Source organism: Dermacentor albipictus, chromosome 2 (genome assembly GCF_038994185.2).
Source record: "Dermacentor albipictus isolate Rhodes 1998 colony chromosome 2, USDA_Dalb.pri_finalv2, whole genome shotgun sequence".
NCBI lineage: Eukaryota > Metazoa > Arthropoda > Arachnida > Ixodida > Ixodidae > Dermacentor > Dermacentor albipictus.
In genome coordinates this window covers 176,404,025-176,519,149 of record NC_091822.1, presented here as the reverse complement: position 1 = coordinate 176,519,149, position 115,125 = coordinate 176,404,025, and the positions used below count along the sequence as shown (strand labels likewise).

The window sequence follows — 115,125 nt, the reverse complement described above, 5'->3', positions numbered from 1 at the left end:
GCAAGAAAGTGCGGACATCCAGCTGTTAGAAAAGTTAGCAGCTTATTGCAAAGCGTGCTTCGCTTTAAAGTTAAAGAATGATGAAGAGCCAGTCGCCGTTGTTTTCCAAGAATGCCTTGGGCATCCTTTGGGAGGTGGTTATTTGTGGCACCATGTTGCACTAGGTGTTACGTATCGTGCTCCCTTTACCACCGTCCCTTACGCGGGAGCCAACTCGTACTTCGCGTGCCACTTGCTCGGTGCAACACAGTGCAGCGTCTGCGACCGCCGCTGCTCGAAGAATGTGCCACCTAGCGGGAGCGCACGGTGTGCCGTACAACACTGCTATTTTCAGCGCTGTGTTAGCTCGCCGTGGCCGTTTAGCGGCTATGGTGCTGCGTGGATAAGCAGAAGACGTCGGATCAAATACCAGCCGCGGTGGCCGCATATCAGTCTGGACGAAATGCAAAAACCCCCATGCATTGGTTGCACGTCAAAGATCCGCAGGTGGCCAAAATTAATCCGGAGTCACCCACTACAGCGTGCCTCATAATCAGATCGTTATTTCGCCATGTAAAACCCCACAATTCAATTGAGCGTTGTGGTAGACTGCACTGTCTTCGTGATTGGCCCGCGAAGCGGTTAGAAACGTATAAATCGCGGTTAGTTCCAAAAGAAAGATGAACGCTTTAAAGGCTAAAAAACACTGAACCGCTCTCACTTTCTTGCCAGCTCGTCGTCGCAAGGCGGGTGCTTCTGATAAAGCATTTAGCCAGTGAATAAATTATTTGAGTGGTTTTCATCGACATTTTTTTCATCGTTTTACTTGCTTGCATCGAAAACCATCAGTAAATAAATGACTAAATAACTAGATAAAAGAGACATGAAATCGGACCACTTAATAATTGTAGCTGTCTTTCTTTTTTGACATCTATTGGACACGAGAACAAAGTAATTGAAAAAGAAAACTATAACGAAAACCAGAGCAACTATTTAGGTTGTGATTGATATCATTCGCTTCGCAGAGTAAGTGCAAGGACGTTTGTTCAGCAGTACTTCGCCTCCATTTGAGCATGATGATTCTTTTGCGATGCGTTGCTGCACGAGATCGCACGTATAGTTTCGAGAACAGAACGTTGGGACAGGTGTACGGGCATACTGTGGAAAAAAGGCGCTTTTCAAGCAGACATGCGACAAATAAAAGCCGCGTGTGCGCCTGTTGCTGCGTGTGAGTGTACTGCGTGTACGTACACGTGAGTTTAAGCTTCCGGATGAAACATACTTCCTTGTGTTTTTCTCTGTGATTACTGCTAGAGGTGCGACATTCAAGTATCGGGGCTTTGCCGATCGGTGTTCACATGTTAGTCTGTTCTGCCGCCAAGTTTGAGCGTTCACTCTAAGAACAGTTTACACCCTTTGGCGTGCCCCTTCTGATAACGCGCGTGCCGTTCGTTACTGGAAAGTTCCGGGCTCGCAGCGTTAAAGAGAGGAAACGCATCAAGGCAGACGACGATTATCGTTGTGTGGCAGAAGGGGCACGCCAAAGGGTGTAAACTGTTCTTCGAGCGTTCGTTCTAACGTGGAGCCTTCTTTTGAACCCAATTCGAAACCAACCGTCACTGGTTATGTGCCACTGGGAATGTGCTGCTCTTCAATGGCAAAAAAAGAAAAACAAATGTTGCAGGGGTCGTGCAGAATCCAACCGGCGTCATGTATATTCACACAGTCGTCTTCAAATATATATTCAGAGGCGCGTGCCTCGCGCGGAATTCCCGGCACCGCCACTACACACTCTAAAAAAAGTTTACACCCTTTGGGGTGTACATCTGCCACACAACAATAATCGTAATCCGCCTTGCTTGCGTTTCCTTTCTTGGAAACGCCGCGCGCGCTACTTTCCTGTCGGCAATGCTATGTCACGACCTTTGCATTCAGCAAAGGTCGTGGCATGTCTTTTAGATGAACGGGGGGTAATGTGCCTTGAGTGGTGTGCGAAGGGGGCGGACATGAACGTAATAGAGCATGTTTGGGCACGTGTGAAGGCTAACCCTTTCACGCTCTCCTTGGACTTGGCGACCGCTGATGAAGTGTGGGAAGCTGTGCAAGAGCGGAAACGTCTTCAAAGTGGCACAGCCTTCGTCGAGGCTCTCCACGGGTCTCTGGCAGAAAGAATGGAGGCTGTCAGGCAAGCCGGTGGAGTCATGACCCGTTATGAGCCCACCAAACGCGCAAGAAAAGGGCAAGATATATAATGCTGATATAACGGGGTGCTCTTTTAGGTGCATTCACAGTTTGTTACTATGTCGCAAGCGCCCAATAGAAACTTTTCAACCGACTGCTGCATGCAACTTCTCTCCGTTCACGAGAACAGAGAACCAGGAATCAGCAGAATAGGTATAACAAACAATACTGCTTTTTGCTGCCCGTGAGCGCCATTACAGGCGCCATAGTATCAAGCCGGTATCGCTGCCAGACGTGTTTCGTGCGTGCCAGAGAGAAAGAGAGAGTGAGAGAGAGAGAGAGATGTATTTTGCCCAGGAGTATAAGCAACACATTGACACGCACTGCGTGCTATAACCGCCTTATCATCGCCAGCGGCTGGTGAAACGCAACAGCTGCCCTTTCGTAGCAATGCTAGCGAGGCGGGAGTGCAAACAGTCAGCGGAAGAGCGTTCCCATTTCCCCTCTGTTTTCGACAGCGCCATCCACGCACTCGCTTTCGCGGCTATTTGCCACGCGCTCGCGTGTTCCCGTTCATATTGCTCACGGCAGTACGCGTCTCAATATCTTGTTTTTGGCGCTTAACATTTCAGAATTTAAAGAAAATGTTGTCAAAACTCTTCCAGAGTCGGCGGCTACGGCTTCCGTCATAATCAGATCGCGTTGTGGGCGCGTAAGAGATTAGAACATAATTAATCAGCTTTTTTTAATATGTCTTTTTTTCTGTTAATTTTATTAATCTTGTAGTGAGGGGGTCTATGTAGTCACGTTGCGACAGCATGAAATGTAAACAGTCTAGCTAGGGGGACATGAGCACAACCGTCTTCGATGTGAAAGAGATCCTCGTGCAATCAGGAACTATAACTTAGATAACTTACAGGATGGTAAAGAAAACCACAATACGCAACATACGGATTTTAGAGGAGGCAGGTTTACGAAAAGTAGCAGGTCGTCAGTCAAGATCAGGCCGTCAATCAATCCCGAACAGCGCCCTCAGGTCGCCAGACAGAACGGAGAAAACTGCGGACACGTGGTTAGCGTACACGAATTGCTGACGGTTTGTTAGAAAACCCTGGATCGAGTTTAAAATGAGAGAATGATTACTTAGGTGCGATAAGCAAAAGGCGAGGGTGCGGTGATTTTTCAAGCGCGCTTATAAAGCCTAATAACAGGGCACTATTTGGAATATTGTAACGAATTTCTTAATCAATATTATTAAAAAAAAATAAACCTAACTGTATTCGAAAAGTCACGTTGGTTTGGGTGAAAGTGTTTTACGCAAGATAGGAAGTTTGCCATCTATTAAAGTAGACAAAATATGCTGAAAATGTTTTATATATGATAAGTGTGCCCGCTTATTATAAGTAATGAATTACAGATGATGAAATTGGGGGAACCGTTTGGGGAAGAGTAGGAAAGGGACGGAGAACTTGGGCAGGGAGCGCAAGTTAAAGAAGACAACGATATCGGCCAGAGTGACTCCAGGAGAGAGTTCGGGATTCTCTCTCTCTCTCTTTTATGCGTGTGCTGTGGCTGTGCTCTTGGCTTTGTCCATTGCTGGAAACCTGCGGGATGGAGGGTTGCCGGCGGCCTGCTTGTAATCTTGTGTCGTTGCAGGCTAGAGACTGTGTACACCTATACGAGCCAATAATTCTGGATTTGTTTTGCGCTAGTGGTTCAATCATCTTGTATGAAAAGACACAACATCGTAACTGCACAATAAATTCTTATTAATTTACGCTGTAATTATGAGTACTCACTAGAAAAGGGGGAAAATTCACCATACCCCTTCAGTTTCTTTCAATGGAGTGTATACAGCCATGTCCAGCTTTTCTGGACACGAGAATTTAGTTCACATGAGTGCCACCCCGTGGAGTACCGAGCTTACTTATTTATTTACACAACACTGCAGGCAGCAACGCTGCCCAAGCAGGAGAGGGTTTACATCAGATGCTTTATCAACATAATTTCAAATGAAGCATAAGAAGTGCATTCAACAGCACATTCCGGTAAATGATTCCATTCTTCGCTCGTAAGTAAAAAAAATGATTTCTGAAAGATTTTACTTCGAGCAAAGTATGACTGAACTACTTTAGAATGAAAAATACGCAACGACCTTTGTGGAGGATGGGTAATATATGTGGCATTTGCTCAACCTGTTTGATTATGAAACAACAAGTAAAGAAATTTCAACCTGGCGATTTTACGGCGCACGGGGAGGTGATCCAGTCCAAGTTGGCCTAACATGCCAGAAATTGATGAAGATGCTTTGTAATCAGAGCAAATAAACCGTTCAAAACTTTTCAAACTTTCCGCGGTGACACGTGATGACGTCAAACAACAAAAATGAAATAATTTAAAGCTATCCCTGCGCATTGAGCGTCGCCATAATACTTGTCCCGCCGGCATTATCAGTGTTCTTGATAAAGCGTAGCCACTCGTCGCCTGGAAATGACTTACCATCCTAAGAGCGTTTAGCCATCCCTCATACACCCTTACCGAGCGATGGGATACCTTGCTAACCAGCACCACCCTGTAAGACCAGCTCGTCCTGATCCCCAGGGGCCAGGCGGCTAGGGAAGCATATGGGTCCCGTGAAGAGGGAACCACTCCCATCGACGGCGTCTAAGAAGATGTCGAGCTCGGCTCAGTAAAGCTGTTTCTCTCTCTCTCTCTCTCTCTCGCTCGATAAGCGATAATTGATTCTGGCCTTTTGATACGGTTCTTTTTTTTCCTTTTTCTTTTTTCTTTTTGATGCTACGGAGTAAACAAGCTAGAGTAGCCGTCAGAAGCCCTCCGTGGCAGCATTTCTTCAGTCAGCGGACATTCTTAACGTCCGAACGTCGCACAACCTCTACGAGAGACGTTGTCACGGACGGCTTTTGCTTTTAACCTATCGATTGCGTTAAGGTGCCCCCAATTACTTCCTTAGCGACTTTGCTATTCGTACTCATGGGCTACCGCAGTAGCTGTAAATGGAAATGTGCTTAAGTATTAAGACATATACATGGATATGTTGGTTTTGCACCTTTACACAAAAGGCATGACACAAGAGTTGAGCAAACTGTCTCTGCGTCGTCATTCGTTAGCATGCTTTGCACGAAGCTGCTCGCAATATTACGTCACGCTTACTGGTCACCAGGCCAGGTACATCCTCGGGTATGACAAATACAGTATACTTGCAGTTAGTTCCCAAAGCAGTCTCCTGTCATGGTTATCCACGTGCGTGAAGCAAGAACGCTATTTAAAGTTATTGTGCAGTAATATATGCAAGATTTGTCTGTTCTCCATATTGTCTACCTTGTAGCCGTTCTGCCTTTATAATGTAGCCGCAGTGTAGACTAGCAAGTATCGAACGCCATAAAGGCTACCCACTGTTGTGCCATTACTACCAGCCCGGATTCCGAATCTACGAGATGCAGAATTTATCCTGCGAACGCCCTTTGGACAAACCCGGGGCTGCGCCGAAAGGCACAGCGCCCTAATTCTCCCTTGACAAGTCAAGATGCTGAGCCGTCAGGCAGCGGCGTACCAGGAGAAGCATCGGCAAGCGACATGTCCAAACGTGCAACAAAGTGCTAGATATCCCGGCGCCGTATTTCCTTTTCCCTGGAGGTCACCGCGCACGGCAGCTTGGAAGCGGGTGGCCAGCGCGGTCGCTGGTTCGACCTCTCGGACGACCGTCGAGTGCTGGCTTTGTATTGGGCCGTTTGAGGGACAATCGTTTCTCGGGGCTTTATAAGTCCCGACGCCGCCGCCTGGAAAACCGGATCCACCGACCCACCGGGAGCCCAGTGCCGCGCTCGAGTGGAGTGAGATGTGTCACGCGTTGCAGTCTCGCCGGACGTCGCCGTGCGGGAACAGTCGCGTTTGCTGTGAGCTCTCGGCCCCCGTGCCGATCCGATCTTGTCCTGTATAATGACCTGTATGTAGTGTATAAAATCCTTTTCGTTATTCTCACCGACGCCTGACTCGGAGTATTCGCTACCAACGCTCTGTCACGAAACGGGTGACGAGCGCTACGCGACCACCTCAAAGTCGTAACACCACATACTCAAAGACCTCGCGCACAACTCCTGAAACTTACTTGTTTTCAAGAGTTGTGCGACTGCCAAGGACATCCTTAACGACTGTTACATTACAAATTATGAGGCACGCCGTAGTGGGAGATTCCGTAAAGATTTGGACTACCTGGGGTTGTTTAACGTGCGCTTAAGCCTAACTACACTGGTGTTTTCGCATTTCACAACCATCGAAATACGGCTGCTACGGCTGGGATTCGATCCCGCGACCTCGTGATTAGCAGCCGAACCCAATAGAAACTAAGCAACTACGGCGGGTAAGGAATGTTGGCAGTCCGAGAAAGGTGAGAATCGGCGAGTGAGACTATTTGTTCCCATCCTCATTGCACAAGAATCAGCACCAGCCGTCGAAGAATGACGCTGTAGCGTACACTATATTTAATGTGATGAAGTCCGCGTGCAATATTTCGGACCGGAATCACCTTGTAACGACTGACGACCAGGCATCTCGATTATACATGCAGTTGCCTGACAGCTGGCGGGCGCTGGCGTCGGCCACAGGACCTACGTGCTTGACCTCTCTTCAACACTCGCCGACATCATCATCATCAGCAGCAGCAGCAGCAGCACATCATCATCATCAGCAGCAGCAGCAGCAGCAGCAGCAGCAGCAGCAGCCTGGTTACGCCCACTGCAGGGCAAAGGCCTCTCCCATACTTCTCCAACAACCCCGGTAATGTACTAATTGTGGCCATGCCGTCCCTGCAAACTTCTTAATCTCATCCGCCCACCTAACTTTCTGCCGCCCCCTGCTACGCTTCCCTTCCCTTGGGATCCAGTCCGTAACCCTTAATGACCGTCGGTTATCTTCCCTCCTCATTACATGTCCTGCCCATGCCCATTTCTTTTTCTTGATTTCAACTAAGATGTCATTAACTCGCGTTTGTTCCCTCACCCAATCTGCTCTTTTCTTATCCCTTAACGTTACACCTATCATTCTTCTTTCCATAGCTCGTTGCGTCGTCCTCAATTTGAGTAGAACCCTTTTCGTAAGCCTCCAGGTTTCTGCCCCGTAGGTGAGTACTGGTAAGACACAGATATTATATACTTTTTTCTTGAGGGATAAGAGCAACCTGCTGTTCATGAACTGAGAATGCCTGCCAAACGCACGCCAGCCCATTCTTATTCTTCTGATTATTTCCGTCTGATGATTCGGATTCGCCGTCACTACCTGCCCTAAGTAGATGTATTCGCTTACGACTTCCAGTGCCTGGCTGCCTATTGTAAATTGCTGCTCTCTTCCGAGACTGTTAAACATTACTTTAGTTTTCTGCGGATTAAATTTTAGACCGACTCTTCTGCTTTGCCTCTCCAGGTCAGTGAGCATGCATTGCAATTGGTCCCCTGAGTTACTAAGCAAGGGAATATCATCAGCGAATCGCAAGTTACTAAGGTATTCTCCATTAACTTTTATCCCCAATTCTTCCCAATCCAGGTCTCTGAATACCTCCTGTAAACACGCTGTGAATTGCATTGGAGAGATCGTATCTCCCTGCCTGACGCCTTTCTTTATTGGGATTTTCTTGCTTGCTTTATGGAGGACTACGGTGGCTGTGGAGGTGCTATAGATATTTTTCAGTATTTTTACATACGGCTCGTCTACACCCTGATTCCGTAATGCCTCCATGACTGCTGAAGTTTCGACATATTCTTTAATAATGTTGTATTCTAGCTATCATTGTCGTACGTAACTACACGGAGTACTCAGGCGCCCTCTAATGAAATGCGTTCAATTTTTGTCTGACTACGCCCGTAATTGTGATGTAAATAAACGTAACTTCAACCCATTTTCTCATAAATAAACGCTGAATGAAACGCTGACGTCATCCTGAATTAAATCAACAAGCGCCATAGTGCTCGCTCTTGTGATGCCCCTATTCGCAAGCTTTCTTTCTTTTTGAGGGGGCAAGCGCTTTTTTAACGCAGAAAAGTCCCTCTAACGTCTCTGATGTGCTCGTTTTTATTCTCGAGCACCCGATGTAAACTGTCATCGCCGCAACTCCATGATGTCCTGGGGGCATCATGGAGGCCACCATCACCAAGGCCACCAAGGTCACCAAGGCCACCATGGCGTGTCGCGCAAGTATGACCACGCTATTTGTTTGGGTTTGATATACTATGTAGTGCGTCATACTTCGCCACATTCATTTTCCACACTATGCCAGAGCTCGAAAAGGCCGTCCAAGCCACTCTGTCCCTTCCCTTTATTTTGGCAAAACGTGTGTCTATCGGTGTTGTTACCAAATACGCCCAACGGTATGCTATCTCTCAAGCCTTTCTGGCGACTTGAGCAACTGAAGTCGCAGGCTTTCTTCAACACGGCATTGACGTTCAATATGGCTACCCTCAAATACTTTTCGCAGACTTCGCTCACCGCTTTCTCTCCAGTGTCATCTCTTACACTACTCGCTCGTGCTAGACACAACACAAACACGCAACGACCTTAATGGAGCATCAGTTACACGCTAGTTGACATGCTGTCGATGCACTGTTCCGCTGATCACCGGGATAGGAGCGTGGTCCCGTCATTGGTGACATTATCGGTCACCAAAGTGGTCATCGGCCTAGCTCAACAACACCACTCGTTACTCATCACTTCTTTGTCGACAGGAGCACGCTGTATTTCCTCTGAATATATTTACGGCTTTAGGTGTGACCTTGCTCGCCCGCTTATTCTGTTACGCTGATGGTGACAGTTGTCGTCAGGCTGCCGCCTCATTCTGACCTTCGCCGTCACCAGAGAGCACAGAAAGCGGTCTTCACATACAAACCACCCGGATTCGAGCCCATGTATTCGCAGCATTCTGAATTTGGGATCTGGGCACGCTAACCATTACGTTACCACCTATATACTGTCCCGTCGTAGTGATGTGAAGAACAAAACACTTTCGAAAGAGTGAGTCACGAATATAACTCATTATAAGGTGAGCTTGCGCTGGAAAACACTCAAAGCACAACGATGGCTGCGCGCATAGTAGTGCTTCCTCTGGATATGATCTACGGATCAAGACATCGGTTCATCAGATTGGAATGCCCGTACATTTCAGCGCAATCTCGAGTCCTCAAATGTGATGGAAAATGTACGCCAGTATTCGCTTCACGCGCGCAATCTGATAAGAAAACGCTGTTTCACTGTTGAATCCGTGACAACATACTGGATATTAGGAACACATGCAGGCGCGCCTTGAGCTAAGCGATAACTGTGGAACAGTCATCATCATCATCAGCCTGGTTACTCCCACTGCAGGGCAAAGGCATCTCCCATACTTCTCCAACTACCCCGGTCATGTACTAATTGTGGCTATGTAGTCCCTGCAAACTTCTTAATCTCATCCGCCCACCTAACTTTCTGCCATCCCCTGCTACGCTTCCCTTCCCTTGGAATCCAGCCCGTAACCCTTAATGACAATCGGTTATCTTCCCTCCTCATTATATGTCCCGCCCATGCCAATTTCTTTTTCTTGATTTCAACTAAGATGTCATTAACTCGCGTTTGTTCCCTCACCCAATCTGCTCTTTTGTTATCCCTTAGCGTTACACCCATCATTCTTCTTTACATAGCTCATTGCGTCGTCCTGAATTTAAGTAGACCCCCTTTCGTAAGCCTCCAGGTTTCTGCCCCGTACGTGAGTACTGGCAAGATACAGCTGTTATACACTTTTCTCTTGAGGGATAATGACAACCTGCTGTTCATGATCTGAGAATGCCTGCCAAACGCGCTCCAGCCCATTCTTATTCTTCTGATTATGTCAGTCTCATGATTCGGATCCGCGATCACTACCTGCCCTGAGCAGATGTATTCCCTTACCACTTCCAGTGCCTTGCTACCTATCGTAACCTGCTGTTCTCTTCTGAGACTGTTAAACATTACTTTAGTTTTCTGCAGATTAACTGTTAGACCCACCCTTCTGCTTTGCCTCTCCAGGTCAGTGAGAATGCATTGCAATTGGTCCCCTGAGTTACTAAGCAAGGCAATATCTTTAGCAAATCGCAAGTTGCTAAGGTATTCTCCATTAACTCTTATCCCCAATTCTTCCTAATCCAGGTCTATGAATACCTCATGTAAACACGTTATGAATAGCATTGGAGAGATCGTATCTCCCTGCCTGACGGCTTTCTTTATCGGGATTTTTTTGCTTTCTTTATGGAGGACTACGGTGGCTGTGGAGCCGCTATAGATATCATTCAGTATTTTTACGTACGGCTCGTCTACACCCTGATTCCGTAATACCTCCATGACTGATGAGGTTTCGAATGAATCAAACGCTTTCTCGTAATTAGTGAAAGCTATATATAAGGGCTGGTTACATTCCGTACATTCCTCTGTCACCTGATTGATAGTGTGAATATGGTCTATTGTAGAGTAGCCTTTACAAAATCCTGCCTGGTTTTTTCTTTGACAGAAGTCTTAGGTGTTCCTGATTCTATTTGCGGTTGCATTAGTAAATATTTTGAAGGCAACGGACAGTAAGCTGAGTGGTCTATTCTTTTTCAAGTCTTTGGCGTCCCCGTTATTATGGATTAGAATTATGTTAGCGTTGTTCCAAGATTCTGGTACGCTGGAGGTCATGAGGCGTTGCGTATACAGGGTGGCCAGTTTTTCTGGAACAATATTCCCACTATCCTTCAACAAATCTGCTGTTACCTGATCCTCCCCAGCTGCCTTCACCCTTTGCATAGCTCCCAAGGCTTTCTTTACTTCTTCCGGCGTTACTTGTGGGATTTCAAATTCTTCTAGACTATTCTCTCTTCCATTATCGTCGTGGGTGCCACTGGTACTGTATAAATCTCTATAGAACTACTCAGCTACTTGAACTATCTCATCCATGTTAGTAATGATATCGCCGACTTTGTCTCTTAACGCACACATCTGATTCTTGCCTATTCCTTGTTCTTGTTCTTATTCCTGTTTCTTGTTCGCTGCTTTAGGCTTCCTCCGTTCCTGAGAGCATGTTCAATTCTATCCATATTATACTTCCTTATGTCAGCTGTCTTACGCTTGTCGATTAACTTGGAAAGTTCTGCCAGTTCTATTGTAGCTGTAGGGTTAGAGGCTTTCATACATTGGCGTTTCTTGATCAGAGCTTTCGTCTCCTTCCATAGCTTACTGGTATCCTGTCTAACGGAGTTACCAAAGACTTGTATTGCGCACTCCTTAATGATTCCCATAAGAGTGTCGTTCATTGCTTCAACACTAAGGTCCGCTTCCTGAGTTAAAGCCGAGTACCTGTTCTGTAGCGTGATACCGAATTCCTCTACTTTCCCTGCTACCGCTAGCTCATTGATCGGCTTCTTATGTACCAGTTTCTTCCGTTCCCTTCTGAAGATTAGGCTAATTCGAGTTCTTACCATCCTATGGCCACTGCAGCGCGCCTTGCCGAGCACGTCCACATCTTGTATGATACCAGGGTTAGCGTAGAGTATAAAGTTTATTTCATTTCTAGTCTCGCCATTCGGGCTCCCCCACGTCCACTTTCGGCTATGCCACTTGCGGAAGAAGGTATTCATTTTCCGCATATTATTCTGTTTTGCAAACTCTACTAATAACTGTCCCCTGCTATTCCTAGAGGCTGTGCCATATTCCCCCCACTGACTTGTCTCCAGCCAGCTTCTTGCCTACCCTGGGACTGAAGTCTCCCCTCAGTATACTGAGCGGTGACAAAATACACTATATATAGTGTATTTTGTTTTGGCTTTACCCATCGCCTATTCCACGACTTCATAGAAGCTTTCGACTTCCTGGTCAACATGACTTGATGTAGGGGTGTCGACCTCTACGACTTTGAATTATTACCTCTTATTAAGTTTCACAACAAGACCTACCAACCTCTCGTTAATGCTATAGAGTTCCCGTATGTTACCAGCTACATCCTTATCGATCAGGAATCCGACTCCTAGTTCTCGTCTCTCCGCTAAGCCCACTTTTTAGCACTGGATATGCTTCTTTTGTCCTCCTAACTTCACTGAGCCCCATTGTATCCCATTTACTGCCCTCTAATTCTTCCAATAGCACTGCTAGACTCGCCCCACTAGATAACGTTCTAGCATTAAACGTTGCCAGGTTCAGATTAAAATGGCGACCTGTCCGGATCCAGCGTTTCTTAGCACCCTCTGCTGCGTCACAGGTCTGACCGCCGCCGTGGTCAGTTGCTTCGCAGCCGCTGGGAACCGAGGGCCCGGGTTTGATTGTTGCATTTATATATAGGAGGTTGTGGCCAAGTACTGCACCAGGGTTGCCAATCCTGCTCTGGTGAGGGAGTGCCTTACCGGTTCTGGTCACCGGAATCAGGCCGCACTTCAGGCCTGTTTATGCAATTTTATCTACATGCGGACTTTTTTTTAATCCGGCGGAAAATTGCATGGCACCGGGATTCGAACGATGGTCCCCTTCCACGCTAGGCGGATACTCTACTGCTACGTCACCGCTGCACCTTGGAACCGTACTTAGACGCTAAAAAGAAAGCGCCCCCCCCCCCAAGAAAAATAGTATACAGATGCTCTGAATATCAGCTGAAACATAGTGCTCGTGTTAAAAAGGGCCCCAAGAGAGCACAGTGGCGCCGACTTACCAAACACTCAAGAGCTAAACACTTTCTAATTAGAGGTATTTATCAAAGCAGCATTTCCTGGTTCAATGTAGCCCTGTAGTCCAGGGGCCAGTTCCACCACGGGTACTTTGTCGTAGCTCATATTTCATGTCAGCATTAATTGTCACAAAATCACAGTATTTTTGCTTTAGATTTTAACATTAGACAGCCAAAATACATGCAGCGAAACCTTCATCCAAATACTTCAGTACTTTTCGTTCTAACGTACATGTCCGAGCTGATCCATATATCATAAAGTACTAAAAATGTATTCAATGCTTTCCCCCGGGCAGCTGTTTTTATTCCTGATGATGCCAGGAAACCGAGCCTGATGCCACCAACACTCAGAAAGCTATCGGGAGCGCGCACAATGTTTTCGCACACCTTGTGTAATGTACCGTAGCGCTCAGCTGCTTCTTGTATAATGTAGCAGAATCGGTTATAAAGGTTGAAGTGCACGGTTTTGCACATCTGCTTAATCTCATGAAGTTGATTTGCGCAAAGATAAGCTGTTCAAGCTTTCACACTTGCTTTATCAGGAGCCTACAGTACCACCAATATGCCGGCTGCTTTTACCTGCACCAAACAAAACTATTAAACCAATACAAGTATTTGTGACATCATTTTATCATTCCAGTGTTCAGATTGGTAACATCTTGATGCGCAGTAAGTTGAGAAGTTGTGTGCGTAATTAACACAGCTACGTTAATTAGATTTTCAGTAATTGATGTTACGTGGCTAAAGAAAATGAGGAGTTTGGAGCCCGTCCTCGAGATTATCCAGCCGAGCGAAGAAATTTCGATTAAGCATGCTTCTGTAAGAGCCATGCGAACAAAAAATTTTCAAGTAAGCGCTCTTGGAAGGCGTAGCATACGCAGAAAAAGTACATCTGTAAAGTCGCAGAAAGAACAGCGCTTCAAGACGGGACACAACGGAGGCACCACACACACACACACACACTGCGCTAACAACTTGAAGGGCTGTAATTTCTGTGATAATGAAGCAACTAGCCCGTCAGACAATCATTGCAAACTTGTGAAGTCAGCGTGACCGTACCTAGCCTTTTGTGATGCTGTCATCAGTAGTATGGCCCCGTGAGCATGTTCCTTGTGGCCAGTCCGCTTTCGATTTTTATGCACGCTGTTTTTTCGAAGGCAAGCCGTTTAAAGTTTTAGTGTCAATATAGCAGTTAACGTGTGCCGCCGAAAGCTTGCTTTGTTCGCAGAAACGATGCGTGACGCAATGATGGTGCGTCGCTGGCATCACGACAATGCGCTGCCGCCGGGGAAGAAAGAGCTCGGTATAGCTGCTCACGGAGCCGTGCCGATGGTGACGTCGCCATCATGAGGAAATCTGCGGTGGCGATATTGACGGCTGAGGCTTTTTTATTTTTCCCCTTTCATTCTTTTTTTTTTTGTACAGGGACGCCGTTAAGAGGAAGCTTTAGCTCGGGCCCAACTCCGACGCGGCCTATTCAAACAGATGTAAAACGCAGAAACACGTTTCTGAGATAAGCCCTGGACCAATTTTAATGAGTTTTGTTGGATCCGAGAGAGAAAGGTAAATGCTAGTAACTATTAGCTGCGGAATTTATATATTTAGGGCCAGAATTTAGCTAAAAGAATTTTCAAAAATTCGGAAGTGCGCAAAAAATGGAAGCACAATATTTACAAATAGCTCCGCATCAAGAACAGATATCGCGGTTTTGTAAACGGCATCCATTAAATCACTCGAAGTTTACAAATTCAATATGTCGATTTATATCTTACGTGAATTCATTACATCGTGAACAAGGGTTCTTCAAAAGCCGTATTTACATGCTACTAATTTTTTTTTAGATTCATGTGTGCTAAATCAGTTTTGTCCGTTTTAGATGTACGTTTAGATGCAATGCACAGAATTGTGATATCATTTTTAATTGCCGAAAGACAGAGTTTCGTTTCCTTAAAATTTCCGATTTCTGCCAATTTTTAATAAACAAATGATGACCTAAATCAGAAATTCGAAAGCAACAGTCACTAGATAAGTTTTTCTTTTAAGTGCAACAAACCTCGTCAAATTTGGTGCAGCGGTTGCCGAGAAAAACGAATTCTCCTTTTACTTGTATTTAGATACGAGCACCCGAGCTAAATTAAGGGCACTTTCCCCGCTATCGTGTCCGCGTGTAGAGCGAAATCCCGAAGATAGTACAATGCCGGACCGACCCGCGGTGGTAGTGACGCAGGCTTCAAGAACTCTCATACCTGGGCCGATACCGAAGATAGTGAAATACCTGGCGGACCCGCGGCGGAGGTGCAGTTCGCCATTAAGGGGCCCACACATACCGCTTCGCTGGTCATACTTCTTCACAGAGTGGAAGGGAACCGCTTGATCTTCTTTTTGCATTGATTTCGCATTTAGAAAGAGATAATGCTATCAATACAATGTCATTCGTTCTTGTTTCGTAGATTTAAATATGGTTTTCAATAAACTCTATATCCCATTCATCCGCAAGAGTAGGTGTGAGAAGGGAAACGCTCGTTAGCTCGCTTACACACACACACACACACACACACACACACACACACACATACACACACACACACACACACACACACACACACACACACACACGCACGCACGCACGCACGCACGCACGCACGCACGAACACACACACACGCACACACGCACACACACACGCACACACACACGCACGCACACACACACGCACACGCACGCACGCACTCACACTGTAATTCTCCGGTGGAGGGTCAAAAGTCAAGTGAAATATGTAAGGCTTAAGGTGTTTTCTTTGTGAAGGTTTTCGAGGTTTTCTTTTATATACCGACGAAGCGAATACTTCTCCGTTTATATAATTAAACAACGCTGGATCGAGACATGGCGAGGCAGAAGGTGCTTGAATTTTCCTTTCTAGGCAATTTATCTAAGCTGCGCTGAAGTACCTCGAGAATATTTTAGGCATTCCTATTTGTGCTGTAAAAAATGCTTAATGGTTTCAATTCGAACTTGTAGTGAACAGATATGGGTTTCGCGAACAATGCCTGCCTCGCCATGCCGACAGTCGGTTGCCGTTGCGTGAGGGGTGTGCCATATTGTCGATAAAGGCTACTGAAGGCCACCATGAAACATTTCATCGCTTGCAACTGATTGGCTCTCGATCTTAACCACGAAACATTTCTGTCACGTGATCGCTACTACGGTATTTGTGAATTAACTATGTAAATGCTCTACATGACGCGCCGTCGTCTTAGAACCCATGAGCAATTCGTTTTTAGGAGGCCTGTTTCAGAGAGGGGTGAAAGTAGCAGGAAACTTTTTTATAAAAAATGCGCGCCTAACTCACTATTTTACGCATTGATAAATGGCCATATTTGACTATAACAACTCACCAGAGTAGTAAGAATCACGATGACAGCTTCTCTGGGCAGTGTCTTTCTTACACGGATAAGACGTTGACGCCAATTACCAAGATTTTTCTTTTATGTAAAATGCAATGTCTCTTATAGCTACATACTAAGGGAATCTTAAGTGTTTAGCGAAGCATCATACGCAACTTCGCGAGTTGAATTTTCAGGCATTCTTTTACGCAATATTCATGGACAGACACGGCGCATATATGCATTGTAAAACCAGTAGACCCCTTCAGCGCTACATAGCTTGCGATATCCAAGCTCCAAATTTTCTGAACTCGCGCGGTTTTGAACGAACTGTGGTTCAGGCATGGCAGCAGAAAGAAGCCGACATGCCCCTCAATAAGTACGGTTCGAGCCACCCATACCCCAGGCATACACGAAGGGGGAACGAGTACGCGCGGCCACCGAGCGAGCGGCGACCTGGTCGTGACGTCACTCGCCAGAGGGCGCCACTCCAAATTCTCGCCGCTAATAGAACAAGTGGTACGCCAACGTAAAAAAAATCATGGGGTTTTAGGTGCCAAAACCACTTTCTGATTATGAGGCACGCCGCAGTGGAGGAATCCGGAAACTCCGACCACCTGGGGTTCTTTAACGTGCACCTTAATCTAGGTACACGGGTGTTTTCGCCCCCATCGAAATGCGGCCGCCGTGGCCGGGATTCGATCCCGCGACCTCAGCAGCCCAACACCATAGCCATTGAGTAACCACGGCGGGTTGACGCGGCAATGTAAAACTTGTCAATCTGTTCTCCCTCCGATGCAGCTAGTACCTTTGTGTCAGTGGCGAGTGAGCGATTTCCCATGGGAAAAAGTACACTTGGATTTTGCAGCTAAATAATGGAATGTGTGATTGATCGCTGTGGATGCATATTCGTAGTGGCTTTAAGTGAAAATCATGCATTCAACGACAGCTACAGAAACGGTGGAAGCTGTGCATTCTCTGCGTCGCATGGGCTCCCAGCTGAGATTGTTCCTTGGTGCAGAAATTGAACTCTTCTTCAAGGCAAGCAGTGTGAAACGCACGCTACCGCAACCCCCCCCCCCCCAACCATACGCGGGGCGGTCGAACGAGCAGTACAAACTACAAAAAAAGCACTTCGTAACTGTTTCGTTACCACGCGTATTCAAATCGGTCACCGGTGATCGATGCTTTAGACTACCCATTTCGACACATTGGAGCCGTTTCTTATCCACTTAAGGCCATCCAGTACTTGGCGCAGGCAGTGCTCTTTCCGAATCAGTTTAAATTTTTGTGCACCAGCGATCTTGCAATTTTTGGCGGACCTTTTTGCGATTTAATGTGCGTACGTTGTAGCGAAAAGAGGCGTGGCGGTCACCTTCTGCCGCGCTCCAGAAAAAAGCATGCCGCGCCCGGTTTTGCTGCCCTACTCTAAAAACTAGGGAGGGTATCGCAGGAGTGAAGGGGCCGATTTACTCTTCAAAGCGTTGTTCAAAGCATAGGTCAGCTGTCGGTTAAAACGAAGAACTCGACGCCTTCCAAGAAATGGCGGAAGTTGCGTATACACTCGAGTGGACGGCCAGCAGTTCGCCCCCGAAGGTGCTGTAGCGGCGCTCATTAGGTGTCAGCTTCCTCGAGAAGAATGCAGTTGGTTGCCATGTGCTGTCGCTCAGCTGTTTCGCCCCGATGGCTATGCCTGAGGCATCGACCATTAAACACTGGGGAATACATGGCCGTGGGTATGCCAGGAGAGCCGCATTTGCCAAGGCCTGCTTGCTTTGGTTGAAAGCCCTTTTCGCTTATTGGCACCAAGGCAGTTCATTCGATGATTGCGTTGCCTTGAGCCGTCCGTGAAGCGGTTGTATGATGGGTGCATTTAGGCACAAAGCGGCGGTAGAAGTTTAGCAATCCGAGATATTCACGTAGTTGGCGCTTCGTGGTTGGCAGTGGAAAATCTTGTACGGCCTGCACTTTAGATGGGTGTTGCCGTACTCCCGAGCTCGAAATGATGTGGCCCAGAAATGATAACTCAGGCACGCCGGGTTTACTCTTGGCTGCGTTGACGATAACGCCGTGCTCAGAAAGGCGCCGAAAAACAATCCGCAGGTGCTCTTCATGTTCTTCTCGGGTGGTGCTCGCGATAAACAAGTCGTCCAGGTAGCGTGACAAAAATTGAAGCCCTGCTAGAACACTGTTAATGAACCTTTGGAACGTTTGACCCGCGTTGCGAAGGCCGAATGGCTTGCGCAGGAATTCGAATAGACCAAGAGGTGTAGTGATAGCAGTCTTGGGGACGTCTTCCGCTGGCACAGGTATCTGGTGGTATGCCCGCACGAGATCAAATTTTGAAAAAAGTTTTGCCCCATGCAGACCTGCCAGTATGTCGTGAATATGTGGAACGGGGCTGTCGGGCGTTGTGACACTGTTCAGCGCTCGATAGTCCCCGCAAGGACGCCAGTCACCCGATGATCGCTTAGGAACCACGTGAAGGGGAGATGCCCAAGGACTGGAAGAAGGTTGGATGATACCCAACTCCAACATATATGTGGTCGAATTCCTGTCGTGCCACCACCAGTTTCTCAGGCGACAATCGACGTGGTCGAGCATGAACCGGTGGTCCAGTAGTAGTGATGTGGTGCAACACGTCGTGTTTTACTGGGGATGCCACTTGGCGCTGGTGTGTCAAGTCAGAAAATTTGCTCAGTATGGAAGTGAAACGAAGAGGGCCTGCTGGTTTGATCAGCGTAGGGCTGAGCGGCGTATGTCTCGAAGGCTTGCCTTTTACATCGCTTTGTGGCACAGGGTCCTGTAACCTCTGGTTACGCGCGTCGACTAGCAGTCCGAAGTGACGCAGAAAATCCGCTCCGAGAATGGCGAATTTCACGCCGGCTACTATGAAAATCCATCGTAGCGTTTTCTGCAGGCCCAGACTTACGCTTAGGGAGCGGTTTCCATGCGTGGCGATGGCCGTGTTGTTGACTGCATGCAAAGGCGATGTGTTCGGGCGCTTGCGGTCCGCGGGCAATGCTGGAAGTACGCCGACTTCGGCGCTTGTGTCGACGCGGAAGCGGAAACCGCTGTTGCGGTCGGTTAGGAAAAAGTCTGATGAGCGACGTTCTTGCATGGCAGAAACGCTGGTCGCCCTCAGCGCCTGCCCGGGGCGCTTTCCGAGAGCTCGAAGAGTGGTACGCAGTTGCGTGCAGCATTGGCGAACTTGCGGTGGTACCAACGTAGTTTTTGGCGTTTCATGGGCGACTGCGGAGAACTCTGACTGGTGGACCGTGACGCGGTATGGAGGGCGGCCACGGAATCCACGAGACGTGAGATTTCGTTCTTCATCTCTCGAAGCTGCTCGTGTGGAGATGGTTTGCTTGTGACGTCCGCGACAGATGTGGGAGCTACCGCCATGAGCTTGTCGGCAAACTCGGCCAGCTTGGATAAATCGTTCTCATTTGAGGCAGTCATGACCATTCTGACGTTCGGGGGGATTTTCTGTAGAAATATTTCTCGGAGCAGCAGGCTGTCAAGACCATCCACTTTGCTGCCCAATAATTGCTGCATATGACGCAGCAGCTGGCTTGGCGTTCTGTCGCCGAGGTTGGCTTCATGGAGAAGCTATTGTAGCCGTTGGCATTCGGGGGACGTGATCCTTCGAATGAGTGTTGCCTTCAGCGCCTCGTAAACGTTATCTGCTGGTGGGGAAAGCAACAGGTCTCGAAATTAGCTGGCGGTTGATGGGGGCAGACTGCTCACCACATAATGGTATTTCGTGGAATCTGCTGTGATGCGCCGTGCAGCGAAGTGTGATTCTACCTGAATGAACCACAATGCAGGACCCGCTGTCCAAAACGGAGGCAGTTTGACGTCGACGCCGGAGAGTGTCGGAATTTCGGTGCCTTGAGGTGCGTCCATAGCACTTGCTGCTCGTCCGGGCCACCAATGTTGTGGTGTACGCGAGCGCCGCTGGAAAATCAGCAGATAGAAGTGAGTGATGTGTCCCTAAAGAACAAGCAACAACTGACTATTTTTGTGTCCGTCCAGCGTCTCGGTTTCGCACCCTCGCAACACTTCTCTTACCCGCACGCACTGCGATAAGATATTTACCGAGTGAAAAAGGGGAAAGGGTGCTGCCGCTGTGCGACCGTGAGGCCGCCACAAGAGAACAAAACGTAGCGTAAGTTTCTGCTTCATCTGTAGCAGACTGGCCCCGAACATGGCGATGTATCACTCACGCACGCTGAGCAAAGAAGACATTGTTTTGCTGCTAAGGGAAAGTTCAACAGTTCAAAGGAATGCGGTGCCGGCGCTCTACTTTTTCACTCGGAGTTGCCTCACCACGCGCGCGCACAACATCGCGGAACAGCACAACACCGGAGAAAGGTGATCCCCCGTCCAACGAGCATCTCTATGAGCAGCCAGCAAAGAAGGACATCCAACGGTGATCGTGTCAGCCATCTCGCGTCGCCGCGAAAACACGACAGTCGTTCGTCATTCATTGGATATAACGACAAATCTTCCACGGTAAGTGAACTCTAACTTAGGTGCACATTTTGCGTATATGACATGCTATCGCCAGGAAGTCGTCGCGGCGCTTAGCAGACGCGATTGGCAACGGACTAGGCAAGCGCACTGTGTCTCTCGATGTCAATCGAAAAAACCACTCGCGATAACTGCAGGTGATTTTATCACTTGCCGCCTTCCGTAAGAGCTTTGAAAATAGCAAATGCTGCCAGAACCATGGCATGTTCAATAGGAGGTGAGGCGAGAGGACGCTTAAAATGGTTTGTTCACCAGCCCATGATTCCGAGCCTATGCGGAGCGTGCTTAGCGCACGTTTTGTGTGTTTGAATTTATTCAGTTTGGCAGTCTACTGTGTACGGAACGCTGTTTAAATAAGGAGTCACGTAACAGAAGGCGTCATTTTGCTGGCGGCATGCTTTCGTTATGAGTAAGCCGCGCTTGACGGTGTCTTTCGCCCGTGGGTAATCTGCGACCACTGAAGTTACGTGCAGCGCCAGTGCTAGTTAGAAACTTTGCGGCAGGCATTCAGCTGCATGCTGCGAGAGGTCATTTGGGCACGTTATCTTGAACTTACTGAAAACGCATAAGAAATTCATGTTTTATATTGAACAAAGTATGAACCCCGTAAAAGCGATCTTGCGCGCGACAAGCGATGCTATGGAGATGGCTGTCGCGCTCGCTCGTCGCCTACAAGTTGTACCAGGTCGTGCTCCATACGAGCAGCAATTTTCAGCGACGTCTCCCCGGTGTTGCCGGCATGAGGGCTGCAAGTAAGCGTCGCAACTAGCGTGACGCCTGCTTTAGTAAATAAAGCATTTTACAGCACAGAGCAGCATAAAATATTTCTGAAGGTCTTGCAGTAGGTCTTATCCTTGCACATATAAAGATTCAATGGTTTGCTCGTTCCGTGCGACAATCGGTAGTATTGAAGACGTGCTGTATATCCAGTTCCGGCTCCGCGCTATTGGATAGCGCTCATAGCACCTCCAGGCGACAAATTCGAGATTTCCAGATTAACCGAGCGATCTGTTCAAGCGACGGCCCATTTTGTCGCTCGAAGCCGTCGCGCACAATATCGCTCTCGTGGGGTTTAGCCCGAAGGCTGAACTGTTTTTGCACACGTATTGAAATGGTGTGATGATATGTCTGATTTTATGTCTCCTTTTGCGGTTTTACAGCACCGTGCGAATCTGAAAAGGGTGCTTATGTGCACGAACTCGGTGAATTAAGCAGCGAGTTGTACATCGGCATCAATTATAACAGCTGCTGTGTGGAATTACAATTGCAGGGGCGTTTTGCATACGCTTACTGTTTTGGACATGCCTGTGCATTTGCTAATATGAGTTTGCGCTTCAGAGTTATGTCACATGAACAGCTAAATCACCCTTCCTTTGGGGGTTACAAGCGTAATGTGTGCATTTTGCTACCGCATGGCAGATCAAAATGTGTTTATCACATTAACATTTTTAGTGGAGAAACAAAGTATCAAAATAATAAAATGTTGCTTTAATTCCGTGTTACCAGTCGTCTGTCGTACAGAAAACAAAGAGTTGGTCTGATAAACTAATAACTGCTGTCTAACTGCAACTTTTACATGCCCTCAAGTATTTAAAATGTAAGATTTCAAACTGCAGCAGTAGTCGGGTCTGTCAAAAATGAACTCCATTGCGCACCGCATAAATTTAAATAAGTTCATGCCTTTTAGTAAGCTTAGATGTAGGCTGCAGTGAAATATTTCTTGTTACTATTGAAATGTGGGTAAGCTTGCCATAACAAGCCTTGTTGCCCATTCTTAAAGGCACATCCAGTCATATCCATTGAACTGGAGGACCATATTTTCATCCCCACTGAGCATCGTGTTTGCAGATATGATCCCGAAATTATGCCTTCAGCAGTGGCACAACCAGAGATGGTGCGCGGAGCACACTGGGCACCTGCTTAGGATGTGTCACAAGTGGTGTTTGTGGAATACCAGACTAATGACAGATTTATGACATCTGACAGTGACCAATTTTCTATTCATTAGTAGGAGTACTGTAACATTGGTGCTGAGCGAGGATGAAATGTCAGGTATTTGTTTTTCTTTAAATCTAAAAATTGAAGTTAGTTTAGCAGTTGACTGTTGGCAGTCATTAAGATGTCTCGTGTGCATTTCAGTAGGAGGACTAATTTCACTAGAAAAACTAAGAGCTAAGACTTTCTTTTAGTGCCGTGACCTTATTTCTTGACTGTCTTGATGTTGTTTTATACCATGTCTTCGTGTTCACGTTTGCACACTATATTTTTCAGGCACCTGCTTTATATACCGCAAGAAGGCAGCTGCAAGGACACAAGGACGTCAAAGACCCAGCCCAGCACTACTCGACGTAGTGTAGAGGAGCGCATGCCAAAGAATCAAAATACATTGCCATGCAATTTTGACAAGAAAACTAGAATGTGGGTATATTGGGTGTACCATTCGACCAAATGTCAACAAAACTTTCAAAATAGAGTATGTCACGCCAAGATGAAAATTCTCACATGCTCTAGGCAGTCGTCTTAACATGGTATATTTATGTAGTGTCTCTGATGGGAAAGTCAAGATCAAATATGCTCTCTGGAGACAAACACATAGGAACAAGTGTCATTGAAAAGTTAGAAATGTGTTTAAAAAAAAAAGGTGATTAGTGTTGTGAGAAGTGATTGCTTTTTGTCTTGCCTCTCAACAGATAAATCCATGTGATAAAAAAATAGGGTTACAATGAAATTGCACATTTGCTTAGTGACATAGTACATACTTGAAATGAGCACGGTGCCTGTGTTCACTATAAAAAACAACAGCTCATGCTTGGTTAGGTGCTGACATAATTTACCAGCACGTGAATGCAAGGGTGCAAATACAAACCAGTCATTCTGTGTTTTAAATGCCGACATGAAGCAGATAGATTTTTATGTCTTCCCTTTATCTATTTTTTACACCTAATTTTAGATGTATGGCTTCCTCTTAGGTTCCAGAAAGGGCTAAGACATTGGTGGCAGAGCATTCCGTGTTTAAGAAGTCATTGTTGTTTACGTGCATGCTCACCAATCCAGTTCATTAGAACCGCTTGTGTCTCCTGAAGCGAAAGCAAGGAGCAATTAAGGCCTTTAACTGTGTACACCGTGGTGCGCACCTTACGTCTTAGAAGCCACAAAGTCACTTGCAATTTAAAATTATTTTAAAAATGCAAAATTGTGCTTTCTCCTTCCGTGAAATGGTCATATGATACCTGCCAGAAGCTATTTGATATTTCGATAGGGTAACTCAATCTACTTGCCAACCAAGTATGCTAGTGGAGGCATAGATGTGTTCACTGCTTGGAACTGAGAGCATCTGAGTGGAACACTTGTTCATCATTTGGCAGACGGGAACATATAGTGTTAATCAAGCAAAAGCCCCTTAGTTTCATGGCTTCTGCAGACATCTTTTTAAAGACAAAATTAAATGTAAAGCATTTTTGCACATAGTAAATTTCTGGACCTAAAATAGAGTTCAGAGTGAGGCATTACATTATTCTTCCCAGACATATGTACTTGTTTTGAGACGAATATAGGAGTCTGTGAAGTGCAATAATTTCTCTTGCTTTAGCACATCTTAACCACTTCAGCAGAAAAAAAAGCCTTGGTTTCAGGTAGTTGGTTCATTGTACGAGTGTATGCATAGCCACATACAATATCCATGTGCCTGGAAGGGATATGTGAAACCGAATGGTGCCTTTCCCAATTTAAGATTTGCTTCTTTGTTTGTCTTTTTCGTGCAATTCCCTGCCTGACGCTTATGTCGCCTTTGCTGCATCACCTTCATCGCACCTCGTTTTTGGTTCACATCTGAAGCTATGCTACACTTTGGTTAGATTGCATTTTCAGCTAGTCACAATTATTGATCATGTAATTATGCAAGCTGCTCCTCAGAAGTATAGCATTCTTACCGTAATGGGAATGAAAAGCTACCGTATATGACAAGAAATTTGATGTGCAAGATTTTAATGCCAATGCACCTTGCAGTTTTATACTTATTTGCTACACACCAGATAATATTGTAAATTTTATTTATGTGTGAGAACGTGTAACGGATCAATCCCAACTGCACCAGGAAACTGCTTTCGTGAGGAGGCCAACCGAACAGGAAATATGATACGCCTTAGAATACAAGACACGCTTAGAAACAAGGGGGTGCAGCCCATACATCAATAACGTTATGTGAAATATAAGCAAAGCTAGCTAGACCTGCGGCCTCGCATGAGAATATGGAGCACATTTCTAAATGCACTGTACTCTCGGTCAGGAACATCCATACGCTGTACAGGATGTTATCAAATGAGCTGCTGTCTCAGGATGTGGTGGACAAACAAAATTTCTAGCACAATTTATCTATGTTACCAGCCCCACGCTTAGCAGCTCATCTGGAAACCTCTGCCATATGAGTGCATGTGTCCACAAAAATTTGAGGGAATGTCTAATAATTAGCCTTCAGTTGCTCTGGTCAAGCTGTCCGATAGCCAACTTTTGGCGTAACATTAGCAAGGCTTACTGAAGTACTTCTAGACGTGCATGGCTACAAAATGTCTTGATGAACACAGCTACTAGACTTTTGAATTAGCTGTACAAGACGTCCTTTAGACACCAAATACTAGCTGCTTCCATGTTTCGTGGATAGTGTGACATTTTCTGCCGAACACAGGTCGTCGAAAATATTGAAGACGGCGTGTGTATCTTGAGTAATCGATAGTGCTTCAGGTGTGTTGCAGAGAAAAAAGCATAATGCTGCTCGGAGTGCGGAACGACGGGGCACACCCACAAAAATTTTAGCAGCGGTGCAGCCGCTGCATGCACGGGCGTAAGACTCGCAGTGCTGCAAGCGCTGAAACATAAAATAAATGTATTTGACTGCAAGTTTTAAACACATTGGCTGAGAGTATTAACCGATGAGTGATGTAGCATTTATCACGCAATCTTTATTTTCACTGTTGGTACTATTTAACAGCGTGTATTTGCTGCAACCTTAACCTACTAGGCTTAGAAAACCTAGGTGTGTTGCGTAGTAAACTCTGTAATATTAATTCTAGTTCTTCTATTTTCTGTCCTGTCCTTGATGAAAAAACGATCTGCCATTTGTATTTTTATGTTGGAGCTTATATTCGGCAAGCAAAAATGAGTTCATTGCAAAGTTGTTCCTTCCACTGAGCTGCATGTCAACCCAAGTTAATCCTGTATTGCCTATTGTAATGGGCATATAACAATTTTAAGTAAATACAACTGTAGTTGGTTTAATCACTGAGATATATTGTGGTAAAAGTAGAAGGCTATTTGTTATTTTACTGCTTCCATGCAGAAATACCCTTCTTCTTGCACCAAGGAACTCTGATTGCCTTGAATGAAATTTTCTTGTACCAAGAAACTGACGGCATTGAATGAAATATAATTAAGTGTAGTATATTTTTCGTCTAATTAAAAAAAATTGTCTATCGCGTATCGGAGATTAGTTTACCTTCTTACAAAACGCCAACGTTTTGGTGTTGGTGAACTCGAGCGGGACTCTACTTGGCTGGGCGTCCTTTCTTTTCGTCATGTCTCCAAGGCCGTGGTTATGCACCGAGGGTAGGTTGCCTTTCACGCCGTTTATGTTACGCCCCCGTATTCTGAATGTGCCATGACTCCAGTAGTAGTGTTTTTCGCGAAGGTGTCTCTGTTTGAAGGATTTGAGTTTCCTGCAAAGCAATATTGTAGTCGGCGTCTTCAGAGTGTTCGGCGACGGCACTGCGTATACGGTTGAATGTTCTGACGTCGTTCTCGTGTTGTCTGATCCTTTCTTTTAGATTTTTTGTTTCCCCGATGTACGACGCCGGCTAGTTGGCACAGCTGAAATTGTATACTACGCCTTGAGCTTTTTCTTTTGGTGGACAATCTTTTGGTTTAGGGAGGAGGATATCGAAAGTGTTTATCGGTTTGTACTCCACTTTGAGGCGTTCTTTTTTAACATTCGGCTGAGTGCTTCGCTGATACCTTTGACGTACGGGATGGACATTCGTTTCTGGGGTTGGGGAGAAGTAAACGGCTGAAGATCCCATAGTTTGTTTTTTTCTTTTTCGTTGTCAGGTTGTTTTTTGAATGAATTCATCTGTGGAGCCATTTCTTTTAAGTTCGTTGAGAACCGTTCACTTTTCTTTCTTTTGATCCGATTCATGTGAGGAATGAGCTTTGGCTCTTTTGAATACAGAATTTACAACAGATGCTTTGTGGTTTGCCGGATGGTCGGATGGGAAGTGAAGGTAGTGGCCCGTGTGGGTCTGTTTTCGGTAGAATTTTATAAGGTGGTCTGTTCGGATATACTTGTACATCTGAGAACGGGAGCGATCCATTCTGTTTGCGCTCATATGTGAACTGTATATCTGGGTCTTTGGAGTTTGAGTGTCTCTGCAGGTTCTCGACTTGCCCCGTCTTCACGATGCCGAAGCAATCATCCACCTATCTGAGAAAGACTTTTGGTTTCGGGGAAAAAGTAGTTGGAGCCCTCTCCTCGGAATGGGGCAGGTGGCAGGAACTCGGTTGTAGTTAATCTGAAAGTCCTAATCGATTTCCCAACCAGAAAGGCAATTCTGCCAATTCAAGTCTTTACGCGCAGACTTCGGACTAGAGGCAGTGCAACTTGCAATGACCTACATAAAAGCATTGATGCACAACTTTTTAATGTGCTGTTTTTCTGACCAGTTTTTATCTCAAGCTAAGAAACAAGCACAAGTGTGGGAAGAGTGCCAACAAGAGTACCGTGAGGTAAGGCAACTGTTTTTACTGTTAAATTGGATTATCGATTGCCAACCAGTTGCCTTCGGGAAGCACTTTGCAATGCATAGATTATGTAATCAAAGTTCAAATGTTATTGCACTTTATTATTTGGGCCTCCTTGTTGCATCAATGTAGCCCTTTGTTAAATGTTACGAGTACTTTGTTTGCCTTGGAGGTTAAATCCAAGTTCTAAATAAACATGCATCTGTGAAAACAGTGAAATTTGTTTACCTTCAACAATTTTTGATGGAAGAAGAGACATGTGCTGTGATGAATTGAACTTTTGTGTGATATACGCTAGGTATATACTCACGTAATGAACACACTCGCCTGATAAACACACCCCCAACTTTGCTCTTGAAAATTTGTATTTTCGTTTTCCTTTGCACCCCTAATCTAGGTACTGTGAAGTCCCTTGATTGAACGGCTGTGCTGTAGTTTTTTTGGAGAGACGAAAATCTTTTATTCTTGCACATTTGTTTAAAGCAAGCGCACTGAATTTCAATGCTCGTTGTGCCATGTGAGAAACGCCGAGACAATGAAAACAAAATTCTACAGCTAACTGAGGTAAGCATATTTAGCGCCAGCAAACAAGGACGGAAGGGAGACGACAACACAATGCGCTAACTTCAACAACTTGATTTTCAGGAAATACACCTATATAACCCATGCACAGTGGCGCCACCTTATCCAAATCTTACCCATCCAAAAAAGCCGTCTCCTTATCTAACAGGTCGATTAAAGGGGCACTAACAAACGTGTCTCTATTCCGCCGCCAGATAGCCTGAGCTTCAATGATCTCTCGTACGTCTTTATCTTTGTGCTTCGCAAGAACCCGGCAGGATTCATACACCGGCGCACAGCCGCATTCTTGACAGTGGGTTGACAGATGACCGTATTGCTTATTTTTCACAGTTTGGCAATGTTCCCGTAATCGGTCATTAAGACATCTCCCTGTCTGTCCGATGTATTTTTATCCACAGGACAGCGGAAGCTCATACACAACAGTCTCTACGTATCCCACTGGCACTTTTCGATGATTCGTAGAGCATCCGGCAGTTGGCTTACGGTACGGGTCCGTTAGTCGACATATTTTTGCCAGCTTTTCTGGTGCGGAAAAGATAACTTTTGTCTCCACCCGGCTAGCCATTTTCTTAAGTTTATGTGCCGTTCTATGCAGGTAGGGCACTACCGCTACCTTCCTTCTATGTTCCGTCCCTTGATTTGCCCTGTCCTGAATTGTGCCTGACCTGCACCTTTTTAGCAGCCCCTCTACGACGGAACCTTGCACGGATTCCGGAAACCCTGCTGCTGATAACCTTCCCGATTGATCCATAAAGCTCGTATAGGTCTTATGGTAGCAAGACTTCTTTAGATCATTTCCAAAGCATAAGTTGGCAATGCTCCTCTTGACGAGCTTCGAGTGGGCTGACCTATACGATAACAGGGGCTTATTAGCTCTAGGTTTATACTCCCAACACGTGTGCCGTTCCGTGAACTCGAGCTCAATATCTAGGAAACACAGCATGTTATTGGAGGGCTCTTCAATCGTGAGAGTAAGTGGGCTAAGGTCTGCAGAAAATACTTCGTAATGCTTTCAATTTACCAACACGCCCAACAAATGGCAATGCTATAACTTAAGTAGCCTGCACATCCACGCTTGTGGCAAATATGTGGCGGCACGCCAGCAGGGGTCGTGGTTGTGATGATGGAGAAGCTGATGGCAACACCACGACGAGAGAGCACTGGCAGCAAGTGTGCCGTAAGAACAGGCTGTGCATTATGACGGTTGCTTGGGACTTGTCGGAAAGAGCGACCATGATAACAACCTGTTCTTACTGCATTCTTGCCACCAGTGCCGGAGCAAAGGCACCTCGCAGACGCTGGAGAGAAAAAAAAAACACAGCTGGCTCTCAGCAGCATTAACTTTACGCAGTTTACAGATTTTATTCTGACATAAAAAGAGAGCGACACCCACATGGGCACGGCACACGGGAGAGTCCAAGTGAGGGAGAGGTGGCTGGCACTTGGTCAGCATAGTGAGCATAATGGGGACTAGGGCGTAGTGTTCAATTCGCTTGTCTGTGGCCCGCTTTTCTGCCTGTCTTTGATTTCGCTCTCTGCGTTGGGCCTTAAGTAGAGCTGCAGGACAGCGAGTTTATCTGTTCACAAAATAGAAACTCCGATCAGGCAACGATAAACTTTGACATGCCGATGAGCAGGATGGTTGATGAAAGCGACGCACACAGTGTGCTTGTCAGAAGAACAGGTGCCGAAAAGCAGCACTTCAATGTGATGCTTGCAATAACGGCAGACGGCCGTAAGCGATTGCGAGGATGAGCTGTTGTGGAACCACGTTGTGGAGGAAGCGACCAGCGACCTGGACGACAGGTCTGATGGTCCTGATGCAGAGTGAAGTGCAGTAAAAGTACTGTTTAGGTTTGCAAATAGTGCGCAGTTGAACCCACTTATAACAATATTCAAGTGCAAAGAGAATTTCATTGTTATAACCGATAATTATTATAACCAGGCTGCACGAAAGAGAGTTAGAATAAGCGGATGGCAGAGCTATTGCGAGAAAACTATAATGGTGAGGAGGCCAGTGCCTCTCCCTACCGCCATCCTCCATCTGGCTGCTCATTGTGTTCGCTCATTTAACTGTTTAACTCCGCTTTGGGTGCTCTGATCGCATGCAACAAGCCGCGACAGCCAGCGTTCAAGAATGGCACCGCTATAACAACTGCAAAAAGGGGCCACAGGTGGCAAGCGATATGCGAGCTCCGCCAAGGCATCGCTTTGGTGGCCCTAAAAGGGGCGCATTAAAATAGGCAAAAAGATTCGCGCGGCAGCCTGTCGGGTTGAGAAATCCAGAAGAAATGCTAGGGCGAGATCGCCACAAGCATCTCGCTACATACTGCTCACTGGCCTGCATGAGAAAACTCCCTGTGCGTCAGCATTGCCTGCTTTACGCGAAGCTTGCCAACATGCTTCTCCAAGGCATCCAGGTGCTCTACGCAGTGCAGCGAAAGAGGTCCCTCGCGATAGCGAAGCCCCGGAGGGCCTCCTGCGAGGACGACATTGAGGCAGCCTAACTTACCACGCCATCACTGTTGCTATCCGATGCAAGCACATACGCGATGATCACCTCATCGGTTAGAAGCACTTTCTTCTCACTGACAACTTCGTGCATTGCCAATGATCAGCGAGCGAAGCAGCCATCTTCCGTTTCAGCGGTGAGTCAAATGAGGCTGAGAAAACATGGCCACGAACGACTTCTACGCAACCGACAAAGACGAGCATGAGCAACTTAATCTGCCGGACTGCGCGAAATGAGGGTCCAGTGAGCAATCTGGGAGCAGCACAGTCGGCACGGTCCATTTGTGTTTCTGAGGGTGGTGCAGCATAGAGCTATGGGCGCAGCTCATTCGTGTTTGGAGGGTGGAAGAGCAACTCGGTGGAGAGAGGCACGCAAGGCTGACGTCGTAGAGAAGGCTGGCTGTAAGATAAGTGCGCAGTGGCCGGTGGGGGTTACTTGAATTTCTCTTTTTCTTTTTTAGGTTCAGGAATTTCACATTTCATTACCTTTTGACACGGACACCCGGCAGCTAGACTTCGTTATAACCGATAATGCAGCATGGGGGCATTGTCAGCAGGTTATTTCACGATAGAAAACATAGGAAAGTCGACGGTAGAGTAGCTTCTCATTGTTTTCACCGATATTTTAAAACTGCTACTGCTATACGTGGGTTCGACCGAACACATATATTTACTGCAAGGAAGTTACCTAGTGCATTTTAAGATCATTACCATCTTTTCGATTTTGGCTGTTTCGAAAAAGTTCCCATTAAATTTACCCCGCATAATAAACGCTCCAGCATTTTGGGAAAAAAAGTGCGTTCATTAGACGAGTATATACAGCATATTGGGGTGGCATTATGAGTGGCATTGCAGTGCGATGCATATGTAGTTAAAAGGTGCATGTCGTATGTTTCTTTAAAGCTGTCTTGCTTGGTCGGTTATTGATTCCAATTTAATAGTAAAGAGAACTGTCTTGTGTTCACGGTGGTGCTCTGCTGCTGACTGATACATTTGATACTTCCAGAAGACGATAACAGAGTGATCAAATATTCACTTGTGAACCTGCCATCTTTTTGCAGAGCTATTGGTTCTTTAGTATACTTTGCAGAATATTCGTTTTCAGAAGTGACTTTGCACTGTCGGCAAGAGCTTTTCTCTCATATTGAAAAGCAGCTCGACACTGCCAGCCAAGAGTCGAGCGACTTGCAGGGATTAGTTATTTAATCTCTTTGCAAGAGCCCTGCACTAAGGGTAGCTTGACGCACTGCTGGAGTCATCAGAGTTGTGAAGAATAGGAACCTGAATCCCCCGGTAGTGGTCAGGTGACCCTTTTGCTCGAGTCGTCTGACTCATCTAGAGTAGATAATGGACTCCCTGAGCAGTACCCTTGTGACAGTCCACTCGGGCTCTTCACTTCAGATGACACCTTAGATTGTTGGGGCGCCTGCGCTTGCCTCAATCTCCTGCACCTGCTATGGAGACGGACACGCTACGCCATGGTCGAGCGGGTTAGGCACAGATTGGCGTCCCTCGGTCTTGCAGCCCCAGTCTCCTCTTCACTCCGTATCTGGACCCTATGTGTCAAACATGGAGGCGTGGAGCCGAGCAAACGTCAAATTTATGCGAAAAATTACTCACTTGTAAACCTTTTACCTTCTGATCTGCACCATTTGACTTCGATGGTTTATGCATACGAGCTCTCTAAAGCGCAATCACTCCCCTTTGGATCCAGAAACATACTGCCCATATAGCCTCTGTGAATGCCGCACGCGAGGCTAAATTAATCTCCAAGTGCGTCAAGTGTGGCGCAACGACAGCGCCATCTGTACCTACGCCACATGCCTGATTGAGTTAACGGTTTCTTTCCTCTACAGAGCGGCAGCAAACTGAGGTGCTCAGGTGTGGTTGTAAAGATGTAAGCCATATTAGTGTCGCATGTTTTCATTACTAGTTCAGGTGCAACCATATAAGAAAGGCCCACTCCCTCACCAGAACAGGAATTGGCCTTCCTGGTGCAGTATTTGTCCACTACCTCCCTCTTGACTCTTTCGACATACCCATGGCCTTCAGTCCCCAGTAGCTGCGGAGCACTTGACCAAGCGGCAGTTAGACCTGCAATGCAGCAGAGGGTGCCAAGAATCTCTGGACCCAGACGGGCCGCCACTGGATACTGAACCTGGCAACGTTGAACACGCGAACCCTCTTGAGTGAAGCTAGCTTAGCAGGACTCTTTAAGGAACTAACAGGCATTATGTGGGATATTATTGGCCCCATTGACTTTAGAAGAACTGGTGAGGCTTATACACTGATAAATAGGGGCCACGTCCTCTGCTATAGAGGACTCCCAGATCAGAAGCAATACGGGGCAGGATTCCTGATCCACAAGGACATATAGCGGGCAACATTGACGAATTCCACAGCATTAATGAGAGGCAGGGCCGGATTAAGAAAAATGTGGGCCCTGGGCTAATGTGCATGCAGGCCCCCCTTTCCCTATACTGACCACCTCGCCATGTTGCTTGCTACGCTACTGAAAATAAGCCATGTTTCATTTTAATTCCACCAAATTAAAAAGAACAAAGTGCAATCAATGGGATTATTATTGTTGTTATTATTATAAGGAAAACAACAAAACTTGCTTGAAACGCGTGCTGTCGTAAACACCAACACATATGTTCACTTTGTGATTAATCTGCATTCTGTTTCCAGCAAAAGCAAAGCAAGCTTTAAGGAAAAGTTTAGTGCACTCAAGACGAACAAGAACGTAGAAAAGACAACACAGCTCAGGTTTCGATCCTTCTGAAGCTACGCTTTGTTTGCATCATTAAGTTTAATACCGTGGGGAGATGCATGGTTGTACCCAAAGCATTCTTTATTAAAATTGAAGCATCAGACTGCACTACTCATTATACACGTTACACTATAAATGTGCAATAGATACATACAATACTTAAGGCAGTACAAACACCATAAATATGCACTAGAATACAGATGAAAATTACCAACTGTAATTACAAAACTTATCTGAAAATATTTTCGTTAAAGGTAAGACAAGCAAGGACGACACCAAATAAACGTAGCACTATCAAAAACAAAAATGCAGTTCTTTATAAGCACGCTAAATATCACAAGAACAAACGAGACGAACAACGAAGATTTGTATATCTTGAATTGCACTGCTCAGCATTTCATGGGCAACGTGAAGGCTGGGAGGCGACACAACAAACTTATTGGAACTATTCATGTGTAGCGCAAACAGTCCTCGTTTAAAATGGCATCTTTCGTGCCTTCGCTTTGGCAAAGTCAGATGTAGTCTGTTCGAAGGATAGATCGCGGAGGAGGTCACGTTCAATGGACATGATAGCAATCGAGTTCACCTTGTCGTCAAGGAGGCTCAAACGAAGGCGATTTTTTATCAGCGACAACTTGGAAAATGATCGTTCGGTCTCACAGCTTGCCACAGGTATGCTTAAGTACACTCGCAAAGCAATAGAAAGGTTCGGAAACACATCAATAAGCTTTCTTTCGTGCAGCAAGTTCATTATTCCAGGGGACTCGTGTCCTGGCACACAGAGTTGTGCAGAAAGTTCGCAAACCGAACGACTTCAGCGGAAAATGCTGGCTCCAAATCAATTTTGTAGGTTTTCAACAACTTCTCAGCCTGCTGTACCAGAGAGGCCTCGCTCCCAACTTCTATCAGCTATTTTAAGAAGCCGAACATTTCGCAGAGTTCAGTGTAGGCAGCCTTTCACACTCGCAAAGCAGAGCCTAGAGTGTCAAGTACAACACTGTAGGTCTCTTCGATAAACTTTTTTTCTAACTGGTAGCGCACTATCGCTTTTTCCGTGCAGGTTCTTACTCAAAACGATGCGTTTGATCCTGATAACATTGATTGGTACTTAGCGTGCATGCTCTCTCTTCGAAGGTATCAAAGAGTGGTCGCAAAGAATTAACAAAGCCTTCTAGAGAGCTCAGCAGGTCTACAGCAGTTGAAATGTCTAGGCCTGGTTTCTGAAGTGCTGCGCTCGTTTTCTCAAAGCACTCCAAGATTTCACTCCAGAAAATTGCCATGACTGCAGTCTCTAGTTTTGTCATTTTCTTGAAGAGAGAGTGCGCTTCGTTCCTAGTGTCACCGTTTTCTTGCTTGTTCTTTGATATAGCTTCAAGGCAACACAAGACTGCATTGAAATTTTTCAGAATGGCCTTACATGATTCAGCGTGTCTGGACCACCTGGTCTCAGAGAGACTTTTCAAAACAAGTTGCTGGACAGTTCCCCCCATGCTATCCAAGAGATACCTCCATCGCTTAGGTGAGGCAGCAAAGAACACATACAGCCTCTGAATTAGTGAAAAATATGACTTCCTCAAGACAACTGTCAACGCTACACGCGCCAAGTTCAGTGAATGACCAGCACACAGTACGTAGACTGCCAATTCGTTCCGGTGTTTGATTTGAGCTTGCAGTCCTTTGTATTTTCCTGACATAGTACTCGCAATATCATAAGCTTGACCCCTACAATCATCAATTTAGATGCCATTGGTCGTCAAGAGGGACATCACGGTATCGAAAAGATACAAGCCGGTGTGCTATTTAATAGGAACAAATCCAAGAAAGCGTTCGTACACTTTCCCATGCAAATGGTATCGTAAAACAACTGACAGCTGATCAACGTGAGTAAGGTTGGGAGTCGAATCAACAATTAAAGAGAAGTATTTTGCGCGTTTCACTTCGTCAACGAGACGTTCCTTGAAGACGTTGCCATATGCTCGATAAATTCATCACAAATGGTTTTTGACAGGTACGATGGGTAACCTTTTCCTTTGTTCCCGTAACGTTTGATGGGCTCCTCTAGAAAGGGATCAAACTTGGCAATGGCCTCAAGCACTCCCTCATAATTGCCATTTCTCGCTGAACCAAAAATCTCCCCGCTGCACCTAAACGCTAGGTTTCGCTAAGCTAGACGCTTGACTAGAACGACTACGCGCTTCAACACCTTTGTTGAGTAAGTGGTCTCGGTGACAAGATGCTTAATTAGCTCCTTGTCAATTGTGCTGCTCGAGTTGGAGCGGGCGAGCCATGCTGCCACGTAGTTCCGGTGCTCGACGCTGACAAACCTTTTCGTCTGCTCTTTTCCAATCAGAAAAGCCGTGCGTGGTGAAAGCACTTTGGTTGCTTGAAATCGAAAATAGTTTGCACATGAAACAGTAAACAGAACCTTTGGACTCCGAGTACATTACCCAATGTCGCTCGTGCGTCTCCCCATTTACAGCCTTTCGCACGAAAAGATGAGGTGACATATAGCGTTTCTGAGTTTTGTATTGCCTTTCGGAAGACGGAAAATTGTCTGCCCAATTTTGAATATACTCTGGTCCTTTCTCAAGGCATACACTCCGAAAGCTGTCAGTAATAACGTCCGGCCATTTAGCAGGGTCACTTCGGAGAATCTCGCAACGTCTCTGGGCAGAGCGATCATACTGCTCCGCGGAAGCTGCATTCAGTAGGCGCTTTGTCACCTTTGATAGCTTCTTTTCACGCTCTTCTCTTTCTAACTTCGCCTTTCATTTAGACGCACCACTTTGATGCTTCGATCCCACCGAGCTCCCAGGCAGATACCACTGCCTGGGAGCTGATGGAAGCTCTATATATATATACATATATATCTTAGAATGTTCGTGTGACGCATCTAGTACTTCTTCAAATTCAAATGGATAATGAGAAGTGTTTCTTGTGCTTATGTCTCTCATCTGTGGCGGCGACAATGTGATTAAGTATTTCGCGCGTGTGCGACTAAAGACATATGTTGACGAGCGACGAAGAATAAAGTTAGTTTAAAGTTAGCCCTTGTGCGTGTCGCTTACTGTGTCCTTGTCTGGAATGCCGCGCAGTGCATTTGTTTCCTCGCAGCACTAAACAGCTCGCCCAACAACAAGCCTTACTGAATACCAGACAGTTGGTAAGTAATTAAAATGAACTTAATTTATAAATGTGAGAGGGGAAAAGATAAAATTCGCTCATATAGACCGTTGCCCATTACAAAGGTAATGTACGGGTTACCAATGCAGGGAATTGAATTACTGATGCAAGCATGGGCAGAGAAGAATGGCATTTTGGGAGAAATCAAGGATGGCTCCAGGAAGGGTAGGCCTCTGAATGATAACTTATTTGTCCTTACTCATGGTATGGAAACATCCCGAGTAGAAAGACGTTATATGTACCTTTTATAGACATTCCCGGAGCGTATGACAACGTATACACCACAACATTTTGTGGGGTATATTCTGGAAAGGGAAGGGTCAGGCGGCGATTGTATACAGCTTTTGAGAGAAATTGACCCAGAAAATATCGTTTGCGTTGAATGGGAAGGGATGAAGGTGAGGAGAAAGTTGATATCAATAAGGGACTTGATATCCAGTTCATCCCCACTGCAGTTTATGATGTACGTGGTGAGGATGGAAAGGGAGCTATAGGGAAGTATTATCGGGTTTAATCTCTCATACAAACAGACGGGTATAATAGCACAGCAGCAGCTCCCAGGTGCTGTGCTTTGAGTGTGAGTTGCTTTTGGGGCGCACAAGTTCGCCCAATAAAAGCAAGTGGCACACAAAGCACAGCGATATATCAGCGAACGCGGTCAGCGATTGTCGAAATATGGTCAGTGGGTTGTTAGGAGTGGCCTGCTTAGGTGGCAACATGCAAGTTTTCGCAGCCAGCTGCAGCTGCGAGCGTGGCGAGCTTCCCCGAAGATACCGTGGAAGCCTTGAACACCCGCCGCGGTGACTCCTTTGGTAGGGACCCCGAGGTGGCGCGTCAACAACCCCTCGGCGCCGCTATGACTAAACGTGATCCGCGGATCAACTATTGTCAGTGAAATCGCCAACGCCTTCACGGTTCGACTGAAGCAGGGGGATTTCCTGGAATGAGATGCCTTGCGGTGCCTTTTCACGGGCCTTTGAAGACGCCAGACAATGGACAGCGGCGGAGGCCACTGTGCGAGGTCCGCTCTGGAATTTAGAGGCGCCGGACAAGGGACAACCGGTGGCATAGAGCCTGGTCAGCTCGGGGAACCAACGTGCCTTTCAAGACTCAAGATAATGGGCAAGCGGCGGGTCGACTGCGTTGACGTTTAACGCTGCTAGTCGGCAGTGAAAACTGTGCGTACGTGTGTATGTAAACCGTCCCGGAGAGAGGTGGCTTGTTTACGGTGACGTCGAACGTTTTGCCTCACCTAGGGATCTAGGGACACCAAGTGTCTAAAAATGGCTGTTTGCCGGCTGCTAGGTGTGCTCGTCGTCGTGCTCTGTGCTCACCAATGTACTCGTGAGCTGTGTGCTGGGTTGGTGTATACTGGTTGATTACAATCTGGAGCTGTTATAAAAATACTGGCGTCATCCGCATATAAAATATATTTTGATTTTGTACAGATATTGGTAAGGTCACTGATGTAAATAATAAAGAGCAGTGGACCCGGAATGCTCCCTTGGGGAACATTTCTAATAATAGATTTTAAGTCAGATTGATATGATTCAATATTTACAAACTGTTGCCAGTGACTAAGGTATGACTGAATTAGTTGCAGGAAATGTCCTCGGAATCCATATATTTCAAGTTTTTTAAGCAGTGTACAGTGATGAATACAGTCAAAGGCTTTAACTAAATCCACATAAATACCCAGTACTAACATTTGTTTTTCAAAATGGCATAAAATAAATTCCTTCTCTTCAGTAACGCCACTTACGTAGATTTGTTTTTGCTGAATCAAAACTGTGCAGGTGAGAACAAATTGTGTTTATCAAGGAAGCTGGACATTCGAATATGGATAACTTTTTTCGAATCCCTTAGTAAATATGGGTAGTATAGAAATTGGTTGATAATTACCCATGCCATTCGCATCACCCTTTTTGAACAGCACAGTCACTTTTGCAATTTTCATTCTTTTCGGAAATGAGGCGCTCGACAAGCAGAGGTTAAAAACGTAAGTTATCTAGGGACACATAATGTCAAGAACATCTTTAATTGGACGAATTTGTATAAGTTATGCGTGACAACTTGGACTATATTTAAGAGAGGAAAGAACTGACATCACCACGGATCCAGTTACTGGACTGAGAAAAGCGCAATATTGATTGTGAGCAGGCATGAAGTTGATGAACTTATTATTAATAATAATAATAATTTTATTTCTGCCTCAAAAAATACAGACAGGGGGAGCTGCAGGAAAAGCTGTCGTAAACAGCTTGGCTCGGCCGCAGCCCCGAAATACAAAGCAGCAGCGACAGGCAATCGCATCGCTGACACGATGGCTTCATGATAAAGAAAAAAACAACAACAACATAGCAAGAACATACGAAGACTAAACAACATCTTATCTGCACTTACATGTGCAGAAACCAAGTTGCTTCGTCGCAAGCAGGATTACACTTTAACATAATCGTCAAATAACATCAAATAACAGCACAAATGTCAAAGAATAATGGACACAATAAATATAGAACAAAGAAAACATCCGATATTAAGCATTAACTATACCTAGTGATTATTCAGTGGTACCTTCATGTTCATATGAATTGCATATGGCACGTATATCTCGTTGGGTACAGGTAAACAAGTTAATGTTAGCAGATTCGTACGCGTTGAGTAGGGAAGGAAGTGTGTGTTGAAGGCGCTCTTTCCCGGTATTGATGCGTGCTGTTGGCACCAACCAGTTTTCGGGGTGTCTGAAAGGGTAACTATTTTTATTTTATTGTAAGTTGGCTAGGTGCCGAATGTTGCTTATATTATTTCTTGTTTCTATTTTAAAACGAACGCTGAGCCGATACTGATACAAACTAAAAATTTTGATTATACCAGTTTCAAGAAAAAAGTGTTTGGTGGTTGTTCCGTAATTTGCATTAAAGACATTGCGAAGAAACTTTTTTTGCAAAATATAAATTTTCTGTAGGCAGGACGGTGTTGCAGTGCCCCATACCAGCCCGCAATAGTTAATGTGCGAATAAAATAATGAGTTGTAGAGAAGCAGTTTAATTGGTTTAGGAAGAATGCATCTAATGCAGCCAATTGCACCAGTTATTCTAGCTAATTGCTTGACAACTTGATCCACATGAGCTGTCCATGACATAGTTGAAGAAAATGATACAACAAGACATTTAAAATGGTCAACTATTTCTATTTGTTTGGAGTTAAATAGGATACTTTTGTGAGGAGGAACCAGTTTATTTTTCGTCCTGAAGATTACCGCTTTTGTCTTGCCCTCATTAACACGCATATGATTAGATTGGGACCATTTCTCCAGCGAGATCATCGTCGTGTTGCACGATTGTATGAGCTCGTGAATGTCATTACCGGAGAAAAAAATTCTTGTATCATCTGCATATATTATGAATCTGGCATTTGGGTTCATGTTTACAATGTCATTAAGGTAAATGCTGAAAAGTAGTGGTCCCAATATACTGCCTTGTGGGACACCAGAATAAAGAGGTTTTACATCTGAATATGCATTATGTATGTTAACCGTTTGTTGCCTTTTAGACAAGTAAGATTTTATTAGTTTTGCAGCCTGTCCTCGGATTCCGTAGTACCATAGTTTCTCTAGAAGTAATTCATAGTTCACAAGATCAAACGCTTTTGAGAAGTCGACAAACATTCCAATCACAAAAGATCTGTTTTCAAATTGTGACAGAATGTACTCTTTTTGTTCTAAGAGCGCCAGTTCAGTAGATTTGTTTTTTTCGGAATCCGAATTGACATGGTGTTAGTAAATTGTATTTATCTATAAGTTTAGTAAATCTAGAGTGCAAAATTTTCTCTAGTGCTTTGGAGAAGACAGGTAGTACGGACACAGGTCTATAATTGCCGAAATCATTTCTATCTCCTTTTTTAAATAAAACAGTTACTTTTGCAATCTGCATTTGTTCTGGAAATATCGATGTAGCTAAACAAAGGTTAAAAATATGTGTGATGGTTGGCGCTATGATATCTGCAACATATTTTATAGGCTTCATCTGAATGTCGTCAATATCTCGACATCTACTATTTTTTAGGCTGAGATAACAGTTAGTATTTCATCCGTTGTCACAGGATCTAAAAATATTGTATATCATTATGGAAGTTTATGTACTCATATATTTAGTACTCCACAGTCAGAATACTGAAGCATCTGATCAATAACGGAATTGGCAAGGTAGTTGCCGCTTATTTCCCTGCCATACGACGACAATTTCCAGATACCTGGGGTCGATATTCTTGGCCTCATAAAGGTATTTAGTTTTTTCCGCAGTTGATCACTTCTGTGTAAACAACTCTCGAATTCCGAATAAAGGTAACGAGATCTGCTCTTTTTAATCTCTTTGTTTAGCTTATTTCGATATGATTTATATTTCTTGAGAAGATTCGGATCTCTTGTTTTCACAAAACTGTGGTAAAGCGAATTGTTGTAGTTAATTTTGCTGTGCAATTCGGGTGTAATCCAGGGCTTACAAATATTTCTACCCAGGGTAAATGTTTCTAGCGAGAAATATTTCTTATAAATCTCCGTTATTTCATTTATAAACCTGTTGTATGCGTCATCAGCATTTTCTATTTCCGGAAGCCATTTAAAGTCAGACTGCAGTACTTCGTTTCTAAAACTCTCTAGAGATGAAGATGAAGGAGTATTATAATGCTCACAATATATATTCAAATAATATTGCGCAACAAAAAACGACACGGATGTAAGGGAAGAAGACCTTGTCCTTGGCTGGATATCCTAAGGAGGTGCAACTGTCTGTCGCGGAACGCATTTTAAGAGAAGCGCGATCCAGCTCGCAGAAGTCAGTTGCCGATGCCCCCCCCCCCCCCTGCAAACGCCCTAAAGTAAGTGTTGTACCTTGCATACACGGGATATTTCATAACTTGAATAAGTTGGCCCAAAGGGCGAATGTAAGAGTTGTTCTTTCTGCTCCCAACAAGCTCGGCAAGCTTTACAGGGGCCCTTTAGCGTAAATATATTCCTATACGCTTTTATTCCAATCTCCTGACGTCAAATTTGCGTAACCGCCGACGCGCATCGGGCGGTGACCCACAGGGTTGTCTGAACATACCAATCAAACGCTATACTCGATCATAGGAGGCCACTTTTGTTCGCTTGAAAAACGAATAACATTGCCTGCACGGAGTGGCTTGTCATATCTAATCGGCTGACAAGAGGCGAGGAGCACACTATAGTGGAGAGGGATTCAATGGGGCCGAGCCACTGCACTGAAAATCGATAACCGGATGAAGAGGTGGTGCTGGCGTCTGCGATTGGTCCACTTTCCCTGACTAAGCTTGTTGCGGTGGGTGGTCGAAAATCTCGGCGGCATGCAACGGCAGCTTAAGAATGACACTACAGTGGAGCCTCAACAAAGAAGCGTTGGTAGAATGAGGTCGTAAACGTGCTGAAAGTGCTCGAAAACGTTACTCGGCTATGCAGAAAGCTTTATTACAGGCAATTAAACCCACGCTCTCCGGCAGGTGCGAATAGCCAGTGCCTGAGTGATTGGTGGCAGCCATCTTTTATTTCTTTCCGAACGGGGCAGCTTGTGGCTATTCAGAAGAAAACTCAGTTTTGTTCGACATATTAATGCATGTTTAACGCGTACACGGGTCCTATAACGTAAAACTATTCCAATGTGTATTTATTCCAATCTCCTGACGTCAAATTTGCGTAACCGCCGACGTAAGCACCTGGCGGTGACCCGCAGGGTTGTCTGAACAGAACAATCAAACGCTCTCCTCGTCCATAGGTCACTTTTGTTTGCTTGTTAAACGAATAACATTTCCTACACTGTGCGGCTTGCCTTATCTGATTGGCTGACAATAGGCGAGCAGCACACTCAAGGGGAGAGGGATTCGATGGGGCTGAGCCAGTGCACCGCAAATTGATAACCGAATGAAGAAGGTGGTGCCGGCGTCTTCGATTGGTCCACTTTCCCTGACTTAGCTTGCGGTGGCTGGTCAAAAATCACGGCGGCATGCAACGGAAGCTTAATGACGGTAAAATGGATCCTCAGCGAAGAAGAGTTGGAAGAGCGAGGTTGTAAACGTGCCGAAAGTGCTCGAAAACGTTACACGGTCATACAAAAAGTTTCATAATGCGCAAATAAACCCATGCTTTCCGGCTGGTGCGAATAGCCAGTGCCTGAGCGATGGGCGACAGCCATCTTTTATTCCTTTCGGAACGGGGCAGCCTGCGGCTATGCAGAAGAAAATTCAGTTTTGTTCGGCATATAACTGCATCTTTAACGCGTCACGTCACTTTGACGTGGTGAGTTTTTGTTGTTTTCTGACGTCGCGTGACAGGCAGATGAAGCGGATGCAGCCCGAAAACTCTTGACCAATAGCCGAGGGCTAATGTTGAAAAGGCGTCGAATCACGAATAACTATTTTTATTTTGTTCAGTCAAATCATGCATAATCAGTGTGTACACGTCATATCAGATGGGGAGCTACCGCGGTTTTCGTGACGTCGAGAGACAGACAGGCGAAGTGGGGGTGGTCCGAAAAAGTTTTCGACCAATCACGGAGGGCTGATTGAAGAATTGGAATAGAAAAGTTTGGAATAGCTTCACGTTATAGCGCCCCAGGTTGACGGATCCAAATGCCGTCCCGTCCGATTATTACAGAAAGCATCACCGCAAAAAGTTCGTCGAGTGTGTCCACCGGGTGGTTTACCACCTCCCGCTTTCATGTGGGAAGCAATATATCGGGCAAACTGGGCGTTGCCTCAATGATCGGCTTCGCGAACACCGCAACAACGTAAAAAATGGCATCGGTGGGTTCTTGGCGATTCATTGTCGCTATCATGGCTGCAAACCTATCGCGGACGAATGCACGATTGTGTCCCGTGGCAGGACGCAGCTCATCTGTCAAATAACTGAAGCGCAGGTTATTGCAAAATTGGTTCATAAGTGTGTTAGTGTCCCTTCGCTGGCTCTCGCTGAAAAAGAACTAAGTTTCTTGGAGGCGGCATCACATGACTCGTAACTATGTTACACGAATGCGCGGTTCGTTTTCATGTAAGCGCATGCGCAGTCTACACTGCTTCACATCTATAAAACCGATTCAGTGGCACAATAAACTTAGTTGAATGTTTGCGCTTGGTGTGTCTTCTTCTCTTAGGTCCGTTTCGTTTTTTGTTGCGCAATATTACTTGAGTAATGAATTACCAACTTGCCCGGAATGCTGCTCACAATAAAGAGATTCGTTTTTCTTTTTAAAAGTGATCAACGAGTTTTTATTTTGTTTCATTACCTTGAATTTGGCCACAGGGCGATGCAATTACGGAAAGTCCGCGCCACTACGCTAAATGTATAACTAAAACGTCAAAATCGTCCGCCGCTCTGCTGTGCCATAGCGGGAGAACTCGGAGCGCAGAGGACCGTAAAGACGCCCTAGTAAAGCACTCGATTCTCATAAAGTGAACCACCCCTGTTCCAAGGTACGCACGTTTCTGATATTCTCGCTCGCATTTTGAGTTGAATGGGCAAAGTCTTCTGCCTTCGTCAAAATCAGGTTATGTCTTGTCAGTACATGTTTGTCGAAGTAAATGTTTCTGGTACTCTCCCGCGCATTCTGAGCTGACATGGCAAAGTCTTCTGCCTCCGTGAAAATCAGGTTACGTCTTGTGAGTAAATGACGCCAAATGTCTTCATCTGCCACCCCGAAGACGATTCGCTCCCACAGCATGCGCTGCAGAGAGATCCCAAAGTTGCATTGCCCGGCCAGACGCCGAATCTCCGCAATGAAGACTTGCACGTTCTCGCCGTGGTTGCTGTGTTCACATAAATAATGCATCACTCGCGGCGATCTCATTGATTTCCGGTGCACAGTAGTCTTGTAAGTATCCAATGGCTTCCTGATATATAAGGATATTGTCTTGCCCTGGGTGACATCGCCCTTAAGTGACTGTTACTGCCGCGTCTGACAACGAAGATATCAAGATGGCGTGACGTCTCATCTCATCTGCTATCTCTTGCACTCACAGGTAAGCCTCGCATCGAATTTTGAGGGCCTCCTATGCGCGCTACATGCATTAAACACGGGTACTTTTCCTAGGCTCTCTTTTCAAGGCGTTGTCGACCCGCGATGAGTTTGCCTTCGTCCTCGTCGCCACTGACATGTCGCAACATGGCACACAAGATAACTAGTGATGAACACAGAAATTGGAACGTTTATTGCTCGCTCCACGGAGTTATGTATAGGAGGTCCATGACGTACATATCACGTGCCTAGAGTCCTGGAGTCGCAGCCGTATTGCCAGCTGAAGACACATCATTGCTGCCCCTCGCTTCAACGCGAACTTGGCGCGCGAGAACACAGCGCACACAAAGCCGTATGCTATATCCGGCCGGCTTCTCTGCCGCTTTAAGTCGTAGTGCTTATAGTGGTCCATATCCAGTGTCCCAGAAATTGGGGACACCAAATATTAACGCGGTAGCACCAAGGGCTCCGTGTCGCAGAAAATCCGTCCCCGTAAGCTAAAATTCCTTTATGTATTTAGGTATATGTATCTGCCACGCCTTGCTATATGACATGGGACGAGTCATATTGCCACACCATTCTATCACTAAAATTCCTCATACCTTGTCTTACATTCTTGAGAAAGTGATTCCTCGAAATTTTGAGAATGACAGCCACAAACAAATGCCATGTAGAGAAACATGGACAGCGCGCATGCTTTTGTGTTAAATCTTCTTATACTGAAATATTCAAAGTGCGAAAAAATAATAGAAACCTGAAAATTATTAAATTCCTTGGCGCTGCTGCGCACACCTCCGAGATCGGCCCACGCTAGAGTTATCACGTTGTAGTGACGGTGAACAGCCGCAGTTTCAGAACACAAGTCACGAAACTAGCTGCTTATTGGACGAGCCTGTGCCAAGCAAAACAAGTAGCACAATAATAGAAGCGAAAAAAAAAATAAACTCGTTGATCGTCTAAGTCTGATCTGGGGGGTCAAGCACGTCGGCTGTTGTACATGACTCGTCAAAGGTTCCAGAACAATCGTTGGGGCTCGTACGCCTTCCAGAAAGTACAACACTATTCGTGTCGCGCCTACACACTGATTAAACAAGGTTCGGCGGGAACATAGACAACAGGGAAAATCAACGATAACACTCGAGTGAGTTCTAAATCATACAGACACGTCTATAGCATTGGAAAATAAGTTGTCAGTGGGGCGCCGACTAGCGCGGACAAACAAACATCGGCTCCCGATATCATCAATGATTTCACGAAGTTATTCACCCCAAATCGAAGTGAATTGCGCACCAACGAAAGCAGCAAGTTACACGGATTCCGTGGATATCGGATTTATTTCGGTAGGTGGACCCTTTCTCAACATTTTCTGCGTTCGAATTTTCAACCTCGGCGTGCAAAAGCAGGGCTAACACCGCAAGTCACTCACTACCGCCAGGGAAATCGTCACCGGTGACGATATCGGCGGAAGACGCGAATTACCCGGGCTGGATCGCGGCATATAACCGCAAACCACGCAACGGCAAGGCCAGCCAACCCCAAGGAGCAAGTTCGTCAATACACGTGGCAGACGAAGGGACGGCGATCGCACCGCCGGACCGAACAGCGCATACCAGCGCCTCGTCATTACCTCGAGACTCTCTCAGCTACCGAGGGACATGTTCCGGATCGTCGTGAGACCCCGAGACGGTCTCAACGTGGCGAAATCCACACCAGTGCAGGTTGAGCAAGCCCTGGCAATGGCGGCAGCTCTGGCTCCTCATGACCTCACGGAAGACTCAGTCACAACAGTCAGTCACAACATATGGACACGACGACACACCCTTCGGCGCCAATAACTTCCTCGTAAAACCATCATGGCTAAACAACACGGGGTACTTTAGAAGTTTGGCAGTGGAATTGCGCTAGCTACGCGAAACGCAAATCCCCGCTGCAACAGTACCTCGAAATTCAACCTAAAAAGCAGCACGTAATACTATTACAGGAAACCCTATGCGAAGCCCTTACGCTCTCAGGGTACTGCACCGTCTCAAAAAGAGGAGGGGACGCCAGGAGAGGCATCGCCACGCTCGTTAGTAGAAAATTCGCGCACATCGTTCACGACGTCCTACCTAAAAAGGGTCGCATCGAGGCGATCCTAATCGAGCTCGTACCTAACCGACTCTTAAAACAAAGTGTTTTTGTACTAAACTTCTACAGCTCCCCCGCGGACTACAACCAATCCTTCCACGCGAGCCTTACTAAAGCCACGTCATTGGCACGAAACTCACCGCTCATTATCGCAGGTGACTTCAACGCCCCCCACCCATCGTGGGGTTACCCCATAATCAAGCCTAGCGGCACCAACCTCTCGCACGCAATAGACGACCTGTCCCTCACCCTGTTGACGGACCACAGGTTCCCCACCAGATTGGGTACGTCGACGCGGCGCGATACTACGCCGGACCTCACGTTACTCCGAAATGTTGCAAACTACACATGGACGAACACGCAAGAGAACCTGGGCACCGATCACTTCGTCATACGCACAGAAATACCAAACATGACGGCCCCACCCCGATCTTTCACCCTCACAGACTGGGATACCTTCCGTAAGTTACGGAAGGAAGATACGAATACGCATGACTCCTTCGCGGAACTCCTCTCCGCGATAAAAGGCGACGTAACCAGAGCCACAAGAACCATACAAACGGGACTGGAGGTCCCAAGGGTTGACCCTCACCTCGCACACTTACTCGAGTCCAAGGCTTCGATACGTGCGCGATGGAGAAAGCAACGTCTCAACAGACGCCTGCGCAAGCGCATCGCGATCCTCAACCGAGACATAGACCAATACTGTACGGAGCTCACAAGACTCCAATGGCACGAACTCTGTTCGGCAGTCGACGGCCGCATGCGAACAGGAGGTAAGTGGAACCTCCTGAAACGCATGTTAGCCGAAAGCCAAACGAAGGATAATCAAAGCCACGCGCTAGACCGACTTATACACTCACACAAAGAGAAAGGAGGAACGGAAGAGTCCTTCCTGGAAGAAAATGCCAAAAGATACCTTCCGCTAGGCGACGCTCACCCCAACGATTACCCGATCATAAAGTGCGAAACCACTCCCGAACTAGACGCCGCCTTCACGGAAGCAGAAGTCCGAGAGGCGCTACACAACCTAAACAGCAGGTCGGTTTCAGGACCCAACGGGGTAACCAACCGACTGTTGCGTAACTTAGACGACCAAGCCGTTACATTACTCACGAAAGACATCAACAACGTGTGGGAAACAGGAGAGGTACCACCGCAATGGCGCACTGCCACGGTGGTCCTCATCGCGAAACCCGGTAAACCACTTAACCTCGACAATTTACGCCCCATCTCCCTTACTTCATGCGTGGGTAAAGTAGCCGAGCACGTAATTCAAAACCGAGTGTCACGCTACATTGAGGAACACGAACTCCTCCCACACAACATGGTAGGGTTTCGACCCCACCTATTCACCCAAGACGTCATGTTAAAGAGACAGATCTTCGACGTTAAAACAAGAGACGTTCGAGGCATCCTCGCCCTCGATCTCACGAAAGCATTCGATACTGTCTCGCACCGCTTCGTACTGGAGTCTGTGGTAGGCCTCGGCCTCGGCCAGAGATTTCAGCGAGTACGTACGCTCCTTCCTAAAAGACAGAGAAGCCCGACTGCGAGTCTCGCAACTTAAGTCGGAGCCCTACACGCTGGGCTCTGTCGGAACACCGCAAGGCTCAATCATCTCTCCATTACTATTTAATTTAATATAGTGATGAAGGGACTAGCAGGCAAACTGCGAAACATACCAAACGTAAACTGCGCTCTATACGCAGATCACATTACCATCTGGAGCCCGGGAGGCTCCCTGGGAGACATGGAGCAGGTATTACGGTCTGCCCTAGATGCCACGGAGGAGTACCTTCTAGCTATAGGAATGAAATTATCCTCTAAGAAATCGGAACTATTACTATTTCGCAAGTCTTGCCAAGGAGTCCGCTACCTAACACCTCTAGCCAAACTTCCGATCGCACTACACACAAGAGACGGACAACAGATTCCGCGAGTCAACCACATACGCATTCTTGGGCTCCTAATCGAAGCTACCGGATGCCACGGACACACGATCAAACACTTAACCGCCCAAACCGAAAACATGATCAGAATCATCCACAGAGTCCCGGGGCGCAGGAAGGGTCTCTGCGAAGATAACCTTCTGCGCGTATGCCACGCGTTCCTTATGAGTCACAATAATTACGTCGCCTCTGCCCACAACTGGACGAAAATAGAAAAGACGAAGCTAAACACACTCATGCGCAAGAGCATCAAACAGGTCTTGGGCATTCCACAAAGAGCAAGTACAGCAAAGGTTGACCTGCTAGGCATGCACAACAACATCGACGAAGTGATCGAGGCTCAGACTATGGCGCAAATACTCCGCCTATCCGCGTCCAAAGCCGGTAGGCTAATCCTAAATGAAGCCAATGTCTCCCCTTCTCCCTATCTCGAGCAGGCGGTTACCCTACCGGGCGAAATTGGAGACAAATACAAAGTCTCACCGTTTCCCAGAAACGTCCACCCACAACACAACGTGGGTAAGCGTCGGGCCCGCGCCCGCGCGATTCTCGACCGCATCGACGCGGACCGTGAAGCCACCGCATTTGTGGACGCGGCCCAGTACGGCAGCACATCCACTTTCGCAATAGCAGTCGTGAACGGCAACGGAATGCTACGATCATCCGCATCGGTTAAAACGAGCACCAGCGCTAAAGCAGAACAAATAGCCGTAGCCATCGCCATGGCAGACCCCACATTTTCTTATGTCTCCACGGACTCGCGTGCTTCAATTCGGACCTACGAATGTGGCAACGTATCTAAAGAAGCAGCGCGTATACTATTGGCGAGCTCAAAAGAGAGCAAACGGTGCCTCTCCTGGTTCCCCGCTCACATAGGGAAAGACATTCACCCGCAAAAAGCTAACCTCAGCGAAACGGCCCATGACCGTGCGCGAGAACTTGCCGGCCGGGACGGTCCTACGGCCTCCGAGGGGCTGGACATTCAGTTTGAATACCCGCTACTCACTTACCAAGAAATCACCTCGCACTATCGGAAAAGCAGAACCAAATTCTCGCTCCCGCACGCCAAACTGGAACGCGCGCAGGCGGCCGCGTTTCGAATGCTACAAACGGACTCGTATCCGTCACGAGGCCTACTAAGCCACTACAACTCAGAAATCCCGGCAAATTGCCCAGACTGCCCAGAACTTTATTGCTCACTCTCGCACATGCTATGGCAACGTACCGCGTTACCAAAGGGCCCTCTCTCCAGTGAGCCCGAATGGCAAGAAGCCCTCAAAAGCCCGGCCCTCAAACTCCAACTCAAGGCCGTCCAGAGGGCCCAAGAACTGGCGGAGCGTCACCACGTTCCCGTACCGACTTGGGCGTCGCCTACGGTTTCGGCAGAAGGAGTTCCCCGCGTGGGATCTCCAACTGCTTGAAACTCCTCAGGACTTCAATAAAGTTCTTGACCGACCGACCGACCGACCGACCGACTGGATGAAATTCTGTCTCCGGAAATAGCATATGCAAGTACACGTGTCAACATACGGAATACACGAAACACACAGACGCCGTTCAAAGTCATGCAATTACCCATTAGGAGCTCCGTTTTCTTTAGATCCGTATATAAGCCGACAATAAATATGCAGGCTTTATGCATGGCTTGATTATTTAAAAATACCGGACATAGCTGTGCCCATGGATCCTACTATGTTACTTTGAAGCCAGAGCACACCATGGCACATACAGTTTTAAGAAAGATAGGGTGGAATGGGTGGGAATGGGATATGATAGATGTACGTCGCCGCCGCTCTTGATGGGAGCATTGTGTCAAAAAGAAGAAAAATCTTGTGCCAAAAATGAAAACTGACGTGCGGTGAACACGATAAGCGCACATCTCCGGGGCCTCTCTGAGGCTCTCTGGCACGCGCTCGCGTTCTCTGAAAACTTTTGTTATCGACTGCACTTAATGGCACTTTTCCTGTACAGATACAACTATTAAAATTGATTATTTTCTCTAAATAACGTCGTAATATCATCGCAAGATAGAGAGAGAGAGATTGGTTACGCGATTTCAAACTAGATGGCAACGGCGCAAAACAGGTTTTTAACGACAGTGATTTATTAGAATAAAATGGCGCACGCGGCTTATTTAGTAGATCATCATCATCGTCATCATCATCAGCCTGGCTACGCCCACTGCCGGGCAAAGCCCTCTCCCATACTTCTCCAGCTACCCCGGTCATGTGCTAATTGTCCCCATATTGTCCCTGCAAACTTCCTAATCTCATCCACCCACCTAACTATCTGCCGCCCCTGCTACGCTTACATTCTCTTGGAATCCAGTCCGTAACCCTTAATGACCATCAGTTATCTTCCCTCCTCATTACATGCCTTGCGCTTGCCCATTTTTTTCTTGATTTCAACTAAGCTGTCATTTACTCGCGTTTGTTCCCTCACCCAATCTGCTCTCTTCTTATCCCCCCTTAACGTTCCACCCCCCATTCTTCTTTCCATAGCTCGTTGCGTCGTACTAAATTTAAGTAGAACCCTTTTCATAAGCCTCCAAGTTTCTGCCCCGTATGTGAGTACTTGTAAGACACAGCTTTTATACACTTTTCTCTTGAGGGATAATGGAAACCCGCTGTTCATCATCTGAGAATGCCTGCCAAACGCACCCCAGCCCATTCTTATTCTTCTGATTATTTTACTCATGATCCGGATCCACGGTCATTCCCTGCCCTAAGTAGATGTATTCCCTTACCACTTCCAGTGCCTCGCTACCTATCGTAAACTGCTGTTCTCTTCCGAAGCTGTTAAACATTACTTTAGTTTTCTGCAGATTAATTTTTAGACCCACCCTTCTGCTTTCCCTGTCCAGGTCAGTGAGCATGCATTGCAATTGGTCTCCTGAGTTACTAAGCAAGGCAATATCATCAGCGAATCGCAAGTTGCTAAGGTATTCTCCATCAACTTTTATCCCCCATTCTTCCCACTCCAGGTCTCTGAATACCTCCTGTAAACATGCGGTGAATAGCATTGGAGAGATCGTATCTCCCTGTCTGACGCCTTTCCTTATTGGGATTTTGTTGCTTTCTTTGTGGAGGACTACGGTGGCTGTCGAGCCGCTATAGATATCTTCCAGCATTTTTACGTATGGCTCATCTACACCCTGATTCCGTACTGCCTCCATGACTGCTGAGGTTTCGACTGAATCAAAGACTTTCTCGTAATCAATGAAAGCTATATATAAGGGTTGGTTATATTCTGCATATTTCTCTATCACCTGATTGGTAGTGCGAATATGGTCTATTGTTGAGTAGCCTTTACAAAATCCTGCCTGGTCTTTTGGTTGAAAGAAGTCTAAGGTGTTCCTGATTCTATTTGCGATCACCTTAGTAATTACTTTGTAGGTAACGGACAGTAAGCTGACTGGTCTATAATTTTTCAAGTCTTTGGCGTCGCCTTTCTTATGGATTAAGATTGTGTTGGCGTGCTTCCAAGATTCCGGTACGCCCGAGGTCATGAGGCATTGCATACATAGGGTGGCCAGTTTTTCTAGAACAATCTGCCATCCATCCTTCAACTAATTTGCTGTTATCTGATCCTCCCCAGCTGGCTTCCCCCTTTGGATAGCTCCTAAGGCTTTCTTTGCTTCTTCCGGCGTTACTTCTGGGATGTCAAATTCTTCGAGAATATTCCCTCTTCCATAATCCTCGTGGATAATGATATCCTCTTCAAATTAGCTAAACGCATGGGAAAACGGCGCCGTGGTAGCTCAGTTGGTTTGAGCATCTCACGCGTAATGCGAAGACGTGGAATCGTCCGCTACCGGCAGCACATTGTTTTTTCGTCCACTTTCATTGCCAATAAGTTATCATTTGTTTAATTGAATTAGCAAATAGGAGTAATTTCTCCTATGTTTTCCTTGGTGTCTTTGTTTGCTGGCTTCTGATAGCATAACAAAGAGGTGAGAGAGAATTTTAACAAAGGTACGAACACATTTATTGTCTTGATTGGTGGTTATCGTGACGAAAGGTGCGATACACATTATTTTTATACATCCGCGTTCGTGCGCGCGATATGCTCGTTATATGCATTCGTGTTTTCATTTCGCGAGATACTGAGGCAATGAATTTGAGACCGAAATCACCGCACCGACTGGCATTGGGCCAGTGCCTTCAGCGCCTTCGCAGATGGAGGGCAGTATGGTAACGCTGGCACGATGAGCGGAAATGGAGCCAGCTGTGGAAGACGTCGAACGCGCGAACAGTGGCGCGAGCGCGTTTGCGCGGTTACGCCGAGGAGAGCCAAGGAGCCAGCTGTGGTAGAAGACGACGACGAACGCACGAGCAATGGCACGAGCCATTGCTGACGATGATAATTTTTGCTCAAACAGATTTGTTGAGGGACGCGAAAAATGCACGGAACCCTAGCCATAAACAGTTTCGCTGCAAAATAAAAGGAAAATGCGTACCTCAGGACCTTCATTAAAGATTTGCATCAATCCATCCATTCTTTGGACACACGCCGCTCAGTAGCGACGACCACGGGTATACTAGGGTTTCGTCCCCTATAGTATACCTTCCGGTCCTCGGCACAACCCACTCGTAGTGGGTTGTGCCATTTCACTTCCTGCCAACCAACCAACCAACTACCGCTCGACACTCCGCGAGAAAGCAGCTCACGTCTCGCAGCGTCCCTCTCCTAACGTTCTGCCGCGCACCCAAGCTGAAATGCGAGCTTCTTCGGACAGTAGCCTATCGGACGAAGGTCCTTCGTGTTCGACGAGCGCTGCAGCGCAGGTAAGTGGCCGGCGCTCAGGGCCACCCGCGCCCCTTGACGAGCCTGCCTCGCGGGGCTCCCGTAGTCCTTCGCCGCCGACCATGTGCTGCCTTCTCGGTGCGCACTTCGCGACGAGAGCTCGTCGAAACATATTGTCCCCGCAAGAAGTCGCGTCGCTGGAGGAAGAACCGACGCGCAGCAGGAGCCTCGCTCCGGACCAGCCCGAGCCTCGGAGCAGATGCATGTTCGCGGACACCGTCGGTTTCCACGAACAGAGATCGCTACTGCGCCGGAACGCCTCGCTCAAGAGAGTCAGGTGGCTGGACCTGCCATCATCCTACACCAGGGAACGATTCCAGGACAGAGGCACTTCCCCGTGCGGTTCGGGACGGCGCCCCCACTGCGTGAGGTGTCACTCGCCGTCGAGCCGGGAAAGCCGGCAGGACTTCGAGCGCTTGCGGCTTCCGGAAGGGCACGTCCGGAACCGCGAACTCCGCTGCTTGGCGCCTAGAATCGTATCGCAGTCCAGCCACAGAAGCGTAAGTTTCCACCTGAAATGAAACAGATGAGCACTTATTCGGGTAATACTGAGAAAATATACTTTTAAAACTTCAATTTATTTACTTTCGCTATATGAGGTTGGTTAATAGTAAAAAAAAGTGAATGTCAAACTTCCATTTCTTTTATTTAGTGCAGAAATTTCGGCATCGGTCAGTGTGACGTCAGGGGCATGAAAAGCATTTTCTCTTATTCGTGGTGGCACTATATGAGTTCTCAAAAGCCTCATTTCGGTGTTGTATCTATAGGCGCCTTGAATATATAATCTAGTCCGCCGTTTGCCGAAAAAAAAAAATTAACTAGGCCAGAGCAGTTCAGGCCCAGGAGCGTAATGGCGAGCTGACGCAGGAGTAGCCACCTGTTTTTAGTTTTTGCATCTTTTGTGGCTTATCACGCCTGCTCTCAGGGTACAGAATGGCTTTTTTGGTAATATATTTTAGGCACCTCATCTACTACAGCTCAAATTTCTTTCTAGTGTCCCTCTAAACTAGTTAAATTCATTATTTGACCAGTCGGGCCAGCAACGGCCTATGCGGTCTAGGCTCACTCACTTGACGCGAGGCTTGCTGTAATGGGCACCACATAACTGTCTGCAAACGTCACCTTCTTTTAATTTTTTATTTTTTTGGCAACTGTTTTAGAAGCCTCTAAGGCGGAAAAACAAAGGCACACAATTTCTTCTTTATTTGCATTTTTGTCGTGCTTTTTTTTCAGATCATGAATACTTTGTTCGGAACCGAAGTCCTAATGTTAATGCACTTTCCTTAAGCTGCATTTTAAGCTCGAAAATGAACCTGGCCACATCTGTCAGTTTAGTGCTTCTGGGACTGTTTCTACAAGTGTCAGCGTTGTCAGAACCCTCCTAAGGCCACGTGCTGCGCATAGGTCAATTAGCGCGAAGCTTTCATTTTCCCCCGGCACCTAAAGTGGCTTGGCCCAGACCATGAATATATCTCGAATCGAAGGTTAGACATCACGGCGCTTCATCTCAAAGCACTCGACAACGACAAGACGTCTGCCGCAAGGTGCCATCGTCGCCTACTCTGCTGCTCATTTAGTGAAGCTCTCTACACGCTGGCCTAAATTCAGACAGACGAGATGAGCCTGGAAGTCGACACTGGCATACGCTTTAAAAGTTGAGGCCCTTAAAGTTTTACGCTTTAAAATACCGGAGGGAAACGTCGCGCTGCAGCAGTTCAACCAACATGAGAATGATGGATAGTGCACGGATTTCTTTTTCTGTTATCTAACAGCGCTTTATAAATAAAGGAAATAGTTAATTAGGCCGCGATATTGGAGTGGTGCTTTTTCACATGTCATTCCTTTTTGCGCTTCATGAGTGGTCACAGTGACGCTTAACCCACGTTGTCGATGCGATTGGCTGACTGCGAACGGTGCATGATAAGCGTCGCCTGGATCGAGCGGACGGCATCGCTACATCATACCGGGCCTGTTTGCTCTCGCTTTTTATTGTTGTTTAATTGCAGTTAAATTTTCATTTCTTCAATGTTGTAAATTGTTTTACATTCACAACTGATTCACTGCATTACATAATTTCCAAGGCATAAAACAATTCTGACACATTCACACAGACGAAGAAGCTTGAGAACTAGTTAAGGACCGCGCAAAGAGCGACGGAACGAAGACTGCTAGGCATATCGTTGATAGACAGAAAGAGCGCGCTTTGGATCAGAGAGCAAACGGGTATAGCCGATATTCCCATTGACATTAAGAGAAAGAAATTGAGCTGGGCAGGTCATGTAATTATCGCTGGACCATTAGGGCTACAGAATGGGTACCAAGAGAAGGTAAGCGCAGTCGAGGACGGCAGAAAACAAGGTGCAGCAATGAGATTAGGAAATTATCGGGCGTAACTTGGAATCTGCTGGTGCCGGACAGGGGTAATTGAGATCATAGGGAGAGGCGTTCGTCTTGCATTCGACATAAAGCAGGCTGCTGCTGCTGCTGCTGCTGCTGCTGATGATGATGATAATGATGATGATGATGATGGCGATGACGACGACGACGACACATTTCAGTATGCCCTTAGCTAAATTTAGATGATATTTGGGGACACTCCCACTCCGAAATTATCTTTTGACAATGTAAGCAATTTAGCTTGTTTTCTTTTCCTTTCATACAGGGTTCCAAAGACAGTCGAAACGTAAAATGCTGAAAAGAAATGAAGACATTGTCGCGCTCATAGAGTTTCATACTAGTATAACTAGAGGGAAATCTGGCGCTGCGCTCGTTCAACCATCATGGGAATGATGGAAAGTACAGGCTTCGGATTGGCATTCTGTTGACTGGCGAACTAGTCCACAAGTATTTTTTGGCAGTTGTGGTTTCGCTCCAAGCGCAATTGCATGACAGTTGCTATAACCTGCAGTGGGACAGTGCAACGCAAAGCTCTCTGCATTTGTTCTGTTGCGCGAAGTGGTGATAGCGCTCTGTGTCAGCTGCTGGGACGATGTTTGTGTCGTGGTGTGGCCGTTCAGCCACCGTTGTTTTCGTGTTGCAAGCGTTTAATGTGCGCGTCTTAACTGCAAAACAAACTGGGGTGCAGGTCAACAAATGTATTTAGCGAGCCAACTTACGGCATCGTCCACTCTCGTCGGATCGTGATGCACGCGGCGCCATGGACGACGAACGTGAAGAGGCCACTCGCGTATGGGAGCTGTTACGACATTTACCTAGTAATCTACAACTCGAAGCACTCACACATCTCGTGTACATTTATGTTTTGTGAGGCAAGCAAGAATGCGCGCGCTCTTGCCTTTGCGCGCACGGTACGCGGCCGAGAGGTAAGGTTTGGATTTGCGTTGATTGCCGTGCGTGATTCACGACGACGCTTCGCCCTAGTTTTGAGCACGTAATTAAATTGGCGACGTATATGATGCTTTGACATTGGTTATTAAGTTAGCATGACGTTTGGTAAAGGCGGCCGTACACGCTCTTGGCGCAATAACAGTACTGTTCGCAGCATTCGTCGTGGCGAGTGCCGCGTGCCACTTTCGCCAGAATTATCGCGGGACGATGATTTATCACCGACATATTTTAATAAGTGGAACTTAACCAATTGTATCTTTTGTGTCCTCAATCTATGATTCCACTATCTGCGCTTCTCCGCGCAGGGTATTTTCACTAATGTGATATCCAATGAGCACGCTGCAAGCCCAGTGTGCATCGCTGACTCTTAATTACGATCACCATATTTCGTTGTCAGTGACACTGCCGCTCTCTAGCATCAACCAATTCCTTGATCAGCAGTTCAGCACATCCCGACGGCTAAAAGGGCAGGCACTGTGTGAGGCTGACCACGTTCGAATATGCAGCGTAAAGCAACAGCATTAGGACAAATTCCGTCTAATTACAGAAGTAGTCTTCATTATTCAACTTCTGAAATAATAAAATTCGATTAAAAGTGTCAATGAGACCATTGTAGAGCAACATGAAAGACTGCCGATACAGCTCTTCGTTGCTCAATACGTGCTACATAAAAGTGTTTTTCCGAGCGTGAAAGAAGCCCGCGAATACACGCAAACTGCTTCGATTGGCCAGTCCCGCGGCAATTTCGCGTAATATTGCGCGGTGACGGTGTTATCGAGCTTGGACTTTAAACGGAACTTCACGGCAACGGCGATGACTGACATGCGCATGGTGTGTCCACATGATCGCTCTCGCAATAAAAACTTTACGTAATGAAATCACACCGAGCACTCCACAAAGGCTAGTAGCAAATCGTCAGTTTCCCCATTGCACGTTGCGCGTAACCTCCCAGAAGCTACGCAACCCGAAGGAAATCAGCCGCGAGCTTATCTTCAGCTCCCGCTTCCGGCGAAGCTCGGTGTGTTTCGGACGGTCCAAGGGCCGGACAGGAAGGTTCTGCGATGAAACTGCTCCGGGAACAAGGCACCGTCTTTTCCAGCCTGGCGCGAATAAACGTCGTAAATTCTAATACGTACCGTCCCGGTAAGTTCCACGTCATACTAATCGAACATTTTTGCTCCAACGCCGTACACAAGATCTTCTTGGCGGAAGTGCTTGCTACACACGCAATAATGAATCTTGGGCTGCTTCACCATTCTCAGCTTTATCAGTCATGCATCTTGCAGCTGCTTGGTTTTGGGGTACGCATGAAAACTCGCACTGAGCTCCGTCGAATACGTTGGGCACAGCGACACCGAGCAGTAAACCATGCTGAAACAATAATCCAAATTACTTCCTTTGGGATGAAAGGCAGTGAGCAGCGCTGGTGTGGCTGGCGGCGGCAAAGGCAGGTCGCGTGATGTCGCTTACCACGTCACAGCGATAGCAGCGCCGGTCTCTCCTGTGGTGGCGTTCGAGGCCAATACTTGCGCTAATTCAGGGCAAATACTGGCAGCCCACAACGGCATTCAATTAGGGTGCGGTCACACTTACACGACAACCGCCTGACTGCCGGCAACAGCGGCCTCGGTGGTCAAAGTGCACCGACACCAAGTCTGCAAACGGTTCGCCTATGGCCGTGCTTAATTTAATGCTCACTCACACTACTCCTACCTGACATCGATTTCGGTGACAGCGTTTTTCTACCTTCGTTTCGGCGCCTCTGCCACACTGTACCGACGCCAAGCTCTCCGCCGACCGTCGGCAGATTGTCGGCGTCGGTACGGTGTGACAGAGGCGCCGAAACGAAAGTAAAAGAAAGCTGTGGCCAACAGTCGGCAGACCGAAATCGATGTCAGGTAGGAGTAGTGTGAGCGAGCATTTATCGTCGTGAGTGGAGCTGACGGGAAACTGATGTATAAAATCTTCGTCGCATTGCAACGACACGACAGTTCTTATCACCGCGCCGACGAAACTGATTTCTTGCAGCTGAGTGCTACACGAGCTGCTCGCTCTTCATGTTTCACCCGTTCTGAAATCGACATTTCGCATGTGCACCACAAGAAATGTCCCAACAAAACAGTCGGCTTCATTACCGATTTGTAGACCGCGTAACTTTCCTCCAGAGCGCCTCATTCAGCCGCGGAGCTCCAGCACCAGAGAGCCAGAAGCAGTCTGCTGCGACCCACCGCGGTAGCCGCAGTGGCTATGGCGTTGCGCTGCTCATCTTGAGGTCGCGGGTTCAACTCCCATCGACCCCGACGGCCGCAAGCCGATGGGGGCGAATTAAAAAAATAACGCCCCTGCACAGTGCATTGGGAGCACGTTAAATAACGCCATGCCGTGCCTCATCGTCAGATCGTGGTTTTAATTGGCACGTAAAACTCCAGAATTTAGTCTGGCTATTGCGAAACAGTTGGTTGATACTGAACAGATAACGTACTGCGCAAAATACAAGAAGGGAGGAAGCAAAGATAGAATCAGCATGCGATTTGTTCTGTGCTCTATCCCATCTTTCTTTATCCGTCTGTCCTTTCAGTAGATCTTACACAAGCAGTGATGCCGATTTGTTTACATATATGCGTGTAGGGATACTGATCGGCGTTCACTTCAAGTACAGTGGAAACCGCGCAGCGCTGACATCAAATAATGACGAAACGTTGCAAGACACACGAGTTTTCGCAGGTCGCATCGCATCATTCGCGCCGGCATGAGCGTCCAGCTTCTTCGCTAACAGTGTTAGTATAGCGCATGAGTTAGCTGGTTCTCGGTCTTCGTACCTACTCTGCTTCATGAAGGCAGTTTACGTCTTCGGTACCGCTTTATAATGTTGTATGAACACTATGTACTCATTGTCGTTCATTTACGCAGCGTGTAGTTTACTCGCGAAAGTACTCATGCCACTAAACTGACACCGCGGGCTCTGGAAACTGAGCAAGATGGTCCTTTGCCCTGCTGCATCGAAAGGGAAGTCCTTAATTATTGGCTGTTTGGCAAAAGAGGTAAACAACGCATAAAAAATTAAATAACGCGTCAGCTTATCATTACGTACAGATTGGCCCAGGTATGTAGTTGCATCAAATTCATTCCGGTGAGTGCGAGTGGAAGCTATCCCACGGAAATGGGATGTTGGCACCGCGCCGTATCGCTGATTCCCGATTCTTTTGTACGTGCTATATCAATTTGGGAAAAGTGCTTCATTTCAAATCACTATGCTCTAAGCTGATTAACTATAAGGGCAGCTTTCTACCGTCCTACTCTTGCTCAACCTTGAGCTCATGAACGGAATCGACACGAGCTCGATGTTTATGCGGGTGGCTGGCGAGTGCTCGAGTTCATGCATTTCAAATTTGGAGGCGTGTTCCTATTCAAATTGAGCACGACTAAGTATAAGTGCAAGCCCAGGCATGGCGCCAATCGCATTTTCGTGCGATGTTCTCAGCGGTCGATCGCACGGCTACTCCTTTTGTCGACGCAGCTGGCACGAAAGCCTGCGACGACTCGTGGTAATTGGCCGCGCCAGAGTTGTCGTCGGCATTGACGCAAAATGAAATTATCAAAACAGCTGATAAACACACAAACATTCAATCTCGCGCTTCGTGGAACGTGCTATCCGCGTCGCGAATTCTCGATGCCGTATATTTTTTTTCTTGTGACGTACGCTAAAATATCGCGAGAACCTGCAGTGCTAAAGAAGGCAGCCCACTTTAGGCAAATCCATGGCTATGGCCCATCAGCCCCACGTTTTCTTGACTGTCATACCTTTGGCGTGCGCAGACACTAATTATATGAGCTTTAAGCTGACGCCCCACATATGTCAATTGGACTTCATCTCAGCGGCGAATTGAACGCGTCATGAACTGTCACTTGAACCCGATTTCCGCTACATCCTCATGAGAGGGGACCGGTGAAGGCGCAAAATCGCTCTCGGTACAATAGTTCTGTCGTACCTTCGTGGTAAAAAGCTTGCCACAAGTTTAAATCTTCAACGGGCAAAGTATACATAGCACATATTTACATGTGAAGTTCTAATCCACATGCCTCGAATAATCGTTGCGCGAAAACGATCATGGTGCTTACTCTGATACTAACCACCGACTGTACCGTGTCCTCTCGAAGGACACGGTACACCGTCCATCTCTGCCTCGGCTATCTAGACCCCCAGAGAGTAGGCATGCCACTTCTGTCAGTTCTTTGAGGAAACAAAGTGGTGACGTAGGTGGGGAAATCGCTCGGTGCAACGTCTCCAAATAGCAGGAGGACCTGAAAGCTAGGAGTTCTGACGTCAAGCTAATTGAACACAGCGACCAAAAGAAGCATTTTTGAAATATGCATAGCAACGCCGTCACATGTGTGAAGCGGCGATCAACTATAGCTTGAGCTCAGCGTATATATGAGCTTCCACAATAGCCTCGTCGGAACTATGTGAGGCGTTTTTGCCAGGGCATTTTGTATCGCTTTTTAATTTTTATTTTTAGTGCGTGAGTACGGTCTTGATTTCAAACCTCTTCGATGGCAAGCAGGTATCCTCCACGAGCATCGTGTCTTGGGTACCGACGGTGATCCGTGTCGAGAAGCGCTCCGTGCTCAAGGTGATGCTGTACTCGGCCGTGTTCCTGTGCCTGGTCGTGATCGCAGCCTTCGTGCTGGTGCTGGCGCACAAGGTGCCAGCGTACGCTGCTCGCAAGGAGCACGTCTGCTCAACGGGAGGCTGCCTAGAGCACGCGCGCAGTCTGCTGAGCACGCTGAACGCATCTGTCGACCCGTGCCACGACTTCTACATGTACGTGTGCGGCGGGGACGACCCTGCTTCCAGCCCCGGCGACGCGCTGGACCGCTTCTATGGATCCAAGGTCAGAGCTCAGGCAACGACCCTCTGTAGTCCGGCCCGCGATATATACGTTGCACTCTAAGGACCCACGGTACCACACTCCAGCCTTTTCTCTAACCCTGTTTTCTGCCAGCATAAAATAATCACTTTGAATCAATTTCATGGTTTCGATATTTCTGGGGACCCTTTTTTTCTTCTTTTTTTTTGCTTATTAGTGCAGGCATTGATACTCTGTGAGCTATCGCCCATTAGCAGCTGCTGACAACATATGTGGATGAAAACCACTGTGCGAAACACCAATCGGGCACTAAACATAACAAAATACAGGAAATTTCACTGAAAACGAGAATAATTATTAGAAATACTGCTTATGGTTGTGTTATGTTACGGGACAAATAGTTCTCCAATTCATTTGTGAAGTTCCCTGATTGAAGTAGGGAGGGAATTCCATTCGTTTATAGTACGCGGAGAAAAACTATTCATGTGAGATTTTGTATTAGCAAATAGTGGCGTAAGGGAAAAGTTGTGTCTATGTGTTGTTTTTCGTGCATTAAGAGGAGCTACATAATGAGGCATTTGAAGCACGATTTTTCCATTTATGATATTAGGTAAAAACTGGAGATGACTAAAGGCCCGTTTATAGTCCGACGTTATCGGCGCGCGGGCGAGCGTCGTTCGCGGTCAGTCACGCTACGTCGGTTGCGCTGCGCCAGCCGAGATGCCATCCCCTCTATACTTCAACGCGCGCGCCGTAGGCTGCTATCTTCGGAGCATGCGCAGAAGGTTCGCCTAGTCGCGCGCCGTCCGCAAAAGCCGTCTGCGGAGTTGTGTTGGCGCCTTTTTCTTAGCGCGCAATGCATTGTGGTGCGAGAGTTCCGCCGACTTCGACGCGCGAATGGCTCCGGAGCCAAATCGGCGCCGGGCCCGTCGGGGCGCGTTGGAAGCCGCCGGTTACGTTGGCTGCGCCGGTGCGCCCGACTATTGGCCTCGAGCTCCACCACTGGAAAAGCTGGCGCCACCGTCGGCGTGACGTGCTAGGAGGGATCACGTGGACATAGCGGCCGCGTCGGCTGCTTCGGGCGCGCCGAAGCGAGCTGAAAACGAGGTTAAATTCCCTCGTACGCTGCGGTTTTCATTTAGTGGCGAAATTTACCCGCTTCGAGTGTCTCCTTTACAACGCTTGAAAGCACTACTACAGGTAGTGGCTGCCTTTGAAGGCGCGCGACATGGTAGGCTACTGCTCGTTGCCGCAGGGCCGGACGCACGTAACGGAGGCCGGTGCCAGCCTTATTCACACGTAGCCGCAGGACAAGAAGCTACGTGAAGCTTGGCTCGCGAAACATAAAACCGGCAAACAGTCATCGGCTACAACTCGGGTATGCAGCAAGCACAGACGCGAGGAAGATTTCTGCTACGGCGCCCGGTCTGCGATGTTCTGCAAACACGCACTGAGACGCATGCCCGCGTCCGCTGCCCGACTAATGTCATGACGGTTTGGTCTATGAACTTGTCGATGCAAATAGATACTGGCAATTTAAGTGGAGTGGAAAGGCAGCGGTAAGAAGCACATTTAAAAAAAGCATGGCATATGGTCATGTTTATGTTATGAATTAATGCACTGGATTACAAAAAAGGAGCAGCGGGAAATTGCACGCTGAGAACGCCGATAAACATACAGTGCGACGCAACTCGAGAAATAGTATCGAAAGGTCAAAGAATTTAGAAAAAAAAAGATTGAATCGTCGCGACGGCACATCACAGTCCCCGTAGGCGTCGAAGTCTCTACAATGAAATTATTTTTGAACAGCTCTGATAGCGCCCACGCAACAATGGTTGCTTGTATACTGTCAAATGCTCATATTCTGCGGCCTAAAGCTCATGGCACGGTGCGAAAACGCGCGCGCGGAGAAAGCGAAACAGTGCGCGGACAAGCATGCAGACGCGCAGTCGGTCGCTGCGAATCTGCGCGATCGCTGCATTGAGGCTTCGTTCTGTTACGCTCCATTTAGTTATACAAACACTATAAGAACATATTTCGCATGGTTTGGTCTCAGCGTTTACCTACCTTTCACGCAAGAAGCCGGTTCGGGAGACTCCATCGCGGCGACCGCGCGCAGTGGCGTTCACTGTACGTATTCGGTAAAGAGATAGCGGCTGTAAACGATTGTGTGCTTTCAGTTTGCCCAAGATTATTATTTAGACAGTAAGAAACTTCTCTTGTTTCGAAAGTACTTACAGAAATGTCCGGGAGAGCTCGCGCGTGGTGTTTTCAGTGAGCGCTGACAGCAAAACCTATGAGGAGCGCGCCACGTGATCCCTCATACTACGCCAGCGAGGCGCTTCCGATAGACGGCGACTCCGTAACTCCTCGCCGCCAATAGAGGTGTCGTTTTCGCCGACGTGACGTAGCGTGCGCGCGCGCGCGCGCGCGTGCGTTAAGGCCCGTTTATAGACCGACGTTATCGGCGCGCGGGCGAGCGTCGTTCGCGGTCACTCACGCTACGTCGGTTGCGCTGCGCCAGCCGAGATGCCATCCCCTCTATTAGCCCCGAGAATTAGGAGTGGCGCCCTCTCGCGAGTGACGTCACGGCCAGGACGCCGCTCGCTCCGGCTCGCTCGGCTGCCGCTCGCGCTCGTTCCCTTCGTGTATGCTTGGGGTATTGGGTTGCTCGAGCCGTACGTATTGACGAATACGTCGACTTCTTTCAGCTGCCATACCTTAACCACAGTTTCTTCTTCAAAAGCGTGTGAGTCGAGAAACTTTGCGGCTTGGATATCGCAAGCTAAGTAGCGTTAAAGGGGTCTACTAGGTTTTGCAATGCATATATGCGCCGTGTCTATCGGTAAATTTTGACTAAAAAAAGAATATCTGCAAATTCAACGCGCAAAGTTGTGTATGATGCTTCGCTAAACATTTAACATTCCTATAGTATTTAGCTATGAGAGGCATTGCATGTTACGTGGAAGAAAAATTTGGTAAGTGGCGTCAACATGTTATCTGATTTTAGAAAGACACTGCCCAGCGAAGCTCTCATCATGATTCCTATTACTCTGGTGTGTTGTTCTATTCAAGTATGGCCATTCATTATTGCGTAAAAAAATAGTTAGTCGCGCATTTCTTATGAAAAAGTTTGCTGCTACTTTCATCCCCCTCTGAAACAGGCCTCCAAAAAAACGAATTGCTCATGGCTGCTAACACGACGGCGCGTCACGTAGAGTATTTACATAGTTAATTCAGAAACACCATAGTAGCAATCACCTGAGAGAAAAGTTTCGTTGTTAAGATCGAGATCCACTCAATTGAAAGTGATGAAATGTTTCATAGTGGCCCTCAGTAGCCTTTATCGACAATATGGCACACCCCTGATCACGTAACGGTAGCAATCGACTGTCCGTATGGCGAGGCACGCTATGTTCGCGAAACCCATCAGTTCACTACAACTTCGAATTAAAACGATAAAGCATGTTTTTTTACAGCGCCAACTGGAATGTCTAAAGTATTCTCGAGCTACTACACCGCAGCTTAGATTTCCTGTATACAAAAGGAAAATTCAAGCACCTTCTGTCTCACCATGACTCGATCCAGCGTTATTCAATTATACAAACGGATAACTATTCGCTTCGTCGGTACATAAAAGAGAACCTTGCAGGCAAATTAAGTTTGCTCCAATCCAATCCCAAACATTCGTAAAGAAAGCACCACAAGCCTTGCATATACTTTCACTTGATTTCTGACCCTCCACCGGGGGAATTTCGATATCTTCAATATGTCCCATACTACTAATCATTGACGCTTCGACTTCTTTCTGGCTGCAGCGATGCGGTCCAGCAGGCATACTTCACTAAAAAAATTGGGCCGAGCAGCCTGTGTCAGTTCGCCAAACAGATTCGTCATGTATATTCCTCAAGCAGCAAGCACCAGTAAATTTCTCAAGTGAGTTTGATTTGATTTAATAATTTCCATTTACACACACACATGTACAGAGGAGTGGTAAGTGGAGGTGGATGAGGGAAAAAAGTCGCACAGACGCGGCTTGAGGTAACCTCATCCCCTTAGGTACAATTTGGCTGCATGGGGTAACACATCAAGCGCCATATAAATTACATTTATATAATGGCCATAAAACATTGCAGTTATACAATATATGAAAGAACAGTGAAATATTTCCACAATAACAATGCAAAACACACTGCGGCATTGAAATAAATAAATGATATACACTAGGTAACATAGACAACAAAAGAGGAACATAACATAAATTATTAATCATTAACAAACGCGCTCTAAAGAGGTGAGTTGAACGTGTAGCACGGAAAAGGGAACATATATTGATACATTCCTATTTGTACTCTGTAAATAGCTGTAAGCCTTCATTAACTTTACTTCAAGTTTCCGCCGCTTAAAAAAAATGAACACGTGAAGAACCGCCTAGTGTTGACAAGCAGTTAAAGAAGCAAGCGAGGCGTGTAGAATCTAAGCTCCAGTATTAGTTAAGTCCCCGTGCTACTGCCGAGCGTTTCTGTGAGGAAATGCAAAAATTCGATATTATACCCTGAACTACTCGTCGTAAGCAAACCTGTTTTAGCGGAATAAAATCAACGTAACTGCTGTAGAAGTCATATATAGCCAGCTTTGTGACATACTTGTTGCACCGCGGGAGGTATGGTATCATAACTGGATTCCTATAGGCTATGCTCTTGCGATTGTCTATCCGCGTATGAAAAACCCGCAATGGGCTGGTCTGCGTCGCTTCGGCTGGCACTGTAGCGTTGCCTTCGAGAGCTGCATTGTTGTCTAAGAAATTAGCTCTTTGAATAAATGTTCGCAAAGGAAGACGTCGTAAAAATATATTTGAGACGACCCCCATAAGTATAGAAGCAGAGAGAACGAGGGCGAACAAACGAAAACACCGCAGAAAGCGCCCGGACAACGCCCGAACTGTAGCAGACGACAGGCGCGAGTCCTTGCCCTGACGTCACGCGAGCGGCGCTCGCAGCGCCGCTCGTGTTCGTTCTCGGGGCTAATACTTCCACGCGCGCGCTGTAGGCTGCTATCTTCGGAGCATGCGCAGAAGGTTCGCCACGTCGCGCGCCGTCCGCAAAAGCCGTCTGCGGAGTTGTGTTGGCGCCTTTTTCTTAGCGCGCAATGCATTGTGGTGCGAGAGTTCCGCCGACTTCGACGCGCGAATGGCTCCGGAGCCAAATCGGCGCCGGGCCCGTCGGGGCGCGTTGGAAGCCGCCGGTAACATTAGCTGCGCCGGTGCGCCCGACTATAGAGGTGTCGTTTTCGCCGACGTGACGTAGCGTGCGCGCGCGTTACGTCGGACTATAAACGGCCCTTTACGTCGGACTATAAACGGCCCTTAACTTTGCGCCTGTGTTCCAGTGAACTGATTTTATTTCTAAGCGTTACTAAGGACGGGGAGTCCTTTCGTTTATATTTTCCAAAGATAAATCTAACGACCTTCCTTTGTACACGTTCCAAATTCATGATGTCCTTTTTGGTATGAGGATCCCATACAACCACCGCGTATTCAAGTTTCGGTCGCGCGAATGTGTTATATATGCTAAAATTTTGGTGTTTAGCGGTGCCTCTTAAAGTTTCCTTTTCAAGAACCATAATTGGTGCAAAGCTGCTGAACATGTAAGGGAAACATGGTCTGACCAGGAGAATCTGTTAATGAGTGTGACGCCTAAGTATTTGTATTTTTCAACATCAGTTATTTTTGTGTCTTTTAGAACATAAGAAAAGATACTAGGTTCCTTTTTTCGTGTTACTCGCAGTAAGCCTGTTTTATGTACATTTATATGCATTATGTACATTTATGTACATTATGTACCGGCTAAGTTTGTTTACCTATAGCTGCATCGAATGCCAATGCAACGCTTCTTTTGTTTTTTTTTGTTTTGGCTTACCGTGAAATGCAAACAGCGCTTCGCTAAAAGTAAATAACGTGTTAACAAAACAATACCACAAATCCAGTCGCCTGTTTATATAGACCGGCCGAACTCGACAACGGTGGCTGCTGACATCAGCTGACACAGCGGGCGCTGTGTGCGCTCCTTACAACGTAATATGCAAGGTGTCCCAACTATCATGCATCAAGCTTTAAACATGTGAAAATGTCACGTAACTGGCAAGAACGAGGGTAATGTTGCTTGGACATACTCAGATTATTTTTTTTGCATTCGGCATAATTAAATAACTAGTCTTGATTACCTAATCAACTTCTCGAATATTATAATCATATATATGTAGATTAAAGGTGCCAAGGAGAAAATTGCAGAGCAACATGAAAAACTCTCGATACAGTTTTCTGCTGCTCAATACGTGCTACATCAAACTGTTTTTCGGAGCCTGAGAGAAGCTCGAGAATACATGCAAAGTGCCTCGAGCGGCCAGCGGCTGGCAATCTTGCGTGTATTCGCGGGCTACTTTCACTCTCGAAAAAAGAATTTTATATAGCACATACTTAGTAACAGAAAGCTGTATCGGAAGTCTTTCATGATGCTCTAGAATTTTCTCATTGACACTTTTCGCCTAAGTATAATATTTGAGAAGATTGATAAATAAAGACTACTGTATTTAGGCGGAATGAAAAACATTATCTGACTATCTCCAAGCGACGGTAAACAACATTGCCTTGGTTCTGTCCAGCTACGCGGCGCCTATATATTTAAATCTTGGGGCATGATAGCTCAAACACCCTGTATACTTTGATTTCAAACCAACATGGCTTCCGATAAAGTAAAGAGACGAGGTTTCAGAGCGGAGCTCTTAGGCACCCATTCCTACGGCGACCGTCGCCCTCGACGTCGGCGTAACCTAGCGAACGAGCACATCGAAAGATGAACGCGAACGCTGTTAGATATGGCGCCGTTTCCTGAGGCTACTTCGAGTTCCCCAAACCACATCGAATCGCAGCACAGCTAATTGAGGAATGCAGAAGCAGGAAAGCACATTCCGGAGGAGCGCCCAGGCAAAAAGTTGAAGGCCACAAGACAAGTGCAAACAAGTTTGCAGCCAACAAGGTCGTACGCCGCCGGGATTAGAAGGGGTCCTCGGACAATAGAGCCCAATCGTCCCCCTTCGCCTTTGAAGAAGGCATTTGCCACCACTGCGGAGCCGAGCCACCGGGAGCAGGTGGGCCCTTGTACAATGGAGCATGAGCGCCCCCCCCCCCCCCCTCCTTCTCCACCTTAGAAGAAGTGGATTGCAATTCTGCGAGGCAAGAGCGCAGGGGGATCAAGTGATCAAGCAAGGGGGCCCAAGCGGCGACTCTCTTCGCCGGGTATGACACCATCGCACGGGCGCCTACCATTGGCTGAAAGTGGCGTCATCTGAGCGGACTCTCCCATTGGTCGAACATGACGCGACTTCCAGTGCTCGAAGGGTTTATAAGAAGCGTTCCAGGGAGACCAGAGCATAGTCCCTGATTCCCTGATTCACCTCTCTCGAACCTCTTGCCGCGGGCCGCAGCGTCCGAGTTGCTGCCGTCCCGTAATGACAGTACGAATGTTACTTGACTCTCACCTCCCTGTATATAATGTAAAATAAATACTCCCAAGTTTTGTTTTCATCCCGAAGTCCGTCCTCCAACCCCTACATCGCGCAGCGCAGCGGGGCGCACCGCCGCCGCTAGAGAATGCGTTCCGCACAAGCCATGCGTTCCCGTATTCGCGCTTTCTTTTTGAACAATGACGACGCAACCGGTGGAAATGCTTCGGTTGCCACTGCTGCTAAACGAACGGCCCGAGCCGAGGCTAAGCACCGCCGCCGAGAGCCACTTGAGCTTCAGAATCAATTTAGCTGCCCTATTATAAAGCGAATTCAAAACACCTAAACAGTTGCGCTCGAAATTCGCATTAGGGTGCATGGTAATCGTCGGTGATTGTTTTTGATATTTGCCTAATATTATCCCCGAAATCATAGCTTCGCGCACCGGGAGTGGGCGTCTAGTGTAACCTTAGTGTTGGGCTGCTGAGCACGAGGTCGCGGGATCGAATCCCGGCCACGGCGGCCGCATTTCGATGGGGGCGAAATGCGAAAACACCCGTGTGCTTAGATTTAGGTGCACGTTAAAGAACCCCAGGTGGTCAAAATTTCCGGAGTCCTCCACTACGGCGTGCCTCATAATCAGAAAGTGGTTTTGGCACGTAAAACCCCAAATATTATTATTATTATTAGTGTAACCTTCGCGCTACGGAGATATTCGTAAAGACATACACTTTTGCGGCAGCCAGGGTTGAGGTTCAGAATCTTTTTTTTAATGCGTAAGCATTTATATCATATCATTATCAGTAGTGGGCGCAGCCAGGCTGATAATGATGATGAATGATGAAGCATTTATATGCCTATCCAGCGAGTAAACCCGTCCGTCCATCCCGCCATCCATCCGTCACATAGGACGATCGCTTTCAAGATAGGGCCCGCCGCAGAGAGCTAATTCACCTTCGTGTTGCTCTCCCTTCAATGCGAACTAAGCGACCAGAACACAGCGCACACGAAGCTATCAGTACTCGTTCACACTCTGCCCCCATCGCAGATCGCTTTCAAGGTAGGGCCTGCGCCGCCGCGCCACACTCAGCTGCTGCTGGAGTACCGTTGATCACGGTTGATAGTGGCTCGACGCGGATGGATAAGGCGCTCAAGAGCGATAACGGCTTATAATTATCGGAACGTCATCAGAGCACGTGGCGCCGCCACATGCAGTAGTTTGGTTGCGTCATGAATTCGCCTCGCGCCGCCGTCCGCAACAGTTCATGTGGCCTCAGCGGCGTCGTTTATACTGGTCGGATCAAGTTTTATGACATTCATAATGGCACCGGGCTGTGTGGAGATGACCAAGTGGCACAATGATTACGCATACTTAGATAACTCCCAAAGAAGCTTCTGTGTGAGTTTTTTATTTGAAGTACCAATAAAGTGGGCTTATAACAGCGGGTTTTATTTATTTATTTATTTATTTATTATACATACTTTCAAGGCCCTAAGGCACTACAGAAAGGAGTGGTACAAAGCAATGTAATATGCAGACAATGGTATGCAGGCAACGTTAAGCGATAGCGTGGTAGACTGCTGTTTTGAATGAAGTTGCATCTGTGATCTGAACGATGGAAGCAGGAAGGTGGTTCCAGTCGACACTTGTGCGGGGTAAAAAAGAATCATGATACTTGTTCGTTCGGGAGGATGGGACGGCAACTTTATATCTGTGGTCTGAACGGGACGAAGTGTAGGAAGGTGGGGTGATAAGTTGATTCTTGAGCACCTGATTTGAGTGATAAACCTTGTGAAATAGGCAAAGACGAGCACATTTGCGGCGTAAAGAAAGATCTGGCAGATTCAGGGTTATTTTCATACATGTAACACTGGAATGGCGGGAATAGTTAGATAAAATAAAGCGAGCTGCTCGATTTTGAATTGCTTCAAGTGTTACGGTTAGTGATGCTTGATTGTTATCCCATAGGGCAGATGCGTATTCAAGTTTTGAGCGAACTAGGGTTTTGTAGAGCGTCAATTTTACCGAAGTAGGAACGTTAGAAAAGTTACGACGAAGATATCCTAGCATGCGATTAGCATTAGCAGTATTATAATTAGTATGCAAATTCCATGAAAGATCATTAGTTATGTGAAGGCCAAGATATTTGTGAGCGTTAACGGATGCTAATGAAGTGTCATTCAGTACATATCGACACTGATTGCTATCGCTGGTTTTACGTGATATGCGCATTGATTTACACTTGTTAGCGTTAAGTTTCATGAGCCATTTTTTAGACCAGAGTGATATGTTGTGAAGATCTTCTTGCAGTTTATCTGAATCATCAGGGTTAGTAATCTTTCGGTATATTACGCAATCGTCTGCGAACAAATTAATTGATGATGACTTTACACAGTTAGGGAGATCATTAATATAAATCAAGAATAGTAGAGGCCCCAAGACGGACCCTTGTGGCACTCCGGATGTAACTGTTAACAATGCAGATGAAGAGTTATTGGTTGTGACATACTGAGTTCGATTAGAAAGAAACTGTTTAATCCAAGACAACACATTTGGGTCAATATTAAGCTGATTAAGTTTATGGATAAGTAGGTTATGACATACGGTATCGAAAGCTTTGGCAAAATCTAAAAAAATACAGTCAATATCGAATCCTTGATCTAAGGCGGCAAACAAATCGTTAGTGAAGCAAAGAAGTTGAGTATCGCATGAAAAAGTTTTTCTAAAACCGTGTTGAGATGGATGGAAGAACGAGTTGCTTTCCAGGAAATCGATGAGGTGAGAATAGATTACGTGTTCTAAGAGTTTGCATGGAATGCTGGTTAATGAGATGGGTCGGTAGTTCTCGGGACATAATGCGTTACCTGATTTATGGACTGGAACCACCCTCGCCGTTTTCCAGTCTGAAGGAAGCGATGAGCACTGTACTGACTGAGTATACAGTTTAGATAGAATTATAGATGAAAATAATGCAGTACATTTTAACATTTTTGAATTAATAAGATCAGGACCTGCAGAAGCTGAGATCTTTTGATTATCAATCAAACGGTTAATACCAACCCAATCAAATAATATGGGATCCATAGCACAGAACAAGGAATCAGGAATATTTGGTAAATCGGCAAAGTTATCATCACAAAAGAATGAGGTAAACACTTCATTTAACACGTTGCAACACTGGTTTTCGTCAACATCACTGCCATCTACATGAACTAAATGAATGGAGTCAGCTTTCTTGTCGCCAACAATACTCCAGAATTTACGCGGGTTAGTTAGTAAGAGGGATGGCAATGTAACATTAAAATAGGTTTTTTTGGCATTGCTAGCCGCATAAACGTACTCAGCTTCTGCACGATGGTAAGCATCCCAGCGATCGGCAAGATTAGTTTCTCTGGCACGACGGAAGATACGTTTCTTTTTGTTGCGAAGTCGCTTAAGGTGATTATTGAACCAAGGTGAGCGTGAGTCATAAGGAATCTTCCTTCGAGGTACATATCGGTTAATTAAGTCGAGCAATTTATTTTTGTAGAGCTTCCAGTTTTCTTCGACAGATCGTTCATCGAATTTGATAAGGTAGTTGGTGGTAAACGTTTCCAGTTCACCGGTCATTGAGGGTATGTCAGCGCGGTTATAGTCAACAATAATTTTAGATCGTCTCTTGGTAGATACATGCATTTTCAACGTGAAATTAATAATGGAGTGATCACTTACACCTTGGAGGTAAGTTAGTTTACAAACAAGGTCAGGCACAGTAGTGAAAATAAGGTCCAGGATGTTAGATGACGTAGAAGTTTTATGGGTGGGTTCATGTACTAACTGTGACAGGTTGAAGTCTGAACAGATATTCAGAAATTGTGCATCCTCGGATGAGCTTTTTGCCAGGGTATGGAACCCGAAATCACTTCTCCACAGAATATTAGGAAAATTGAAGTCCCCCAGAATAAACAAAGGTGACGTAGGGTACCTAACAGTTAGATTGTTGAGAACATCATGTAAATTATCGCAGAAAGATTTTGGTGCTGTTGGGGGTCTATAGCAAGCGCAAAAAATGCAGTCACGATTATCAATAACAACACGTACGCACACAAGTTCTAAAGCAGACACTACTGGAACATTAGATGAAGAAAGTTGGTCATTCACAGCAATTAAAACACCCCCGCCAGCACGAACATCACGGTCGTACCGGTAGATACTGTAGGTTTTTTCACATTCGAAAATCTCAGCGTTTCTTATTTTTGCCGAAAGCCACGTTTCTGAAAGGACAACTATGTCAGCTGAGCATGCGTCAATGCGAGATGATAAAGTTGTTCGTTTATTAAGAATACTGCGTGCATTGGTGAAAAAGATTGAAGCACCATCTGCAGATAGGGGAGATAGCTACGCCGATCTGTCATGCGCTGGGATAGCAGGTGCTTTGCGAGTGGAAGTTGCACGCGCCTCTCCAGGGGATACCAGTTCACAAACAGTGTCAGTGACTGCGCTGTATATGTAGGCTTTATTGTTAATGACTAGTTTATTAAAACGAAAACTTTGTTTATTACAAAGTTTTCGGTGAGTGACCAATCTCTCGGGCACCGATCCGAAGACAGCGGGAGGCTGGCCCGACGACGATAGCTGCAGATTGTGTTTGTTGGCGTTATTGGCAAGTTTAGAGATGAAAGAGGTCGTGGCGGCTAGATCTCTGTGCCGAGCGAGATGCCCGCATGATGCTGTCACTCCAAAAGCGAATGTAAAGACGCCGCTTAGATGCGACTGGACTGGGTGCACGCAAGCGACTAAACAATTGGAGTTAACTTGCTACAACGGCGCCGGGTGTTTTAGCTCATCTCACAGGTTGTGCGCATTGCACATGAACCAATCTGTTTAATGCTGTGCTGGGCTGCGTTTTACATTGAAGCTGTTAGTATGATTCAGAAGAACTTCAATTTGGCCTAGTTGGTACTTACTGCAAACCATATTGACCGCAAAAAAGACGGGGACAGAGGAAGAAAACACATAAACAGCACGGGCGGTAACTTTCAACTGTTTTATTCATAGCAGGCAGTGGGCATATATAGGCAAAAAGAACATGCGCAGATCGCAGCAAACAAGAATCGCAGCAAACAAGAATGCACATCAGCTTAGCAGGGCAACCAATTATCAAAAAAATCTATTTCCGCTTGAAACAACCTAATGGAGGTATCGCTAACACAATCATGGCCTTTCTTTTTTATGTGGTAAGCCTCCATCAGTTCACGTGCAGTCTGGTCATGGCTTCTTCCCAGAATCTTTATCTTCTCAAAAAGAGGTGCACAGCGACAGGCATTGCAGTGCGCAGGTAAGTGCGCCAATTCATCTTTCGTTAACTTTTGTTCACTTTTCACGTTAACTTCACGTTCACGTTAACTTTTGGCGAAGAAGGCTCCGCAGGATCACCATGACAGGTGCCTGTTGGAAGGTGTTGCCTCTCTTAGCAGGAGTGTCTCGCAACCGGCTTCTAATCGAACTGTATCCGCCATTCATGGGACTTTGACGTTTCGTAAAGACATCCAGCTTGTTCTTTTGGAAGCAGACAAAGAAGGGGGATTTGTTGTGCTCCCGAAGGGCATGTTTGGTGCTAAAGACTCTGAGGCACTCAAGAAGAATTTTAAACCTATTAAGAACTCTGAAACTAGAGTAAAAAGCAGGGTTATAAGAATGTGCAAGTCTCTCAATCTCGATAAACTAGCTAGGGACGTCAGTAGCGCTTCAGGTGCCGCGCTAATTGTTTTCTTTACTGCGAAGACGCATAAACCCGGCATCCCATTCAGGACGATAGTTGGCGAGCGTGGAACGTGGCAGGTTCAAGTTAGCCGCTTCATTTTAAGGAGTTTAAAGACGCTTGTTATATCTGACCCCTTTGTAGCAAAAAGCTCTGACGAGGTTGTTGAATTTCTAAGGGCTAACCAGGACATAGGTCCGGCTTTTTCGGTTGATATAGACGATCTTTTCTACTCCGTTCCTCATAGAGATTTGTTTGTTGCTGTGAGGATGTGTATTGAAGAAAACGGCATCATTCCCTTCCAGAACGCAGTTGGTATTTCGGTGGAAGATTTTTTAGCCCTTTTAGAAACCTATCTTAATAGCACTTTTATCAGTTATGACGAACAGTTCTATTTGCAGAAACGTGGAATCTGCATCGGTTCGTGCCTTGCACCGCTTTTGTGTAACATTTTTTTAGCTACCATTGACAAAGCGCTTGATCAGGCGTTTGGGGGGGCTTTTTCAAACATTTTAAAGGTTTTTAGGTATATGGATGACTTTTTAATTGTTTTTAACGGGCAAGGAAGTCTAACTTCTTGTGACAGCATTTTAGCCGTTTTTAAACAACTTGGCAAAGGGCTTTCTTTTACTCACGAACTTCCACTCGACAATTTCCTGCGCTTTTTAGACCTACGCATTTCCTTTGCTAAAGGTCACGCGTGCTGGCAGTACTTCCCTCGGGCACAAAAGGGCCTGGTGCCATATGATTCCTCCCAGTCAAAGATTGTTAAGCGAGGAGTAGCGATGCTCTGCTTAGAATCGGCTCTCCGCAAATCGTGTGTGCACAAGATGCAGCTTGCCTTTGACAATCAGATTTCCCATCTTAAGACGGCAGGGTTCCCTGACTCGATGGTAACGCCAGTGGTGGAAACCCTCCTGCAGAAGGTAAAAAGATCTAGGGGCAAAGCAAGGGTGAGGACGACTTCTATGGCCATAAGACCTGAAGTAGTGCCGTATATTCGCAGGGTCGCTCACAACCTAAGGAAGGTGGCAGGCAGGTTTGGAGTCCCCCTTGTCTTTTCAGCCCCTTTTAAGCTGGCGCGGCTCTGCCCCCGCACCTCCCGTGATCCTAAAGGAAGGAAAGGTTGTGGTAAGAACCACACCAAGCCGTATGCAAAATGCAATGTAGGAGTTGTGTATGAAATCCCCCTGGCGTGTGGCAAGTCCTACATAGGGCAGACTGGACGGTGCCTAAATGATCGAGCCAGGGAGCATGAACAAAAGTTAACGAAAGATGAATTGGCGCACTTACCTGCGCACTGCAATGCCTGTCGCTGTGCACCTCTTTTTGAGAAGATAAAGATTCTGGGAAGAAGCCATGACCAGACTGCACGTGAACTGATGGAGGCTTACCACATAAAAAAGAAAGGCCATGATTGTGTTAGCGATACCTCCATTAGGTTGTTTCAAGCGGAAATAGATTTTTTTGATAATTGGTTGCCCTGCTAAGCTGATGTGCATTCTTGTTTGCTGCGATTCTTGTTTGCTGCGATCTGCGCATGTTCTTTTTGCCTATATATGCCCACTGGCTGCTATGAATAAAACAGTTGAAAGTTACCGCCCGTGCTGTTTATGTGTTTTCTTCCTCTGTCCCCGTCTTTTTTGCGGTCAATATGGTTTGCTGTTAGTATGACTATAGAAGAACTCGAAAACGATATACAATCTGTGTTCTGCATTTCTTTAGCTTGAATAATTTTTTAACACCTATGACAGATAGCATTGATCCGCTTTGTTTAACAGCGATACTGTTTGAGCTGGTGGTTAGGCCGACGAAAGCGCGCAGCAAAACCTCGCCGAGCGATGACGTCATCGCGTGCCGGTACCGCTTCACCGTAGCTTTACCTCGCCGCGCCGTACGGAAGCCGCGCATGCTCAGATGCGGATCTAAGCCGCGACGTCACGACGGGGGTATAAAACCAGCTCCGCTCCGTCGCCGCGCGAAGGTCGATTCAAATAGGTCGCGAAGCTTCGGGCGAAAAGCGGTTCAGTACAGATTGTCACCGACATAAGCGTGGGGGGTTATGGGAGCAGTGATTGAAGCGCGACTATGTTTGGAGGGAACAAACATTGGGAAAGAAAAACTCGTGTTTTAATTCAAACGAGACACAGTTAGATTCCTTCAACGAAAATAAAATTCCTAGTCAATTTTATATATTCGTGACGAATTAAGAAAATACAAGTTGAATTTTTTATTATTAATAAATGCATTTCTTTTCAGCGCCCATCGCTACAGGGGACGTTGACGCCACTATCACTCGTAATGCAATGCACGTCTTGAAACGGGCAGAAAGGCGCACTCGTAAAGTTCACCTGTTGAAATACGCCCCCCTCACAGTTTGTGCTTTCTTGCTTGTCGAAGTTTGTCTGAATTTGATGACGCGGGTAGCTTCATCGCTTCTTAATCTGTTCAGTCAAAAGCAGTGAGTTACGACCAGTGGCTTAGCCAGCAATTTCGTTCTGGGGAGGGGGCTCAAGTTGCAGCTCGGCTCCTCGTTATGAGGAAGCATTAACTTGAGTTCTCCTATCTAAATACATGCAAAAGGAAAATTCGCTTTTCTCGACAACCACAGCACCAAATTCGACGAGGTTTGTTGCATTTAAAAGAAAAACTTAAAATCTCGTGTCTGTTGGTTTCGAATTTTCGAGTTACGTCGGCAATTTTTCATTAAAATTGGCAAGAATTGAAAATTTTCAAAAACGAAACTATCAAGTTTACAACTCTCTAACTCAACAACGAAAAAGGGTAATTCAATTCTGTAAATTGCCTCTGATAGTACATCTAAAGCGAACAAAATTGATTTGTTACACATGAATATAAAAAAGTTTAATAATATGGCAATACAGCTTTTGCAGAACCCTTGTACCCAACGTAACAAATTCACGTAAGGTGCAAAATGACATATCGAATTTGTCCGCTTTGAATGATCTCGTAGATGCCGTTTACAGAACGGCAATATCTGTTCTTGACGCAGAGCTATGGATTTGTAAACTTCGCGCTTCTATTTTTTTCAAACGGTCGTATATTTGAAATTTTTTTTACCAAATTCAGGACATAACTCAATACTCCGCTTCAAACAGTCGCTAGAACTTGACTTTCTAGCTCAAATGCAACAAATTTGATTAAAATCTGCCCAGTGGTTATCTCAGAAAAACGTTCTTGCGTTTTTCGTGTACTTGAATAGGCCGCGTCAGAGTTGGGCTCGAGCTAAAGCTTCCTCTTAAGAGGAAGCTTTAGCTCCCTTAAATTCCGCTAAAAGGTGAATTCCTTTTTCTCGGCAACCACTGCATCAAATTTGACAAGGTTTGTTGCATTTAAAAGGAAAACTTCAGTTCTAGTGACGGCTGGTTTCGAATTTTTCATTTAGGTTGTCAATTCTTTATTGAAAATCGACCAAAATCGCACATTTTTCATAATCAAAACTACCAAGTTTAAAACTCTAACTCAACAATGAAGAATGATATCACAATTCTGTGAATAGCACCTAATAGTACATCTACAGCGGACAAAATTGATTTGTTACACTTGAATCTCAAAAAAGATAAGTAAAATGGAAATGCGGCTTTTGCAGAACACTTGTGCACAACGTAACCAATTCATGTAAGATACAAATTTAAGCGCCAAGTTTATCCGCTTTGACTGTTATAATATATGCCGTTTACAGAGCCGCGATATCTGTTCTTGATGCAGAGCTGCTAGTCTGTAAACATCGTGCTTCTATTTTTTTCGAACTTTCGATTTTTTCAACATATTTTAAACAAGATTCAGGCGCTAAATCGAAATTCCGCTTCCAAGAGACACTAGAATTTAATTTTCTCAAATGCAACAAATTTAATTAAAAGCGATCCGGGGGTTATCTCAGAAAAGCGTTTCTGCGTTTTTCATTTATTTGAATAGGCCGCGTCGGAGTTGGGCCCGAGCTAAAGCTTCCTCTTAAACAATTTGTCAAGGGATCAAATACATGAATAACTGTGCTGCCATTGCCAAAGATGCTGCAAACGATTTCTTGAACGCTACGGAATGTCAAAAAAGTAAAATATTTGTTTTTTCATAGAAGAATATACTCGTATGTGCCAAAAATTGTGCCCAAAATAACTTATATCAACGCTTTCATGTTTTTGTCTATTTAATAAGTAAAGAAAATATCACATGAACTTTAGAACTATATCAGTTAGAAACCAGCAAAGGAGCGCATGTAGCTGATATGAAATATGTAACGGCCATGAAATGAAGAAGTTGAGGACAAATATGTTAATGAAACTGTCGTTCAAGAACCGCGTGTTTACATTCTTTACATATGCAACGACCAGTGAAAAATATCAATGACGTTGTCATTTTTCCAATGTATTACGTAGGATTAGCTGTCACCGGTCGAGTATCGTGAGTAATTGCACCGAAATTATAGTCGCAACAGAGAGCACGTATAAATAGCAGGAGTTTTGCAAAATAAACGAGGGCGAGTCAAATGAAAGTGAGCAAATGCGAATATATGACAAGCGGGGTACTTCATTTAAACCTAGTCTACATGAGCATTTAGACAATTTTCCCATTGACTAACGAGTCGCGTGATTCCCGTCGCACAAAATGGCTTGGGTTGCTGCTTCAAAAAGTCTGCAACCGACTCTTTCACGTCATCGTCTGACATGAATCTGGTTCCCTTTAGCTATTTTTTTCGGTTGGGCCATTATGTGGAAGTCGCAAGGTGACAGGTCTGAGCTGTATGGCAGATGCTGCAGCGTTTCCCACTTGAACTTTGCAAGTTTTATGTTAACCACATCAGCAACGTGGGGACGGCCATTGTCGAGGAGCAAGATGACCTTCTTCGTCAATTTTCCACGTCGTTTGTTCTTGATTGCGACACGCAGCCGTTCCGGCGTTTCATAATGTCGGAAAAAATTGATAGCCTCTCAAGATTTAGCAAATTCTATCAGTAATGGTCCCTGACGATCGAAAAAAAAGTCAACAAACCCTTCCCGGCGGAAATTACGGCCTTTGCTTTCTTTGGGCACGATGAATTCTAATGTTTCCACTGTAAGTTTTGCCATCGTGTTTCAGGCTCGTAGTAGTGGCACCATGATTCGTCCCCAGTCACAATTGCAGAAAAGAAGTCGTCACCCTCATTGCGTTACGGGATCAGATGAGTCGAGGCAGCGCCGAACTGCTCCGCCTTCTGGTGGTGGTTCAAAATCTTGGGCATCCATTGCGCACATAAGAGCCGATAACCGCGATGTTCATTAATTATGTGACTTCCGGTGCATGGGCCTTGGCGCGAAATCCAGCCTGAGTTCGCAATGTTCGCGGTGAAATGTCTTTTCGAGCGTGAAAAAGACATTCCAGACAAAATCCAGAATGATTGTCAGCGCCGGGGGTTGCTTTGGTCGGCGGTGCATAGACAGCACGAAAAAAGTTCGGAGGGGGGGGGCTGAAGCCCCCCCCCCCCCTGGCTACGCGCCTGCTTGCTTCCATGGTGTCCTAAGAGAACTAAGAGGGAATTGGGGAATCGCTGTGGGTAATGTGCCGGCAAATATTCGATATTATAATCGATCCGTTTCGATTTGTTTCTGGCACTATTCGATTCCTATTTGATTGTGTCTCAAAAGTTACTGTTCGCACAGCCCTAGCTAAAGCCGAGAGCGTCAGTTAATTACGGGTTCTTTGGAGAAAAAAAAGTGTCGGGCAAATGCTCGAATGCACGGCTGTTATCTCAGATGTTTCCCCGTGTCCTGGGAGAAATATGCAACACACCGAACTCGCACTCGGTGCAAAAGAAGTGCATGTTAAGGGTAATGTGGCGAAAGCTTAACATTCCTCGCTGAATTCTGAATTTTGGAAGTGATTACTAAATACGCGTTGTATTTTCAGTTTTCATGCATAATAGGAGGATAGTAGTATAGCGTTCCCCTGTGTACTCGGAGAACTGAGTGTATAGCACCGACTTTCTGTTCGGTTTTAATGGGGGCACGTTATGTCCTATGCATGGGCAAAGGTTAATGCACGCGCAATAATTGCGACGTTATACAAGTGTCAATATGCACCTTTTCCCGGTGCCCTAGTAAATTTGAACTCCGTGTGACATTGCGCCATCTCAGTTGTGAGAATGAAATGTGACACCAAGTGTAAACTTGCTCGAAATGGCGGGTCCACCTTATCAGTCATATACGCCTGTAAAGTAGAAGAGTGCGAATATTCGAGAGTTTTGAATGTTATCCGATATTATAGTTTTAATATATCCGTATTCGATTCGAAAACCATGTGTTCGAAAAATATTGAATGTTCGGTTGGATACAAATATTCGAAACAAATCGAATATATTGCTGACCGTGCTAAAGCAAACAAGGTTCTCTGCGTTTGTGTGTTTTTTGTGTTTGTTTCTATTTAATCTAAGAGCATGTGTCTGATTTTGTGCGGAATTTTGTGATAATTTCAGGCTGCTGGACGAACTTTTATCTGTAAAGCGCGCTTAGCCACTGAAAGTGCTGGTATTGCGAGAACGCCAGCCAGTCGGTATAGCAAGGGGCCCTGACTTATGGACTCTTTTGATGCACTCTTTTGCAGCAGCATTCCGAACCCAGGGCTTATTGCTTGACAATAAATGTGATAAGTGACGGCTGGCACAGGGTCAAATGCCTCTGATTTATGAACATTTGATGTTCTAGAATAAAGCACAGGTTGGCGAGAACTGACAGCCAGTGGGTATTATTCAATTTTCCAAGTTAAGGTAAGCCAAACACACAATCTTTTAGTATAAAGGCCTAATAGCCTAATTTTTTACCATTTACATTGATATTCCGATAATCCAACATGTTCAAATGACCAAATTTGCTAAGAAATGCGTGTGCTCATTATCACTATTCGATATTGGGCTCGATATTCGAAGCGGAGTATTCGTACTCGATTCTGTATTCGAAAAATTTTGATATTCGCGCACCCCTATGGTAATGTTTTAAGCGTAGTTTAAGTATGGGCAATTTATTGTGTTTCTCCAAGGTCACCCACGTCCTCCGTGTTTTTCGATAAGCACATATAGAGCGCCATGCCATCGCCGTTGATGCGAAAGGACACATCCAACCGCACGTACGTTCAACCAGATAATCTCGTAATTATCTAACAACGGCGATCATATGAGCCGATTCAATGCAATAACTTCGCAAATGTCGGAATGTGAGCTTGCACTATATTTCTCTCATCGCCTTCGCGCAATTTTAATTCATCTGCGCACAAATTAGCCGAATCATGTCTTTTATTAAAGAGATCTCGTGACTCTCTCATTGCATGCATTTTCATGCTTGTTACAGTATCGAATAACCGTACACCAAGTCATACAACTATATCGGCTCCTATCCTAATGCAGAGCATGGAAATGATGTATAAAGTACCGTTCTTGTAAAACGGGCCTTATTATAAGCGTGAGGATTTACCGCGCGCTATGGACCAAACAATGAGCGGATTCATGCACAGTTTGAAGCACGGTGCATAGGAAAAAGGCGTGTGACGTCACTGACCGCGTCACGGAATCACATTGTGGCGGCCAGTTTTGCATCTATCCGCGGGCGGTAAAATGCAATTCTCTGACTTACAGAAGCATGCTTTGAGTTAGGGCCGGCTGTGCAATTGAGACCGTTCTTACCATTAAGATAAAAGGATGTTCGAATCGTAGTATCTTTCGTTACACTGCACGTTACGAAGGACGCTTTGTCAAAATCACAAGTAAAACAGGAGCAAATAAGAAGTTTGTTCGTGTGCTCACGAGGGTGCTCGAAGCATATGTGGTCGTGCAATACTGTAATGAAGCTTCGTCTTGTGAGCCCGTTGGGAAATCTCGGTATACCTTGGAGACGAAAGAACAAACTACACATACGCTCTCGCGCGCGCGAGCGCTCGAGCCCGTGCGCCACGCCTTTGCCGCGCCTCGCGTCGACTGTCGACAAGACAAGCGCCAGCGCGCGCCCACTCGGCTCACTATTTCCGCCTTGGTAGACGCCGTTTCGTATTTCTTGTGAGGCAGCCAGAGCACCCATTTTTTTCTCGAGAAGATATCTGCGCACGCGCCGCGCTTCGTCGTGCACCATTTGTCCCGCGAGCTTTAATAATAATAATAATATTTCGGGTTTTACGTGCCAAAACCACTTTCTGATTATGAGGCACGCCGTAGTGGAGGACTCCTGAAATTTTGACCACCTGCCAGGGGCCGAATCTTATAACGGTTCGGTTGGGGAACCGTTCCTTTGGCCTCACCTGATTGGCCAAAATTTCGATTACGTCACAGGTCGTCAGAGGCAGCGGGGCGGTATCGCAATTTTCGAATACATCACGCATCTGTCAATCATTTTCAAAGCGAACCGGTCGAAGGAACCGGCGAAGGGGTAGTCCGCTTTGGGTTCCGTTGCTGTGGCTTGGCTGTTGGCTTTTGACCCTGGCCGCGCGCGCCGGTCGCGCGTCCCCGGAGACACGCGGGCGTCGCGCGCGCGTGCGTTGGTTGCTTCGGAGGCTATTACTTGCCTTCGTCGTCTGCTTGGCGTTGCTCTTTCGGTGTCGTCCACGGCTGGAAATGCGATACGCTTTCGAAGAAGTGACGGATAATGAGTTGTATCGCCCTTGCTGGCTTTCTAAGTAGACCTTTTGCAGGCTACGCTATCAAAGGGAGGGGACTCGGCTGCAAGCGTACGAGTGGCCATTCCACGCAGAGGAAGGAATATTGCGCGCTGCGGTTCATCGCCACCGGCCTGCAGCTCCCTGAGCTCAGTCGGACGCGAAGCATTAATCGGAATTGCCTAGATCTCTGCTGCCGGCATTGTCCACAAAGTTGCTCTCGCAATTACTGTGTTGGCCGGTTGAAGGGCTGGGTCAGCTTTGCCGTGACCTCAGCTTCAATGTCAATGCTAAGGAGATATTTGCATGGTGAGATCGAATTCCCAGTGCTATCGCCAGTGTGAATAGCTCACAGATCGCCGTTCAGCAATCAGAAGGGTTCAACCTAGGCTGGTTCAGGGCTTCCTTCGTTCAGCTGATAAAACTATACAGTCAGGACGGGAAGGTATTGTGGAGCTCTCTTATTTGGCTGCCCTTTTTTCTCTAGTTCGGTAGTGCCATACTTTGTCTCTCAATTTCACGGCACAGCGCGAACCGTCAGCACCACACTCTTCGATTTTACTTCGCGCAGGCAATGCAGGGCCCGTATACCATAATGTTCGATTTAAGTTCCACTGCTTCCTCTGGATAGCGGCAGCGTGGCGGCGAGCGAGTCATGTCCGAGCCGATGACGAAGGGCGAAAAAAGAAGGAAAATTGATATAGTCGGCTAGTAAAGGTGTCCCTAAGAACCAGTTCACGGTTTTGTCGCGCTAGCTACTTGAGAAGTGCTGGCAGTGCGTTCCTGTTGCATGCTCGTGCGAGCTCCTGGTAGCAGACGACATAGCCCTGCGCTGTGCCATCTCCGTGGCCAACTCATTTACGCTTACGATACCGCCTGTGGGCTGAGAATGAAAAAGAATGACATGAATAAATTACTTCTGCATTGCGTAAACACCCGGCAACACAAGTTTATACTTCAAAACTTGGCGTATAATATTTAATTTATATTTTACATTTATTTAGCAAGCAGAAACATTCTGCAATTCCTCGATTAGCTCGTCATGACGTACACTTCAGAGGTGGCACCCTCTCATCTATTGGTCGCGTACTCCCCTTCTTCCACCGCCGGCTTGGGAGTGGCACATCTAGTGACGTAAGCGGTGAAGTGAACGGTTCGTATTCCGAACCGTTATAAGATTCGGCTCCTGGGGTTCTTTAACGTGCACCTAAATCTAAGCACACGGGTGTTTTCGCATTTCGCCCCCATCGAAATGCGGCCGCCGTGGCCGGGATTCGATCCCGCGACCTCGTGCTCAGCAGCCCACCCGCGAGCTTTTGAGCGTCTGCAAGCGTACGTGTAGTCTGAGCTTAAATCGCAAACACACGTTGGTTGTGGTCACTGAAGGATCGCTAAAGAAAAATACATTTTTTCTCCTCCTCTCCTACCAGCCTAAGCTTTTTCTCACTGCGCGACGCCGACCGCGCCCTATATCAGCGGGAAAGTCTCGAAACATTTTGGAAGGGTCCACGCGCGCTCCTCGTTGTCGTTGATCGTAAAATGGTTCGATCGAGTGATTCGGGATGAGTGCGCAGACGCGTGCTGCTGCAAACGACCGTGTCGAATACAAGCTTTGAAACTCGACCACAGTTCCACGTCGCTGCAATGCCAACAAGGTGCGCAGCGTGTGTGGCTGAAACTCCGCGTTTAATACAGGAAACGGTGCGTTCTTCGTCCAAAGTATGCAACGTGAACCACATAGTAGCCGTCTTTGTTTGATTGAAAGAAATTAAACATTGACTGAAAAAATCCTTATACGTCACTCTGGGTGAGACTTAAATAAAGAGCATGTTGCTGACGAAGCCTTCTTGAGACGTCCGCCCTCTCTTGCTGACGGTGGCAGCGTGTATATCATATTCACGTATACTCGTTTAAAGTCTCGGTAACGCTACCTATAGGCCGATCCGACACCGAGAAGACGCCAACGATCGGTCGGCTAGCTAGTCAGCAGACCCTGTAGCTGGGGGACGATTTCATCATAGTCTGCCGACAGCAATGTATCCAACGACCGCAAGTAGTCATAGTGTGACAGGCTTTTATGGCACTAATGCCGACGAAAACAAAAAAAGTATTCCGACCGTCCTTTGGTGGGAGCCCGCGCGATTGGCCGCTGAGCGAACCCACAACGCGATAGCCGCAGCTCCTTCGCTTGTAGTCACACCCACAATGAGTCGTAACATGTTTTAGAAGCTGAAATGCACAAACGTCACCCTCCCAATCTGCTCGCATGCATGAACTTTGAGCATATACACGTTCGCCCAGTCCAGCGAAGACTATAGGCTTATCTGAGCAGATTCTCGCATCCGCTACCGGCGAATCTGAAGTAAAGGGTAAGCAATTAGGGCTAGAAAACCTCTTTCATAATTCAGTTCTGGTCTTGACGATATCAAATCGCCCTCTCTTCGTACTGTGTGCACGCAATAAGGGGGTAGGAGCGACACAGCACGGTGCCAACATCGCTACGTCACCGTCTCCGAAGGCTGCTAGTGGCACTTGCCGCCGTGTCCCCTCAATGAAATTCGACTGCGTAGATGGGCGCCTCTGTAGGTATTGTTTTGCTTAGATTTTCTTTTTAATTCCCGAGATGGAGTATTTACATCTTACATTAACGGAGAAACAAAGAATTTTGCCTTCGGAGCGCAGCGCTAGTAACCGCCTGTCTCTAGCATCCACGTTTTTGCACGAAAACTCAGGCTTATAAATTAGGCGATTATGCACGCAGACATTCCTCTTACAATACCTAATGGGATGCGCATACTGTAAGTATATGATAAAGTTAACGAAAAGCGAGAACCAGCAGTACCAATATAGCAAACAACATTATCTCGATCGTAAACTATTTCCCTGGTCGCCGTTGTTGGATAGGGGCCCAGCCGCTCATATACCGACTCGTCTGATATTGAAACGTCGCAGGTCACTTGCGCGAATATGCATCTTTTGCAATGTTATACAATTAGTCTATATCAGCACTGCGCTGTTACCACTGTATTTAAAGTAAACGACCGCGGTAGTCGTTCTGGTCGATGTAAACAAGTGCACCGCGGTATACGGTAAATCGGTAATCAGACGCGGGAAGCTGCGCACTAAGGTTGCTTCAAGTGAATATGCGAACTGTCTCGAGAATAAGTAAAAGGACCTGCACATGCAGAAATCAGCTACCACCAATTTCACCACCGCGGTGGCTAAGTGGCTGTGGTGTTGGGCTGATGATTAAGCACGCGGTCGCGGGATCGGATCCCGGCCACGGCGGCGGCATTTCGATGGGGGCGAAATGCGAAAACACCCATGCACTTAGGTTTAGCTGCACGTTAAAGAACCCCATGTAGTTCAAATTTCCGGAGTCCCCCATTACGGCGTTCCTCATAATCAGATTGTGGTTTTGGCACGTAAAACCCGATGATTTTCTTTACCGTAAATTTCACGACAACCGCGTCGGCAGATAGAAATCAGTGGGTTGCCTGTCAGTCGGCTAGCCAAAGAGCGTGCTTCCAAGAATAAAAGAAAGTCGCAATTTCGCCAGAGAGGAGAAGCATCCTTTGCGATAGCTAATTAGCAGGCAGCCATACGAAATAAGGATAGTACTATTATCGGCCGTATCAATCTGCAAACATTCGCTTGCTGACTAATGGCCTTTTTCACTGGTCGATTCGGAGCATGATTTCTTGTTCCGCGGCAACGAATCCAAATTTCACTGGTCGATCTGGAGCGGGCTCGCGCGTTCCACTGGTCGTTTCGGATCAACTCGCTCCGCGCCGGATCACTCACACTTGCTCCGCCGCCGAGGCGCGGATTCGGGCGGAAATAGATCACGTCACTTCCGTCTTCAAGCGAAATCGGTAACCTGTCGGTACGCACAACATTGTGTTGCTTCGCAAAATGGCTGCGTGCGGTGCTGCTGCAGAGTTCGCGTTTAGCGATGAGAGCTCGGACGACAGCGATTACGAGGTTACACAGGTGCTGTACGAAGCCTTCTATGCACGTTGTCCATGCACAAACCTTGCGGGCGCGACATAGAAATGACGGACTCTGCGACTGCCGCGGTCAAATTACGCACGGGGGACGGCTAGTTTGGTAGCCGTGGAAACGTACAGAGCGGAAGTGAGGTATGGTTTCCGGAACCGGTTTGTACGACGTGTACCATAGAATAAAGAACAACTTTAGAGAAGGGAAACTGTACCTTCCACAGTGGTTCGAAAATAAGAAGCGGCAGCGCATGGAACTTAGTGGGGGGCCCGACAGATGGCGCTACTTAAACAGGAAGCGGAAATGTCCTTTTTTTATAGTACAATATTCAATATGGCCGCTTTATACCAGTGGCGTACGCTGGGTACGCGCCGTGCTCGCCTCGCTGGCTTTGCGGCATGCCTCAGCTGCCGCGTTTTAATGGCCAGGAGACTAAAGAGCCTCTACTGACGCCCATACAAACAAGCCACAAGTGAGTGAACAGGACGTGCGACTTTATTGGCAGAAGAAAAGCAGTGCACCTTCTCATACAAGATCAGAAATAAAATTTGCATGTCGAGATACGCTGAAACCATTAACGCGAGCTCGTAAACAGCTTACTTTCGTCGCCGCACATGGCGATCTGGTAACGAGCGACAATCAGTAGCGCAAGCAAATTGGGCAGTGCACCACCTGTTTGCATCGACAGTTGCCGTAACTTGCATTGCGAAGCAATCGGGTGACGCAAAGCATCTGCTGCCGCAACCAACACAGCGACATGGACGAAACGGCATTATAGCGTTCCAGCCTTTCCAACCTGCACGTTTCTTTTTGTTCTTTCGGCGGCCGCTAATGTGTAACTCATAGTTGGTGCCCCACATTCTCAATGTGTGCATCACCATTTTGCAGCCACTTTTGCAGGCCTTTCCACCCTTGTGGCTATCAACTTCGGACCATGTAATAACGTGTGCTGTCTCCGCTCACGCCACATCACGGCCGATGAAGGCCCACAAGCATAATTTGCCGTCGGCTGCAGCAAGAAATGTCGAATGGGGAGAGCACCAATTACGGTGCATGTAAATTGGGAGTCTTTGTCGCTGTGTGTACTGCAGGAGCAGATAGTTACCTCGGGAGACTTGCACATGCAGCTAACCAGGTCGCCACATCGAAGAAACATAACACGGCGACCATTATCAAATTAGACTCTGCATTCAATCACCTCATAAGGTTCAGACAATACATTGTACATTGGCTAAGATCCGCATGATAACAGTGGGCATTCACGCACTACAAGTTGCATACAGCACATTCTGCTATCCAACTTCAGGCACAGTGCTTGCCTACGTCGCACATGGTGGTCTAGTAACGAGTGACAACCAGCAGCACAAGCAGATTGGACAGTGCCCCACCTGTTTGCACTGACAGTCACCGTAACTTGCACTACGAATCAATCGGTTGACGCAGGCACCTGCTGTCATAGCCAACACAGCGACATGAACTACCTGGCATCCTAGCATTACCTCCTTTCCTACATGCACGTTTCTTTTTGTTCTTTTGGTGGCCACTAATGTGTCGCTCACACTTGGTGCCCCACCTGCTCTCAATATGGATGTGGTCTGTTTTGTGGGAATCGCCATTTCGCAGCCACTTTTACAGGCCTTTCCACCCATGTGGATATCAACTTCATACACTTCAAACCATGTAATCATGTATGATAGTCTCTGTTCATGCCAAATCATGGCCAAAGAAGGCCACAAGCACACTTTACCCACGGCTGCAGCAGGAAAAGACAAACAGGGAGCACCAATCACAGTACATGTAAACAGGGAGTTTGTGTCACTGTGTGGACTGCAGGGGCTGACCTCGAGAGGCCGTTGGCCAATACAACTGAACAGGCTGCCATATCCCAGAAATGTAACACGGCAACCATGACCAAGTGGGACAACATTGAAACAAGATTATGCAATCAAATCACTTCAGCATACTCTAACATAACGCTCAATCTATACATTGGCACTATGCATTGGCTACGATCTACATGACAACAGTGAGCATACACGCACACGGGTTGCTTGCGGCACATTCAGCCGTCTGACTGTAGGCATAGTGCTTGCCTTCGTCGCACATTGTAGTCTGGTAACAAGCAACATCCAGCAGCGCAAGCAGATTGGACAGTGTGTCCCACGTGTTTGTACCGACAGTCGGCGTTGAATATGAGCAACTTGCATAGCGAAGAAATCGGGTGACGCAAGCATCTGCTGCCACAGCCTAGAGCGACATGGAGTGCCCGGCATTTTAGCGTTACCACCTTTCCAACCTGCATGTTTCTTTTTGTTCTTTTGCATGCCACTAATGTGTAACTCACACTTGGTCCCCTACATTCTCTGTATATGGGCATGGTCGGTTTTGTGGACATCACTATTTTGCAGTCACTTTTGCAGGCCTTTCCACACATGTGGATATCAACTTCATACACTTAGAACCATGTAATTATGTATGATAGTCTCCGTTGACGCCAAATCATGGCCGAGGAAAGCCACAAGCAAAATTTGCACACGGCAGCAGCAGGAAAGGACGGAACGGGGAGCACCAACCATGGTGCGTGTAAATTCGCAGTCTATGTCACTGTGCGGACTGTAAGAGCAGGTGCTTGCCTTGAGAGACTGTTTCCCAATGCAACTGACCAGGCTCCCACATATGAGAAACGTAACACGGTGACAAGTACCAAGTCGGACAGTGCCAAAACCAGATTCTGCAATCAATCACTTCAATGTAGCTTCCACAAAAATACAGGCTGTCGAGCAAGAATAGCAATCCTGAATGAGACTAGGAATTCAATATGGGAATGAGAAAGCTTGCATTCAAGAAAGAAGCCACTCCACCTTGCAAGCATTGAAAGCCAAAAACATTAACAAAAGTTAAATGCTACATAGCATTCAGTGTAAAGATTAATGCAAGACACACGCCAATGCCGCATCAGCTATTTCAGGAGAGGAATTGCTCATGGCAACATACACTAGAAAGAACTGCTACACATATGTTGTGTAGTGACTGACAGTGACTGGCACAGTGACTGGCATTAACAGACAGTGACTGGCATTAAGTATGAGCAAAGAATCGGTTGACCTTTAATGTTTGTATGAGGAATAGGAATGATCTCTAACAAAAGTGTGGAATGAAAAAGCTTGCATTCATTCAAACGAAATTATACTTGGCAAGAATTGGCAAGGCCAGGAAGCTCACTAAGGAAGGGCAAGCTGACAGAACACTCTTAGCCAGCGTCGTCTGTGCTTGTTCAGAGGTTGCAGGTCCATCTGAAGACAAATAATTTTTGTTGTTGAGGTACCAGGATGACTCGGCCAATATCCGTGCTGGTGGAATGATGGTGTAGGCTTTTTTCACTCTTGAAACAGTCGTCCGTAGACTTGATATCTCATCCAAATAATTCTGGAATGGCTTCTTTGTTCGTGGTCTTGCGAATTCAGCTCCAGCCCCTTCCTGTTGGTGTAGATGGGGCTCCCGTGATGACCAAGATGCACTTGGCACAGACTCTGCTGGGGCAGAACAATGGCACATGAGATACAGCAAAGATTATCCAAACTCATGTAGTCTTTTCTTTTATGTTCGAACTAATTATGCTGAACTGTAAACATGAACAAATGTTCATATCATCTGCTACAAACAAATGACATGTATCTCAAGACTAGCAAGCCAATACAGCATATATCAAGCACATTTATTTCTGAACCAGGTGTTGTTTACCTTGTAGTAGCAGCCAAAGTCCACACAATGACCTTGTAGCAGGCAGCAGCTTCTGTTTAGTGCATGGAGTGTGTTGCTTTATACTGGTGCCATCCTCATTACTGCATGTCTGGAACAGAAATTTTGACTGCATCAGAAATTGAATAAGCACAATTTTGCAATATAAAATGCGATAAGGTGCGACATATACATTGCAATGGTTTGTGACTACAGAACACATGCAAATGTACACTGTTTGTTCTAGGGGGCTTAAGCAGCACGGTAAATAAATATGGTTACTCTCCGTAAAATTGATGTCTGCGTAACTACAATGCATGTCAACAGAAGTATTATTAAGATCACAAATAAGAACATTTGTGCGCTCGTTTATACACTAGAAGAGATCGCACTGCTGATTTCACAAGCAAATAGATGAAAGACATGAAGCTATTAGAAATGATGCATTCTTTTTGTGCATGAACGTGATGCACCGCTTCACTACTGCAAAAATAGATGTCCTGAGGTAAGCCAAACGGAACAGCATGAACATTTGGAACCAACAGGTACGAAATATGGGTGAATTATCATGTGTGCAACTGTTTAATACATTAAATTCAGTACTTTAGCTTCAGTTTATCAAAAGGTTATTTGGGTCTGTGAACGAAAGAAGTTGCCGGCGGACGCGAAAAAAAAATATTGATAAGGCAACTCAGTCACTTATGGCTACGGCTACAACGAGATGAAAAATGTGACGCGCGTTCCGATATCGTTTCTCTTTCGTGAATGTGTGTATAATGATGGCCTCGCAACTGAAAGTTTATTTCGGAAACAGCAACGGAGGGTCCTGACTGCCCTTATGTAATGCAGCATCTAGTTCGTTAACTTACCTCCGCCTGTAAGTTAACGAGACGAATAAAGTACATTGGGATTGAAGCAGTGATGTTAAACGACTCACCGGTATTGCTGCCCCCAGTCGCAGCAGGACCCGGTTCCCATTTCGATGCAGACGTGTTCCACATGGCTCACGACTGAAGCCTAGCTTTCAGGCTTAACCCCAAGTTAAATAACGCGAGATATCGAAGTGCAATAAACTGGTGTTAGCACAAAATAACCAACCAATGTACGAACCAAGGAATCCGTACCTGCCGTCCACGCGAACATACCGGTAAAAATTTTAAATCCAGGCCAGAGGTCACGTGGGAGGTCGATGATGCTGAACGCTATTTTGCGTGTAAAATGACAAAAAACAACAAAGCTGGTAATGAAGAGCACAATGTAAAATTAGGAATTATAATTTTGTAGTCTTTCTCATGCAATAAAAACGCTTCGTTTACTGTTGAAGAAAGTTTGTAGGTTAAAAGTGCGCTTACTACGGCGCCTCTGGCGGGAGATAATGCGCTCAACGGGGAATCTTTTTAATTGGTGTACTATGCCTGTTTCTTTAGCAGCGCCGCGCGGTCGACTTTTTGGCCCTCTGTGGCCATTTGTTGAAGTTGATAGTGTGCTACCCCTGCGTGTACGCAGACTTCCTGTGTGATCCCCCGCGGTGCGTTTTTGCGCTCCGCTGGCTGATTCGGATTGCGCTCGCTCGAGGATTTCGGTGGCCGCTCCAGATCGAACAGTTAAAAATGCCATAAATTCACCAGCATGGTGTCAGCGCGCACAGCAAACGAACACATCGCACTCGATGACCGCGGACACTCCTTTCAAAACCCTGGCGTGAAGAAGCGCCGCACCAGCAGCGAGCTAAGTTACCGTCGCTCTGTCTATCGCTCCAACGCAAACTGAGCGCCGAGAAAACACAGCACGTACAAAGTTACCAGCCGTCGACGCACCTAGACTCTGCCCCCAACGCAGATCGCTCTTGAGTACACTCTGAAGATACGGCCGCGCGACCGCGCGCGGCCACAGAGTGCAAAACAACGCTTTCATCCAAGCCAGTATGGCGCTGCTCATAGGCGGCGCCACTGAGTTCACAAAATGGCGGCGCCCACGAAAAAACGGTCTATACAAACTTAGAGAAGGGAAACTGTACCTTCCACTGTGCTACGGAAATAAGCGTAGCGGTGGCGTCGTGAACTAAAGCATGCGACCACAGGTGGCGCTGTACAACAGGAAACGGAAACGGGGTTTTGCACACGCTTTACCAGGTGTTCTGTGGCTTTACTGGGGGCGCTATTCTGGGGCGCTATTCTGGAGATTCCGCCATTTTCTTCGATGCGTGACGTAGGCGCGACGCAAACAAAATGGCGCTGGTGGCCCGGTTTTGCTTACGTAACGTGACGCCAACTTGACGTTTTGCCTAAGAAACTGAAATGAAGGCACTGAATGTAGCGTTATCGGTAAAGCAAAACAGTTTTCCTTTGCAGTAAAAAATAAAGCAGCTATCTCAAAGCGTATGATTATTCCGTCGAAAACGCTTCTCGCTTCCGTCGTCTGCTGCGTACAAGCCGTCGTCTGCTTCAATAGCTAGGATGCGTGTCCCTGGAAAATGGAATGAGTCATCGCATGTTGGGGCCAACGCGCTTGTTTTCTTTCTTGAGACAACATACGCGACCTACCAGTGGTGATGCGCGCACGTTCTTGGCCACGTTATCGCGATTTCGTGAAACGCAAGTGATTCAGCCCGACTCGGCTGGCTGAGAAACGGCCGAATATCACCGATAGCGTTGCGCGCGTCAGAGATATCCAATAGAGCGACGCAAGCGCCGGCGCTGCCATCTCTTGTTCATTTCGCTGGTTTCTCGCACCGCGGGAAGAAACTTCAAGGCGCCGCCTTGCGTACATTTCTTTTTATAAATTAGAAAGAGGCCGTTGTCATAACGTCTGATTGTGCGAAAAGGCATTAATCTCGATTACAATACAAATGTAGCAGTGAAAAGTGGACAACATTCCTGAAAGTTTGCTATATTCAACCGATATTATTTCGTATAAACGCGTTCTTTTAAATAACGATGGCCCCAAACACAAATGCCAACACCACCCGAGAGCGATGCAAATACTATGAGCACGCGTTATGAACAAAAGATTTTCGTGGCGCCAAACGACGGGGAAAATGTGGCGATACGCATTCCTCTCGGCTGCCATTGCATATGGCTGCCCATTAGCAGAATTCGCGCGGCTCGTAGCAGCAAAAATTATGGCGGAAAATCTCAGCAATGGCGGCCCAGTGCAACGTCACGCATCGTCAAAATGACGATTACGAAACAGCCCTTCCTGTGACGCTCCTCACGAGATATTCCTTCAGCCAATCAGCAAGCTGGCATGGCGCATATCTTGGATCGCCACCACATATTCGCGCAATTGCAGATGCATTGCACTGGCTTCTGCACGCTACCGCTCACATTCTTTTTGAAGCGCTAACATCACAATATATCTGCCAAGGACCAAAAAAAATGTATTAGTCCATAAAATTTGCAGCTCTACGTCACCTTTCGTCATCTTGATGAAAACGCAAAATTGCATTTTGCAAAACTTCCGCTTCCCGGCATAAATTTCAAAACACGTGACCTTTCGACAGCCAATCAGAGAGTAAACATGGCGGATAATGGCGGCCGTGCAGCCGCCATGCGTGTCCAGAATAGCGCCCCTGGACACGCATGGCGGCTGCACGGCCGCCATTATCCGCCATGTTTACTCTCTGATTGGCAGTCGAGAGGTCACGTGTTTTGAAATTTGTGCCGGGAAGCGGAAGTATTGCAAAATGCAATTTTGTGTTTTCATCAAGATGACGAAACGTGACGTGGAGCTGCAAATTTTATGGACTAATACATTTTTTTGGTCCTTGGCAGGTATATGGTGATGTTAGCGCTTCAAAAAGAATGTGAGCGGTAGCGTGCAAAAGCCAGTGCAATGCATCTGCAATTGCGCGAATATGTGGTGGCGATTCAAGATATGCGCCATGCCAGCTTGCTGATTGGCTGAAGGAATATCTCGTAGGGAGCGTCACAGGAAGGGCTGTTTCGTAAACGTCATTTTGACGATGCGTGACGTTGCGCAGGGCCGCCATTGCTGAGATTTTCCGCCATAATTTTGCTGCGACGAGCCGCGCGAATTATGCTAATGGGCAGCCATATGCAATGGCAGCCAAGAGGAATGCGTGTCGCCACATTTTCCCCGTCGTTTGGCACCACGAAAATCTTTTGTTCATAACGCGTGCTCATAGTATTTGCATCGCTCTCGGGTGGTGCTGGCATTTGTGTTTTGGGCCATCGTTTTTTAAAAGAACGCGTTTATACGAAATAATATTGGTTGAATATAGCAAACTTTCAGCAATGTTGTCCACTTTTCACTGCTGCATTTGTATTGTAATCGAGATTAATGCCTTTTCGCACAATCAAAAGTTATGACAACGGCCTCTTTCTAACTTATAAAAAGAAATGTACGCAAGGCGGCGCCTTGAAGTTTCCTCCCGCGGTGCGAGTAACCAGCGAAATGAACAAGAGATGGCAGCGCCGGCGCTTGCGTCGCTCTAGCGGATATCTGTGGCGCGCGCAACGCTATCGGTGATATTCGGCCGTTTCTCAGCCAGCCGAGTCGGGCTGAGTCACTTGCGTTTCATGAAATAGCGATAACGTGGCCTAGAACGTGCGCGCATCACCACTGGTAGGTCGCGTATCTTGTCTCAAGATAGAAAACAAGCGCGTTGGCTCCAACATGCGATGACTCATTCCATTTTCCAGGGACACGCATCCGAGCTACTGAAGCAGACGACGGCTTGTACGCAGCAGACGACGGAAGCGAGAAGCGTTTTCGACAGAATAACCATACGCTTTCATATAGCTGCTTTATTTTTGCTGCGGAGGAAAACTGTTTTGCTTTACCGATAACGCTACATTGAGTGCCTTCATTTCAGTTCCTTAGGCGAAACGTCAAGTTGGCGTCACGTTACGTAAGCAAAACCGGGCCACCAGCGCCATTTTGTTTGCGTCGCGCCTACGTCACGCATCGAAGAAAATGGCGGAATGTCCAGAATAGCACCCTGGGTTTCTGGCTGCTGCGCCTCGATCGTGCTCCCGCCAGTTTGGTTGCTGTGTGGCAAACGTAGCGCCTACGTGTATATGTAGGCGCTACGTTTGCCACACAGCAACCAAACTGGCGGGAGAACGATCGAGGCGCAGCAGAATACATGTAGCGCTGAGTCATATCGAGTTAAGGCGCACTCTGAACTGACTTTTAAGGGCATCCCGAGCGGTTTTTCGTTTATTACGCCGCCGTTACCCAGAGTTGTGCCGCCGTGCTCCAGCTGTTGCATTTCGTGTAGGGCTACTAACAGAGTGCGGTTTCCAGGTGGCACGATGGCCTCGACTGGAATAAACGCACACGACACCAAAGATTGAGTAAACCTGAAAATATTTTATTTGTATTTTACAAGTGCAACAAAAAGCACACATCTACGCATCTATTTCTATCCTTCCATGCATTGGGCAGATATTGGAAAAACATCTGCTCAAGACAATGAGCAGCTTTTTAAGCAATCATGGCGTGTTATCTCCTAGCCAGTATGGTTTTGTGCCGAATCGGGGTACGCAGTTGCTGCTTGAAGATTTTTCCGATACACTAAACTCTGCGTTTGAACACAATCAGATTGCTTGTGCACTGTTTCTAGACGTCCGCAAAGCGTTTGACAGCGTCTGCCATAGTATACTGCTAACCAAACTTTCTTTGCTAGGCTTTCGGGGTGCGTTTTTGCGGCTTCTGAAAAACTTCTTATCTCATAGGCAGCAACTTGTGTCTATTGGAAAATTTCGTAGCAGCCTGAGTGAAATTAAAGCTGGCGTCCCCCAGGGTTCAATTTTAAGTCCGTTATTATTTAACCTATATTTTAATGATTTATCTAATGTTGTGAACGTCAAATTATATCAGTATGCTGATGACACTGTCCTTGTTTCACACGCTCGAAGTTACACTGACGCCATCTCTTCTTTACAAATGGCAACAACAAGAGTGATGGACTGGTTTCAGAATAATGTAGTCCATATAAATGCGTCCAAAACTCAACTAATCTGTTTCCACAACCCTGTCAAGCAAGTTACCCTATCCTCCCCATTATATTTGCACACATCACATTGCAATCCCTGTTCGTGTGCCCCTGTGCAATACGCTTGTTCAATTAAATACCTTGGGGTCTTTTTTGACAGTGATTTATCCTGGAACTCTCATTTCGCATATATTTGTCAAAAACTTCGCGCAGTGTCTTGTGTTTTGTATAACATAAAATTTTACATGCCATTGTCAGTCCGAAAGCTTGTAGTACATGCCTTATGCTACAGTGTAATCCGGTATGGGATATCTACATATGGTCATGGCGCTCAACATTTGGTAAGCCGGGTGAACTCCGTCCTTCGTGGCATTCTGAAGCATGTTGCTTATGATGTCTCCCCCAAATCTGATGTGTTCAAAACTTTGTCTTTACCTGATTTCAATTCTTTTCTGCTTGAAACTGTTATCTTAAAACATTTTTGGTTAAGTCAGTATAAAATTCCTTATGTGCCTGTCCGTTCCCTGAGACCAAAGAATCCTTACATTACACCCCGCTGTAAGACGAGATATGGTCGAAGACTTCGTAACTATTATGTCCCAGCAATGTTTAATCTACTTCCTCAAAGCATACAAGATGTGAAAACAAAATATGGTCTTAGAAAGGCTCTTAGACACATGAATGCGTGATTGGAAGCCTGTCATGTGAGTGTGTATGTGTGTTTTTTTTTTCACTGTTTAATAATGAGTTACTGATGGCTCTGTCGCTGTCTGCCAGGCACTGCCGTTCAAGCCCACTGTGGCTTTGGCAGGCCCGATTCTTGCACTGTATGTTTCTGAAGTCATCAATAAAGTATTATTATTATTATTATTATCTACACAAACGCGGTCACATGGTCAAGAACATATTGAAGAAACGGCTCATTAATAAGGGTAGCTCAAACGCACAAGGAAGAAGACCTAAGCTACAAAACGTACGGTCGGCTGCTAAGTATAATAATTTCCCTGTCACCGCGTGTCACTTTTATATAGCATCCTTACAGCACTACCAGGCCGGGTAGTTTGGCCGAAAGAACGCAACAGCTTACGGCCGTCAGCTGCCTCTTCCTTACGGGTGTCATAATTATCCTAATCTCCGCATCAACGTCGTGCAAGTCCGCATACAGGCATCTGTATCTGAACGATATGTGCCAGCTTAATACATGTGTAGTGAAATTATGATAACCACTGCGTCTTATCAAACGTATTGGTTTTGCAAATGCGCATTACAGCTGACGGAACGACACACTGTAAGTGAAGCACAAGAGAACAAGGAAGAAACGAGGGTACAACACTTGAAGAAATGAAGAATTAGAAGGCATACAGCAAACAAGCGATGACGGAGAACACACAATGATGCATCGGGTCTTCTGTGACATCGGTTTGCGTACTTACGGTATTATGGAGATCAACGGCATAAAAACGTACCTTCAAGCGTACTCCCTCAACCTCCGCCGCATTCATTATGATAATCAACGCCTAAACAAAATGAGGCACTATTTTTTGCCAATAGTAGGACTCTTTACAGCAAGTCTATGTAATGACTCGCAGACGAAACCAGCATGCTTTCGAAAATGTTTTACCGGTTTTACCGCCGTAGTATTCGAACGCCAACGGCCAGGAAACACATCGATACCAATAGGCTGTCTTGACGCTATGACTAAAAAGCAGCTTCAACAATCAAATTTTAAAAAAATCAACTGCCTATTTGCCTGAGGTAACAAAACATCCTTAGACGGCTCGATGGTTTATGTCAGTGGTTTGTGTAAAGTAAAAAATTCACCATGTTCAGCGCCCCTAGCAGAGAAAGCATCAATTAAAGTATTCGACCAATTTACAGTAGCTCCACTGGCGCGGTCACGCTGAAACGCGCCTCGATTGGTTTTTCGCCCTCAGTGGCCACTTGTTGAACATGAGAGTGTGCGGGGCCTGGCGCGGCGCTACATACGCAGTTGCAGTAAATCCCCTAGTTGCAGCGGAAGTAAAACGCCAACCCCCTCCCTCTTCTCCCCCCGGTGCCTCGCAACGTTGGATGACCCGCGCGCGGCAAAGACGGCGCGCTTAGGCGCGCTTTCTCCACGAGATGTTCGTTTGAGGGATCGCTAGTCGTTGGTGCGCAGGTGCGAGTAAGAGCGGGCGCGAGAGAGAAAATTTGGGGGCTTTTGCTGCTTGAATATATGACCTTGCCTAGGTACTACGAAGGAAGTTTCTTAGCGTGTGTTGTAGGCGTGTGTCCCTAGGCCTGCCGGCATTGCGGAGTGGAGTCGAGTTTGTTTACCCTCGGACGCTGGCTGCCGGCGCGGCAATGTAGGTGACGCAGCGGGCTAAGTCGTGACGGATCGTAGCTTCCTTGGGCCTTATGGCGATGTACCTTGTAAATAACATCACAGAAATAACATCATAACTGCGGGAGCAGTAACTACTGTAGTGGAGCCCGGGCCGCATATATTGAACATCTAGAAGGCAGAGCGCCTTAGCAACCGCGGTTGAACGCAAGTGGTTGAAAGGCCGCGGGTGACGTGACTGACCCAGTACCAGCGCCGCAGGCGCGAGAAATTCTGTCCGACATACGTAAAGTTCTGACTGCATGGTGTTGCAGAAGTCGCGGGGCACGGTAGGGTTGAAATTAGCGTCACAAGTTGGCGGCTGGACGTAATTACATTTATTCAATCGTGCTTTTCACTAATTGCAACAATGTGTCATTTTTTCGCATTATTGGCGGTGCCTCCAGGAAACAAAAGCGGCAACGGGGACACTAAAGCTAGAACCCGGGCTGGCCTGTGGGTTGGGGCTCGCAGAGGCCTGCGTGTGCCAGGGGTGTATAAGATCGGCTGTGCACTGTCGCGGACAGCCAATTTTTTGTGCGAACACCCTCTGACACGCTTCGGCCTCCGCGGCCGCAACCCACGGGCCGCCCTGCTTCCAGCTTTGATCCCCCCGCTACCGCTTGGGTGCCCTGAATATCCAGTGCCCCTGCTTTATTATAACCTCAAGTGCTCTCCTGAGGCATCCGTTTGCCGGTTACATGTTCCTCCTGGAGCAGCGCTTGTAAGAAATCCGATCTATCGCCGCGACGAAAAAAAAGCGACCCGCGATTTATACAACACCAGTCAGAACCTTGCCCCTTCGGACATAGCGATCACCAAATGGCGCGTCCGTGCCCACTGCCTCACCGCGCGGGCAGCCAGCGGCGGAGCGTAAACAAACACGACCGCAGCATATCTAGGGGACAAACGCATGAACACGCGCTAAGAAACCTCATCCGTAGTACCTAGGCAGAGTCACATGTTCCGGGAGTAAAAGCCCCCAGATTTTCTCTCTCGCGCCCGCTCTTACACGCGCCTACGCATAAACGGCTGGCGATCCCTCACATGAACGTCTCGTCGCTTCCTCCCGCTTCCCTCCGTTTCGCGCAGGCGAGATCGAGCCGCCAATCGTCGGCTCCCCTCGCAGGCTTTCATCGCACGTACACCATTAGTGGCGAGAATTAGGAGTGGCGCCCTCTCGCGTATGACGTCACGGCCAGGACGCCGCTCGCTCCGAGACGTGCGTTCGATGGGCTCCGTCGACTACGGCCACTCGAGCTCAAGTTGGATTCGACGGTCTTGGTTTCTCGCTGGAATCAAGGAGAAGAGAGGTCCGAACGCGGATTCACCGGAAGTAACAAGGTGGGACCGAATTCTCCAGCTTGCTGAGCTCACGAAGCCGCACCGCGCCGCGAGGGCCGCTAGGCCTAACGAGGCCTAGACGCGCTAGGGAGCAGATATAGAGGCTAGGCCTAACGGCCATGCCCAGACGACCTCGTGCAACATGGAGGTTGTAGAAGGTACGGAAATTGATCCCGACGAGCTGAAGATTCCGGGACAGTGGTTTAAAGCGAAGACGAGCGGAAAAATAGCACCAGCGGAGCTGGAAGAAGGCGGCCACGTCGCCGGGAACCGAGGCATACGGGAGCGTGCTGCGGAGCGACGCGAGGGAAGAAGAAAGGCAGAGAAGTCGGTGGAAAGGCAACATACGAGAATTCCGCCCGACTACGAGAAGATAATTATGAGACCTCAAGGGGGACTAGAGAAATTACTCCAACTCGGAGGAGCTTTCGTGGCTGACGCAATCAGCGCGGCGGCCGAGACAAGTGACAGAGGTGTGAACGACATCATCACGTTCAACACGAAGCAACAATCGATCCTCATTGCTACAAAGGACAAAACGACGAGAAATAACTATGCAGCGATCAGAGAACTGATGATAGGCAAAGAAAAGGTGAACGTCAACGCATACGTGGCGGCGCCAGAGAACAGCGGAAAAGGCGTCATATACGACGTACCCCTATTCTGGACTGAAGACGAAATCAAAGAAAGAATGGAGTACTTCAGTGCGAAGAACCCCCCAATCCTAGGAGTGCGAAGGCTGGGCAAGGGAACGAAGGCCGTACTTATCCTCTTCGAAGAAAGCACAGTTCCGAGGCAAGTGTACCTGTCGCCCCCGCCAACGAGATGCGTCCTGTACAAGAAAAAGTACGAGGTATGCTATGCGTGCGGTCGATTGGGACACAGATCGGACGTGTGCCCAAACCCGGACAACAAAAAATGCCGAAGATGTGGGGAAGAAAACCCGCAGGAGGACCACCAATGCGAAGCCAAATGCCAGCTCTGCGGGAAAGAGCACCCACTCGGCGACAAGAGATGCAAATAGCTGTACAGAACACCGTACGAAATCAAGAAAAAAATCTGGGAGAAGAAGAAAGACAAGCAGGAGGAGCTGAAGACCCAACAACGGAAACCCCCTGCGGACGGAGCTGAGAAACCCCTCAAGGAGGACTTCCCCAAGCTGGAAGGAAACAACCAAGGAAACTTGCTGACCCCCGGTTGCCAGGAGACCAGGGGACGCAGGAGATCGAGATCCAGGGACCCAAAGGACCCATGGGGCAAGGGACGAAGCAGAAGCAGGGATCCAAGCAGAGAGCCCAAACAAGTAAGCTTTGTAGAAGGGTCCTCCCAGGCCAAAGATGATAAGGACAGAGAAATAGAACAGTTAAAGAAAAAAGTAGAGGAGCTACAAGGGCTCATAAATAACCTTATGAAAGCGCAAAAAGAAAAAGAGAAGGCAACATCCCCCCCTCCCCGCACACAACCCGCACAACCCAAGCAGGTAGCCCAACAAACCACTCCCCCAACACCTAAGCAGTGGGAAATGGAAGGAGAGAAAATGGATGAATCAGAAACAGTCAGGAGACCCCCACTTAAACGGAAAGGAGATAACGGAACAGACATGTGGGCAGAACTAAAGAAGGAATGCGAGGAGAATAGGAACGCAATGAAAACGATACAGACAGAACAAAGAGACTTCATGGCACAGGTCATGAGTGCACTCAGCCAGATACAAAAAAATATAAACCAAAGATTTGAAAGTGTCACAGCAGAACTACAGGCACAGAGAACTGAACTACAAACACAAAGAACCGAGCTGGTTGCCCTTGCGGAGCGACAGAAAAACTTAGAGGACTCCTTTACCCAAATCCAATATGGCCAGAAACGCACGAATTAAGTCTATCATTTGGCAATGGAACTGCCGAGGGTTCCAACGCAAGCGAGCGCTACTGCAAAACTACATAGATACACTAGAAGAAAAGCCGCTAGCAATAGCGCTACAAGAAACCGGTAAATTAGCATCCCTCCCAGGATATCAGGCGTTTCACAGTGATAAGGGGGAAAAATCGAGGGTAACAACCCTAGTGAAAAGAAACGTAGCAACAATCGAACACGAGATTCAATCCAGGGACACAGAAGGAGTCTTAGTGGAGATGCTTACGGGTAGAAAAGAAGAGCCCAGCCTTTTTCTACTAAACATCTACTCAAGTCCTAGACAGAAAAAAGTGAGGTTTAGGGCCATCTTCCGCAAAGCCCTGAAAGCAGCAGGAAAGAACCCCCTATTCATAGTAGGAGACGTAAACGCGTTGCATGAGGAATGGGGATACAACAGAAGGGATGGCAAGAGAAGGCAGCTGTGGGAGGATATACAGGAACTAAACCTCTCACTACACACCGACCCAGGAAACCCAACTAGAAAAGGAAACAGCGTCACCGCAGATACCACACCCGACCTAACACTCTCTAAAAACACCAGAATAGTAACGTGGGACAATACCGGACAAGACTTAGGCAGCGATCACTATATAATAGCCACCACATTAATGAAAGGAGTAAAGGAAAAACGACTAAAACAGCCAAAAGTTGCAGAATGGGATAGATTTAGAAAGCGGCGAGAGGAATCTCCAACCACAATCATCACAGACCTAAGAGAATGGACAGACACACTTAAAAAACACGTCACCGAAGCAACGGTTACTTTAGAAGGCCCAGACGCTCCACTTATAGCAGACAACAAGCTATTGCACATGTGGGAAGCAAAGGGTAGTCTAGAAAGCCGGCTCAAAAAACAGAGATGGAACCGGAATCTAAAAAGAAGAATAGCCAGACTAAATAGAGAGATTGAAAAATACGCACTGCAGCTATGCGAGCAAAACTGGTATAGCACATGTGATGACATGGAAAAAGGTATGAGTTTAGCTAAAACATGGAACATCCTAAGACACCTGCTAGACCCAACCCAATCAAAGTCGCAGACAAACATAAGGCTAGCCAAAACACGACATAAATACGACGGAACAGACGAGAGCTTCATGGAAGAGATCAAACAAACATACATAGGTAACGTGACTCGCACCAACCTACCAGAGTATGAGGGACCCCTAAATGAGGAGCTAGTTGCACCCATAGCAGAGGCAGTAGTGAGAGCGGAAATAATCAGACTTAAAACGAAATCGGTCCCAGGCCGAGATGGGATAACAAACAAAATGCTGCGGAACCTAGACGATGAGTCGATCACAGCTATAACCAAATACATTCTACAGGTATGGGAGAAAGGCGAACTCCCGAAACAATGGAAAGAGGCTAGCATCATACTAATCCCCAAACCGGGCAAGCCCCCTAAGCTAGAGTATCTCAGGCCGATCTCTCTCACATCATGCGTAGGGAAATAATTGGAACATGTAATCCAGACAAGGTTAACCCGATTCATGGAGGGAAATGAACTATGGCCGAATGAGATGGTTGGATTCCGACCGCGCTTAAGTACCCAGGACGTGATGCTGCGGCTTCAGCACGACATGATAAACTCAAGATCGAGAGATATAAAAGCAATCCTCGCTCTAGACCTCAAGAAAGCCTTTGACAATGTCAAACACGAGGCAATCCTGACAGAAATGCAAGAAATAGGTGTAGGATGCAGAACCTACAACTATATAAAGAACTTCCTGACAAACAGGACGGCAAAGATTAGATACCAGGATTTGGAATCGGAAGAAATAGAACTGGGAAACAGAGGTACCCCGCAAGGATCTGTACTCTCCCCACTCCTCTTCAATCTGGCTATGAGGGGCCTCCCGGCTAAACTCAGGAAAATTGAAAATTTAAACTTCAGCATGTACGCAGACGATATAAATGTTTGGATACACAAAGGTAACGACGCGGAAATAGAAAACAAACTGCAAACAGCCGCGCACACAGTAATTGAGTATACAGCAACTAGGGGGCTTACTTGCTCACCAGAAAAATCGGAACTCTTAATGTACAACCCCAAATAATTAAGGCTGAAAAGAGACAGCGATCTCAACATCACGGTTGGGGGCAAACCAGTACCCAAAGTAGATAAGATAAGAATATTAGGACTTTTCATCCAAAGCAATGGATACAACGACGAAACCATAAGGAAACTGGAAGGTTTTGCAGCACAAGTCACCGGGAGATTCAGAAGAATAGCTCTCAAGGGGAGAGGGCTAAGAGAAAGAAGCCTAGTTAAGCTAGTACAAGCGTACGTCATCAGCAGACTTAGCTACGCCACACCATACCTTAACATCCGGGCTTCAGAAAGAGACAAATTAGACTCGATAATCAGAAGATGCTATAAACGAGCACTCGGACTACCCATGAGCGCCTCTACTGAGAGACTCCTAACAATGGGAATTCACAATACTTGGCAAGAAACAGCCGAAGCAGTTAAAACCGCCCAACAAGAAAGACTCAGCCAAACATATACAGGCAGAGCTATCCTGAACATGGTGGGGCTGCAGACAGACAGAGGCATGCAAAAGAAACGTGACATCCCAAGAGAAATCAGAGAACAGCTAAGGATAGACCCACTTCCCAAAAACATGCACCCAACCTTCAACAAAGAAAGGAGAGAAAAGAGAGCCGAAGCACTGGTCAGACGCTTCAGCGAAATAGATAGGGAGATAGTGGCGTACACGGATGCGGCCAGCGGCAAACTAGGTGCGGCAGTAGCCTCAGTGGTAGATGGCCAAGGCGAAGCAGTCTCAGCAGCAACAATACGCAGCCGCAATCCGGAAGCAGCGGAAGAAGTAGCAATCGCGCTTGCTTGTGTCGGGACCAAGGCGAGCTACATAATAAGTGACAGCAAAACAGCCATCCACAATTACGGAAAAGGCAGAATCACACCAGAAGCGATACGAATACTAACAGGAAAAAAAAATTGACAGAAAAATCAGCCTCGTATGGGCACCAGCTCACACGTCGGTCCCAGGCAACGAGGCGGCACACTTCCTAGCCCGAGATCTCTACTTCCGGGCAGGAGCAGAGCCGCCCGCTTGCAAGGAACTAGACGAGAGACTGCAGACCTACACAGAAATGATTGAAAACTATAAGCTTCAGCGTAGAACTGTCCCCCCTCCGGACAAGGAGCTCGGAAATAGAGAGGCGAGAGCCTGGCGCAGAGTGCAAGCAGGAAACTACATAAATCCGGTATGGGCGTCACACGTACTGAAAGACGAAGATATAGACGATAAATGTAAGAGATGCGGGGAGAGGGGGACCCTCGACCATATAATCTGGCAATGCGTAGACTCCCCAGGTGTCAAGGAAGGAATAAATAGTAGAGAAGCCTGGGACACCCTTCTGCAAAGCGCGGACCCCGCCATGCAGAGGAGAGCCATCCGTCTGGTGGCAGAGGCCGTGAAAAGTCAACAACTCTTTGCCTGCATCTAGTCGCGGAGACCCCCACCCCTGTCCCTAGGCCTGCGCGCCAGGGGCAGGGAGTAGGGGGTCTCCTTCTCTGATGGAAATAAAAGTTTTTGGAACGGAACGGGGAACCGCTCGCTCCGTCTCGCTCGGCGGCCGTGCGTGCTCGTTCCCTTCGTGTATGCTTGGGGTACGGGTGGCTCGAGCCGCACTTACTGAGGGGCATGTCGACTTCTTTGTGCTGCCATGCCTGAACCACAGTTCCTTCTCCTAAAGCACGTGAGTCAATAAAATTTGGGGCTTGGATATCGTAAGCTATGTAGCATTGAACGGGGCTATGGTTTTACAATGCGTGTATGCGCCGTGTCTGTCCATAAATTTTGCGTAAAAAATGTCTGCAAATTCAATACGCGAAGTTGTGTACGATGCTTGATTAAACACTTAACATTCCCTTAGAATTTAGCTATGAGAGACATTGCATTTTACATGAAAGAAACATCTTGGTAATTGGCGTCAGCATGTTATCCCTGTTAGAAAGACATTGCCCAGCGAAGCTGTCATCATGATTCTTATTACTCTGGTGAGTTGTTCTTGCCAAATGTGGCCATTTATTAATGCGTAAAAGAAAGCGTTAGCACCCAGTTTTTATGAAAATGTTTGCTGCTAGTTTCACCCCTCTCTGAAACAGGCCTCCAAAAAACGAAACGCTCATGGCTGCTAACATGACGGCGCGTCATGTAGAGTATTTACATAGTTAATTCACAGACACCATAGTAGCAACCACCTCAGAGAAAAGTTTCGTTGTTAAGATGGAGAGCCAATCAATGGCAAGCGATTAAATGTTTCACAGTGGCCCTCAGTAGCCTTCATCGACAATATGGCGCACCCATCACGCAATGGTAGCACGCAGCGGTAGCAACCGACTGTCGGTATGGCGAGGCATGCTTTGTTCGTGAAACCCATCAGTTCACTAAAGTTTCTAATTGAAACCATAAAGCATTATTTTACAGCTCCTATTGGAATGGCTAAAATATTATCGAGCTACTACAGCGCAGCTTAGATTGCCTAGAAAAGGAAAATTCAAGCACTTTCTGTCTCACCATTCTCGATCCAGCGTTGTTTAATTATGCAAACGGAGAACTATTCGCTTCGTCGGTACATAAAAGAGAACCTCGCCTAACTGCAGGCAAAATAAAGTTTGCTGCAATCCAATCGCAAACATTCATAAAGAAAACGCCACAAGACTTACATATATATTCATTTGATTTTTGACCCTCCACAGAGGAATTATATCTTCAATATGTCCCATGCTACTAATGATTGACGCTTCGACTTCTTTCTGGCTGCAGCCATACGGCCCAAAAGGCAAATTTCTCTAAATAATTTGGGCCGAGCAGCTTGTGTCAGTTCGCCAAACAAATTCGTCATGTATATTCCTTAAGCAACAAACACCAGTAAATTTCTCAAGTGAGTTGAACGTGTAGCACAGAAAAGGGAATATATAGTTGTACATTCCATTATGTATTCTGTAGATAGACGTAAGCCTTCATTAGCTTTACTTCATATTACCGCCGCTTAAAAGAAACACGTGAAGAAGCGCCTAATTTTAAGGAGCACTCAAAGAAGCAAGTTGTGCTTGTAGAACCTAACTGCAGTATTAGTTAAGTCCTCGTGTTACTGCCGAGCGTTTCTGTGAAGAAACGCAAAAAAAATTGGCTGTGGCTTAGCTAAGGTTAAGCCCAGGATGCGAAGCATACTAGCCTTTATTTTAGTTGTTGAACCACTGTTTAGCCTGGTGAACTGCTGTTGCTTGGCTATATTTGGTTCGGCTAGACGAAGAAACAACTCATGCGTTACTCTGCTTCGCCTTCAAGAGTGGAACGCGACAGCGTTCCCGTCGACCCGCCAAGGGATGTAAGACAATGGGCTACGGCGCAGCGACTACGCGCCCCGCATTGGACGCGGTGAGCGTCGAGCAACGCAGCGTTCGGCGCGGCAACGAAATGTGCGCCTGAGCAAGCGACGCACGCCTGAGAAACAGCTCGTTTCGAAGGCAACACCGCATTCACTAGAGGTGCTTTTCTACCGCTTCGAAGCATCGTACTCGTGGCTCAGTGGTAGCGTCTCCGTCTCACACTCCGGAGACCCTGGTTCGATTACCACCCAGCCCATCTTGCAAGAGTTGAGCCAAAGCCACCTAGAAAATCAGACTCTGTAGCCGCAACCTTCGCTTCTCATTCCAATGAGCAGCTCTGTCTCCAGGAGGCATCTCACCTCGTGAGTGTCTAGCAGAGGCAAGCGCAGCTGCTTATATACCGCCGCGACGCCGCGAGCGATGGCGCGAGTTGGAGCCCCGTTTCTCCTCTGTCGTGACGTCACGGTGTCACGTGGTATTGAAGGCGACACCGCCGCGCCTGAGGAGCTGGGTTGAGCTCTCGTAATATGCTTCGCATAAAAATTTGACATTACACCATGAACTACTCGTCGTGAGCAAACCAGTTTTAGCGGACTGTAACTGTTGTAGAAGCCACATATGTCCAGCGTCTGTGACATACTTGTTGCACCGCGGCAGGTATGGCATCATACCTGGATTCTTATTTTCTATATTTTTGCGGTTGTCGATTGAAAAACCCGCAATGGGCTGGTCTGCGCTCCTTTGGCTGGCACTGTAGCGTTGCATTCGAGAGCTGCATTGTCGTCTAAGAAATAAGCTCTTTGAATAAATTTTCGCAAATGTAGTCGTCGTAAAAATATATTCGAGAAGCCCGCCATAAGTATACAAGCAGAGAGAACGAGGGCGAGCAAATGAAAACACCGCAGAAAGCGCCCGGACACCGCCCGAACTGTAGCAGACGACAGGCGCGAGTCCTTCCCCTGACGTCACGCGAGCGGCGCTCGCAGCGCTCCTGTAGTTCGTTCTCGGGGCTAATAGGGCGCGCGGCGGCGGTTATCGCCCTTGGACATTATACGGAACATCACGGCAACGGAGACTGCCGAAATGCGCCTGGGAGTGTCCATATGAATGTTATCGCAAAAATGTGTTGTCCTCCTCGAGAAGCCAATAATAATTGAACGCGATCCAGGGAACACGCAACCGGCGCACACTCATCATTGGCGCTCGCGCACAAATCGCCAGGCGGAAGGCCCCAGCAGACTTCCAAAAACGTTTCCACCGGCGTGCGGCAGAGGGTAGCACAGGAACATGAAAAAGGCGAGACATAGCACGTTCAGCAATAATGTCTTTGTTCTTTTTCCTCTCCTATTTTTTTTTTCACTTTGCTATGATTAGATACCATATTACCATTTATATTTTTTGTTGCGATGCAAAACTCTGATATGCCCATTAACCACGTCGTTGCACCTTTATATAGCCGCCAATGCAGTGTCGCCTGCTGCAGAATGTCGGGCGAGTTTGTGTATTCGTCCGAATCACCACTTATAAGATCAGCGAGCCAATACGTCCGATTTGTCGATACCGTGGTCAGCCGTGATTTGCTTACGCGCCCGCCGCGGAGCAGCAGTAATTATTTCGGTCGCATTTCCAACCAGTTCCGGTAATTTACGCCATAAATAGCTGTCTTTGGTTCTACCACCACGACATGCATCACGACAAAGACCGAATTAAGTTTGACTTTCCAGTTCACTTTTCATCGGTATATACTGTGTCCTTTTTAAACTGCCAAAAAATTTAAATGTGCCTTTGGCAGATAGCACAATCTTAACCCTTCAGCTAAATTGCTCGATAAGGCGGCCATTATTTCTGCGAGAAATCAAAATGTTCATTTGAAGAAATAACATAATTGCACAAGGTAACTCTATTAATTACATTACGGTACATATCTCACTATACGAATTGTAGTTAGTAAGTTTGCAAGGCATATCGACTTGAAACAGATTCTGAGGATGGCACCAGTTACGGTATGTGGGCCGTCAAACACGCGATACAAATGCATTGTTGTTCCACTTACTTTTTTATGAAAACGCTATTATTATGCATTGAAGCAAAAAAGTATCTGGAATGCCAATGTATTTCGTCGGGTACATTACAAATGATCTCGAAACTGGCGTAGCTCCTGAGATTCGTTCCCTGTGGACACACCTTGCAAACTCATTTTCCATAATCCGTTGATTGAAATATGCGCCATAAAGTAATTAGTTAGAAAGTTGTTTAGTGTAGTTGTGTTAATTATTCAATTAAGCATTCTGGTTTCTCGTAGAAGTAATGGCTGCCTCGTCGTGTAATTTCGCTCAAATATTAAAATTGAGCCATGTGCCAGAGGCAATTTTTAAAGCTTTGGTGCAGCTAAAGAAAAAATTATGCAGATCCCACCAACTGTGGGAATATAATTTATGCGAATCACTCTGCAGTAGCTGACTATGGCACCAACGCTGCGGCGGCGCGTCTCGACCAGCTTCTTATAGACTCTCTCGATGGCTTCAAGCAGGCGCTCATCGTCGACCTCGGACATGCTGCGGGTCATAAATAACGTGGGCTTGCCTAGCTGTTCGACCATTGCGAACACATTGCCCTTCCTCTGCGCCAAGTAGTACCCCAGTAGTACGCCATCCTCGAGGTGCTCAAGTAAACCACTGAGGAACTCCGAGTTGACGCAGTTCTCGACGAAGCTGCGGTCTCCCAATGGATTCTTTGTGAGCATCAGGAGGCGGTTGTCGGGCACGGGGCGGTTATATACTTGCTTTTGAATCGCAGTTCGTACGGAGGCAACCATCACCCGGTGTTCCGCAACCAACATGCTTGGATCTATTAACGCGCGCCAGCTGGCTCGGGGCAGGCTAGAATCACAGGCGAGAATCAGATGATGGAGCTCGAATTATGACGATGCCGCGATCACGCTGACATTGCGAACATGAGTATATACCCAGCAGCTCAAGTTGGCAGGCACCACCAGCCCCACCAGCTAGGAGGCTAGATAGACATACACACTCAAAACGCCCTAAGTCCGCACACAATGCTTCGCATTGAAAGCCACACGGTATAGATGTACTGAGGTGCAGGATAGCAGATACGCCACGATGGCTCTGCGGGCATGTTGCTGCGGAGCGCCAAGTCGCAAGGTCATTCACCGGCAGCGGCAGGCTCGTTCCTGTTGGGGAATTCAAGAAGACCCGTGTATACTAAGATTTCAGCGCGCGTTGCACTAGATAGCCTCGGGAGGTCAGTTCTCCATTATGACGTCTTTCATAATCCGGTGTCTGAGACATAAAATGGTGCCGCAGTTGTTGTCAGCGCGCTATGTCCGAGGCGTGGTCTCATACCTTCGAATTCTGTATATTCTCTAATGCCGATAACTACGCCTGACGCAGGTGTTACACATGCTGCTCCGGCCAGGACTTGAGGGGAGCTACACTCCAACGACCACCTTGAAGGCACTTATCGCCCTCAAAAGATGTGCCGACAGGTCGGGCATGAGCGAAGCCATCGAAGACTTTGCAGAGTTCATGGCAGACCGCGGAATCTCCTGGCCGGCGCAGGCCCTCCGAGCAAAGCACGCGGGACTGCTTGAGTTATTCGACGTTCTGCTAGACCTCTCCATCAATTGGAGAGTCACCTTGTGGTTCGACGTGAGCGCCGCATACTTGGACATTGACGGCTCCTTCGCCGTCAGCTTCAGCGAGATGGGAGCGCTGGCGTGGCAGAGAATGCGGCAGCTGTCTACACTGGATGACGACGCGTACGCGGCCTTCGTTCGCAGCATGTCAAAGTTGTTGACAAATGGCTCGCTCATGCTGGATGACGAAGACGTCGAGGAACTGCGTCGCGACGAAACTCTCATTCGCAACACCGTACTGTCCCTCGACGCAGCTGAGCAGCACGACCTGGTGGTGCCTCTACACAAGGTCGGCGACGTGACGAAAGTGATTTCGTCAGCAGAGTGGATGACGCTGCTCACGAAGCACCTTAGCAATGACTTCAACATTTCCTCGCACACGCAAGTCCTGCTGTTGAACGAACCGTACTTCAGCCGAATATTCAGGTTGTTCGGTACCATCACGGCAGCCAGTGCGCTTAATGTGACGGGCTGGATGTTCGCTTACGTCTACGCATGGACCGCGACGCCAGCCTTAGATGATTTCCCTAACATGGGTACCGAGGGAATGAGGACATACTCGCTCTGCTTCTTCACCGTGCAGGAGTGGCTCGGTCTCGCTCACTTGGCCGCCTCGTTCACGCGCGAGTTTCCCGCGCCCGAGCGCCACAAGATCTCCGACGTCCTGAAGTGGACGTCTTTCGCGCTCATGGACGCCATCGGAAACTCTCGTAGCGTGTCGAATTCCACCAAGGGCATGGCTGCAGCCAAGATTCAGACGACAACGGGGCGACACTTCTGGCCTCCGGAGCCTTTCTTCTACCTGGACATGCTCGACGTCATGTACGACAGCTTTCCGGCGCAACAGAACAACTTTTTTGCAATCTGGACAAAGTCGAGGAAGGCACTGAGGACGGCTCTCACCAGCCGTTACTACGGAAGTCTCATGACCACAAATTACCGCTGGCGTCTGAGTGACGTCCTCTACGTTTACGGTCTCAACTGGATGCGCATCAGTTTGTGGGCTGTCTACCCGCCGTCGTACTTGAAGGATGGCACGCGCGCTATGACGTACAGCGGACTGGGGTTCCAGCTGGCCAGAGCATTGGTGAGAACCGTGGATGAGCATGGGAGGCGCTTCAATTACATAGGGCGCGAGAGCGACTGGTGGCAAAAAGTGCAGAACTGCACATGGGACCTGGCTGAGTCGCAGCACGAAAAACGGGAAATATCCGATTTGTTTGCGCTCGAGCTGGCACTGGACGCGCTCAGGAAAAGCTCCAGGAGGGACCACTTGCCGCAGAAGATCCGCGGGCTTGAGATACTCTCGGAGACGCAGACGTTTTTCGTGAGCTACTGCAGCCACTTCTGCGATGACCCGGATGGAAAGGGGCTGTGTAGCCTGGCAGCGAACGTCAGCGAGTTCGCAGATGCCTTTTCTTGCCAGAAACATGAGGGGAATGCCTGTTTGTTCGTCTGAACGCGCAGCAGGACGATGTGTCAACTGTGAAAACCTTGACATGGAATGACGCAGATCCAAGTGTGTGCGGGCTTTCTTTTATTTCTTTGGTTCTACTGCCTGGGCATTTTCTCACCTTCTCTTTTTTACATGTTTGCGACTAAAGGAGTTGTACAAGCTACATATGCATATTTCGCTTTCTATTTCTCGTTTGCCTTGCAAAGCATGTATACTCAAGTTCTCTGTATCAGTCCCATGTTGCAGTATTGTGTAGTCTATGCTTGTTTCGTGCATAAAGTACAAATTATTCGTATATGCATATCACTGTGATGTGCGCAGTCTACCCCCAGTCAGTGCACATCACTCTAAAGAAGAAGGATAGATAAATTTAGAGTCACAAACAATTATTTCAAAGCCCCATATTTTTTAAATTTTACTGTAAGAGAACGTTTACTAGAGATGAAAACGAAGGCCAAATTTTGAATTTTTTTTCTATATTAGTGCTGAAACTTTGCGACGGTATGTCATTGGGAGGTAACATATTTCAACATAACTTCTCGTGATGAGTTTGGCCGTTCTGGAGCAGAAAGTGTTCCTGTAAAGTTTAGTCATTTTGATGTCTTTTTATGAGTGAATTGTTTTGTTTCATTATTTGACGAACTTTCTGAAGTGATAGAATAGCAGGTCCCTACTGTCTACCTTTGAAGCCGTTGGGACTTCGGCTGGTTTGATATCCTAATTGAAAATATGTATGTATGTATGTATGTATGTATGTATGTATGTATGTATGTATGTATGTATGTATGTATGTATGTATGTATGTATGTATGTATGTATGTATGTATGTATGTATGTATGTATGTATGTACTTGGCTCCTTTAGATTGCAATATAGCGGACATTTGGGTTAGGTGGCCCGAGCATATACCATCAAAATTTATGACGTCACGGCCTGCTCCTGCGGGAATTTCAAGGCACACCAACGCCACCCGTCTTTCGTGTTTACCTATTTTATAGCTTATCATGCCTCCTTTCATAGTAAGAGTGGTTTTATTGGTATTGTTACGTTGCAGAAGTCACATATAAAGATGTATTTACAATATTTACACGGAGAGAGAACGATGCATAAGCAAGATGGCTGTCGAAAGCGATTCCACTGTCCCTACTGTGTGCCTTTGAAGCCGTTGGGACTTCGGGACAAGAAGGTGCGCTCATGATCAGTGAGGAGCTGCCGGGGTGCGTCGAGATGGAGGATGACATCATATAAAAGAAAATATGCCACCTCAGTTGCACAGCTTATGCGCAAAGCTCGCGTGCTCGTGTACCGGGTCGCGTAATCAGTCGCGACAACCACCCACTTACTGTCAGATTTCGACGCCGGAAAAGGGGCGAGAAGATGGTGCCCGACGGGAAATAATGGTTCTGAGGGCAAATTGATGAAGTGAAGGTGTTCAGCGGGCAGAACAGCAGGTTTTTTGTAGCGCTGACAGAGCGCACAGGCTGCACCATAGCGGTGCACAGAGCGGTACAGGCCTGGCCAATAGAAGCGGCGCCGTACGTGGTCATAAGTACGCGAAACGCCGAGGTGGCCTGCAGTAGGAGTGTCATGGAACTGCTCAAGAACTGATGTCCACAAATGACGTGGTACAACGAGGAAAAATTCTGATCCTTCAGGGTGTAAGCTGCGACGGTAGAGGACGTCATCGCGGAGCACGAACATGCGCAGCGTGGGTTCCGA

The 115,125-nt window shown here is 46.9% G+C and overlaps 1 protein-coding gene across 2 annotated transcripts; it reads left to right on the top strand.

Annotated features, from left to right (window-relative positions):
• The first annotated feature begins 53,352 nt into the window (after nucleotides 1–53,352).
• LOC139055630 (neprilysin-like) lies at nucleotides 53,353–113,571 on the top strand. 2 transcript variants are annotated; one of them, XM_070533161.1, is made up of 3 exons: nucleotides 53,353–54,023; nucleotides 61,434–61,763; nucleotides 111,706–113,571. In XM_070533161.1, the coding sequence occupies exons 1-3, from the start codon at nucleotides 53,436–53,438 to the stop codon at nucleotides 113,407–113,409; spliced, it is 2,622 nt and encodes an 873-aa protein (XP_070389262.1). In that variant the 5' UTR covers nucleotides 53,353–53,435; the 3' UTR covers nucleotides 113,410–113,571. The 2 variants fall into 2 exon arrangements, with proteins under 2 accessions (XP_070389262.1, XP_070389261.1); XM_070533160.1 differs by having other exon boundaries at nucleotides 61,431–61,763.
• The last annotated feature ends 1,554 nt before the right edge of the window (nucleotides 113,572–115,125 follow it).

Bases quoted from the DNA above. Each gene is read 5' to 3' on its own strand.
- LOC139055630 (XM_070533160.1), top strand. From the start codon at position 53,436: ATGCGAGCTTCTTCGGACAGTAGCCTATCGGACGAAGGTCCTTCGTGT. The intron at 54,024-61,430 runs GTAAGTTTCCAC...TTCGATGGCAAG, and splicing joins CGCAGTCCAGCCACAGAAGC to CAGGTATCCTCCACGAGCAT. The intron at 61,764-111,705 runs GTCAGAGCTCAG...CGCCTGACGCAG, and splicing joins ACCGCTTCTATGGATCCAAG to GTGTTACACATGCTGCTCCG.